The sequence below is a fragment of the Aegilops tauschii genome, chromosome 6 (genome assembly GCF_002575655.3).
Source record: "Aegilops tauschii subsp. strangulata cultivar AL8/78 chromosome 6, Aet v6.0, whole genome shotgun sequence".
Taxonomy (NCBI): Eukaryota; Viridiplantae; Streptophyta; class Magnoliopsida; order Poales; family Poaceae; genus Aegilops; species Aegilops tauschii.
The window spans coordinates 493467861-493612039 of record NC_053040.3 but is presented as its reverse complement, the minus strand read 5'-3'; the positions used below and the strand labels follow the sequence as shown (position 1 = coordinate 493612039).

The 144179-nt window shown below is 46.0% G+C and overlaps 3 protein-coding genes and 1 pseudogene across 4 annotated transcripts; 3 read left to right on the top strand and 1 right to left on the bottom strand.

The window, feature by feature from the left end:
• Positions 1-23853: 23853 nt before the first annotated feature.
• LOC109775070 (disease resistance RPP13-like protein 4) lies at positions 23854-25635 on the bottom strand. The gene has a single exon (XM_020333823.1). The coding sequence runs from the start codon at positions 25633-25635 to the stop codon at positions 23854-23856; it is 1782 nt and encodes a 593-aa protein (XP_020189412.1).
• A 13778-nt stretch (positions 25636-39413) lies between these two features.
• Positions 39414-45884, top strand: LOC109775071 (disease resistance protein RGA5-like). 2 transcript variants are annotated; one of them, XM_020333824.3, is made up of 7 exons: positions 39414-39594; positions 39731-39912; positions 40063-40166; positions 40434-40502; positions 40600-41522; positions 42780-44398; positions 45283-45884. In XM_020333824.3, the coding sequence occupies exons 5-7, from the start codon at positions 40687-40689 to the stop codon at positions 45333-45335; spliced, it is 2508 nt and encodes an 835-aa protein (XP_020189413.2). In that variant the 5' UTR covers positions 39414-39594; positions 39731-39912; positions 40063-40166; positions 40434-40502; positions 40600-40686; the 3' UTR covers positions 45336-45884. The 2 variants fall into 2 exon arrangements, with proteins under 2 accessions (XP_020189413.2, XP_040249141.1); XM_040393207.2 differs by lacking the exon at positions 45283-45884 and having other exon boundaries at positions 42780-45000.
• A 2564-nt stretch (positions 45885-48448) lies between these two features.
• Positions 48449-53882, top strand: LOC141026261 (uncharacterized). Its single transcript, XM_073502273.1, has 3 exons — positions 48449-49856; positions 51137-53007; positions 53826-53882. The coding sequence occupies exons 1-3, from the start codon at positions 48449-48451 to the stop codon at positions 53880-53882; spliced, it is 3336 nt and encodes a 1111-aa protein (XP_073358374.1).
• A 17044-nt stretch (positions 53883-70926) lies between these two features.
• Positions 70927-140922, top strand: LOC109775073 (disease resistance protein RGA5-like; annotated as a pseudogene).
• The last annotated feature ends 3257 nt before the right edge of the window (positions 140923-144179 follow it).

The following is a 144179-nucleotide window of genomic DNA, read 5'->3' as shown; positions in this document are numbered from 1 at the left end:
CTTTGGTACCGGCTGCTAACACTTAGCGCATAGGAAACATCTGGTCTTGTACATAGCATGGCATACATAATAGAACCAACTGCCGAGGCATATGGAACATCATTCATTTGTACTCGCTCATCCAGAGTCCGAGGACTCTGATTTTTGCAAAGCACTGTGCCAGGTGACATGGGGAGTAGGCCTTTCTTGGAGTTCTCCATGTTGAACCTTTTCAACACCTTGTCAATGTACGTGCTTTGGCTAAGCGCTATCAGGCGTTTTGATCTATCTCTATAGATTCTGATGCCCAATACATATGCCGCTTCGCCTAAGTCTTTCATTGAAAAACTTTTCTTCAAGGAGTCTTTTATTTCGCTAAGAAAATTCACGTCATTTCCAATCAATAATATGTCATCCACATACAAGATTAGAAATGCTTTTGCGCTCCCACTAAATTTCTTGTAAACACAAGATTCTTCGTCATTCCTGATGAAGCCAAATTCTTTGACCACTTCATCAAAACGAATGTTCCAGCTCCTTGACGCTTGCTTCAGACCATAAATGGCTTTCTGAAGTTTGCATACCTTTCTAGCATCCTTATGAACGACAAAACCTTCTGGCTGTATCATGTATACATCCTCTTTGAGGTTTCCATTTAGGAAAGCCGTTTTGACATCCATCTGCCATATTTCATAATCGAAATAAGCAGCAATTGCTAGTAATATCCGAACAGACCTAAGCATAGCTACCGGCGAGAAAGTCTCGTCGTAGTCCACTCCTGGAACTTGTGTGAACCCTTTCGCGACAAGTCTAGCTTTGTGGATAGTAATGTTACCATCCGCGTCTGTCTTCCTTTTGAAAATCCATTTACAACCAATCGGCTTTACGCCTTCAGGAAGTTCTTCCAAGTTCCAAACTTGGTTTTCGTACATGGATTCCATTTCGGATTTCATGGCCTTGTGCCATTCCTTTGAGCTGGGCCCCGCCATCGCTTCCTTGTAGTGCGCAGGTTCATCGTCTTCAAGAATGAAGATTTCATTATGAAACCATTCAGGTGGCTGGATAGCCCTACCTGATCTGCGCGGTTCAGTTACAACATTGTCTAAAGTCTCCGCATCATATGCGACAACTTCCGGCTCAGTTGCAGGGATAATGAGCGGAATTTCTTCCGGTTCCTTAGCCATATCAACAGTTACCGAAGATTCACTAATCTCATCAAGTTGTACTGTCCTCCCACTTAATTCTTTGGCGAGAAATTCTTTCTCAAGAAAGACTCCGCTTTTAGCTACAAACACTTTGTGCTCAGAGGGTAGGTAGAAGGAATACCCAATTGTTTCTTTTGGATAACCTACAAAGTTACACTTGTCTGATCTGGGATCGAGTTTGGAAGGTTGTAAACGTTTTACATGTACCTCACATCCCCAAATTTTAAGATGCGACAAACTGGGTTTCTTCCCATTCCACATCTGATGTGGTGTCGTCTTAACAGACTTAGACGGTGCTCTGTTTAGTGTGTGAGCGGCAGTTTCTAGTGCATGACCCCAAAAAGATATCGGCAGATCTGTAAGAGACATCATCGACCTTACCATGTCCAACAGGGTTCGGTTACGTCTTTCCGATACTCCGTTTCTCTGTGGAGTTCCGGGAGGCGTAAGCTGTGAAACGATTCCACGGTCACTCAGATGTTGGCCAAACTCATGACTAAGATATTCGCCTCCGCGATCAGACCGCAGAAACTTAATCTTTTTGTTACGATGATTTTCTACCTCATTCTGAAATTCTTTGAACTTTTCAAAGGTTTCCGACTTATGCTTCATTAAGTAGATATAGCCATACCGACTTAAATCATCAGTAAAAGTCACGAAGTAGAAATACCCACCCCGTGCGGCTGTGCTCATTGGACCACATACATCACTATGTATTATTTCCAATAATTCACCCGCCCGTTCAGGATGACCCGTGAACGGCGTCTTGGTCATTTTCCCCATCAGACAAGCTTCGCATGTGTCAAATGATTCAAAATCAAAGGACGGTAAAACTCCATCTCTCTGGAGTCTTTGCATACGTTTCTTTCCGATGTGGCCAAGCCGACAGTGCCACAAGTAAGTGGTGGTGGTATCAGCCTTCTTAAGGCGTTTGGCATTCACGTTAAAGACATCATTTTCACATTCAAGATTTAGTATGAAAAGGCCCCCAACAATGGGTGCAAATCCATAAAACATATCCTTACAATAAAGTGAACAACCATTGTTCTCAGACTTGTACGAATACCCATCGTGTACTAAACATGATCCGGAGATAATGTTTCTACACAACAGTGGAACAAAATAACAGTTACTTAGTTCTAAGATAAATCCTGAAGGGAGACGTAGAGGCATAATGCCGACGGCTTGAGCGGCGATCCCAGTGCCATTCCCGACGCGCATTACGACTTCATTCTTTGCCAGCTTGCGCACCTTCTGAAGCCCCTGTATCGAGTTGCAAATGTGAGCAACCGATCCGGTATCAAATACCCAAGACTTAGAATTTTCGCTAGCAAGCAAAACGTCAATGACATTAACCTGTATAACAATTATACCTTTTCCGGTTTTCCCGGTCTTCTTATCTTCCAGATACTTCTTGCAGTTTCTCTTCCAGTGTCCTGTGCCCTTGCAGTAGAAGCACTCAGTTTCATTCTTGGCTCCGCCCTTAGAGTTGCTTTGGGAGCCGGTCTTACCGGCGCCCTTGCCCTTCTTTGGCTTGCCTTTCTTCTTTTTGAAACTGGCGGTTTTATTCACAAGCAACACTTGCTTGCGATTTTTCCGCAGTCCTCCTTCTGTAGTTTTCAGCATGGCGAGCACCTCTTCCGGTGTCTTCTCCATCCCTGTCATGTTGTAGTTCATGACAAAACCGTCGTAAGACGGGGGGAGTGAAGAAAGCAACATGTCCATCATATGGCCAGGTGGAAGTGGAAATTCTAGGGCTTTAAGCCTTTCAGAATAGCCAATCATTTTGACCACGTGTTCACCAACTGAACTACCCTCAGCCATCTTGCAATCCATCAAAGCATTCATGATATCATATCGCTCAGACTTTGCGGTTTCCTTGTACAGAGCATCCAATTCCCGGATCATATCACGGGCTTTATGGAATTCAAAACGTTTTTGAAGCCCTGGAGTCATGCAAGCTAGCATGAGGCACTGCACTAAGTTGTGATCATCATCCTTAGTGGCCCAGACATTTTGTTCATCTACCGGTGCATCTGCCGCCGGTTTAGCTGGAAGAGCAGTTTCAAGCACGTACAATTTCTTAGCGCTCCTGAGGACAATCCTCAGGTTACGGACCCAGTCCGCATAGTTGTTTCCAGTCGTAGCTAACTTCTCTTTCTCTAACATCGGGCCTAAGTTGAACGCGGTGTTGCGAGCCATTTGATCTACAACGGAAAACACAAGTTTCACTTAGACTTTTGTTTATAATGAAATTTGCACTAGTGAATAAACATTTTTATTCTAAAGTGTGCTCTCACTCAAATCAATATCTCTCAAAATTGATTTTGAGTGATTCAAGATCCAAATATCAATTCAACGTCATAGAATCATCATCTCATGACGAGGATTTCAATTGGTAGGCCAACTTGCCGATCACATCTCTATGTGACTCTTGTTCATCTTTCGATGCGTGTTTTCCGAGCTCAGGACGATCCTGCCATGAACGTCAAGACAACCAAGTGATCTTGCTGCGAGGTCTGACCTCACCCGCCTTACATTTCTCCAATCGTTCGTACCCATGCATCCATGGCGCACCCCGAAAGGATAGATGTTGTGACGGTGCTGCACTTGGGAGAACACTAACTACTTGATATTTGAAGTGAGAGATCACCCTAATAAAAGCGACTACCGCGCAATCAAGAAGGGTGCATCAAGAGGGATAAACATCTCAGGCAATTCATAATAGCATGATATGGTATAGCCTCTTTCTGACGGAGAAGTCTTTCAATTCTTCGTCTTCGGCATTTGCGTCGGTGTTCACCTTCGCGAAGATTGCCACCACCTTGTCGATGCACCAGATAATATTGCTATCTCTATAGCTAATAAAATAAGTGCATTACTTAAGGTTGACACGCAGGTCATTAAAGTGCAATCATATGGCTCCAGCCATCATGCAGAATCATGACACGCAGGTCATGTTAGTTACATCATATAGTCATCTCATACATAATCAAATAGAATATGAGCATTGCTATACCACATCACATGCACATCCTGCAAAACCAAGTTAGACGCCTCTAATCGGTTTATGCAAAATTTTATTTTACGTGGCTTCTAAGGTTTTGACTTAAACCGCAGCTACCAACGTTTTATCATCAAGTATGATTATTCAAGTTGCTAGATTAACATCTCGGGGTGTATGAAACACGAGATAATTAAATCTCGAGCCCCATACTAAACTTCGTCATACGCATGACCCCCGTGCAGATCATATCTGCAATGCCCTTTCATCTGCGAATTTCATCTTTCTTTTGACTATGGCAGAACCCAAAGAACTGATAGCACTTCCATGATCAATCAGGATCACGGATTGCCAGAACTTTGTCAAATTCCACCATGCTGTCTCGAGATTGAGCAAACGCAAATTCTAGGGAAGCAGCAAGAACGTCGGGTAACAGATTTCATCTGTCACCCGCATAAATAATTTTCAGCAATAGATCTCATCTACCCCAAAATTATATTATGCAATACCCATACATCTCCATGTATTCTAGATCATAACCTGCATCTACGCATAGCACGGCTCTTGATGCCACTGTAGGGGAACGCGACAGAAAACGAAAATTTTCGGTATAGCGAGCACGCCCAGGACCACTATGGAGACTGCATACAAGGTTTGATCTGATCCGTACCGACTCGAAGCGCAGCGGAAGAAGAGTCGGTGTAGATCGTCGGTGCAGATCCCCGCAGCTAGGATTTACAACCTCCCAACCGCGAGGATGTACTCCCTCTCCTGACAGCCCTTCGGGAGGCGGTCGGACAGTCCCCCGGACAATGTCGCGGACAGCCCTTCGGGAGGACCCTCGAAACTCGGACGGAGACTCGGACAGCCCTTCGGGAGGACACTCGAACAGCCCCTCGGGCAAAAGATCGAAACTACAATCTCTCTACGGGGTTGCACACATACGGTGTCAGCTATCCGGGAGGGCTTCGCCGTCCAGAACTAGTTCCTGCCGGAACCCAGACAGCCTTACGGCTCTACGAAACTCTTTTCGTGGGAGGGAGAGAAGAAGCCAGATAATGCATGGCATGTGTATGAGAGCAAGGGATGAGTGTGGAGGGCTGCCCCTCCACCTCTATTTATAGGAAATCCCAAGGGGTAGGGTAGTTTCACACAAAAACCCAAAATGCACATGAATGAAGTCCTTCCACAAGGACCTAGAAGTGAAACCAATGAACAAAAGGGTCCCCAAGGGGGGATACCCCATGTGGCCGGCCACACCCCCATGAGGGGCCCAAAAAGTGGGTCCTATCCATCCATGTCATCCCCAAGATCTTTTGGAGCAAAGCCCCAAAAGGTGGCTTTCCATAAAGTAACCATAAAGCTGATTTTCACTATTCACGACGACATTTTTCAGCGTCTGATCGAACTGAAAATATTTATGTGGGCTAAGAACATTTCCAGTACCCACTAAAATGATTTTCAACGCGTTCCGAAACAATTCCGGTTTTAGTGATTTTCATCTGCGAAACGCATCTGAAGTGGCTCCGGCAGCTCCGGAACATTTCCGGTTTTTATCTCAGAAAATTCCAAAAAGCTTCCGGAATGATTCTGGCATCCTCCAAGAATTATCAGGCAAGTGCCGAAACCAATTTGACTTAATGGTGTATCCCGAAACAACTTTTCGGTATCATCGAAACTTATCCGATGACCTCTCTTTGCGGTACGATTCCGCTGTCCGAAACTTTTCGGTGTCCGAAACTTTTTCGGTGATTTTCTCTCAGACTCCCTGTCTAGTATTCAGCAGATAGATGACCCTTAAGCATGTGACCCTATAGGTTCGGTGAAGTATAGACATGACCTGGAACCCCTTCCGATCAATGATCAACATCGAAGCCGTGGACACCCATATTGACCCCTATACCCACACGAATGAATATTCGAGTGAACCTCCAGTTGCAGTGAGCTATTCCTGTTGCTTCGCGATATGTCACAAACACCCGAGGTGAGATTTATTGCATGCCCATGGACGAACAATTTGTCCACCATGCAAGTTACCTCGTTACCGGTTTTGTTCTCTTTTCTCGTTTCCGTGTTCCGGCATCCCAGTGATCAAATCACAATGTGTCTGGCCAGACGATGATGGATACCGTTACACCGAGAGGGCCCGAGTATATCTCTCCATCGTCGGAGGAGCAAATCCCAATCTTGAGCTATCTTGTTACTTCCTATACTTTTTCGTGAACCCGAAAGCTGCCGTAATAGCCACCCAGTTACGGATGACGTTTAACAAACCCCAAAGTTCACGAAGCAAGCACGAAGGAACTTGATACTCTCATGGTCTAAGGAATTATGCAAACATTAACTATCTCAATGATATTAACCATAAACTTGTGACGAAGGTATCTCATAGCTTAACATCAATTTGGGTCGATTCAACACAAGTGTTCTACCAACATCGCGCCCTCAGAATTGCCAGCATAGACATGCCCATGATCAGGAAAACAGGATCATCATGCAATACATGAGCCAGTCTTAGAGGCAAGACTAGGAATACATTTTACCGTTTAGTATACCACACGTGCACATGAGTTTCCCTCCGAGCCTCGTGGATATTGCAGACTCGGGAATCATTGCAGTTATGGCATGGAAGCTAAACATTCATTACAAACCTTGGAGATACAAAATAACTGTTATTACTGCCTCTAGGGCATATCTCCTACACAGATGGGGGTGATCCCATGGATATGGCCCGCAGCCATAGCCTTGTCCAGGATGGCGGCCAACGCATCCACCACCATATTGAACAAGAATGGGGAGAAGAGATCGCCTTGTCTAACCCCACAAAGGGTGGGGAAGTAAGGGCCTATCTTCCCATTGATGTTCACGGCAGTGCGACCACAGGAGACCATCTGCATCACTCTGGTGATCCATCGTTCGTCGAAGCCTTTCCGGAGCAAAACTTCTCGAAGGAAGGGCCAGCTAACGGTGTCGTAGGCCTTATGGAAGTCGATCTTCAGGAAGACCGCTCTGAGGTGTCTAGACCGGACCTCATGCAGGACTTCGTGAAGGACTAGCACCCCATCCAGGATATACCGACCTTGAATGAAGGCGGATTGGTTGGGGTGGGTAATGTGGTTGGCAAGAAGGGTCACCCTATTGGCGTACCCTTTTGCCAGAATCCGGAAGATCACATTTATCACCGTGACTGGACGGAACTGAGGGATGTCGGACGCCCCAGGCACCTTGGGAATGAGTGAAATGATCCCATAATTGAGGCGCCCGACGTCGATGGACCCAACGTAGAACTCGTCAAAGATGGCCATGATCTCAGGCTTGATCACATTCCAGAAGGTCTGAAAGAATTTGACCGGGAGGCCGTCCGGACCCGGGGCCGAGGTAGGATTCATGCCTCTAATGGCAGCCCAGACCTCGCCTTCGGAGAAGGGAGCCGTAAGGGCCGCGTTCTCCACAACTGAGACAAGCTGGCGGCCAGACCAGCAGTCATGGGCCAGAGATAAGCCACTCCGAGGAGCGGATGAGAACAGGGACCTATAGAAACCGTTGACATGAGCCCTAATGTCGCGGGGGGACTGCAGGAGGGTCGGTCCATCCCACAGGAGGGGAATGGTGTTGTGTCTGCGGCGACCATTCGCTATAGCTTGGAAGTATGCCGTGTTCGCATCGCCCTTCAGCACCCATTTCTGGGCACCGCGCAAGCGCCAATAGGCCTCCTCGTCGGTATAGATGACAGAGAGCTGGTCTTCCAAGTCGTATCGGGAGAGCCACTCCTCAGGGGAGAGGCCAGCTGCGTCGGCGCGCAGGTCCAGGGCCTGGATGGCGGTCAACAGGGCCTTCTTGCGCTCGCGAAGGTCACGCCCCAACCCTTCATGAACTGTCGGCCTCGCTTGGCACAGAATTGCCAAGAGTCAATGGTAGAGGGGGGACGAGGCTGAGGATGGGAGTGTGCCTCCACCCAGCGGGCGCCAACCGCCTCCATGAAACCAGTTTGGGACAGCCAGAATGTCTCAAACCGCAACCGGGGGGGGGGGGTAAATCGGGGGCGCTCATCGGCGGAGGAGAGGAGGAGGGGGACGTGATCGAAGCCAATCCAGGTAATGGCCCAGAGGTAGGCGAGGGAGCAACGGAGGTCCCATTCCGGGGAGACTAGGACCCGGTCCAGGACAGACTGGGTCGGGGGCGCCTGACGGTTGGTCCAGGTAAACCTGGCACCCACCCTATCGATTTCGCGGAGACCAAGGTCAGCGATGCAGTCATTAAACATTTGCATGCGAGCAAAGTTGACATGCGAATTGCTCTTGTCCTCCGCGAATCGAAGGAGGTTAAAATCGCCCCCAACCACCACCAGAAACGTAGCAGCCGAAACCTTCCGATGGAGCTTCTCGAGGAAGGAGGCCGATCTACTATGATCCGCAGGGCCGTAGACAATAATAACCTCCCACTTGAAGTTTAGGGCCCATTCGAAAAGTTCCATGCTAACAAAGAACTGGCCTCGGTCCATACTACCCACCTCGAAGGTGGCATCCTTTACACCTAACAGGATGCCACCGGAATGGCCAGTGCTCCCACTAGAAGGGAGCCAATGTCAAGCAAAGAGGTGGGGGCTAAGCCGATCGAGCTCGGGGAGAGAGAATTCCGTGCGCATGGTTTCTTGTATGGCGACAATGTCAATGTGTTCCTCGCGCATGTACTCAATGAGTTGGCGGCGGCGGCCATCATGGCCGAAACTGCGGATGTTCCAAAAGAGGGCGCGCATTAGGAAACCATTGGGGGGCTGCTTGACCCCAGGACACGGGATGCGCTTTGGGCGCGGAGAGCAGCGGTCCGAGACCGAGTGCGGCCGCGGAGGTCGGCTGCAGCCAACGAAAGGAGGCCCCCGGTCCTCCGAGGAGGGGCCGGGGCGGCAGTCTCCGCCGCAGGCGCAAGAACAGGGGGCGCGAGCAGAGTCGCACGGTCTTCCGCAAGTCTACCGTCGAGGATCTCGCGGGCCCTGATGGCCTCGATCTGCACTAAGGGGGGAGCTACCTCCCCCTGAAGATGATCACGGAGTCTGTCGCGACCTTCACTAGATGATCAAGCTGAATCGACTCGAGAGCAGAGAACGAGCAAGTAGATGCAGAGGGGGGAACAACAGGTGTACCTGGCTCCAGGTTCCGGGCCACAGCCCGGAGCTCCGCCCGCTCGTGGATGGGCAGAGACGGGCTACTGTCGGGACGCGCAGCGTCGAGCCGAGCGCTCCCGCGGGATTGTAGTGTTGTGGGTGGAGATGCACAAATTTTATCTTGTTCTTCCTTGTTACCGAATTTAGATTGTAGTGTTGTGGGTGGAGATGCACATGCACTAGTAGGAAAATGGGCTTTTACCCCGGTTTGTAAGGGCCTTTTGTCCCGGTTTTCGAACCGGGACTAAAGGGTCGTTACTAAAGCCCTAACCCTTTAGTCCCGGTTCTTACACGAACCGGGACAGAAGGTCCTCCACATGGCCGCTGCTGCCAGCCCAGGCAGGGGGGCCTTTGGTCCCGGTTGGTGCCACCAACCGGGACCAATAGGCAGGGCCTTTTGTCCCAGTTGGTGTCACCAACCGGGACCAATAGGCATCCACGCGTCAGCATTTCAGGGGCTGGGGTTTTTTTTTGAAGGGGGGGGGGTTAATTTAGGTGTTTCATATATTGTGTTAGCTAGCTAATTAATAGAGAGAAGTGTCCTCTCTTATCTCCGTGCTTGGTCGACGCTACGTACTATATACGTATGGAGAGGACTAGACACGCTAGCTAGTAAGCAAATGAAGGAAACAAAAGATCGTCATGAACATATGCATACAGAGAGAAGTGATATCGACCACCTTTCCTTCTCCGAGAGATTGGTCGAACAACAAGTTCTCGTATATCTATCTGACACTACCGGCTACATATATACAATAATTATCTCTTACAATAAAATCTCCTAATTAAATTATAAGAACACAGGGTCCACATAGTATTCTCTGTTTTCAGCGATCACGTGGTCAAGGAAGAATGCCGCCAATTCCTCTTGAATTGCTCGCATACGATCTTCTGCTAGGAGTTCATCCCGCATCCGGAACATCTAATTTGAAGAAGGGGGTCAATACATATATATATGAATAAATGAAACTCGACACAAATGATGGTAATAAAATAAAATTGTGAATACGCAGTTCATATTGTTCGTCAGAGTAGCCCCGCTCACAGGTCGTGTGGCGGATAGACTCGCAAACGTAGTATCCACAGAAATCATTCCCTTGTTCCTGCCACAACCACTTTACAAGAAATAGAGGTCAATCTAACTGATAAGCAAGCATGCTAAATGGTATTGATGAAACTAGCACTTGAATCACTAGGAGATGTGCAGAACATGCTACTATAGTACTTACTTTGGGGTGTCTAAATTGCAGCTTCTTCGGCAGTCCCGGAGCTTTTGTGGTGAATTTTCTCCAAACCCTGCCAGACAAAGAAAACAATTACTTGATATCAGGAAATGAACAAAGTTGCTGATATGGTGGATAATGATCGATTTAACTTACTTCTCGAGCATTTGAGTCATGTTCGCATAGTCCTGGGGATCTTTTCGTCTCGAGTCTAAGACGGTTACTACTCCCTGCTCAAGCTTAATCTCTAGGAGAATATAGTGGAAGCTGCGCATGCATGCATAAGTCATCAATTACATTACCATAACCTGGACTAATAAGGGAAACCGAATATGCACAAGACAGTAACACTCACTTGAAGTTGTAAGGAAAGAGTATTATATCTTTGTTTTGATTTAATACCAACGATCGTAGCAAGTTGGCCTCGGCTTCTTTGGCATGTCTTTCAACCGTATATGCATCTATGAGATTTGTGTTAATGAACCCAATATCACCGATTTGTCTTTTCTTCAATTCGGCGATCTTCAATCTGCATAATATAGTGAGGATAATTATAAATACATGCAATGAAAGAGCTGACCTATATAGAGAGACTTAATGACAAAAGTAGTACTACTTACAGACAGTAGCAAGTGATCGTTGTTTTATCGAGGGCCTTTTGATTGAAAACTGGAAGAACTCCTCAAATGGAACATTCAGCAGTTCAATTCCAACGAGGTCATGCTCCGGTTTAACTCTCAGCGTCAAAGTATTCATTCCATCAGACTCTCTGCAGGTTTTCATGTACCAATCATGTAATCTTCGCATCATCGTTGTTAGAGATCTTTCATCTTTGACGAGAGGCTTCCCGTAATGGTATTTGTGTTCGTCCATCTCCATGATTTCATAATGTACATCGTCGGGCAGGTAATCTCCAAGATTGCTATAACCGGCCACCATCCTCGGATCATTAGCGACGATGTCTTTAGACACCTTGAGCGGGGGGCACGATTGGTTCGCTTGTTCGCCGAGCTGGGCAATTTTTTTCCCAGCTCATCGTTCTTTTAACCTTTGATCACTGACAGTACTTCCCGACCGCTCCGCTTCGACAAATGTCTTTGCAACAATGCGCTCATAGTTGCCTTTCGGCGGAGACTTTGGTGGTTTTGTCAGGGCATCCAGAGTGCGCTTCGCTTTCACCGGATCTACCTTCTCCTCTGGAGGTGGATGTTTCTTTGCTTTCACCCCTTCAAAGAAGTTCTTCACTTCGGCTCGCACGATCTTCGCGTTCCCCTCCTCGGTCCTCTCGTATGGTAACTTCTCTGGAGTCTTCAGAGAAGGACCGAATCTGTATTGCCTCCCGCCTCTGGCAGCTGTACTGCTAGACGCCGGCAGAGCAGACGGAGCGGCTGCGGCTGTCTTCTTTCCTTGCTTACGAGGCGGAGGAGAAGGACTACGACGCGCCGGAGCAGCCGGAGCGGCGGCGGGTCTCTTCCGCCCTTGCTGACGAGGCGGAGAAGGAGGAGGCTGGCTGCTCTGGCACGCCTGCGCGGGCGGAGAAGGAGGCGGAGTGCCGCCACGCGCCAGAGAAGGAGGCAGATGAGTGCCCTGATCACTCGCTGGAGGAGGAGGCGGAGTGCCGCCACGCGCCGGAGAAGGAGGCTGAGTGCCCTGATCACTCGCCGGAGGAGGAGGCGGCGGCGGAGTGCCCTTACTCGCCGGAGGCGTCCAGTTCGGAAGGTTAATGAGCTCCTTCCGCCATAGGCACGGAATCTTCAGAGCTAAACCCAGCCGAGTCTCCCCTTCACCGGTAAGGTGGTCAAGCTGGAGGTCCTCAAATCCCTCCGTTATTTCATCCACCATCACCCTAGCATATCCTTCTGGAATCGGCCGGCAGTGGTAGGTTGCGCCGGGTTCAAGAGGTAAAACATAGCCAACAGCCGCCTTGACTTTGAAGTTCTGCCATTGCGCCATAAGGTGGCAATGTTGAGACTCCGTCATAGCATCCACGGGGTAGCTAGCAGGAGCCGTCAAGACATGCTCCGGCTGAAGCAGCTCGGTGGAAGCCACGCTGCTTCTCCGCTGAGATGGCGGGGTAGCTTCGGGGGTAGTTTCGGCATGTCGATTGCCGTCTCGTTCCTCTAGCGCTTGAACCCTTTCGTGCAGCTTCTGAATTTGGGTCTCCTCCATTTTTTTCCTCCTCTCCTGGCTTTTGTAACCGCCTGCGTCCGGAAAACCAGCCTTCCACGGAACGGAGCCTGGCGTGCCTCGTGTCCGTCCAGGGTGCTCAGGATTCCCTAGGGCCATTGTGAGCTCGTCGTTCTCTCTGTCTGGAACGAACGTCCCTTCCTGCGCTGCATCGATATATTGCTGAATCTTTTTTGACTGGTATTCTCAAAAGCTCATTCGTCCAAACGCACCTCCCTGATACAGGGTCCAAGGTTCCGCCAGCCCCGAAGAACCAAGTCCGGCAATGGTCTGTCCAGTTCATTGTCTGTGGTTCGATCCCTTTTCAAGCAGATCATTCTCAGCCTTGGCCCACTTAGGCCAGGCTTTGAGGTAGCCACCTGACCCCGTGCGATGGTGAAGCTTCTTCTTCGCAGCATTCTTCTTGTTTGTCGCTGACATCTTCTTACTCTTTTCCGATGTCTTGTGGGCTACAAATGCGGGCCAGTGATCTCTGATCTTCTCATACCGGCCGATGAATTCTGGTTTCTCTTCTTTGTCGACAAACGTTTTCAGCTCATTCTTCCACCTCCTGAATAGGTCTGCCATCTTCTTAAGAGCATGAGACTTGATTAATTGCTCTTTAACTGGCTTCTCCGGATCCTCCTCTGGCGGTAGGGTGAAATTTGCCTTCAGCTCAGTCCAAAGATCATCTTTCTGCATATCATTGACATAAGACACCTCAGGGTCTTCCTTCTTAGGCTTATACCATTGCTGGATGCTGATCGGGATCTTGTCCCTAACTAGAACCCCGCACTGAGCAGCAAATGCATCCTTTGTCCGGATGGGTTCAATCGGTTGGCCGTCGCGCGCGATTGCTGTGATCTCAAACCTTTCATCCGAGCACAACTTTCTCTTCGGGCCTCGTCTCTTTACCGAAGTTGTGCTCGATCCGGAGGGCTAGAAAAAAGAAGAAAGACGAGTGTTAATTAATATGTGTACATACCAAAACAATGAATGCATCAATTAGCTAGTCAGCACAGGCTTAACTAATATATTTACCTGGCCGGACTCTGTTCGGTCACCGGAGCCGTCACCACGAGCTCCTTCTTGCACCAGCATTGGGTCACCGGAGCCATCATAATCATGTCTTTCCTCCTCCACTCTTCGATCACCGTAGCCTGCTTCTTCACCCTGTTCTTCCAGACCATCATTGTCGTTAAGATACGACAAGATATCACCTCGGGCTAAGATTATGTCCCCCAACACCTCTTCTGCTTGCTCGTCTCGTCCGTGCTCCATTGTTTCTGCAAATATTACAACATGGCAATTATTACACAAACATGACAGCAGGTGGATATATTAGTGCAAACGTAGACCTAGCTTATTCCGGGTTTGGGGTGGCCTCGGCAACGCTTCAAGGGTAGGGGCACGTCGGGAGGGGGTAGGAGACCGACATCGTTTTTTTCTAGGGTTTGGGTGTCCTCGAGAGTTTTGGTCGAGCGAGAGGGCCGGGGGGTGCTCCCGTGGTATAAGTTATCACGGTCGAGAGGGGGTATAAATATCGACCGTCCATCATGTCGAAGTTATCTGGGAGGGAGTTATATATATCGACAACGACGACATACATACATGGGAAAATAATGTTATCGGGGAGGGGGTATATCGACCCCCCCACGTGTTGAAGTTATCGGGAGGGGGTTATATCGACAACGACGACATACGTACATGGGAAAATAATATTATCGGGGAGGGGGTATATTGACCCCCCTCATGTTGAAGTTATCGGGAGAGGGGTATATCCCATGAGTTCTGCTACTGTCGATGTGGAGGTAGCTTAGTAAGCTTTAGTTTCCAGTGGTGGATCCCGTAACTTGTCTCTGAAGGTGGAGGTGTGGTTATAGTCCCTGAATTTCTTCATGTTTGTTTACGTTTTGTCCCATGATGTTGTTCATTCTGGTGGTTAATGAACTTCCCTGCAACTTGTTAGACCAAGGTTTTGTGTACCCTCTTGAATTTCATGCGTGTAAGACCAAGGTCTTGCAGAGATATGTGCATGAGTTCTGCTGTTCAATTTTTAACTCTGTTAATTGTGCTATATGTTCACTGCAACTTGTAATGTAGAGCTTCACTGCTATCTTATGCGCCCTATGCAGCTGTGCTGTAGTTATATTTGTACCCCCTGTTTTTGCCCTATTTCCCATTTTGTATCTTGCAGTAAAGTACTGTGAAACTTGCCCCCCTAATTTTCGGTGTGGCTAACTTGTTCTTTAGTTACGCATGTTTTCCCTTAATTTTGTCACTTTCTATCCTTTTGGTCACATTCCCATCCTTTTTCCTGAAGGTGCCAAGGTGTTTTGTTCATCTTATCTCCTGTGTATATTGTCATGTATTTTTTACATTGTAATCCCGTTTATATTTACATTGTATTTTGTCATGTAATTTTCTCTTAATTACATTGTAATCCCATGTATGCATGTTGGAGTGTAATTTTCTCTTAATTACAGTTTATTTTCCTGTGTAGTTTGTCTTGATTTTTCACTGTAATCCGATGCGTATTTAGTTACTGCATAGATTCTCCCTGTTTTATAGTGTAGTCTGATGCGTTATCACAGTGTAACTTTACCGGTAACTACCGCATAGGTAGTAACCCGATGATTTTTTTACAGCGTTATTTTACCCATAATTACTGTTTAGTTTGTACCGTAGTTTCACTGCAATTTGGAATGTCCATTTTCTGGTGTAATTTGTATGCATAATTAGTGTGTAGGTTGTACAGTTTTTACACTGCAATCCTATGCCCTTTTACAGTGTAATTGTACCCATAATTAATCCGATGGCGTTTTACACTGTAACCCATTGCCCTTTTACAGCGTAATTTTACCCGTAATTACTTTGTACTTTATATTTTTATAGTTACAGTGTAATTTATGTACCCATAATTACAGTGTAATTATGGGTAATTGTACAGTGTAATTACTTTGTACTTTGTATTTTTATAGTTACAGTGTAATTATGGGTAATTGTACAGTGTAATTACAGTGTAAAAAGGGCAACCTGATGCTCTTTTTACAGTGTAATTGTACCCATAATTTATGTACTTTACATTGTAATCCGATGGCGTTCTACACTGCAACCCGTTGCCTTTTTACAGTGTAATTTTATTCATAATTACTGTGTAGTTTGTTCTCTTACAGTGTAAATTTCTCTTAGATTATTGCTGTAAATTTACACAGTTTTGCACTTGGAGTCTCTCTATAACCGAGTCTCATTTTCTCTCTTGTTTTTCAGCTAGTATCTCAATGGGCAGACTACGGAAAGTCTCAGCCAAGGATGTTCCGCAAGTTTCTTCAGTTGAGAGTCCTGATTCTTCAAAAGATCCTTTCGTGCCTAATGATTTCGCTGATGAGAATGTTATGTCTTTGGTAGTTATCTTTGTCTTCTTTTCATTTTCATTGTGTTTTTTTTTTGCTTTTCATTTTCTTAAGTATTGTGCTTATTGTCTGAATTTTTCCTTTTTCAGGATTTCTCCGCTGATGATGAAGAGTTTGATAAAGCACTTTACAATTTCTATGTGAATAATATAAGTATTTTTCTGATCTAATTTTATTTTTTCATGGCGATTTCAAGATCTTCCACCGCACGAGCTTGATTTCTCTTCCCTTTCTCCTCGCTCCCCGGTGTCGCGGTTGGTTGTTCCTCTCTCTCTCTCTCTCTCTCTCTCTCTCTCTCTCGTGCACGCGCGTGTGCTATTCTGCTTGTGTTTGTTCCTGATCTAGGTCAGTTCATGTCGCCCTCTCGCCATCTGGTGCAGCCGCTGGTAGGTGTGATTGCTAGGTCTTCAGGTTGTTGTGGTCGTCCCCCACGCGCTCCTGTTGTAGTTTGTAGATGTAGCGGTTGTTTTCCCTTTGTCTCTGTAGATGTAGCATGGCGGATTTCTGTAGATGTACCTGTATGTGCTAGATTCTGTAGATGTAGCGTGCGGGATTTCTATAGATGTTCTGCTCATGGTCCTGTAGGTGAGGTTCATGTAGATGCCTAGCTCTTTCCTGCTCATGTCCCTGATGCTACCTGATGCTCATGCGTGTTTTCCTGCTCATGTCAAGCTTTTTGTAGTCCATGAATTCGTCTCCTGATTTGTTGTTGCGAGCTATAGGTGTTTACTTCCCCTTCTACCATGTTTGTTTACTTCTATCAGGCATGAATTTTGAGTTTAATTTCAGTGTAATCATGTCTCAGCCTTTTCAGTGTTGTCAAGTGTTGTCAGTTGTTTTGATTGGATTCACAGTGTTTTATTTACACTGTAATTTATGTTAGTCTTATAGTGTAATTTGTCCCAACTTACAGTGTAATATCAGTATTGTAGTGTAAATTGTCCTAGTCTTACAGTGTAATTTCTCTCAGTTTTACAGTGTAATTAACCTGAGTTTTAAAGAGTTTTTTTATTGTAATTTCAGTGTGGTTTATCCCAGCATTACATACTTTTAAGTGTAATTTACCCGGACTTACAGTGTAATTTTATCTTAGTATTGCAGTGTAATTTGTACCAGATTTACAGTGTAATTAACCTTTTCCAGTGTGATTTGAGTGGATTTTACATTGTTATTTGATTGTAATTACAGTGTAGTTCATCCCAGCATTACAGACTTTTAAGTGTAATTTACGCATTAATTCCAGTGTATTTTATCTCAGTATTTCAGTGTAATTTGCCCCAGTCTTACAGTATAATTTGTCCCAGATTTACAGTGTAATTTACCTTTTTTCCAGTGTGATTTTCAGTGGATTTTACAGTGCTATTTTGATTGTAATTACAGTGTAGTTCATCCCAGCATTACAGACTTTTAAGTGTAATTTACCCATCAATTCCAATGTATTTTAGTGGTTTTATAGTGTAATTTGAATGTACTTACAGTGTAATTCATCCCAATATTACAGTGTAGCATACCCAATAATTCCGGTGTGGTTTGTTATAGGATTTTGAATGGTTTTGTCAGTGTATTTTTAGCCCCTTTTTGCACCCAGTTTGCACAGTAATTTTGCCTATTTTCAGTATAATTGGTCCAGTTTTGTCAGTGTAATTTTGTCTATTTTCAGTGTAATTTTGTCTATTTTCAGTGTAATTATGGTACTGAAGACGTTTGCACCCACTTTGTTGGCACGTGCTATGTGGTCCCTGATCAGGAGGGGGGTTTGTTGTCCAGGAAGAACCGGACCAGATGTTTATCTGATCCGTTTAGGCGTTCTTTTTGCTCTTTGGTGATTTTCTTGCTCATGCAGGTGTAACGTGTTGATTGGTGGGGGAAATTTGACTGTTTTCGAATTAAAAAACAGTCAAATGTCAAATAGACAGTCCCCCTTCCAATTTGTGCGGTAGTTGTTTGTGACAAACTCTTGACCTGGCAGTCCTTTCACCATTTTTCCGGCTCTTGAAACATGAAAATCTTGGCCAGCTCATGTTTGGATGAACTTAGATACTTTGATGCGCATAGCTCCTGTCGTTCCCGCCGGCTTATACTCCCACTTGTTATTTTGTAGCTCCTTTGCCTTTTATGCGAGCTAATACTATGGCTCCCAAGAACAAAGGGAAAATGGCAACTAAGCCGGCACTAGAGCCGTCCAAAGCAAGTAAAACCGCAAACTGGGGAAACTCTACAATGACCGAGCTCCAAATCGAAGAGCTGGTAAGCATCGGCTCGCTGCCTCCCAAGGATGAGATAGAATGGCGTGCTCTAGAAGAGGAAACTCTGCCTCAGCCGGGTCAAGGCGAAATTATATTTATTGCTGACCATTTGGATAGAGGGTTCAGGTCGCATGGCTCGAGATTTTTTGTAACATCCTTCAGTATTATGCTGTGAGACTCCAAGATCTTGCTCCCAATTCTATCCTCAACTTGAGCAACTTTCAAGTTTTTTGTGAGGTTTAGCTTCGGATGGAGCCGACTGTCAGCCTCTTCCAGGAGTTTTTCTACCTCAATAAGCAAACCAGGTGTAGTGGAGGACCGACTTCGGAATGTGGAGCAATAAGAATCGAGAGGCGCAGGGATTGCATCTTTCCTAGCACGAAACTGGCGAGTCATCCGAAAGGATGGCAAAAAACTTTCTTCTACTGCAAAGACACCTCCCTAGTGCACTAGATTCACCTGTCGGTCTATCGTTTTAGCCGGCTTGAATATTCAAATCTGCTACCTCCTATGCGCCCACGACAGAGAGACAGAAACTAGCGCCCATTTATCAAACGATCAATGCCTTAATTGCTCATAGGCTCACAACAATAGACCCGACCCGGTGTTGGGTCAGTTGTCGCATTCAACCCCTCAGCTTCAGGACCCGGCTATTGCACAAATATACTGGTGAACCAGGGGACAATATGCGTTTCAGCCACAGAGTGCTGCTCCTTTTCTTGGTAATGCACATTCGGCCAAAATAAGCAGAAAGAGAAGTATGAAGATGGCATGCTTATAGCCTTATACCGAACCCTGAAACGGAGGTGATCAGGCGTGCCTTCTGATTTAGTTCTCGAGTTTTGGCTGTGAGTTTTTTTTTCTATTTCTTGATTCTATATGTCAGGTTTCATTTGTTCCCAACCAATTCTTGCGCTATCCTCCAAATGTTTGTTGGCTTTCACTATTTAGTTATCATGAATTAGTTTGTGCCACTTTCCCTGAAGTTGGTGATTGGTTAGATTATTTGAGTACCTGAAGTTGCCATGGCGGCAACCGCATCATCTTGGAGCGGTACGTGATGGCCGCGGCCCAAGGCCAGCCCGCGTGCGGAGATGCTCCTCACAACCGGCACCTGGATCGTCTCCATTCAGTTGTACTCAACCTTCTCGGACGTTACTCACTCGCGACGGAGGCGGCGCCCTTGGTGTTACCAAGAGACGGGTGGCGACCACCCATGTCCGACGCGCAGGCGGATATGCTATTTAAAATGTTTTTTCGCGGGATGTTATTTAAAAGGGTCTATTTTTCTACAGAAAAAGATTTTATTTTATTCTTTCGACACAAGATTTTGCACCTTCATAGAGTTTATGTATCGTTTTAATTTATTTATTTTGAATTGTTTGGATTGCTTATCACTTATGTCACGTGGTATGTATCGTTTTAATTAGTCGTGAGTGGTATTGCTTTTCTTTCAACTCAGGGTGCGTTTGGTTTATTAGGAAAATCGGCTATAGCCTTGCTAGGCCAGGTCATGCGTTTGGTAGCGTTAAAATAAACTCGTTGTAAGGCCTGGACGGGCAAGAGAAACCTCGCTTGGCAGGAAGAGCTGATTCGGTCGATCTCAACGGCAAAAACGGATCGTGAGAAAAAATGACGCAACCGCACTAAACCAAACGTGCACCCATGACGGATCTTGCAATGCCAACCTGAGCTAGATGGGCTAGCTTAGCTATGGCCCAGCTAAGTGGTGGAACCAAATGCTCCCTTATTGATTGCCATCAAAGAAAGGACGTCATAGCTCTCTTGCAGTATTCTAATTGTGTTTCAACTAATTCTGCTTTTTCTAAGGAAGGCCATCATGTCTCTCTTGCATTATTTGCGAGATTACATTGACGAAAGGAGTTCATGGACCCAATACGACGGTTCTTATAATTAAAATAAAATACAGCTAACTCTTGCATATGATTTGCTTCTCTTTGGAAGTGCTTTAGTTTGGACTTTCCATTTGATCGTCAAAACTTAAGCATGCTAAGAGCATCTCCAACAGCTGTGCTATATAAGCGTTGCGCCGGAAAATTTTTGTTTTTAGCGCGCGCGTAACCGCTCAGCGAGCTCCAGGGGAGGCGCAATAACCGCGCGTGCGGCATAAAGAGTTCAGTGTGCGGTCCGAAACGCCACGCGCGCCGTTTATTTGATGCACCCGCTTCCGCGCGCCGCACACTCGAGCGCTCACACTGCACTCTCTCCGTCGCGCCAGTTTCGCCCCTCCGGCACCGCCGCCGGCGAATTGGCCCGATGGACGGACGCGCCGGCACCCCCCTCACCCCTTCCTACACCCGCAACCCCTCCCTCCCCCTCCCCCCCCCCCCCCCCCCCCGCCGCCGCGGCCGCCGCAAACCCTAGCACGGGGAGCTTTGGCTTTACCTCCGTCGTTGCTCCTCCAAGCACCGGCATCGCGCGCGGCCTTTTCATGCCGTCACGGACAACCTCGGCAGCGGGTGGCGTCGCGCTGGCGCCCGCCGTGAAGCCACGTGCCCCCCTATCGAAGCTCACAAATGCGGCGCGGGCGAAGAAGGGCGAGGTATCCGCGCAGAAGAACAAGGCGGCGGACGGCTCCTCTAGGCCGTCGAGGAAGAAGCTTGTAGGGTGTGCGGCAGATGCGGCGGCGACCGAAGCGCCGGCGAGCTTACTTGTTGAGCCGGCGGCCGATGCGCACAAGGTGTTCGATGAAATGCCCACAAGGTAAAATTTCGCCAACTTTTTGTTGTTGTTGTTGTTGTTTTTTTGAATGCATACGTATGGATAGCTTATTTGCTTCGTTGTATATACTTTGTAGTTTCAATGATATGATGCATATATGTCAACTATGGGTGTTGGCTCCAACAATTCTCATTGGTCTCAAACCAATGAGATGCATTTCGATGATCATGAGTTTGAGGTGGACGAGGATGGTAAGGGCATCGTCGATGCACCAAAAGGAAGAGGGGGCAACTACACCATGGATGAAGACATCTTGTTATGCAATACTTGGTTGCAAGTGTCGAGGGATCCCTCTGTTGGAGGGGATCAAAGTAGAGATGCATATTGGCTCCGGATGAAGGAATACTTTGATGCACACAACAAAAGTGGAATTGACCGCTCCGGAAGATCTCTTCGCTCCCGGTGGTCGACAATCAACCGAGATTGTCAAAGGTGGGCGGCCGCACTCAAGGCGGTTGACAAGTTGAACCCAAGTGGCACTAATGATATAGATAGGGTAAGTGCCATTTCATTCCTGATTCTTCCAAGTTCTTCATGCTTCTTATTGGTGTTTCTAGTGCTAGCTTGTTTTTTTGTTTGTAGCTCAATATTGCACAAAACATGTTCCAAGGAGAGGAGAAGAAGACCAAGAAAGGGAAGATCAAGAAAGGGAGACCATTTACCTTGCCTCATTGCTATGAAGAATTGAAGGATGATGAGAAATGGAAGCCACGTGATGCTATCGATGATGATGATGAGAGCAACAAACGCAAGCGAACTATTGACTTGGATAATGATGAGGAGGAGGCATCAAGTGATGACGGCAAGAGAAGCCCTACACCAAACTCGGTTTCGTACTCCAAGCCAAAAAGACCGTATGGATGCAAGAAAGACGCAAAATAAAAGAAGAAGAGGAAAGGAGATGACGAGCTAAAAAATGCTATGGAAACTATTGTGAAGGCAAGAAAGGAAGCGAACGAGGTGAGGAAGATGGCAAGGAACCAAGATGCCGCGGCCGAGGAGAGGAGGTTGGCGACCGAGGAGAGGAGGGTGGCGGCCGAGGAGAGGAAGGTGGCATTGGAGGAGAGGACTATGGCCATGGAGGAGCGAACTAGGTTGTTGGAATGAGAGAAGTACTTGTTCTTCATAGACACATCTACCCTCGATGAGAAGCAAAAGGAGTATGTCAAACTTGCCCGTGAAGAAGTCTTGGTCCAAAAAAGAGCCATGGTTGGCGGTGGCATGGGCGGCATGGGAGGCGGTGGCATGGGCGTCATGGGTGGCGGCGGCATGGGCGGCATGGGAGGCGGTGGCATTGGCGGCATGGGTGGCGGAGGCATCGGTGGCTTCGGAGCTACCATGGGCGACATGGGTGGCATGGGTGGCTTCGGAGCTACCATCGGGGCCATGGGAGGCATGGGTTGTTTCGGAGCTACCATGGGAGGCATGAGTTTTGTGTGTCTCATGCGAGACATGGGAGCACCTCCGGCCGGCATAAGCGGAATGTCTTCCGATGTGCCTCATCACACATCTTCCGTTGAAGATCTTGCCAACACATTCCCAGCTCCACATGATGATGTGGCGTGCGACAATGAAGAGGAGGAGGAAGAATAGTCTTAGGATGAGGATGATGAATCGGAGGAAGAGGAGCATGAAGACGAGGACGAGGCATGATTGTTGGATGGGCCATTCGTTTGTGTGAAATTTTATGTCATGAACTCGGTTGAACTTGGGGTGGTTTTTGAACTCTGTTGGATGATGTTGTGGGCATGAATTTTAACTTTTATGTTATGAACTTGTTTGGGTGATTTTAAACTATGCCATGTCTTTGTTTTGATGTTTGAAATATGATCATCGTCTCCAAAATGCAACATATGGCAAGCACCGGTTGCTCGCGCGCGCTACAGTTTAGCGCGTCTGTTAGAGCGGCTCGGGCACGCTATAATTTGTAGCGGCCGCTGGAGCAAGCGCTCCTCGCCGCGCAAAAACTCACGATCAGCGCGCTGCAAACGCTTTATTAGCGCGCCACGCATTGCGCGGCTGTTGGAGATGCTCTAAGGAATCATACTGGGATGGGTTTTTTTATGTTGGGCCCGCATGTTGGAGGTAACATGGTAGATAGTCCCGACGACCACATTTTCCCCCCACATATGGTCTGGATTTGGGGGGAGTCCGGACTGTTCATACGGTTGAATTTTGAGGAGCTCGCCACAACCCAAACATACGAGGAAGAAATGAGCTTAGACGTTGGAAACAACCTTAATTATTTGTTTGATTTATTTATATTTATATATCCGTAGCAATGCATGGGCGTTCTACTAGTATTATTCTACTTCTTCCGTTCCTAAATATAAGTGTTTTTAGACATTCCAATACAAACTGCATACGTATGTATATAGACACATTTTAGAGCGTAGATTCACTTATTTTACTCCATATATAGTCCATAGTGGGATCTCTTAAAAGACTTATATTTAGAAACGGAGAGAGTATATGCTAGGAGCAACCATAGTAGTCTACACAAAAACCCTTCGGTTTTAATCATAAAAGAAAGATCTTGTGATAGCCGGTCACATCATGTGTTTACGGTTAAACCAGTAAACTTCATAAAAAATAATGATGTCATGGAAAACAAAACGTTCCTATTTCTCTTATACCAAACTGAAACATGTAAGTAACATAAGTAAATAAGTAAAACTAAAAAAAAAACAGAGTAATGTCTTATTGACTCGTTGTCAAGTCCTGAAATTGGGGCACTCGTGAATTAGTAGGAAATAAGAAGTGAGTTTCCTGAATGAACGTCCAAGCCTGTCAAGATCGTAGTGAAGATCCTTGAGGAATCGAAGATGCAGCACTTCTACCTCCCAGTCCTCGTCGTCTCCGAGTGTGCTCAGCTTCCCTCCCCTAATATATAGCTTCTTCACATGCTTGGGTCTCACCCACCGCTCAAAATTTGGCTGCGGAAAACCACGAAGGTCTAGCTTCTCAAGACCAGGAGGAAGGGCAAACTCCATTTTGGCAATAGTGAAAGGGCTCGGCGATTCTTGGCCAACTGCCGATGATTGTACGCCCCATACTATCGCCAACGATTTGAGGGCCTTCAACTCGCCAAGTTTCTTGAACTCGTCCGCCGCCGGCGCTGCCATTTTGCTAATGGTGATGCTGAGCTTTTTAAGTCTGCTTAATTTTGTGAGCTCATCCAGACGACAGGGGTCCTTGCAGTTGAAGTTAGCAATCACAAACCCCTTGAGGACCTCAAGCCGCGTGAGGCGCCCTATTCCTTTGGGCATTCCTATTAGCAGGTGGCATTCTGATAGGTCCAGGTATTCAAGCCGATCCAGCTTAGTGATCCCCTGTCTAAGTTTCTCCAAGTCATGGCATGCACGGAGATGGAGCACGACGAGCTCACGCAGCTTGCGTATCGAACGGGGGAGAGTCTCGATCCTCGAGATTCCACGGAAGCTGACATACCTGAGCTTGCAGCACTTGTCCAGCTCTTCAAATCGCTCCGTGCCGCTGACCTCGACGTGGCTCTGGTTAGGGTCGGCGATTTGGTCGCTGGGCGTAGACTCTCGCCACTGCCCAAGCTGAAGCGTGCGCAGCTCCTTTCCGGCGAACCAACCCTCCCCAAGCTGGACGTATTTCTGGCTAATGTTGAAGATTGTTCTCACCTTCGGACTGAATTTGATAGGCGACATGGTCTTCCGGCTGCTCAGAAACGCGCGGCGTGACATGTTTAAGTCCACATCAAGGAAGAAGTTGGACTTGGCTATGTCCCGAAGCAAATCACGCAGCCACGGCAGCAGCTTACACCGATGAATCTCGTGGCAGTGAACCTTGGGGAGTGGAGTGATGAAACCCTTGTCGACGAGCTCCTTGAATCGGATGTTTCCTTCTTCGGGGGATTCAACAAACCCCTCGCCGATCCACCAGTGGACGAGGGTGCGCTTCTTGATACCGGTGGCGCCCTCCCCGGGGAAGGCAACGAGGCAGAGGAGACAGCCCCGCAGCCGCTCCTCAAGCCAGCCGACAACGAGCCTGATGTGCCGCATCTGCGGGCTTTTCCAGATCTTGGTTCCCTCGACTGTCAGCGAGGACGCCGACGCCTGAGGCGAGGGGGCTCTTCCGTCCTCCCTCTCTTGCTGGCAATCGCTTGCGATGTTGTAAGCTTCGTGCATCTTGACCCGGATGGCCTTCATCTCCGCCTCGACCGCGCGGAGCTTTGGGTGGATCCAATTGACTTCGGCCACATCTCGGAGCGCGTCGTTTATGTGGCGTTCAACGGGGTCGAAGCTGTACCTGATTTCTTTCTCGGTGTCATCGATCCGGCCGACGATGCTCTTCAGTTGAGCCATCTCTTGCTGGATCTTCTCCAGCAGGGCTCTGGACTCAGAGTTGCTTGTGCCGCCGGCGGAGGCGAGGATGTTCTTGAGGGTGGTGAGGCGGGCGAGCAGCGGGACGAGCACCTCGTCGTCCAGGCCTTGGGAGGCCGACTTCCCACGAGCGCCGGTGGACATGGTGACCAACGCCGTGAATAGGTGGAGCAGAGAAGGAGAAGAGGGGATATGGTAGAGGTAAAAAATGAAGTGGAGATAGACGACAGGTGCGCTTTAGCAACGGGATTTATGACAACCATAAGAATCGTAGTGGAGGTATTCCGCGCCTTCGCTAAGCCCCAGCACGCTCGCAGGCTGCACCCCGGTAACGTGCTCGGCTCGCGCAAGCTCACAGCCTGGCTCGCGTGTTCTTTTTTACTACTCTCTGCTTCTGCTGCTTTGCTGTAAAAAAAAAGGCTACCTTTTGAATTTCAAAAAAAATAGTCAAACAAAAAATGTAAATAGATTTTAAAAGTTTATGAATTTACAGAACTTCATCTATCTTAACTTTTTTTTAAATCAGGAAATTAAAAAATGATCACGGGTTTTCAAAAATTCATGAATTTGAAAGAAAAAAATCATGAATTTGAAAACAAATGCTAACGGATATAAACATGTTGACAGAATTTTAAAAATTGCTCATTCATTTAAAACATTTTCAAACGTTCATATATTATAAAAAAATAATGAATTTGAAAAAAACGAATACGCATTTAAAGAAGTTCATCAATTTTAAAAAAAATCATTACTTCACTTTGCATCTTTTGGCATCAATATTATGAATATATGTATCACCACGATCGAGATTCAACAGAAATAGACCATTATTCGAGGGTGCATGACCATAAAAGATATTATTCATATAAATAGAACAACTATTATTCTCAGACTTAAATGAATAACCGCCTCGCATCAAACAAGATCCAGATATAATGTTCATGCTCAACACTGGCATCAAATAACAATTATTTAGATCTAAAACTAATCTCGAAGGTAGATGTAGAGGTAGCGTTCCGACGGCGATCACATCGACCTTTGAACCATTTCCGACGCGCATCGTCACTTCGTCCTTAGCGAATCTTCGTTTAATCCATAGCTCCTGTTTCGAGTTACAAATATGAGCAACCGAACCAGTATCAAATACCCAGGTGTTACTACGAGTATTAGCAAGGTACACATCAATAACATGTATATCAAATATATCTTTGTTCACTTTGCCATCCTTCTTATCCGCCAAATACTTGGGGCAGTTCCGCTTCCAGTATCCAGTCCCTTTGTAGTAGAAGCACTCAGTTTCAAGCTTTGGTCCAGACTTGGGCTTCTTTTCGGAGCAGCAACTTGTTTGCTATTCTTCTTGAAGTTTCCCTTCTTTTTCTTGCCCTTTTTCTTAAAACTAGTGGTCTTGTTAACCATCAACACTTGATGCTCCGTCTTGACTTCTACCTCCGCAGCTTTGAGCATTGCGAAAAGCTCGGAAATAGTCTTTTCTATCCCTTGCATATTATAAGAGTCGGGGCTAGTCTTTGAGGAATAGTCTTTTCCTCCGTTCACATCAATGTGCTTGTGCAAGGGCTAGTGGATCGTCTCACCAAAATTCAGTGAAAGAGAATGGTTGTGACTCTCCCTGTGCTCTGCAATGTACCACCCATTGTCCTCTGCCCGTAGCAATCTTATAAGAGCCAGGCATTCGCAACGACAAGACCTCGTGTTCTCAACACCAGCTTTATCCTACATATGTATTTTATTTTATCAGAGCAATAACAATCATGAATCAATTAAAAATCAACCCCAATTAAATGAACGCCAAATAAGTAACCATAGTGCTCCACATGTCATACGTACCGAGCATCCGCATATTATTTCCTGCATGCATTTCGTTCTCTAGACATTCAACCTGCTCTTTCCATGTCAAATCCAAAAACCCCTTTCCCAAGAATACAAGTTCTATAAATTGTACGCCTCGCCAAGTGAGTGGATACTTGTCCCAAGCGCTGGAGTGATAACATTATTGCTCGGGTTCTCTGCCAACATCCTAACTGCCTTCTTGAAAGCGCTCACGCGATATGGGCAAGGTGCCATGCTGGGGGCAGCAGCACCAATCCGCAACCTGACTACTTGCCTCCATTAACTCGAACCAGTAAACAACATGCTGCACTCCGAATAAATAAATTACTAGACCATCGAAAACTGTTATTTCCAGTAAACAACATCCATCATGGACCATCCAGGCAGGACTCTTTCAGTTGCCTCAATCAACTGAATTAACTGAATCCAGTAAACAACATGCTGCGCTCTCAACTAATGAATTAATATACAGTGCAAAATTCTTATTCCAGTAAACAACACCCATCAGTCTAACTGGACCATTCACTCAGGATTTCAAAAGCAACTTACAGTAGTCTGGATTCTAAATGGGCAAAATTAACTCTAAGCAGCTAAAGAAAAAATGAAACGTATTTTCCTCACCTCTAATTCCAGATAGAAGCATGTGGATTCATCTTTCCAGTTCAGAGCTTCGAGGCCTGACACGAGCTGTCCCTCATTCACCACCGCTGCTATGTCCATCGCGCAGATCCGTGCTTCCGCGCTCACTGCCGTAGGCCAGTGTATTGTCTGTCCATACGTATGGGAAAGTGCATAGTTGTGCCCATCTCTATGCTCTGCTATGTACCATTCATTGTGCTTTGTCCGCAGTAGTCTGATGAGGGCTGGGCATTCACACCGGCAGGAACGAGTATTTTCAACGATTGGCTTCCCCTTATGGAACAAACAAAAGGTCAGATTCAGTCACAGGCATTTTCAAATCTGTTCTCTATGAAAAACTAGTAATCAATTTTTGCTGTAACATTAGCCGTACCGTGCATTCACAGACTATCTCTTGCATACACTTAGTCCTACTAACATTTAGCCTGCTCTTTTCATATCGTATTCCAAATCGTTTCTCCAAGGAGTACAAATTGTAAAAGTCATAAGCTTGTCCGAGCGTGTCAAAACTTGTTCCAATCTTTGGCACCATAACTATGTCACCTGGATGCTCGGCAAATTCCCTGACAGTCTTCTCCAGCGCCGTGACCCTGTCCGGGCAAGGAGGCCTTCCTAGAGCAGCAGCACCTACACGCACTCTGCCCAGTCACAGCAGAGAAACAATCAGGTGGTGTTTTCAGCTACAGCCATTTGTTATTCCAGTCCACAAAATTCTGAGCTACACTAACATCTTACAAAATTGCAGTTCATGCTATATTATCCTAAACAAGTTTATAAAACCTTCCCACACACGTATATATACTGGTGGTGTTCATGCTATTTAATCACGGTTATGTATACTGTTCCACCCTCATTTCATCAGTTACTGCTTGCATATCTGACAGGACACACACATTTGCAGTGCCAAATTTTGATGCAATTCAGATGGTAAGTTGTAGTACCTTTGCGTCCACCCTGGTGTTTTTGGGTCAATTCAGATGGTAAGTTGTAGTACCTTTGGATCTGCTGGTAGAAGCGCAGCGGCTCCCGGGCCCCCTCCTCATGGCCCTGCCTCGGAGATCGTCCCCTTAAATGAGGCAGGCTCATGAAGGCGATCCTGCCAGGCAGGTCCATCGTCCTGAGCCACCTGTTCGTGGGGATGAAATCCTCGACGCCCTCAGCTCCGGCCACCACCTGAGCTTCTCCACCCGCCACATCCCAGTCAGTCTTCAATACCTTATCAGGTAAGATGACAAGTATTAGTGCACAAACTATTTGCAAAATGGCACTGATCAGAGACATTTGCCCAAGAGCAAATGTCACTGATCAGTGCACAAACTCTTTGAGCAAATGCCACTGATCAATGGAACTTGCTGTAGGGCAAATAGCACTAATCAGTGGCACTGATCAGTGGCACTTGCTATTGGGCAAGTCCACTGATCAGTGCCATCTGCTTTTCTGCAACCACCACCCATCAGTGCACTATCCTAAGCATGGAAACATCTAAAAATAGCAACAACAAGTGCCAATAGCACCATGTGCACCCATGCACATTTGGCAGCATCCTAAAACGGTCCTACTACATGCACGTATAACAATCAACACAAACCCTAGCTTGAACATGTATGTACCAACATGAACAAACATGAACATGATCCATGCATGTATGTAGCAACATGATCCTTGCATGAACACACATCCTAGCAAGACCCTACCATGAACACAGATCCTAGCAAAGCACACTACCATTGGGGATTCTAGCATAAACACAGCTACTAGCATGAACACTAGCAGTAGCAGAAGAAAATTATCCTAGGACACACACTGTACGAAACAAGAACAGATCAGTCCGATTGGATTCGATTGGGATCGCATCCAATCGGATCTACTCGAATCCGATCAAATCCTATCTAATCCTATCGAATTCACTAACTACTAGCACATGCCTAAGAAATAAAGCCCTAATCTACATCTACGAGCAAGAATTGACGGGGGCTTGACTCACCGGAGCACGCGCAGTCGCAGCGAACCGAGGCCGGGGTGAAAACCCTGGCGGGAAGGAGAGAGGTGGCGGAGCAGAGGAGGAGTTGGCCCTGGCGACGGCCTGCGGCATCGGCCCCGTGCTCATCGCCACGTCGGAGGGCGAGGAGGACGGCCCGCCGACAGGAGAAAACCCTTGGACGGGGGTCAAGAAAACCCCCTTGCCCAATGGGGTCCCAACTAGCGGCGGCTCCCTCGACGGCGCCGGCGCCGAGCCCAGGACCACGAGGTCCGGAATCGGCGATGGAGCAGGAACGGCCACCACCGCATTGCCTGGCGCTTGTGGTGGCTGGCAGCAGATGGGGGACGGCGCTCGCAGCGTCGACGCCAGGTCCCGGCCCGAGTTCTGCAGCCCGGCGAGCCAACGCTCCTGGATGCTGGCGATGCGCTGGTCGACGAGGGTCAGAGGGCGGCGCGGCGGTGGGCAAGGCGGAGCCATCGGAGGAGAGGAGAGGGAGGGGCGGTGAGGGAGAGAGGGAGCGGTGGGAACAGTGCGACTGGGCGGTGACAGGAGAGTGAGTGGTGAGTTATGAGACGTCGCCTCCGTCTCCCGCGTTGCCCGAGGCGTGCAACTACCTCGCACGTGTGGCCGTGCCCGGTCAGGCTCGCGAGAAACTGCCGATTCCGTCGGGCCAGGCTGCGGGCTGCTTTAAGTTCCGTGCGGGCCACAAACCGCATGCAGCCCAGCCAACTAAACAGGCCGCGCACATCCCGCGTGGGCCTGGTTGGGCTGCATGCGGGAACCAAACACGCCCTTAATTGACGTCTCCGACGCAAACACAAAAGGTAGTAGTACGTATGCTTGGCTGCTGAACAATAAAAACAGCCCTGCACCCGTGAGGTACATGGAAAACGGAAGGGAGGAGGGGGTCGGATATCCGAGGTTGGATATGAGCTGACAACGAGGTTTCGTTCATCTTCCTGCTATCCGCCGCGGCCCAGTACGTACTCCGTCATCTCGGGCTAGTCCCACCTCCCACTTGGTCACGTGACTTGTCGCACCATAGCCATGTAGCCGTTCCGGACAGGTTGCACGTGCGCCAGCTGCTCTAGCTAGGCCGCCGCATGCACGTATCGACCGTGCTGGCGCTTTGGCTTCGTAAACCACCTGTAGGAGATATGCCCTAGAGGCAATAATAAATGATATTATTTATCTCCGAGTTCATAATTATGTTTATGTTCCATGCTATAACTGCAATGATTCTCGAGTCTGCAATATCCACGAGGCTCGGAGGAAGACTCATATGCACGTGTGGAATAATAAACGGTAAGAAGTATTCCTAGTCTGGCCTCTAAGACTAGCTCAAGTGTTGCATGATGATTCTGTTTTCCTGGTCATGGGCATGTCTATGCCAGCAACTTTGAGGGCACAATGTTAAGAGAACATTTGTGTTGAATCGACCCGGATTGATGTTATGCTATGAGATTCATTCGTCACAAGTTTATTGGTACATAACACAGAGATGGTTAACGTTTGCATGATTCCTTAGACCATGAGAGTATCGAGTTTCTTCATGCTTGCTTCATGAACTTTGGGGTTTGTTAAACGTCATCCGTAAATGGGTGGCTATTACGGCGTCTTACGGGTTCATGGAAAAGTGTGTCAAGTAACTTGATAGCTCAAGATTGGGATTTGCTCCTCCGACGATGGAGAGATATCTCTGGGCCCTCTCGGTGTTACGGTATCCATCATCGTCTGGCCAGACACTTTGTGATTTGATCACGGGGATGCCGGAACACGATAACGAGAAAATAGAACAATACCGGTAATGAGGTAACTAGCATAGTGGACAAGTTGTTGATCCACGGGAATGCCAACATGTCTCACCTCGGGTATTTGTAACATATCGCGAAGCAACAGGAATAGCACAAGGCAACTGGAGGTTCACTCGAATATTTATTCGTGTGGGTATAGGGGTCAATATGGGTGTCCACGGCTCCGATGTTGATCATTGATCGGAAGGGGTTCCGGGTCATGTCTATACTTCACCGAACCTATAGGGTCACACGCTTAAGGGTCATCTATCTGCTGAATACTAGACAGGGAGTCTGAGAGAAAATCACCGAAAAAGTTTCGGACACCGAAAAGTTTCGGACAGCGGAATCGTACCGCAGAGAGAGGTCATCGGATAAGTTTCGATGATACCGAAAAGTTGTTTCGGGATACACCATTAAGTCAAATTGGTTTCGGCACATGCCTGATAATTCTTGGAGGATGCCAGAATCATTCTGGAAGCTTTTTGGAATTTTCTGAGATAAAAACCGGAAATGTTCCGGAGCTGCCGGAGCCACTTCAGATGCGTTTCGCAGATGAAAATCACTAAAACCGGAATTGTTTCGGAACGCGTTGAAAATCATTTTAGTGGGTACTGGAAATGTTCTTAGCCCACATAAATATTTTCAGTTTGATCAGACGCTGAAAAATGTCGTCGTGAATAGTGAAAATTAGCTTTATGGTTACTTTATGGAAAGCCACCTTTTGGGGGTTTGCTCCAAAAGATCTTGGGGATGACATGGATGGATAGGAGCCATTTTTTGGGCCCCTCATGGGGGTGTGGCTGGCCACATGGGGTATCCCCCCTTGGGGACCCTCTTGTTCCTTGGTTTTACTCCTAGGTCCTTGTGGAAGGACTTCATTCATGTGCATTTTGGGTTTTTTGTGAAACTACCCTACCCCCTTGGGATTTCCTATAAATAGAGGTGGAGGGGCAGCCCTCCACACTCATCCCTTGCTCTCATACACATGCCATGCATTATCTGGCTTCTTCTCTCCCTCCCACGAAAAGAGTTTCGTAGAGCCGTAAGGCTGTCTGGGTTCCGGCAGGAACTAGTTCTGGACGGCGAAGCCCTGCCGGATAGATGACACCGTATGTGTGCAACTCTGTAGAGAGATCGTAGTTTCGGTCTTAGTTCGTGAGTGCCTCCCGAAGGGCTGTCCGTGTGACCATCCGAGTTTCGAAGGTCCTCCCGAAGGGCTGTCCGAGTGACCGTTCGAGTTTCGAAGGTCCTCCCGAAGGGCTGTCCGCGACACCGTCCGGGGGGCTGTTCGACCGCCTCCCGGAGGGCTGTCTGAGGAGCAGATGAGGGTATACATCCTCGCGGTTGGGGGGTTGTAAATCCTAGCTGCGGGGATCTGCACCGCCGATCGTCATCGACTCTACTTCCCGCTGCGCTACGAGTCGGTAACGAAAAAGATCAAACCATGTATGCAGTCTCCATAGTGGTCCTGAGCTGGTGCGTAGGTCGGAAAATTTTTGTTTTCTGCTGCGTTCCCCTACACCACCATGCTGGTTCGCCCCACTGCTGCTTTTGGCCTCGCAGCCTAATGCTTCCGCCCACTACGTTGTCGTCTACCGCTGGTCTATTGATAAGCGTCGCCTGCTGGCCTCTGCCGCGAGCTTCGCGCCTACACGCAGGAGTCGCTGCATCGCTCCTGGGCATGGCAACCATGTGCTCGAGCAGCCCACGCTGCTTGGCCCTGCTAGTTACGAGCATCGCGTATTAGCTAGCCACCACTGCATCACGCGCGCTGGCCACACATGCTTCGGCCGCGCCGGATACACAAGCTCTTCCCAGGCCATCGCCGCTCCGGGAACTCTCGTGCAGGCGGCCGCCTCTTCGCTTGGGTGCTCCTCAATGACTCGGCCATAAACGACCGGCCGTCCTAAACGCTGGCGTCTCTGATCTGTCACAGCGATCCCCTTTCGATCTCCCAGGCGCGAAATCGCTCCCGATTCAATGAACCCTAGCAAAATCCCGGTGCGCTTTTTTATTGAAAGAGGTGAGGTAGGAACCGGAGGTGTGTCCGACTTTTATTTTATGATGAAGGGGAAGGCGCAAGAGGTTGTTTCCGAATTTGTTTTCCAAACCCACGTGCCACGGGAATCGATCGGTGAAACTTGCACAAATCATTTGTTAGCTGAGTTGGTTTCTGCGGGAGTTTGCTTTCCTTGCCACCCTGGTTTGAGTCCTGTCCACAGTAGTTTTTTATATATTTTTGACGCGTACAACGACGTACGAAAAACAAAGATTGACCTACTTTTTTTGTCAAGCTGGCACGAGCAGGCCCATTAGAGGAAGGATGCGGCCCGAAGGACGTACGAAACTTCAGGTCGAGGCCCAGCCAGTTGAGCATGTTCGTGACAAAAAAACCTCGGATATAGAAAATAATATGGACGGACGAAAAACGGACGAAATTACGGTGTTAAGAAGCAAATAGCCCCTTTATTACTAAAAAAATAAAAATAGGTATAGAGTATAGATATAGATATAGATTGTTTTAATCTTCCTTTCTTATTTCCTCTATATTATTTTCTTTTTTCTTTTTTAACATTTAATAAAAATGTTCTTGGTTCTTAAAAATTGTCCATGTTTTCACAAAAGCAAAAAATTTCTAAAATTATTTATTTTCTAAGAAACCATATTTTTTGTAAAAAAGAATGTCACAATTTTTTAAATAAATTAATACTTAAAAAAGGAAATTTTAAATTTCAAATAAGTTCACATTTTAAAGTTTGGTTTCTTAAACTCACTAATTTTTCCTTTTTTTAGAAAATCAAATGGAAAAATTGACTGATAACCAGTAGAAAAAACTACTAGTAAACCGGGAAGAAAAGTTCTCCATTCGCTTTGTTCTAGTCGGTATATTCCCGGTTGCCAAATGAGTTGGCCAAGTCGCGAATTGATACAGTAAGCGTCAAATAGTGTGAGAGCTACACTCGAACGGTGCATTAAGAGTCCAATGCACATTAATCATACAATAAATTCTCTAAGAATTAGTTAATTAAGACAAGAACTTAAAATCTGAAAATCTATCCCACATACTCTTATTAGTAAATACAAAGATATATTTTTGGATAATATTTCAAAAGATATCACATATGTTACTGATAGAAACCATGCATGGGCATCCAGTTTGTGTATAGAAACATGTACTCCCTCCGTAAACAAATATAAGAGCGTTTAGATCACTAATCGCTAGTTGGTGAAATTGAAATGCTGCTCATATACCACTTTTGCATGGATGGTGTACATAAGTCAAAACTAATCCACGAAGGGTATACTGAACGACTTTCCATATTATAAGATAAAATTGTACCATGCTTTCGATGCAAAAAAGAGACATGTATGCTAAATATGTATAAAATCTATAGGAAGCTAGATGATTCCCTTACCGCAAAAAAAAGAAGAAGCTAGATGATTCCCAGCGTGTTGTTGTGGAAACACTGAGAGACATGTAGCTATGAATTATTATTACTACATACTAGTAACCTTTATTTATTTTATGTTTCGAACTTAATGGTTCATGGTCTTTTTGAAATAAGGTATATTAAAAACATCTCAAGTCAGATTGTCAGATTAATATTTAGCTATCCTTTTTTTCCCATGTCCATAAATATATCCCTCCAAAAAATATAGCATCGTAGAGTTTCTCAATAAAAATGCTTTAGTATTTATGAATAGACGGCACCAGCCAATACTTGCATTCATGTATTGCCTTCTTCAATTCATATTTTCACTCTTTAATCCATCATGACGATCAATGTCAACTGGCAGTTCCAGTCATTCTTTATACCACATGAATAAGATGGCATGCTAATAACATGAGTTTGTCTAATATGCATAACGTGGATAATTATGTGACTAATTATGATGTGGCACGCATGCACCGGTGGAGCTACGGCAAGGCCAGATGGGTCGTGCCTGCCCAGAACTAAAGAAAAGAAAATCGTTTTATAGGAAGCCCAGCCCACAACAATGCACTGATTTTCGGTTTGATAGGAAAGTTTGCACTCTCTGGCCCGCCCAACCTTTCTATGTATGGTAGCTCCGCCACTGCAGGCATGCATGACTTGGTGAGGTGGGAGAGTGCACGTAGTTATAATTAAAAATAGTGTATGTGGTGTATGGCTGAAATAATAGTACTAGTGAACACTAACATGGCACACCTAGTGAGGTGAAAGGCTGCATGTTGAAAGAATTACATATAGTCGGGGTGAATTTTTTAAAGAATCACTAAAACCCATATGGAATAATCTTATAGCTCGAGTGAAACTCGAACCGCTACGAAATCCATTGGAACACACGTTGGAAAACGACATGAATACACGGAACCACAACTAAAGCCAGGAAGCCACATGCAGGGCCGAGGGAGGCTCCTATTTCGCACACAGCGCGCAACTGCTGCTCCCCAGCGTGCGCTTCTAGGCCGGCTTATGTGCTTTGCGAGGCGCAACCGTTTTTATCATTCATTTTTTTGGTAATATCACCGGGAGTCATATAACTTGCGCTCGATATTCAGTTTAGTGCTAAACTTTGAAAATACGGAATTGTAGTCACTCAACTTGACTCAAGCGTGCAGATACGGTCACAAACACGTATACAGGTGTATCCATGTGTATGACCCCACGTATACATGCTTAGTGTGACATATTTTTGCATGAAACACCCTTATATTTTTTATATTTGCGGAAAAGACCGACAACAGTGACATACTTTTGCGCAAAAAGCCCTCATAATGTTTTAATTGCGGAAAAAACGGACCGCAATACTGCTTGTAGATGCTAAAATTAACAATGAAAAAAGGGAAGTGCCAGCCTGCCTGTTCTCGAACCTGCGACCCATGCTGACGACGCATGCAGGTTCCACTACAACATCGGCGTTCAATTGCACAATAGGGATAAAAAATTACTTATTGAAAGAAGATGTCATTTATTTTTCTCGCATCATGAGCAGTAGATTCCACCTCTCATTGCAGAGAGAAAATTTACACGAAAAATATGACCCCCATAGATCTCAAGCTCGCGAACTAAGACTACCACAAATGCCGCACTAGCCACTACAACCACGAGCTGAATGCGTCTACACATTTTTTAAGAAAATTATAGATAGTATGTAAATTATAATTATTGTAATAAATATAACATTAAAATATTTGTGTGTCATAAATATTGTACATACAAACAAAATAACCTACTTTTAGATTTGTTCATGTATTATTTTAAAAATAGTCATATGTCAAATAATATTTACGAATTGTAAAAAAGTTTGCAACATTTAAATAATACAAATATTAAAAAATTCAAAAATATTTTAATTACACAATCATTTCAATAATTATTCACACAATTATGCAGTTCAATGTTTGTAAAATTAAAAATATTCATAATTTTAATTTAAACTATTGACTATTCCTAAATATTTAGTAAATGTTTGTATTCATCATTTTGTAAAATTTAAATAGATGGCCGAATGTATATTTTTCTGGATGCATTAAACATTTTTAGTGTTGGTATTAACTAAATATTTTTTATATAATACTCGGATTTATATTATTTTTTACTAATGATGGTTTTTATCTATAAAACTTTTAGAACATAACTTTATTAATTACATTTTAAAAATATCTTGATAAAAATAGCACATGCAAAATGGGCAGCAGTATGTCCATATAAATTTTACAAACATTGAACTGCATATTTAGGAACAGTCAAAAGTTTAAATTTAGTAAATGTTTGTATTCATCATTTTGTAAATTTTGAGCTCCGCGTGCGTCCGCGTACGTACATATAAATTTGTTATACTCCTACATACTTAACCAGCGAATTTGTTCGTTGGATTGGCAATAGTGGCCTGTGTTGTTTCCATGGGTCACAGGTTAGACCCCTAGCGCGTGCTCCTTTTAATCTTTTATTATATAATTTCGCATCTACTATCAGTGTAGTGGTTAGGTTTTTCCGTAATGCGAGGGCGTTTTATGCAAAAATGCGTCGCATTGAGCCCAGCACTCACTGACAGGTAAGCCATACACATGGATATGTTCGTATACGTATTTGTGACCGGATTTGCACGCTCGAGACAAGTTAAGTGACTGCAATTTCGTATTTTTGAAGTTTTAGCACCAAACTGAACATCGAGCACAAGTTCTATGACTCCCGGTGATATTACCTCTTTTTTTTTGCTTTACGCATTTTGTTTTTTCTTTTCAGTTTTTATTCCTCAAAACAATTCAGGATTTCAAAAAAATTCCAATTTTAAAAACAAGTTATGTATTTTGAAAAAAAATGTTCATGTATTCAAATAATGTTTGCGAACTTGAAAAAATGTTCACCAATTCTAAAAATGCTCCTCTTTTTTGAAGAACTGCTCAGAAAATCATAACATGTCGGCTGATTCAAAATATGTTTGGAGCTCCAAAAAATTCTCATGGAAGAAATGTTGATGTATTCACAAATTGTTCATGAATTCAGAAAATTTTGACAATTTAAAAAAAATGAATTTAAAAAAATCTTCATCAGTTTAAAGAATGTTCACGACTTTCAAAACAATGCTCGCAAATTTGCAAAAAAAGTTCACGTATTTCAAAAATTGTTCTCGGTTCGGAAAAAATGTTCACGAATTCAAAAAACATTCATGGATTTTTAAAAATGTGCACAAATTCAGAAGTTGTTTGCGAATTCCAATGATTGTCCGCGTTCAAAAATATTTCACAAACTTGGATTTTTTTTGTGAATTCAAAAATGGATCATGAATTGCAAAAATGGTTTGCAGGTTTTAAAAAGGTTCACAAATTTTTAAAAATGTGCATGAAACTAAAACGAAAAAAGAAAAAGAAAGAAGGAAAATAAATGAAGGAAAAGAAAAGAAGATAATTTTAAAATATGAAAAAGAGAAAAATCGTGCAAACAAGTAAAATATAAAGAAAAAACAGGTTTAGACAAGGTTCTAGAACCCTTTCGCAGAACCGTGGGGGGAAAAGCCAGTATGGGCCCGCAGAAAATTAGGATGTGGCGCATGGGGAGGGTATTAGGTTGCTATCCAGCGACCCACGCGCCAAATAGGAATCGCCGGGGCGGAGCTAGGGTGGCATGGCCCTAGTAGATTTAGGGCTAATTAAGACCCTCCACTTAAGGCTTGAAGTCCAGGAACTTTGCATGTTAACCCATACTATGGGAAACAATCAAACAAACTACCGGTTAGTTTATCTAGTAAAAACCGAGCAGAGGCCACAAGGGCATCCTCTATTGATTGTTTCAACGCTGACGCAACACGCACATTAGCTTCGCATAGCCGCAAGTTCGATAAGGGTACCCACACAACCGATCAGCGTCGTCGGCGACGGCAGAAGCGGTGAGTAACCATTGTTCAATTATACTGTGCAACAATACTGATGAACTGATCCGCATTTCGCTTCATAAAACTAGAAACTTGTTGCTTCAGCTGAAGTTAATTAGAGGTAGCAATTTCTTGTTTTCTTCTCAATAGTTGGTACTCTAATTAGATGAAAAATGATGGTGCCCTGTTAGGCCACGTGGTTTTGGGCCCACGGAACAGAGAGAGAGATGGCCAGACGACTTGGCGACGACCCTTCATTCCTGGTCGGTCATTGTTTACGCGTTGCCAGATCCATCCCCTTCTCCTCTCCTCTCACTCTCACTTCCTGCTGCCACTCTCCCTCCTGCGCCTCGCCCTCGTGTCGCCGTGCACGCGTCGCCGGCGTCGTCCGAGCTTCTCCTCGCCGGGCAAGCCTCCGGGGTTACCCCAGGGTCGCCGTCGTCCGCCACTCCGCGGAAGATCCATCCTGCTAGTGCTAGATAGGTACGAGTACGACTCCCCTTGCCGTGCTTCCATCTCCTTGTATGACGCCGCCGGCACCGGCGCGCATTGGCCCCCGTCCGTATCTCGTCCGGTGCAGCGATTTTTGCGCTTACCTCGGTAATCTATTCTCTTTCAGCTCCAAATCGACCATGCCGAGGAAATAATCAATATACTCTTCACCTGGCACGCCGACCGTCTCGCGGCGCACGCGTCGCCGGCGCCAGAGCTCTCACCCCCCTTCTCTTCGCCTGGAGGCGCCGGGGTTACTTCGCGAGCGCCACAGCCCAGTTTGCTCCGCGGCCGGATCCATCCCGCGAGGTACGGCCTAGTCCCCTCGTTCCCTGCTTCGATCTCCTCCGATGCCGCCGTCGGCGCCGCGCATTGGACTGCGCCGGCACTGGGCAAGCTCTGTAGCTCGTTTGGTGCAGAAATGGTTGGGCTCACCTCCGTGAATCCATTCCCTTTCAGGTCCAGATCCACGACGCGGAGAAGAGGAAATATTCCACTGTTCACCGTCAGTGCGCTTGGCCAACACTGCGAGCTGCCTCTATCTGAGTTGCACGCCAGATCAGGTATGAACCCATCAACCCATCTCTCCGGCACGACTAAAACTTCAAGTTCCATGGGAGCGAAGTTTGCAGAAAACCACCTTTTCAGATTCAGGGTCAGGATGTTCAGTCTAGTAACCCATCCTCTTTTTCATCTTGTCGATTTGTAGCTAGGTGTTTACTGTCACTGTCAGTGCATTCAGCAACCTGACTGACCTCCACGCACATTTTTGACTGGCCATAGAGATGCTCTGTAGCTCGTCTCACTTCTGCGAATCCATTCTCTTTCAGGGTTCAGATCCACGACGCAGAGAATAAATCAAATCCACTGTTCTGACTTCTGAGTTGCACGGCAATCAGGTACTGTGAACCCATCTATGAGTTCACTTGGTTCCACGGGAGCGATTTGTAGCCAGCTGTTCAGTGTAATAAACTAATACATCCTTTTTTTTTTCAGGTTGTTGATTGGTAGCACCTGTTAACTGTCAGTGCATTCAGCAACCTGTCCTCCACGAACAGCTGACTGGCCGAGCTCTGAGATAGCATGGCCATGGAGGCGGCACTCGTCAGTGTGGCAACGGGGGTCCTCAAACCTGTCATAGGGAAGCTGACCGTTCTGCTCGGCAATGAGTACAAGCGTTTCAAGACAGTTCGCAAGGAGATCAAGTCCCTCACTAATGAGCTTGCCGCCATGGAGGCTTTTCTCCTGAAGATGTCAGAGGACGAGGATCCTGATGTGCAGGATAAAGTTTGGATGAATGAGGTGCGGGAACTGTCCTATGACATGGAGGACACCATCGACGACTTCATGCAGAGCATCGGTGACAAAGACGAAAAGCCAGATGGCTTCATTGAGAAGATCAAGAGCTCACTAGGCAAGTTGGGGAAGATGAAGGCTCGCCGTCGGATTGGTAGGGAGATCCAAGATCTGAAGAAACAAATCAAAGAGGTCGGCGACAGGAATACAAGGTACAAGGGTCGGCAGACCTTCACTAGCACAAAAAATGAAACAGTTGACCCTAGAGCTCTTGCTATCTTTGAGCATGCCTCAAATCTCGTTGGGATTGATGGACCCAAGGCTGAGATAATCAAGCTATTGGCACAAGAGGATGGCCGTGCGTCAACGCAACAACAACTGAAGATAGTCTCCATTGTTGGATCTGGAGGTATGGGCAAAACAACTCTTGCAAACCAAGTGTATCAAGAGCTCAAAGAGCAGTTCGAGTGCTGGGCCTTCATATCCGTGTCGCGAAGCCCAAACATGATGAATATTCTGAGGACTATTCTTAGTGAAGTTAGCGGTCAAGATTATTCTATGACGGAAGCAGGGAGTGTACAAATACTCATTAGCAAGATCAATGACTTCCTATTAGATAAAAGGTACATGCTATCTTTATCTTTTCTTTCCATTTCTACTTACTTGCCGTTCTTTGGATGTATAGAAAAGTTACTTAGATATGTCATTAGGAAGATTATACTGGTTGAACTTGTTAAAAGTCCCATATTATTCTATCTTCGCAATTTCTCCATATGTTGTTAGAAAAAGTAATGGTCAAATGTTTGTACTAATAAATACTGTGTTGATGTTCATGATTTATGTCCTTTTGTTTTGATATTCGATGATCTTCAAGACATAGGCACATAACTATTCCCTTTATTGAGTAATAATTGACATAAGTTTGTGTCAAGAGTAGAGCCCCAAACACTCCATTTTCTCACAGTACTAACACTTTTCTTTCTAATTCTCCTCGAGCTCCCTTAACATGATGAACTATAATTTTTTTGTGCACTTTACCTCATGACCGGTTTTGGCTAGTAATTTTGATGATATAGATGCTGGTTTTGCAAGTGTGCCATCCACGCTACCCTGGTTTTCACATGAAAGCTACCACACACATGACCTTTTTCCACCTCCACCTCTCCCTTCTCTGGGTCTCTTTTCTCTTGAGACCAGATGCACCATGCCTTTATCCACTCTTCATCCTATTATTTCTCGTCCTGCCAACCGAACGCCGCACTGCTCTATTGAGACCAGCTCCATTGAGATTCGCCAGGCCTCATCCACTATTGTTGCCCTACACGGCCATCCATCATCGACAATTTAGTCGTCCAAAATAAAAATATGTTATATTTTACTAGGTTAAGTGAGCCTAATTGTTATAATCTCTCTGTTATAATGGGAAAACATGCCCAAATAAGTAGTCCAGGAGGGAAGACGTACATTTTTTTGAGATATTATGTATGTAGTTTACTGGTTTTGAATTTAGATCATTTGATCTTTGGGTCCGCACCCAGGTTCTTGCTTTGTTACTCATGACCACGCGTACATACGATTATTCATCTTTTGATTCATCTCTTGTGTTTCAACATTTTGTTCTAGTCTTGATCTTTTTTGTGGTCATGCCTCTTGTTTAAAGAATTGCTTATCCCCCTTACTCTCTGTAATGCGCGAAACTAACATGGACGTGCAAAACGAATTAAGTATGTATATGCCCTTTCAGACTTGTGTGTTTATCCTTTTCATTTTGTCAATGTTAACATGTTCCATTTATTCTTTGTCTATCTACGCAACACTTTTTTTCAGGAACACAACACTTTATTTTACAGCCATGCTAATATTTATTTGTCCATGTACAGGTACTTTGTCGTTGTTGACGATATATGGGACGTGGATACCTGGGATATTATTAAGTGTGCATTCCCTGCTACAAGTTCTACCAGTAGAATAATCACGACTACCCGTATAAACAATGTCGCTCATTCATGTTGTTCATCATTCAATGGCCGTATTTACAATATAAGGGCTCTTGATATGGTGCACTCAAGACAGTTATTTCACACAAGATTATTCAAGTCTGATGAAGATTGCCCTTCATACCTTCAAGAAATTTCTGAGCAGATATTGAAAAAATGCGATGGGTTACCTTTGGCGATCATTGCTATATCTGGTTTGTTGGCTAACACAGAAAGAACAGAAAATATGTGGAATCAAGTAAAAGATTCAATTGGTCGTGCACTTGAAAGGAATACCAGCGTCGAAGGAATGATGAAGATTTTGTCACTTAGTTACTTTGATCTTCCTGCTTATCTAAAAACTTGCCTCTTATATTTGAGCATATATCAAGAAGATTCTACTATTGAGAAGGAGGACCTGATAAGAAGATGGATTGCTGAAGGATTCATTCATAGAGAAGGCAGATACACGGCATATGAGTTAGGAGAAAGGTGTTTTAACGAACTACTCAATAGGGGTTTGATCCAACCTGAGGAGACAAATGAATATGGCATAGTGAAGAGTTGTCGAGTTCATGACACAATTCTTGATTTCATCATATCCAAGTCTACAGAAGAGAACTTTGTTACTTTACTTGGTGTTCCCATTCTGACAATTGGGAACCAAAGCAACGTGGTTCGTCGACTCTGTCTCCAAGGTGTCGAGGAAGGAAATTCAACAATATTGGCAGCAGGTCTCGTGTTGTCACATGTCCGATCATTTACTATGGTTAGAGGTCTTTTGGAAATCCCTTCTTTGGAAGAGTTCAGGCATCTGCGTGTTCTCAACTTGAAGGAATGCTCCGAATTGAAAGATCATCATCTTGAAAATATAGTGAGGTTGTTCCAGCTGAGGTACCTGAATCTCGAAGGTACATATATAAGCAAGCTCCCCGAACAAATCGGGCGTTTAGGATGCTTAGAGGTGCTGGACCTAAGAATGACTTCTGTACTGGAATTACCTGCATCTATTGTGAATCTCAGAAAATTGATGCATCTACTTGTTAATAATGATGTTAAATTTCCTGATGGGATTGCAAAGATGCAAGCACTGGAGACGTTGGAAGGTGTCCGTGCCTACATTCAGCCATTTGACTTCCTGTGTGGCCTTGGCCAATTAAAGAATTTGAGGAATTTGGTTGATTTGGAATTTTATTGTCACACCGAGGAGCACAACAAAGCTATTGTCTCCTCCCTGTGTAAGCTAGGCACCCATAACCTCCGCTCCCTGACTATTGAGGTTGGGCGCAGCCTCTTACATCAGGATTCTTTGTGCCTGACTACCCTGGAGGATCTTTCTATCCGTTTTCTGGCCTTTCCACAGGTTCCGACATGGGTGGGCTCCCTCAGAAACCTCCAACGGCTACGCCTTATTGTGGAGGGGCTCAAGCAGGACGACCTCTGCACCCTTGGGGCTTTACCCAGTCTGCTTGTTCTGTATCTGGATGGAACACCAGAGTCAAATGGAAAGCTCAGAATCAATGGTGAAGTTGGGTTCCGATTCTTGAATATTTTTATTTATGATGCATGTTTAACACCAGTAGATCTGATGTTTGGGACAGGGTCCATGCCAAAGCTAGAAAAAATAGAGCTTAATTATATTCACGTAATTGAAGCTAACTCTTTGGGCTTTGGAATTGAGAACCTCCCTTGCCTCACTAGTGTCAAATGTATTGGTGTTGATGGTGATGATGGCATTGTTGAAGCCGTGAAGACTGCCATGGAGAGAGGAGCCAGCACACATCCCAACCACCCTAGTCTACTCTTTGGGAGTTTTTAACAAAGAAGCCAACAACCACCCTAGACATCCCTGGCGCTTTTAACAAAGAAGCCAACAACAGGGAGTTGTTTCTGCTCATCTTCCGAACGGCTGATTCTGGAGTTTAATACTCATGTCTAGCTCGATTCATCTCTATTTTATGATACACTATTCTCTCCGTCGGATAATAATGTATTATGGATAATGATACAAAAGTGTAGAATTGGTTAAGACTGCTACTGTACTGCATTTTCTGTAATAATCAGTCATCCATACGTGTTGATGGTTTATTAATATTGGGCGACCATTCGTAGTCGTCATTCTCTAGTTGCCATGCTCTTTGGCAAGTCGACGTTCTGTAGCTGTACTGTCAATACATTTCTCCTTTGCTCTTTTATCCACCTGTGTGTAGTCGTCATGCTCTTTTATGAAGCAAGGTTTTGTGCCCCTGTTACGCTCTGCTTCTTCTCAATAGTTCTCTCAACAACTTGGATGCTGTTATATATGTTTGCTTACGGTTGTTTACAACTTAATATAAGCCTGTCAACTCGTATGTATTACTGTCAATTAAATCCTTATTTTACAGTTCATCTGTTAACACTTTTGCAGTGGTAACCAGATCAGTACTGGCTGATTATTGGGCACTTGAGTGTTGTGGCTGATCGATGTTGTTGGAAACCACCTAGAGGCCAGATTGATTCCTGCTGTCAACAATGCCAGTTCAGAGTTGTCACAGAAAACGTGTGCTCTTTCTGAATGTGTTCAGTCTATCCCTCGAGTTGAACCGGGCATTTGTACAGCAGTTTCACCGCCAGATTCAGTTTCAATGTACTGGTGTAGGAGACATCTCTTGAGCTCTGTACAGCATCCTGGTTGTCATTCGTTCATAAGAAAACGTGTATATTGATCCCGGCGTCCCCAAGTAGCCGTTGCACGCTTGATCCTCCAGTTCAGTACTACGTTTTGCAGATGGTTGAGGAGCAGATTGGTTACTTGGGCGTTGAGTAGCAGATTGATTTTTCAGAGTTTCAGTTGACATGTCCTTTCTGCTTGTTTCCACGCATATGCTTATTCAGTTCTACTCTTTTTAAATTATATTGTTGGTGAGACTGAGATGCAAGCACTGCTGCTGTTTTGAAATCGGCTACTGGCCTAGTGCAGTTGTTCTCTCTGTGTACTCATTAATTTGTAGTATGTCATTCGGATTGTAATTTTGCTTGGGCTTTTTCGAGTGATACATCTTGGTGATGTTGGAAATGGAGACGCATGCACTCTGTTCCCTGGACCAGCGCGTACACAACACAATTGGTTGGCATGCCATCTTAATTTCTCGTCTTACCATAGGGACAAGGCCCGTAGATCAAAGAACCAATGCCAATACTCTGAACAACTAGCTCACGCTGTAGCAGCAGCTGTATCAGCATCAGTAAACAAGTCAAATTATACGGCCTGTCAGCTGCCAGATCGAAGTTTTGCTCCCAAGCTGAAAAGACACACAGACAGTTAGCCTGACCATACAGAAATTGTGAAAGAGTGATTACTACTACTGCTACAGTAAAATGAATTAGTAAGCTATAAATCTTGGGAAGAAGTAACGTACTATGTGGTCTTAGTTCATGGAGGACCCTGAGTGAAATGATTGAAGAATAGAGTAACGCGGTTGGGATGTGTGCTGACTGCTCTCTCCACGGAAGCCTTTACTGCGTCAACAGTGGAGCCTCTCAAGGGACTATGTAACTCAATATGGAATGTTAAGAGGCTGCAAAGGTTTTCGATCACAAAATCAAAAGCACCACGACTGCTAAGAGACTCAAGTTGAGCACTGAAATCTAAACTCATATTAATCTCCAGTTTTTCTAGCTTGGGCATGCATCTTGCTTCAAACATGAGATACATCCCATGACCCCGTGCGTCATAATGGAACATCCTCAGGCATCGGAACCCAGCTTTACTAGGGACTGTCAGCATTCTATCTTTACAAGAATACGGACCTTCCAATCCTCTAAGAAACAGAGTGAGCAGAGCAGGTAATGATCCAAGGATGCAGAGATCTTCATGCCTGATTCTCATCACTTCCAAGCGTAAGATCTGCAGGTTGACAAGCAATCCTACCCAATCTGGAACCTTTGGGAGGGCTGAGTTGAAGGTAACAAGTTTCTGGAGGTTAAGCGGGGGAGCCATGCACCATGTATTCAGTAAGATGATGTCAAAATCATTCCGCATGGTTAGAGAACTAAGGTTCAGAAAACACAGTTTACGGAGAGAAGCAATAACCTCCTTGTGCTCTACGTCGTGTATATTACAAAGGTGCAGCTTCCTCAGATTCTTTAGCTCTCCAAGCTCTTGCAGAAAATTGTATGACTGTATGGAGGCGTGCACCAATTTCAAAGTCTCCAATGCTTGCATCTTCGCAATTCCATCAGGAAACCTAACACATTGGTCAGCACGAAAATGTGCCAATCTTCGGAGATTGACAAAACTTTCTGGTAAATCGGACACCTGTGTGCCCGTTATGTCCAACATCTCTAAGCACTGTAGGTGTCCAATTTGTTCTGGCAGCTCGCTTACCTTCGTCGTGCTAATGTTCAGGAGAGCTGGTGGCGGTTTGGATGCCCAGATCCATCAGCGTCAACTTGGGTGTTTCATCTTGTTAATACAACTTGAATAGGATGGCACTATTATTATTTCATTTGATCTCTGCAGCTATGTTCTCTTGGCTATTCCATTCAAATGTTCCTTTGCGAGCTAGAGTAGCCATGCATCGACCATGGATGGTGTTATGTATGCTTACAGATGAATATCTTGCTTTTAAATTCTGTTTTTACCGAGAGGTGATTTGCGCTGCAACTCGATCTCTGGATGCCAGAGAACTGATGGTTATCACCTTGTCCTGGCTTAAGGTAGCCATTAACGATAAATGTGGTCGGGTTAGGAGACACCTCATGTGTTGAATATCTATTGAGCAGAAAAATGCATGCTATTTCTCAATGGGTATGTAGTTATTCAAATCTATCGTTGTGTTTGGCTGTTTCTCCGGGCGTCCCTAGATAGCTGCTGGATGCTTCAGCCTTCAGCTAGAGATTAGTTAGTACAAATATGTGAGGTGCAGGCAGTTATGATCTTGCATAAGCAGATTTTACAATTTTCAGTTATGATTAGATGCGTGATTTTACATATGCGCTCTTCTCATCCTTTTCAGAGATTTGGTTGTTGTTATGCACATATATACAGTCTGACCACTGTCAAATTTTGTTATGTGACCGACCATTGCAGTGCTACTCTCCGGATGATTATTTTGGTGGCCTGTCTAATGTTGGAAAGGAGACTCTGTTGCGTGAATGTGTTGCATGTGTTAGACTGTATATACGTAGCCTCTGTAATATATTGTAACATTGTATTGTACCCCTTGGGGTACCCTCTATATAATGAGATAGCCACACCCCGGTTTAGGGTGTCGAGCAGTTCCCAACATATTACGTTTTACATGGTATCAGTTTAGGTTAAGATGGCTTCCGCTGCCTCTACCGCCGCCGCCGCCGTCGTTGCGCCGACCTCTGTCGCCGCCCCCGCCGTCGCTGCGCCGGCCCTTGGGTCGCCGTTTCTGGCCTCGCGCCCCCTTGCGATGGCCCATGGCGCTCCTCCATCGCCTGGTCCCCAGATCGGATCAGGCCTCCCTGGCGATCATGTCGCCCCGCCCAACGTCGCGGCGGGCGATCTGTACTCATGCGGTGCTCCTGCAACGGCTCATGGTGGGCCGCCGCCGCCGCCGTCCTAGATGGCGCCGCCGTCCGGTGCGCCTCCTGTTCCGCACCACTACGGCCTCCAGTCGTCCCATCCCTACGGCGCGCCGCCACACCAACCCTACCCGGCGCCACACCAACCCTACCCGGTGCCGTCGCCGTCGTCTCCTGGGGCTGCCGCTGCTATGCAGCCCTACTCGGTGCCCCCGACGCATCTCTACCCTGCGCCGCCTCAAGCCTACCCGGCTCCGCCGCCGCCGCCCCATGTGGCTGCGGCTGCCTTGCAGTATGGGGCGCCAGCTGCGGCGTCCTACGGCGCCCCGACGGCTGCTTCTGTCGGGCCCTATCCGTCCTACTCGGGACCGGCTGCACATTCGTCGATGGGCTTCTACGCACCGCCGCATGCTCACGGTGATCAGGCCGCAGTGCCGTCGCCGTTTTACTTCTCACACCTGCTACCAGTGAAACTCACGCCAGACAACTACTTGTCCTGGCGTGCCCAGGTGTTGCCTCTTCTGCGGAGTCGCTACCTGGAGGGCTACGTCGACGGGTCCATCCCGTGTCCGCCCCCTCAGCACCCGGCGTATCATGCATGGGTGGCCCAGGATCAAGCCATCCTCTCCGCCATCCAGTCCTCGCTCGCTCCGAGCGTCTCGTCGCTGGTCATCTTCGCCGCTACATCACGAGAGGCGTGGGCGGCTCTTCACACCAGCTTCGCCTCTCAGTCTCAGGCGCGTGCCCACTCTATCCGCACCGAGCTAGGTGAGACCAAGCTTGGTGACCTCAGCATTACGGGCTACTTCAACAAGATGAGGGGCCTCGCCGACACACTGGCTTCGATTAGCCAGTCTCTGCAGGACGAGGAGTTCACCACCTTCGTGCTTAACGGGCTTGATGATGATTATGACAATCCCGTTGAGAACGTTCATGGCCGTGATGATCCACTTCCACCTCGCGAGCTTTACGCCCGACTCCTTGGCCGCGAACAACGCATCAAGGCGCGTCGTGTCTCACTAGGTTTTGCCTCCGCCAATGCCGCGACTCGCGGCAAACCTCCGCGGTCATCATCCTCCGGTGGCAAGCCGGCCCCGCGTGGCAATGCGCCATCCATCATGGGGGGCAGCCGGCCGGTTGCTTGCTGCTCCTCCTGCGGTGCCCCGCAGGCCTGCCAGCTGTGTGGCCTTGAGCGCCACATCGCCTCTCGCTGCCATCGTCGCTACAAGCAAGATTTCCTGGGCCTCGGCAACAATGGTAAAGGGAACGACAAGCAGGCCGCCGCCGCCGTGACGAGTCATGATCATGGTCGCACTCCGTCCTACTCCATTGATCCGACATGGTATATGGACACTGGAGCTACTAACCACCTCACCGGCGAGATGGGCAAGCTCTCTACTCAGGAGCCATATCGTGGTCATGATCAGGTGCACACCGCCAGTGGAGCAGGTACGCGCATCTCTCATGTTGGTCAGGCTTCTCTCCTTGCACACAATTTTCGCAAACTACATCTTTCCAATGTCCTTCCGGTTCCCTCTGCTACGCGTAGTTTGTTGTCTATTCCTCAACTTACACGTGATAATAATGTCCTTGCTGAGTTTCACCCTTTTCGTTTCTTTATCAAGGATCGGGACACGAGGGCCGTTCTGCTTAGCGGTCGTCTTCGCCATGGCTTGTACGCACTTGATGCGTCACGCACACCCTCCATGCAGTCTTCTCCTCGGGCGTTCAGTGGTGTCCGTGTGTCGCCCACTCACTGGCATGCGCGCCTTGGTCATCCTGCAGCTCCCATAGTTCGTCATGTGTTGCATCGTTATGAGCTACTGGTTGTGTCCAATAAAACTGCTGAAACTGTCTGTGATGCCTGTCAGCAGGGCAAGAGTCACCAACTTCCGTTTTCAGAGTCTAGTCGTGTTGTGAAACATCCTCTTGAGCTTGTGTTTTCTGATGTCTGGGGTCATGCCCAGACATCCGTTAGTGGTCACAATTATTATGTCAGTTTTATTGATGCTTATAGTCGGTTTACCTGGTTATATCTTATTAAGCGCAAGTCTGATGTGTTCGATGTTTTTATTCAGTTTCAAGCACACGTTGAGCGTCTCCTTAAACAGAAAATCATCCATGTCCAATCCGACTGGGGTGGTGAATACCACAACCTCAACTCGTTTTTTAACAAACTTGGGATTTTGCATCGCTGTCATGTCCTCATACACATCAGCAGAATGGAACTGCCGAACGTAAGCATCGTCACCTTGTTGAAACTGGCCTAACCTTACTAGCTCATGCATCCGTTCCATTTTGGTTCTGGAGTGATGCTTTCTCCACAGCCTGTTTTCTTATTAATAGGCTTCCCTCACGACTTCTGAAAATGCAAACCCCGCTTGAACTCTTACTCAATGAAATCCCAGACTACACGTTCTTCAAAGTGTTTGGGTGTGCATGTTGGCCTCACCTTCGTCCATATAACAAGCGTAAGCTAGAGTTTCGGTCTAAGAAGTGTGTTTTTCTCGGGTATAGTTCCCTCCACAAAGGGTACAAGTGCCTACATGTTCCAACAAACCGCGTCTACATTTCTCGTGACGTTGTGTTTGATGAAAATGTGTTCCCCTTTCGTGCACTTCCGACTCACTCTACCACTCCTATGTCATCAGTGCCTGTGTCTATACCTTTGCCTGATCAATTTGTGGATGTTGCATATGCCCCTGCGTTGCTTCCTAATCATGCTGCAGGTATTGGACGCGGCGCCCGTCTCGAGCTTCTTGATGAACATGTCGTGGATGTGACTCGCGCTCCGGACGTGCATGCACCATGCATGACGGGTGGCGCCTGTCAACCCGCTACCGCCTCACCTGTGGAGGCTGCCTCGCGGGTGCCCGGCTCGCCCGACACACGTGCGCACGTGCCTGGCTCGCAGGTCACCGTCTCGACTGGGCCGGCGCTGGCCTCGCCCGACGCACGTGCACCCACCTCGCCTGGCTCGTCTGGGCCGGCTTTGGCCTCGCCCGGCTCGCGGGTCTCTGTCTCGCCTGGGTCGGTGCTGGGCTCGCCGGCCGCCGCCTCACCTGGACTGGTGATGGGCTCGCCGGCCGCCGGCTCGACTGGCCCGACAGTGCTGTCACCTGCCCCGACCAGACCTGCTTCGGTCTCCAGTTCGCCGACAGGCTCTGTCTCGGCCTCCTCCGAGTCGGACTCGCCTGGTCCCACGCCGGCCTCGTCGCCGCAGCCTGCGGTTGCTCTTCGTCCTCGAACACGGAGCCAGCATGGCATTTTTCGTCCGAAGGAGCGCACAGATGGTACGGTTGCATGGCTTGCTGCGTGCATGGCCCATACTACTGCCGATCCCACCGCAGGGCCTCGTCACTTTCAGGCTGCACTGAGCATCCCTCACTGGCGTGCCGCCATGGAACAGGAAGTTCAGGCTCTTCACAAGAATGACACCTGGCGTCTTGTTCCTCCAGTACCTGGTGTCAACGTCATTGATTCTAAGTGGGTATTTAAAGTCAAGAGACATGCTAATGGTTCCATCGAACGATACAAGGCACGACTAGTCGCCAAGGGTTTCAAACAGAGGTATGGTCTTGATTATGAAGACACGTTCAGTCCAGTCATCAAGCCTACTACCATTCGATTATTGCTGTCTCTTGCTGTTACTCGTGGGTGGTTCCTTCGTCAGCTTGATGTGCAGAACGCTTTTCTCCATGGCATTCTAGAGGAGGAGGTTTATATGCGTCAGCCGCCTGGTTTCGTTGATCCGGCACGTCCTCACCATCTTTGTCGACTGGTTAAGGCGCTATATGGACTCAAGCAGGCCCCTCGAGCATGGCATGCTCGCCTTGGATCTGTTCTTCGGGCCCTTGGGTTTACTCCCTCCACTACTGATACGTCATTGTTTCTCCTACAGCGTCCCGAGGTTATGATGTATCTCCTGGTTTATGTTGATGACATCATTCTCATCAGTTCCTCTGACGCTGCTGCTGATCGCCTTGTGACTGCTCTCAGTGATAACTTTGCTGTCAAGGATTTAGGTGCACTGCATTTCTTCCTTGGTCTGGAGGTTTCCCGCTCTTCTGCTGGGCTGACTCTTACTCAGAAAAAGTACTCCCTGGACTTGTTGCGGCGTGCTGGAATGCTTCAGTGCAAACATGCTGTCACTCCGATGTCTGCCACTGATCGGTTGTCTGCCCTTTATGGAGACTCTCTCTCGTATGATGATGCTACCGAGTATCGCAGTCTTGTTGGTGGTCTGCAATACCTTACTATTACCAGGCCTGATATCTCTTATGCAGTCAACCGTGTATGTCAATTTCTGCATGCCCCCGGGACATCTCATTGGTCAGCTGTGAAGCGTATTTTGCGCTATGTCTGTCTTACTGCCTCCTATGGTTTGCTTCTTCAGCCTGCACCGTCGTGTGAGCTCTCAGCTTTCTCTGATGCAGACTGGGCTGGTAGTCCTGATGACAGGCGATCCACAGGGGGATATGCGGTATTCCTTGGTTCCAACTTGATCGCCTGGAATGCTCGTAAGCAGGCCACAGTCTCTCGCAGTAGTACTGAAGCTGAGTACAAAGCTGTTGCTGATGCAACTGCTGAGATCATATGGGTACAATCTCTATTGAGAGAGTTGCGTGTCTCTCCGGCTCAGCCTCCAGTTTTGTGGTGTGACAACATCGGTGCTACATATCTCTCTTCTAACCCGGTGTTTCATGCTCGGACAAAACACATTGAGGTTGACTATCATTTTGTTCGGGAACGTGTTGCACAGAAACTACTCTGTATCAAGTTTATCTCATCCAAGGATCAACTTGCTGACATCTTCACGAAGCCTCTTCCACAACCACAGTTTGTAGGCTGTAGACGCAATCTTAACTTGCTTTGTACTTCAGGCCATAGTTAAGATTGAGGGAGGGTGTTAGACTGTATATACGTAGCCTCTGTAATATACTGTAACATTGTATTGTACCCCTTGGGGTACCCTCTATATAATGAGATAGCCACACCCCGGTTTAGGGTGTCGAGCAGTTCCCAACATATTACGTTTTACAGCATGAAGATGATGGCGCTGGGCCTCGAAATCACCATAAGCTGTTGTTGAAGGTCGCCAAGGATCATACTGAACTCGGCGACAAGTAAATAATGCATGAGGGCGCCAGACCTCTGCTTTCAATTTCTGACAGATGTTACTCCTTCAAAATTAGTTCCTTGTCCCGTCGAATTTATGTAGTTGAATGTTGTGAATTTGTAGCTCTAGATCATCCAGGTTGTCGTTAAAAAATGTATGTCGTCTCTCTAAGTAGCCACAAACATTTTGCAGTTCAGGCTTTTTAGAATTTCAGTTCCCTTTCAGATATGTGAAACTGAAACTGCGCGACGCACTCTGCAGTTAGCTTGGGAACATCTGTCAAACATATGAACTTACAGGGAAGACAAGCCTTCAAGAAACCTCCTAGTGATAATGATTCAAAGGAGGTCAGATGACCAATCAACATGGACGCAGAACTCCTACACCCATACCCTTTTTTTTGAGAATACCTGCACCCATACATGGAAAGCTTTATCAGGCATGGCAAGTCACCACTCTATGCCTGCACCCATACCTGCGGACGAGACTTGCTTGTTCCCTCCCCATGCTCCCATCCGTGCTCCCGCGTACGTGGCTTGATTTGATTGGAACAAAATAAGGCCCGGACCCACCCCCTTAAAATCAGGGTTGGAGATGATTAGATTAGAAAAAAAAAGAAAAAAAGACAGTCGTAGGATGAAGTGGGAGCACAGATGGGAGCATGGGGAGGGAGCAGGCAAGCCGGATCCCATACCTGCACCCATGTCGTAGCTTGCTTAAATTACAGAATTTGTCAGGAAGGCTCTGAAATTTATGGTTTAACTGAACTGATTTTAGGTGATAAACAGCACACAATGATCCAGATAATTCGGCAATAGATGTTTTGACGAGGTTCAAATACTGAATGTAAAGGTCAAGTGAAACGAGTGTGCAACCGGTTTTATTTCTTCAGGAAGGTTCCCGGCTGGTTTTGGGACCTCTTACAAGGTTCCTGGTCATTTATTTATTTCCTGGATATCCGTTTTATTTACTAATTTTCCTGTTCTTTTATTGCCTTTTGTTTCTTTTCCTTTTTTTCTTTTTTAGTTCATGAAATACAAATTTGGTCAAATTTAAAAAAAATATTTGTAAAAAAATGTTGAGATTTTCGAAACTTGTTCACTTTTTTACAAAAACTATGTTCAAATTTTCAAAAAAGTTCACATTTTCAGACTATGGTTCAGAATTTCTAAACAAATTACAAGTTTAAATTTCTTTTCACATTTTCAAAAAAATGTTCGCAATATTCAAATATCACAAATAAAAAAAATTGGACATTTCAAAAAATCATTAAATGAATAAAAAATAGAATGGTTGATTATTGTAAAAAATATGTTGAACGATTAAAAAAATATACGTGACCTTTGAAAGAAAAATTCTGGCAATTCAAAAAATATATAAAACAAATGTACCCGCAGGTTAAGAAAATGTTTATTTCCCTTAAAAAATCTATGTGATATGTTAAAGAACACATTCAGGTGTTACCTAAACAAATTTCAAAGATGATTTTTTGGTTTTTTGGCTTTTTGGTGTTCGCCCGGTTTTCCTAGGTTTCGAAGTAAAAAATTGTTTTTTTTGTGTGTGTGGAAAAAATGTTTTTTTTTGCTTCCATTGGGAAGCAAGGAGGCACAAATTTGTTTTCTGCATGCCTCTTGGGAAATGAAAAGAAACGTTTTTTCCTTCATGAGAAGTACAAATTTGCTTCTCATGGAGGCACGGATTTACTTTGGCGAGAGGCAGAACTATGTCTCTCGAAAAAAACTAGTTTTTTTCTTTCATGAGTAGTACTAATTTGCTTCTTGTGGAGCCACAAATTTGTTTCTGCGAGATACGCAGTTTTTCCCCTCGAAAAGGCAAAATATGTTTTTTTTTCTTTTACAAGAAGCACATATTTTCTTCTCTTGAAGGCATAAATTTTCTTCCAGGAGCGGCACATTTGTGCCTCTTGAAAGGAAAAAAATGTGAAAAGAAAAATGTGCTTCCGGCTCCTGGTTTTTTTGGAAGATTTTGAATATTTATGCAATTTGTGATTTTCTGTAAAAAAGAAACTGAAACAGAAAAACCGATAAATGGAAAGGAAAAGAAAAACTGGCGGAAAAAACGTCGGCTGCTTACCTGTGCCTCAGCCACCTTTCGAAAAAAAACTTGTGCCTCAACCCACGTCGAACCTAACGTGGGTGACCTCTATTGTATCACCTGCTGTGAGCGATAAATAGCATTTGGCATTTGCGATATATATCACCCCCCATGAGCATCTTCAGACCTGAGCGCGTACTGACCGGGTTGGCTTCATTACGTGGCGCAGTTACGCACAGTTTCTTAGGCGACACGGGCGCAATTCGATCTCATTCTCTATTTGATGATCTTTGTGGCACATTGTTTATTTTCCTATTTTATTTTATTTGTAATTATTTTAGAAAAATCCAAAAGTTGTTCGGAATTTCAAGAAAAAAAAATCTTGTTTTACAAGGAAAATATTGTGTGTTTCAATAAACATTCAGGATTTTCAAAACATCGCGTTTTCAAAGAATGTTCAAGGTTTCAAAAACATTTCCCGGGTTTTCACGTTTTATTCGCAGATTCAAAAAATGTTTGGGAATTTCAAAGAATGTTCTGGTTTCAAAAAGTGTTCCTATTTTTCGAAAATTTGTTCACACTATTCAAAATATGTCAAGAATTTCAAAGAGCGTAAATTTTTTATTCGCTACAGTACCATGCACCGGTGCGCTATGGTATCGCGTTCGGTTTTGCTACAGTTGCTTGGTTTGGTTCGCTACAACACTCGGTCCGGTTTCCTACAGTACAATTCTCTTGCTCGCTTCGCTGCGCCATTAGGGACAACCCATTATTTTGGTGGGCGCGTGTGCATTCGACCGCCAATCTGCCGCAAAGTGTGGGAGATGCGTAGACCACATACACAGACAATTTAAGCCAGTCACATAGGGCACCTCAGACAAGGGCAGAAAGCACGCATGAAGCCAAAGTTGACTCACCTAATCTATTGTCGCAGACGGCATCTTCGGCCATGTCAACGACACCAAACGTCTGCACTGAGTGGGAGACTTCTAATCACAAGAGCGCGCCACCAGGAATACGGAGGCTACAACCCGCCTACCTTTTTCCTTGTAGAGATGTCCTGGGGTGGCTGCCCTAGTCTCCAACCTCCGCTGACGTGCACGCCGTCCGAAGCCTCCTCGAGAACTCCTATAGCGCAAGGAGATGAGCCTGCAACCGCCGTCTGCTAGGCAGGCTTGCCACCTACTTCCTCCGGCGGGGGTGGGTGGGGAGGGGAGGAGAGGATGCGGCGGCTAGGATTTCGCCCGAACGCCCCCTTGATAGCAAGTAGGGCGTTTCTCTAGCAGCTCGGGCACTTGCATATATATGTAGATCATAGATAAGAAATTAGTCCCGGCTGAAACATTTCATTCAACAAAGGGAATCCCATCAACTAAAATATAAATCCTACTTGAAGATTAAAGTTGGAGATCTATGTACAAAATTCTGATCTCGTTGTGAGCTTTGTCTTATTAACTCAACCGGCCAAGTCTAGAGTCTAGTCAGTTGGTCGCGATGCACATGGTTCACGAAACTTGCGCCTGCTTGCCTAGAAAAACAAGAGGAAAATTTCAACATAGCTGATGTTGATGCAGCATCCGAAGACATCATTTTATTCTTTGGCATGCAGAAATATACTCTACATTACTGTATATTATAGCAAAGGGTTCTGATCTGATCTGAAAGTATCTATAGTTGATGACAGCGCACACAGGTTGGGTTAGTTAAGTATTACAAAGGACACGACAGCGTTCAAGTGGGAACAAGTGTGTGAACCAGGAAAATCTCGACCTAATGTGACCAATAGTTGCAACTGCCTTTGAATTTTTTATCCAGCAGCAGCTAACTGGCTAATCTCTCCCTAACCAAAATGAAAATTGGGAAAGGAAAACTAGCACTGCAGCGTACACGGATGTTGAGGAGGAACGTGGAACCAACTAACCACGGATAATTAACAAATAAATGATCATGCCTTTGTTTCCTTCCTGGTTAGCATCTGAGGTTAATTAACAATCTTAGGTTAGTTAGAAAGCAAGTACTAACATGGAGTACCAGTTTACCGATACTACTTGTGATAGAAGCAATTGTCCAGGGAGCGTCCGTCGCACTTAGACCTCTAGTACTAGAGCAACCACTGGTAGAAAAAAGCCCTTTAGTCCCGGTTCGCAACAGCCTTTAGTCCCGGCTGTGCAACCGGGACTAAATAAGCGCGACTAAAGACCCCCCTTAGTCGCGCCTCTTACGAACCGCGACTAAAGGCTTTAGTCCCGGTTCTCGTGGCTGACCGGGACTAAAGGCCCGTCCACGTGGCCGCCAGGGGTCCGTCGGGGCGGAGGACCTTTAGTCCCGGTTCTCGTGGCTAACCGGGACTAAAGCTCTCATCCACAGGTTTAGGGTTTTAGCCCCCCTAAACCTGATTTCTTTTTAATTTGTAGTGTTTTATTTCTTTTATATTTTATTTTGTGTTTTATTTTAATTTTGATGAAGTTTCAGTACACATATTCTACGCTACTATATACATGCATATGAAATTTCAAACAAGAAGAATTCAAGAGGAATATATAATATATATTCAATTTCGGGTGACCATATACAACTTCGAACAAGTTTCCATACACAATTAGGATGGATGACCATATACAACTTCGAACAAGTTTCAATCTCGGGTATGGATATAAATTTCTTCGTCCTCGGTATAGTGTTCTCCTTTAGGATTGATGACTTCCCTCATGAAAAATCCTGCTAATTCTTCTTGAATTGGTCAGAAGCGAGCTTCTGGACTAAGCCTCCTCCGGAAGTTATCCGTCGCGTTCCGCACGCTATCCGATGCCTTCCGCTCAGAGGTGTGTCTCCGGATGTTCTCACAAACATAGTATCCACATAGATTGGTCCCCGGTGGCTGCTTATCCACATTAACTAACCTTCTGAAATGTAGCTCATGTTTGAATTCATCGACAATTTCTTCTGAGAACCGTCTCCAAACCCTACAGGGCAAAGAAAATTAAATGAACAAGGGAGTTATTAGTTACTTGATATTAGGAAATGAACGAAAGAGGCCGATCGATATAGAGCTCAAATGATTGAAAATAATTACTTTTGCAGCATTTTTCTCATGTCGGCCCAACGCTTTGGATCCGAATCCATAGAGTCCATGATTAGAACTCTGGAGGTGTGAAGTTCAATATTTAGCAGAATCCAGTGGAACCTGCGGACACGTTACATGCACAGTCATGCATAACTCATCGATTAGACATACCATGCATGGAGTAAACAAAAGAGAATGGGCACAAGAGAGAAACACTCACCCAAAATGGTAAGGAAATAGAATATGACTTTTGAGTTGATGCTTTCTAAGAAACTTGTACAAGTCTTTCTCCACGTCTTCGAGGTGATTTTGTAAGACATGTCCATTAACGATGTGTGGGTCAATGAACCCAACATCATGGATGTTTCTTATTTTGCATTCCCAAATCTTCAATCTGCATAATAGTATACACAACAATATAGTTAGGACAATATATATATATATAGTGCAGGCAATGAAGAACGAGATGAGGTAGAAATAAATCATTTACAGAACGTAGCAACTCAGCATAGATTTGTCGAGGTCACGCAGATTGAACAGCTGGAACAATTCACTCATATGAACTTGTACAGAGTACCGTTTGGTGTGATGCTCATCTGTAACATCCGCATAAACATATTCTTTGTCGGCCCATGTTATGAATTGCTTGTACCAACGTAGCAGATTTCGCATTTGTGGTGGTAGACTCTTTTCCCGCGCAGGCTCGACGAGAGGCCCATTCCGCACATATTGTAATGCTATCTCACATACTGGCGCATCCTCAAGGCCTAAGAAGGCACGAAGAGTCAAACCCATCTCGGACGCTTGTTTCATGGCACTCGCTACAGTCAATCCAAGTGCTGCCGCAGCTGCTATGATCTCGGGGTCCTCTTCCGGACCGGCTTTCACTATGAGCGGGGGGATCGATTGTTTCTTCTGCATCCCGAGCTGGTCAACTTGTTTCCCGCTTTTTTTACTTTCTTCTTTCTCCTCCTTCAATATTTTTGCTTGCCTACGAAGTTCATGTCCATAGTCGTCAGGCATATTCAGCTCGGCTTGGGACGGTGTCGTCAAAAAATCCTTAGCCCACTTCTTTTGCTTCTCAGTGAATACTTGCTTGGGCTCAGGCTCTTTTATCGCCTTCATATCCGCCTTCCATTTCTCATAATCAGCAGACGCGGCCAATTTGGTTTCAGCTTCACTAAGTTCCCAAGGCCTTGGGAGGAGAGGCTTCAGTGATGGCTCCGGTACCCTTGTGGTCTTAGGTACATAAGGGTCCGGGTTAATAGTCCAGGAGCGGGTTTCCTTGCTGTCCGCCTGCTTCTGCTTCTTCGCCGGAGGTGGATTGGGGGGCGTCGTACCCGCCGGAGGAGGATTGGGGGGCGTCGTACCCACCGGAGGTTGTGGATCGGGGGACGGCGTCGTGGCGTGAAGGAGGTGTAGGTGAACCACCACGACCACCACCACCGCCACCACCGCCACCACCACCACCACCACCACCATCGGAGGGGGGTGGACTTGCTAGCCTTGGCGCCTCGCCTGGAAACACTATGTACTTCTTTTTCCATAGAATGATCTGGCGCTTGACATCTCCAAGTCTTCTCTCCCCTTCGGGTGTAGGTTTGTCAATCTCCAGGTCCTCAAACCCTTGGACTATGTCTTCCACCGTGACACGAGCATAGCCATATGCAATGGGGTTGTTGTGGTGGAGTGCTCCAGGTGTACAGGGTAAAGCACTGCCGCTAGCTACCTTCGTGGAAACGTTCCCCACGGGATAATGCAGATCACATTCTTTCATCTCCTTTACATCATCCACGGGGTAGTGAGGCTCCGGTGCACGAATCTCGATCATCGGTGCACTAGCACCAGGCGGGGCATCCGTGGAAGCCACGCTGCTTCTCCGCTGCTGGCTTCCGCGATCCGCTTCATGATCTTCATGCGGCCCTGCAGACGATTTTTCTTTTACTAGTTCATGCACGGTCTGCTTCAACTCATGGAGTTCCGATGCAAACTTCGTCATAAGATCTGCATCCCGGTCCGTCTTTCTCTTACGGCTTCTGTAACAGTACGGGTCATTGTCCTGGGAAAACCCTACTTTCCACGGAACTTTGCCTTCGCCTCGCACACGTCCTCCGTGTTCATCATTCCCGAGGGCTGTTGTCAGTGCGTCTTTCTCTCTGTTGAACTTGATCAAGCCCTCTTGAGCTTGGGTCATTGCGTCAATAAGGGCTTGGGTGGGAGCAAACTTTTTCTGCCGGTGAACACACACCCCTGTCTCCGGGTCTAGCGATCCCCCATGCCCGTACCACCAGCTTTTGGCCCTTGGGTCCCATCCCTCTGTACCTAGAGGGATTCCTCGCACCCTCAGGTCCTCCTCCATCTTCTGCCACCTAGGCTCCGAAAGGCGGTATCCTCCTGGCCCCATAATATGATGGAACTTTTTCTTACTCGCATTATCCTTATTTTTTTCGATATTTCCTTGAAATGCTCCGATTGCTTTTGCCTCACAAATTCTGGCCAATCATCTTTCAGTTTCTCATGTTGTCCATTGAAATCCGGAGTCTTGCCCTTGTTGACATAGTCACGGGTTAAATTTTTCTTGAAGTTCCGGAATGCTTCGCCCATCTTCTGAAGAGCGAACTCTTTAACTAGCCTCCTCCTCTCACGTCCACCCGGAACCTCATTACCGAATTCATCGACTTTGTTGTATTCCGGAGGTAGAATGAAATGTTCCATAAGCTTTCTCCAGCAATCCTTTTTCGTTCTCTTGTCGACAAAACTGAAACCAAGACGTGCCTTCTTTGGCTCCTTCCATTCCTGGACGGTGATCGGGACGTTGTCTCTAACAACGACTCCGCATTGGTTGATAAACTTTGAGGTGTGCTGTAGGGGCTTGCCGGTTTCACTGACAAACTCAATGGCATATGTTTCTCCTGTTTTCATCGCCTTGGATTTGCCACGCTTTGTCGTACTCGATCCGGCCGAGGGCTGAAAAAAGAAAGAGAGTCGCGCGCGTTAATACATATGTATTCACATTTCAGTAAGTTTGTATCACGAGAGGCTCAATGTATATATATACCTCGCCGGAGGTGGTTGCTACTTGCAATTCGAGATCGTCGTTTGTTGACGGTTGACCTCCGTCGATAATGTCCGTTCCTTCACCTTCTTGATCATCGACAATCTCTGTTCCACCGTCAAGGTTTAGAAAAGAAGAGACTACATCCTCTTCTTGCTCATATTCTGAGCCCGGCACATAAGGAATCTCGTTGTTGATGATGCCCATTAAATAACGTTCAGCCTCCGGATCCCTAAGCGGCTCGGCTCTATCGTCCGCCATATGTCACTCCTGCATGTAGTAAAAATTCTTTAAGTATAAAGGAACTAAAAAATAAGATTAAGGGGACATAGAGGAGGAGGAATTAAAAAATAAGATTATTGAGCACTGCCAAGTATTTTGTTTTTCCTTTTCTTCTTCCTTTTCTTCTTCCTTTTCTTCTTCCTTTTCTTTTTCCTTTTCTTTTTGGTTTTCATTTGGTTTCTTTTGTTTTGTTTTCTTTTTTTTTCTTCTTCCTTTTTTCTTCTTTTTTTCTTTCTTCTTTCTTTTGGTTTTCATTTGGTTTTCATTTTTTTCTTCTTCCTTTTTCTTTCTTCTTTTTTTCTTCTCCCTTTTTCTTTCTTCTTTCTTTCTTCTTTCTTTTTTTCTTCTTCCTTTTTTTCTTCTTCCTTTTTTCTTCTTCCTTTTTTTTCTTCTTCCTTTTTTCTTCTTTCTTTTGGTTTTCATTTGGTTTTCTTTCTTCTTTCTTTTTGGTTTTCATTTGGTTTCTTTTGTTTTGTTTTCTTTTTTTTTCTTCTTCCTTTTTCTTTCTTCTTCCTTTTTTCTTCTTTTTTTCTTTCTTCTTTCTTTTGGTTTTCATTTGGTTTTCATTTTTTTCTTCTTCCTTTTTCTTTCTTATTTTTTTCTTCATCCTTTTTCTTTCTTCTTTCTTTCTTCTTGCTTTTCTTCTTTTTTCATTTGGCGGCGGGCGGCGGGCAGGGGCAGGGCCAGGGCCAGGGGCGGCGGGCAGCGGGCAGGGGCAGGGGCAGCGGGCGGCGGGCGGCGGGCAGGGGCAGGGCCAGGGGCGGCGGGCAAGGGCAGGGCAGGGCAGGGGCAGCGGCGGCGGGGCGCTAGGGCAGGGCACGGGCGGCGGCGACGCTGACTGGGGGCGGCGGCGGCGGCGCGGAGGGCAGGCGAAGTGGGGGCCGGCGGAGCTCACTGGGGGCAGGGCGTCGGCGTGGGCGTCGATCGGCGTCGGGGTAGGGCTTCGGCGTCGATCGGCGTCGGGGCAGGGCTTCGGCGTCGATCGGCGTCGGGGCAGGGCTTCGGCGTCGAGACACCAACCGCGACTAAAGGGTACCTTTAGTCGCGGTCCGCCTCCCCAACCGGGACTAAAGGGTTTTGGCGCCGCTTTCGTTCCCGCGCAGAAAGAGCCTTTAGTCGCGGTTGGGGACACCAACCGCGACTAAAGGGTACCTTTAGTCGCGGTCCGCCTCCCCAACCGCGACTAAAGGTCCTTTTTCATATAAAATAAAACTAATTCATTTTAAAATCTTAAAAATACAATTATATATAAAAAAATCAGAAAAATAAAACTAATTCATTTTAAAATCTTGAAAATACAAATAATATATCAAAAAAATCAGAAAAATAAAACTAATTCATTTTAAAATCTTAAAAATACAATTATATATCAAAAAAATCAGAAACATAAAACTAATTCATTTTAAAATCTTAAAAATACAAATAATATATCAAAAAAATCAGAAAAATAAAACTAATTCATTTTAAAATCTTGAAAATACAAATAATATATCAAAAAATCAGAAAATAAAACTAATTCATTTTAAAATCTTACAAATACAATTATATATCAAAAAAATCATAAAAATAAAACTAATTCATTTTAAAATCTTAAAAATACAAATAATATATCAAAAAAATTAGAAAAATAAAACTAATTCATTTTAAAATCTTTCAAATACAATTATATATCAAAAAAATCAGAAAAATAAAACTAATTCATTTTAAAATCTTAAAAATACAAATAATATATCAAAAAAATTAGATAAATAAAACTAATTCATTTTGAAATCTTGAAAATACAAATAATATATCAAAAAAACAGAAAAATAAAACTAATTCATTTTAAAATCTTAAAAATACAATTATATATCAAAAAAACAGAAAAATAAAACTAATTCATTTTAAAATCTTAAAAATACAAATAATATATCAAAAAAATCAGAAAAATAAAACTAATTCATTTTAAAATCTTAAAAATACAATTATATATCAAAAAAATCAGAAAAATAAAACTAATTCATTTTAAAATCTTAAAAATACAAATAATATATCAAAAAAATCAGAAAAATAAAACTAATTCATTTTAAAATCTTAAAAATACAATTACATATCAAAAAATTTAGAAAAATAAAACTAATTCATTTTAAAATCTTAAAAATACGAATAATATATCAAAAAATCAAAAAAATAAAACTAATTTATTTTAAAATCTTAAAAATACAAATAATATATCAAAAAATTCAGTTCATCGATCCCTTGAAGGTTTGACAAAAGGTTTGATACATCATTCAGTTCGTCGACCAAATACAAATCATCCGGATCCCTAAGCGGCTCGGCTCTATCATCCGCCATATGTCACTCCTGCATGTAGTAAAAATTCTTTAAGTATAAACGAATTAAAAAATAAAATTAAGGAGACATAGAGGAGGAGCAATTAAAAAATAAGATTATTGAGCACTACCAAGTATTTTGTTTTTCCTTTTCTTTTTCCTTTTCTTTTTCTTTTTCCTTTTCTTCTTCCTTTTCTTTTTCCTTTTCTTCTTCCTTTTCTTCTTCCTTTTCTTTTTGGTTTTCATTTGGTTTCTTTTGTTTTGTTTTCTTTTTTTCTTCTTCTTCCTTTTTTTCTTCTTTTTTTCTTTCTTCTTTCTTTTGGTTTTCATTTTTTTCTTCTTCCTTTTTCTTTCTTCTTTTTTTCTTCTTCCTTTTTCTTTCTTCTTTCTTTCTTCTTTCTTTTTTTCTTCTTCCTTTTTTTCTTCTTCCTTTTTTCTTCTTCCTTTTTTTTCTTCTTTCTTTTGGTTTTCATTTGGTTTTCTTTCTTCTTTCTTTTTGGTGTTCATTTGGTTTCTTTTGTTTTGTTTTCTTTTTTTTCTTCTTCCTTTTTCTTTCTTCTTCCTTTTTTCTACTTTTTTTCTTTCTTCTTTCTTTTGGTTTTCATTTTTTTCTTCTTCCTTTTTCTTTCTTCTTTCTTTTTTTCTTCTTCCTTTTTTTCTTCTTCCTTTTTTTCTTCTTCCTTTTTTTTTCTTCTTCCTTTTTTTTCTTCTTTCTTTTGGTTTTCATTTGGTTTTCATTTGGTTTTCTTTCTTCTTTCTTTTTGGTTTTCATTTGGTTTCTTTTGTTTTGTTTTCTTTTTTTTCTTCTTCCTTTTTCTTTCTTCTTCCTTTTTTCTTCTTTTTTCTTTCTTCTTTCTTTTGTTTTCATTTGGTTTTCATTTTCTTCTTCTTCCTTTTCCTTTCTTCTTTTTTTCTTCTTCCTTTTTCTTTCTTCTTTCTTTCTTCTTTCTTTTCTTCTTTTTTCATTTGGCGGCGGGCAGGGGCAGGGCCAGGGCCAGGGGCGGCGGGCAGGGGCAGGGCCAGGGGCGGCGGGCGACGGGCAGGTGCAGGGCCAGGGGCAGGGGCGGCGGGCAGGGGCAGGGCCAGGGGAGGCGAGCGGCGGGCGGCGGGCATGGGCAGGGTAGGGCAGGGGCGGCGGCGGCGGCGCGCTAGGGCAGGGCACGGGCGGCGGCGGCGCTGACTGGGAGGCGGGGGCGGTGGCGCGCAGGGCAGGCGAAGTGGGGGCCGGCGGAGCTCACTGGGGGCAGGGCGTCGGCGTCGATCGGCGTCGGGGCAGGGCTTCGGCGTCGATCGGCGTCGGGGCAGGGCTTCGGCGTCGATCGGCGTCGGGGCAGGGCTTCGGCGTCGAGAGGAGAATGGGAAGTGGCGGAAACTGCTAAGTGCTGTATATATCGACAGACCTTTAGTCCCGGTTGGGGAGGCGGACCGCGACTAAAGGTACCCTTTAGTCGCGGTCCGCCTCCCCAACCGCGACTAAAGGTCCTTTTTCATATAAAATAAAACTAATTCATTTTAAAATCTTAAAAATACAATTATATATCAAAAAAATCAGAAAAATAAAACTAATTCATTTTAAAATCTTGAAAATACAAATAATATATCAAAAAAATCAAAAAAATAAAACTAATTCATTTTAAAATCTTAAAAATACAATTATATATCAAAAAAATCAGAAAAATAAAACTAATTCATTTTAAAATCTTAAAAATACAAATAATATATCAAAAAAATCAAAAAAATAAAACTAATTCATTTTAAAATCTTGAAAATACAAATAATATATCATAAAAATCAGAAAAATAAAACTAATTCATTTTAAAATCTTAAAAATAAAATTATATATCAAAAAAATCAGAAAAATAAAAATAATTCATTTTAAAATCTTAAAAATACAAATAATATATCAAAAAAATCAGAAAAATAAAACTAATTCATTTTAAAATCTTAAAAATACAATTATATATCAGAAAAATCAGAAAAATAAAACTAATTCATTTTAAAATCTTAAAAATACAAATAATATATCAAAAAATCAGAAAAATAAAACTAATTCATTTTAAAATCTTGAAAATACAAATAATATATCAAAAAAATCAGAAAAATAAAACTAATTTATTTTAAAATCTTTAAAATACAATTATATATCAAAAAATCAGAAAAATAAAACTAATTCATTTTAAAATCTTAAAAATACAAATAATATATCAAAAAAATCAGAAAAATAAAACTAATTCATTTTAAAATCTTAAAAATACAATTATATATCAAAAAAATCAGAAAAATAAAACTAATTCATTTTAAAATCTTAAAAATACAAATAATCTATCAAAATAATCAGAAAAATAAAACTAATTCATTTTAAAATTTTAAAAATACAAATAATATATCAAAAAATTCAGTTCATCGATCCCTTGAAGGTTTGACAAAAGGTTTGATACATCATTCAGTTCATCGACCAAATACAAATCATCCGGATTCGCCATCGTACGTTTTAATTCACATGATCCATTCAACAAAGTTTGGTACAATAAATTATTACACATCAATTCTTCCCTTGTGTCCCTGCTTGCTTACGATTGTGCCGTATCCATGGAGCATCCTCATCATTTAACTTAATGCTTGGGTCAGTGTTCAATTTGAAGGGCGGAATTTCACCAAACATATTATAATCTTCTGACATGTCTGTCTTGTCCTCCACTCCCATGATGTTTCTTTTCCCTGAAAGAACAATGTGGCACTTTGGATCGTCACATGATGTACTGATCATTTTCTTATCTTTCCGTTTCCTCGGTTTGCTACTCATGTCCTTCAAATAAAAAACCTGAGCGACATCTTTGGCAAGGACGAATGGTTCGTCAAGGTAACCAAGATTGTTGAAATCCACCATTGTCATTCCGTATTGCTCGTCCACCTTTACCCCACCTCCTGTTAGCTTGAACCATTTGCACCAGGACAAAGGGACCTTAAAGGTGGGTCCATAGTCAAGTTCCCATATCTCCTCTATGTAACCATAATATGTGACCTTTCGCCCATTCTCGGTTGCTGCATCAAAGCGGACACCACTGTTTTGGTTGGTGCTCTTTTTATCTTGGGCGATGGTGTAAAATGTATTCCCATTTATCTCGTACCCTTGGAAAATCGTTATAGTCGAAGATGGTTTCTTGGCCAACATGTACAGCTGATCTCCAACATCATCATTGTCATTCATTAAATGTTTTCGCAACCAACTGCCGAAAGTCTCCATGTGGGCCTTTCTAATCCAGGATTCAGGCTTCCCCGGGTTGTCCGAGCGTAAAATATTCTTGTGTTGCTCGAAGTACGGAGCCACCAAGCTGGAATTTTGCAGAACTGTGTGGTGTGCTTCAGTCATAGAATGACCGTCCATACATATCGTGGATTTCCTTCCGATCTTGCCTTTTCCACTTAGTCTCCCCTCGTGCCGCGATTGAGGAATACCAATCGGCTTAAGGTCAGGAACATAGTCAATACAGAACTCAATTACCTCCTCATTTCCATAGCCCTTGACGATGCTTCCTTCTGGCCTAGCACGATTACGAACATACTTCTTTAATACTCCCATGAACCTCTCAAAGGGGAACATATTGTGTAGAAATACAGGACCGAGAATGGAAATCTCTTCGACTAGGTGCAGCAGGAGGTGCGTCATAATATCGAAGAAGGATGGTGGGAACACCAACTCGAAACTGACAAGGCATTGGACCACATCGTTCTGTAACCGTGGTAGATCTTCTAGATTGATTACCTTCTGAGAGATTGCATTGAGGAATGCACATAGCTTCACAATGGCTACTCGAACATTTTCCGGTAGGAGCAACCTCAAAGCAATCGGAAGCAATTGCGTCATAATCACGTGGCAGTCGTGAGACTTCAGGTTTTGGAACTTTTTCTCCGCCATGTTTATTATTCCCTTTATATTCGACGAGAAGCCAGACGGGACCTTCATACTGCTCAGGCATTCAAAAAAAAATGACCTTCTCTTCTTTGGTAAGACCGTAGCTGGCACGACCTTGAAACCATTCCGGATGCCGGTCATATGGGTCTTTCAAAAGTTGCTGGTCCTGCCATGCTTCCTTTGTATCATTTGTCTTCCCATACACGCCCAAGAAGCTTAGCAGGTTCACGCAAATATTCTTCGTAACATGCATCACGTCGATTGCAGAGCGGACATCTAGGACTTTCCAATATTCTAGCTCCCAAAATATAGATTTCTTCTTCCACATGGGTGCGTGCCCGTCAACTCCCCGCGGAACTGATTGTCCGCCAGGACCCTTTCCAAAGATGACTTTCAAATCCTTGACCATATCAAATATCTCAGCACCAGTACGTTCCGCAGGCTTCGGCCGGTGATCTGCCTTGCCGTTGAAATGCTTGCCTTTCTTTCTTACGTTATGATTTCGGGGAAGAAATCGACGATGACCCAGGTACACGTTCTTCTTACAATTAACCAAACGTACACTTTCAGTCTCATGTAAGCAGTGCGTGCATGCATTGTATCCCTTATTTGTCTGTCCCGAAAGGTTACTGAGAGCAGGCCAATCGTTGATGGTTACAAAAAGCAACGCTCGTAGGTCAAATTCCTCTCCTTTGTGCTCATCCCAGACACGTACACCAGGTCTGGCCCACAACTGTAAAAGTTCATCAACTAATGGCCTTAGGTACACATCGATGTCGTTCCCGGGTTGCTTTGGACCTTGGATGAGCACTGGCATCATAATGAACTTCCGCTTCATGCACAACCAAGGAGGAAGGTTGTAGATGCATAGAGTCACGGGCCAGGTGCTATGGCTGGAGCTCTGCTCGCCAAAAGGATTCATGCCATCAGTACTTAGACCAAATCTTATGTTCCTTGCGTCAGCTGCAAAATCTTTGAACACTCTGTCGATCTTTCTCCATTGCGTTCCATCAGCGGTGTGTCTCAACTCCCCGTCGGACTTACGGTCCTCTTTGTGCCATCGCAACGACTTGGCATGCTTTTTGTTCATGAACAGACGTTTCCATCGTGGTATTATAGGAGCATACCACATCACCTTGGCGGGAACCCTCTTCCTGGGTTTCTCGCCCTCAACATCGTCACCAGGGTCATCGCCTCTGATCTTATAACGCAATGCAGTGCATACAGGGCATTCATTCAAATTCTCGTATTCACCGCGGTAGAGGATGCAGGCGTTAATGCATGCATGTATCTTCAGAACCTCTAAACCTAGAGGGCAGACAACCTTCTTTGCTTCGTACGTACTGACGGGCAACTCGTTATTCTTCGGAAACATATTCTTCAACATTTTCAGCAAATTTTCAAATGATGAGTCACCTACACCTTCCTGTGCCTTCCATTTTAGCAATTCCAGTGTGCAGCCCAGCTTTTTCAGACTATTATCGCATCCTGGATACAACGACTTTTTGTGATGCTCTAACATGCGATCCAAATTCTCCCTATCCTTGTCAGTTTCGCAGCGTCTCCGTGCATCAGCAATGGTCCGACCAAGATCATCAGCGGGCTCATCATGTGCCTCTTCTTCACCTTCACCTAACCCTTCCCCACCTTCAGCATCGTCCTCCATGAAAGTATCACCGAAATGATCATGATAGTTGTCATCGATATCATCCCCTTCTTCATCTTCTTCCATTCTAACCCCTCTTTCTCCATGCTTGGTCCAACAATTATAGCTTCGCATGAAACCGTGCCAAAGCAGGTGCATGTGAACGTCTCTTGAGGAGGAGTAACCCTTCTGATTCTTACAGACAACACATGGACAGATAATAAAACCTTGCTGCTTGTTCGCATTTGCCACCACGAGGAAATCTTTCAAACCCGTAGTGAACTCGCCTGAGAGTCGGGGACCGTACATCCATTGCCGATTCATCTGCATTATTATTATATAAAGTATATAATTAACCATCATGCATTTGTTAAACTAACTAGCTAGAAATAATACAAATTAAACAATGAACTACACACATGCATATTTTATCAATGACACATGAAAGGTTCAAGTTGCTAACCGCGATCGCGAAGGAAAAATAAATGAGAAAGCTCAAGTGTGGCTCGGACACTTCATATCATGTTTATTTCAGGCTCTCGGGCATTTCATCGAACACCTTGTGTGCATAGGAGGAACCAAAAGCAAACCCACCACCCCCTTCTGAAAATTGTGAAGTGAGCTGAGTGAAGTGAAGTGAGCTGAGTCCTATATATAGGGATGGGCCTTTAGTCCCGGTTGGCCTGGCCAACCGCGACTAAAGGCCTTCGGGGACCTTTAGTCCCGGTTGGCCAGGCCAACCGCGACTAAAGCCCCTCCCGTCCGCCAGCTAGATGGGCCTTTAGTCCCGGTTGGCCTGGCCAACCGCGACTAAAGGCCTTCGGGGACCTTTAGTCCCGGTTGGCCAGGCCAACCGCGACTAAATCCCCTCCCGTTCGCCAGCTGTCGACCGAGTGCGCTGGGCCCAGATAGTTGGTCGCGGGTCTCCTCCCGAACCGCGACTAAAGACCCCTTTTGTCGCGGTTTGATTATTTTGGGGACTAATGGGGGCGTATGGAAGCCTCTTTTTCTACTAGTGAACTCATCCACACAAACATACCTTAGCGACCTCGGAGCTAGCTTTCCCCACCCTATGAAACCATGGAGGCGGCTCTCGTGAGTGCCACGACGGGGGCCCTGAAACCCGTCATCAGGAAGCTGGCCACCCTGTTGGGTGACGAGTACAAGCGTGTCAAGGGGGTGCGCAAGGAGATCAAGTCCCTGACTCATGAACTCTCCGCCATGGATGCTTTTCTCATGAAGATGTCAGCGGAGGAGGATCCGGATATGCAAGATAAAGTTTGGATGAATGAGGTACGGGAGCTGTCCTATGACATAGATGATTTCATAGACGAATTTCTGAAATATGTCAATGATGAAGACACTAAGCCGGATAACTTCATGGAGAAGATCAAGTTCTTCCTGGGAAAGATGAAGACCCGGCGCCAAATTGGCAAAGAAATTGAAGATTTGAAGAAACAAATTATTGAGGTCGGCGAGAGGAATGCAAGGTACAAGACTCATGATACCTTCTCCAAGACCCTCAGTACATCTGTTGACCCTAGAGCTCTTGTTATCTTTGAGAATGCATCAAAACTAGTTGGAATGGATGCACCAAAAAATGAGATAATCAAACTGTTGAAAGAAGAAGATGGACATGTGCCAACAAAATCACTATTAAAGATAGTCTCCATCGTTGGATCTGGAGGAATGGGCAAGACAACTCTTGCAAACCAAGTGCTAAAAGAAAAATTCGACTGTCGAGCTTTCATATCAGTGTCACGAAATCCAGACATGATGAATACCCTAAGAACTATTCTTAGTAAAGTTAGGGATCAACGTTATGCTGAAACGGAAGAAGGAAGCGTGCAGCAGCTAATTATCAACATCAAAGAGTACCTACTAGATAAAAGGTATATATTATCCATATATTTTCCTTCCGCATTTATTGAATGTATAAACATTTATACTGATACATATGTCATAGGAACATTACTAATATAATTACTGTACGGGCCCCTATTGTTGTTTTTCTTTATAAATAGAAGATTACTAGTATGATTTATTTAGCAAGGAATTCCATAAATTTACATCCAATTTTTCCTCATGTGTTTTTAGGAAATGTAATGTCAAATGCTTGTAGTAATGTCCTTGTAGGTTCCCCGAACAAGAAGTGAATACATAATGTACAGAGTACAAATAAGAATAGGTGTGGATGCACTAGTAGAAAAAGGGGCTTTCGTTTGGGCCTGGCCAGCCCATTAGTCCCGGTTCTGCCACGAACCGGGACGAATGGAGGCATTTGTCCCGGTTCGTGAGCCCAGGGGGCCAGCCGGGGCCTCCACTAGTAGGAAAAGGGGCTTTTACCCCGGTTCATAAGGGCCTTTAGTCCCGGTTCTGGAACCGGGACTAAAGGGTCGTTACTAATGCCCTAGCCCTTTAGTCCCGGTTCTTACACGAACCGGGACTAAAGGCCGTCCATGTGGCCGGTGCGGGGAGCCCAGGCAGGAGGGCCTTTGGTCCCGGTTGGTGCCACCAACCGGGACCAATAGGCAGGGCCTTTTGTCCCGGTTGGTGTCACCAACCGGGACCAATAGGCATCCACGCGTCAGCAGCTGGCAGGAGCTGAGGTTTTTGTTTTTTTTGAAAGGGGGTGGTTTAGGGGTTTTGGGGGGTTAATTTAGGTGTTTCATATATTGTGTTAGCTAGCTAATTAATAGAGAGAAGTGTCCTCTCTTATCTCCGTGCTTGGTCGACGCTACGTGCTATATACGTTTGGAGAGGAGTAGACACGCTAGCTAGTAATCAAATGAAGGAAACAGAAGATCGTCATGAACATATGCATACAGAGAGAAGTGATATCGACCACCTCTCCTTCTCCGAGATATTGGTCGAACAACAAGTTCTCGTATATCTATCCGACACTACCGGCTACATATATACAATAATTATCTCTTACAATACAATCTCCTAATTAAATTGTAGGAACACAGGGTCCACATAGTATTCTCCGTTTTCAGCGATCACGTGGTCAAGGAAGAATGCCGCCAATTCCTCTTGAATTCCTCGCATACGATCTTCTGCTAGGAGTTCATCCCGCTTCCGAAACATCTAATTTGAAGAAGGGGGTCAATACATATATATATGAATAAATGAAACTCAACACAAATGATGGTAATAAAATAAAATTGTGAATATTATTGCTTACGCACTTCATATTGTTCTTCAGTGTAGCCCCGCTCACAGGTCGTGTAGCGGATGGACTCGCAAACGTAGTATCCACAGTAATTATTTCCGGGTTCCTGCCACAACCACTTTACAAGAAATAGAGGTCAATCAAACTGATAAGCAAGCATGCTAAATGGTATTGATGAAACTAGCGCTTGAATCACTAGGAGATGCGCGGAACATGCTACTATAGTACTTACTTTCGGGTGATTAAATTGCAGCTTCTTCGGCAGTCCCGGAGCTTTTGAGGTGAATTTTCTCCAAACTCTGCCAGACAAAGAAAACAATTACTTGATATCAGGAAATGAACAAAGTTGCTGATATGGTGGATAATGATCGATTTAAATTACTTCTCGAGCATTTGAGTCATGTTCGCATAGTCCTGGGGATCTTTTCGTCTTGAGTCTAAGACGGTTACTACTCCCTGCTCAAGCTTAATCTCTAGGAGAATATAGTGGAAGCTGCGCATGCATGCATAAGTCATCAATTACATTACCATAACCTGGACTAATAAGGGAAACCGAATATGCACAAGACAGTAACACTCACTTGAAGTTGTAAGGAAAGAGTATTATATCTTTGTTTTGATTTAATACCAACGATTGTAGCAAGTTGGCCTCGGCTTCTTTGGGATGTTTTTCAACCGTATATGCATCTATGAGATTTGTGTTAATGAACCCAATATCACCGATTTGTCTTTTGTTCAATTCGGCGATCTTCAATCTGCATAATATAGTGAGGATAAGTATAAATACATGCAATGAAAGAGCTGACCTATATAGAGAGACTTAATGACAGAAGTAGTACTACTTACAGACAGTAGCAAGTGATCGTTGTTTTATCGAGGGCCTTTTGATTGTAAAACTGGAAGAAATCCTCAAATGGAACACTCAGCAGATCAATTCCAACGAGGTCATGCTCCGGTTTAACTCTCAGCGTCAAAGTATCCATCCCATCAGACTCTCTGCAGGTTTTCATGTACCAATCATGTAGTCTTCGCATCATCGTGCTTAGAGATCTTTCATCTTTGACGAGAGGCTTCCCGTAATGGTATTTGTGTTCGTCCACCTCCATGATTTCATAATGTACATCGTCGGGTAGGTAATCTCCAAGATTGCTATAACCGGGCACCATACTCGGATCATTAGCGACGATGTCTTTTGACACCTTGAGCGGGGGGCACGATTGGTTCGCTTGTTCGCCGAGCTGGCAATTTTTTTCCCAGCTCGTCGTTCTTTCATCCTTTTATCACTGACAGTACTTCCCGACCACTCCGCTTCGGCATATGTCTTTGCAAGAACGCGCTCATAGTTGCCTCTCGGCGGAGACTTTGGTGGTTTTGTCAGGGCAGCCAGAGTGCGCTTTGCTTTCACCGGATCTACCTTCTCCTCCGGAGGTGGATGTTTCTTTGCTTTCACCCCTTCAAAGAAGTTCTTCACTTCGGCTCGCACGATCTTCGCGTTCTCCTCCTCGGTCCTCTCGTATGGTAACTTCTCTGGAGTCTTCAGAGAAGGAGCGAATCTGTATTGCCTCCCGCCTCTGGCAGCTGTACTGCTAGATGCCGGCAGAGCAGACGGAGCGGCTGCGGCTGTCTTCTTTCCTTGCTTACGAGGCGGAGGAGAAGGACTACGACGCGCCGGAGCAGCCACAGCGGCGGCGGGTCTCTTCCGCCCTTGCTTACGAGGCGGAGAAGGAGGAGGCTGGCTGCTCTGGCGCGCCGGCGCTGGCGGAGAAGGAGGCGGAGTGCCGCCACGCGCCGGAGAAGGAGGCTGAGTGCCCTGATCACTTGCCGGAGGAGGAGGCGGAGTGCCCTTACTCGCCGGAGCCGTCCAGTTCGGAAGCTTGGTGAGCTCCTTCCGCCATAGGCATGGAGTCTTCAGAGCAGAACCCAGCCGAGTCTCCCCTTCACCGGTAGGGTGGTCAAGCTGGAGCTCCTCAAATCCCTCCGTTATTTCATCCACCATCACCCTAGCATATCCTTCTGGAATCGGCCGGCAGTGGTAGGTTGCGCCGGGTTCAGTAGGTAAAACAGAGCCAACAGCCGCCTTGACTATGAAGTTCTGCCATTCCGCCATAAGGTGGCAATGTTGAGACTCCGTGATAGCATCCACGGGGTAGCTAGCAGGAGCCGCATGCTCCAGCTGAAGCAACTCGGTGGAAGCCACGCTGCTTCTCCGCTGAGATGGCGGTGTAGCTTCGGGGGCAGTTTCGGCATCTCGATTGCCGTCTCGTTCCTCTAGCGCTTGAACCCTTTCGTGCAGCTTCTGAATTTGGATCTGCTCCACTTTTTTCCTCCTCTCCTGGGTTTTGTAACCGCCCGCGTCCGGAAAACCAGCCTTCCACGGAACGGAGGCGTGCCTCGTGTCCGTCCAGGGTGCTCAGGATCCCCGAGGGCCATTGTGAGCTCGTCGTTCTCTCTGTCTGGAACGAACGTCCCTTGCTGCGCTGCATCGATATATTGCTGAATCTTCTTGACTGGTATTCTCAAAAGCTCGTTCGTCCAAACGTACCTCCCTGTTACAGGGTCCAAGGTTCCGCCAGCCCCGAAGAACCAAGTCCGGCAACGGTCTGTCCAGTTCATTGTCTGTGGTTTGATCCCCTTTTCAAGCAGATCATTCTCAGCCTTGGCCCACTTAGGTCGGGCTTTGAGGTAGCCACCTGACCCCGTGCGATGGTGAAGCTTCTTCTTCGCAGCATTCTTCTTGTTTGTTGCTGACATCTTCTTACTCTTTTCCGATGTCTTGTGGGCCACAAATGCGGGCCTGTGATCTCTTATCTTCTCATACCGGCCGATGAATTCTGGTGTCTCTTCTTTGTCGACAAACGTTTTCAGCTCATTCTTCCACCTCCTGAATAGGTCTGCCATCTTCTTAAGAGCATGAGACTTGATTAATTGCTCTATAACTGGCTTCTCCGGATCCTCCTCTGGTGGTAGGGTGAAATTTGCCTTCAGCTCAGTCCAAAGATCATCATTCTGCATATCATTGACATAAGACACCTCAGGGTCTTCCTTCTTAGGCTTATACCATTGGTGGATGCTGATCGTGATCTTGTCACTAACTAGAACCCCGCACTGAGCAGCAAAAGCATCCTTTTGTCCGGAGGGGTTCAATCGGTTGGCCGTCGCGCGCGATTGCTGTGATCTCAAACCTTTCATCCGAGCGCAACTTTCTCTTCGGGCCTCGTCTCTTTACCGAAGTTGTGCTCGATCCGGAGGGCTAGAAAAAAGAAGAAAGACGAGTGTTAATTAATATGTGTACATACCAAAACAATGAATGCATCAATTAGCTAGTCAGCATAGGCTTAACTAATATATTTACCTGGCCGGACTCTGTTCGGTCACCGGAGCCGTCACCACGGGCTCCTTCTTGCACCAGCATTGGGTCACCGGAGCCATCATAATCATGTCTTTCCTCCTCCACTCTTCGATCACCGTAGCCTGCTTCTTCACCCTGTTCTTCCAAACCATCGTTGTCGTTAAGATACGACAAGATATCACCTCCGGCTAAGATTATTTCCCCCAACACCTCTTCTGCTTGCTCATCTCGTCCGTGCTCCATTGTTTCTGCAAATATTACAACATGGCAATTATTACACAAACATGACAGCAGGTGGATATATTAGTGCAAACGTAGACCTAGCTTATTCCGGGTTTGGGGTGGCCTAGGCAATGCTTCAAGGGTAGGGGCGCGGCGGGAGGGGGTAGGAGACTGACATCGTTTTTTTCTAGGGTTTGGGTGTCCTCGAGAGTTTTGGTCGAGCGAGAGGGCCGGGGGTGCTCCCGTGGTATAAGTTTATCACGGTCGAGAGGGCGTATACATATCGACCGTCCATCATGTCGAAGTTATCTGGGAGGGAGTTATATATATCGACAACGACGACATACACACACGGGAAAATAATGTTATCGGGGAGGGGGTATATCGACCGCCCACGTGTTGAAGTTATCGGGAGGGGGTTATATCGACAACGACGACATACATACACGGGAAAATAATGTTATCGAGGAGGGGGTATATCGACCCCCCCTCGTGTTGAAGTTATCCCCCCTCGTGTTGAAGTTATCGGGAGGGGGTAATATCGACAACGACGACATACATACACGGGAAAATAATGTTATCGGGGGGGGGGGGGTATATCGACCCCCCACGTGTTGAAGTTATCAGGAGGGGGTTATATCGACAACGACGACATATATACACGGGAAAATAATGTTATCGGGGAGGGGGTATATCGACCCCCCTCGTGTTGAAGTTATCCCCCCTCGTGTTGAAGTTATCGGGAGGGGTATATATCGACGACGACAGACCCGATAAAACATAAGAAAACGAAGAAGAAATAAAAAGAGGAGAAGAAGAAAGGAATAGAGGAGAAGAAGAAAAAATAGAATATTTTCTATTTCTTCTTCTCCTCCTCTATTCCTTTCTTCTTCTCCTCTTCTTTTTCTTCCTTTTTCCTCTTCTTATTTATTTCTCCTCTTCTTCCTCTCTTCTTCTTCTTTCTTTCCTCTTCTTACTTTCTTCTTTCCTATCCTTCTTTTTCTTCTTCTTCCCTTCCTAGCTAGATATATAAAACTTTTCTAAAATTGTAACTTTTGCATATATATAAAACTTTTCCATGGATCATCATTTCTCATATATATCGAATATATATCCATTGTCATACATAAAAACTTTCTATGAACAAAAAAACATTTTTGACATATATATTCATACATTTTGAACATCTACATACATACAAATTTTTTTTGTTCACATATACATTATAGCCACATACACATATACATCACATATGAACAAAAAAAATTAAACTAATAAAAAAAAACATATAGCCACATATGAACAAAAACATATAGCCACATACATACACATATACATTATATATATATGATCAAAAAACAATTAAGTTAATAAAAAACAGAGCCGGGGCGGCTAGGACGATGGCGACGGCGGGGGCGGCGAGGGCGCCGGCGCGCGGGGGCGGGACGGGGCGGGGGCGGCGAGGCGCCGGCGAGCACGCGCGGGCCGGGCAGGGGGCTCGGGGCGCCGAGGCGGCGCGCCCGAGCAGGGGAGCACGAGGCGGGGCGGCACGTGGGGGCAGGGCGACGGCGACGAGCACCGGGCGGCGAACCGTCGAGGCAAGGGCGCGGGGCGACGGCGACGAGGAGCGGGCGGCGACGGCGAGCACGGGCAGCCTGGCGGCGTCAGGGGCAACTAGCGAGGGATCTGAAAATTTCCCAAGTGTTGGCTTATATAGGCACACCTTTGGTCCCGGTTGGTGGCACCAACCGGGACTATGGTCTCGGTTGGTGCCACCAACCGGGACCAAAGGTCCCTTTTCAGCAGCGCAAAGGGCGGGAAGCGGCGGCCTTTGGTCCCGGTTGGTGGCACCAACCGGGACTAAAGGGGGGGCATTGGTCCCGGTTGGTGCCACCAACCGGGACCAAAGGCCTTGCGCTGCCCGCGGCCAAAAGTTTAGTCCCACCTCACTAGTTGAGAGGGGCTCGGAGTGGTTTATAAGCCACACTGCGGCTGCCCTCTCGAGCTCCTCTCAAATGCAGGCTTACGGGCCTAATGTCACACTGTGCTGTCTGTGGGCCTATTGGGCCTTCTGCGGGCCTGAATCCTGGCCCAGGTTGCGTTTCTAGTCGTATTCAGGCCGTGGTGACCCAATACGTGGCAGTTTTAAAAAAAATCCTGTTTTTTGGTTCTGTTTTTTGCATTATTTATTTTCTTTTGTTTTTTGCTTTATTTTTTAATTCTTTTTGCTTTTAGGTCAGCAAAATTATAAACTGTCTGTTAGTGCCATTAGTTTTAGAAAAAATATAAACTTTCTATTAGTGCCATTAGTTCTTTATGAAAATTCTTTTTGCTGTATTTAGTTTTTTTGTTTTCTTTTTTGCTATATTTATTTTGTTTTGTTTCTACTTACAACAAAAAACTTATTTATTTTATTTTATTTTGTTTCTAATTACTTATTTATTTTACTTTATGATAATTCTTTTTGCTATTAAAGTTTCTATCAAAAAAAGTTCTTTATGAAAATTCTTTTTGCTTTTAATGATTAAAAATAAAAAAGAGGCGCAATGCTCGTTGATTTGCTTCAAGCCTTTCGGAATAGTGTAGACTGCACTGCACATAGCTCGATGCAGTCTACCTTATTCCTCAAGGCTTGAAGCTAAGCAACGTGAGCATTGCGCCTCTTCTTCATCGTCTCTGCACTCAGGGTTTATAAACCGCTCCTAGTGCCTCTCAGCTAGCGAGGTGGGACTAAAAAACTGCTTAGTAAGAAACTCTAGTAACGGTTCGTGCCACGAACAGGTACTAAAGGTGCTCGTGGGGCCACAGCCTCACTAGTACCGGTTCGTGGCACCAACAGGGACCAAAGGGTGGAATTGGTCCCGGTTCGTGCCACCAACCGGGACCAATGGCCTTGCACAGCGGCGTGGTGGTGAGTTTAGTCCCACCTCGCTAGCTAAGAGAGAGCCGCACCTGTTTATAAGGTGCGGTGCGCCTGAGCTGTCGAGCTCCTCTCTAAAGCAGGTTTACGGGCCTAACCTCTCTGTACATGCCTGTGGGCCTACTGGGCCTTCTGCGGGCCTGAATCCTGGCCCATGGATGGGTTTCTAATCGTATTCAGGCCATGGTGGCCCAGTAGGTGGCATAATTTTAAATTTTTGGCCTGTTATTTTTCATGCATTTACTAATTATTTTGAGCTATAAGTGTCGGGACCCCGATTCTAAGTCACACCGATCTAGCATGTAACACCTCATATCACTTTGCAGCCTCACGCACGGTATTCCCACGGGTGTCGCCTTACCATGGCCCGGGAACGTTTGCGCCTTTTGGCTCACGTATATGACAATGTCGCTAGCATCCATATGACAGAGAACCCGGGCCGACATGGCTAGTCGTGAACCCAAAGCGGCACTAACGTATGGGGACAGGCATACATGGATCAACATCGAGCGTGTCGGTCAGCAACGTGTGAATCCGGGCTGTAGCGCTGGGCTAACAGGACTCCGGGAACCCGGGCTGTAGCAGGCTAGGCAGGACTCCGGATGTCACCGCGTGACATTTCCCCGAAGGGACAGACACAGGAACGAAATGAAACACATGCCGGCCAATCAAGTGTCCAGAGCAGTAGTGCTGGGCTAGCAGGACTCCGGTGAACCGGGCTGTAGCGGACTACTATGGCTCAAGGAGGCACTAGACTACATTTCCCCATAAGAGAGGCTGCCAAGGATAAACAACTAGATTGTCGGATCCCACACATAGCAATACACGTTACACGTACGCATAACATGCAAGTATGTGTTGTACAACATGGCATCACAACATAACGCGAACTCATATAGATAAAAGGCCCACAAGAGCCACATAGCATTAAGTACAAACAGGGGTCACATGACCCATCATTCAGAGCATACAAGCAACGGAAGCATTACATGTCTGAGTACAGACAACTATAAAAGAAAAAGGCTGAGAAGCCTGACTATCTACAAGACCCTCCCAAGGGTACAAGATCGTAGCTGAGGTACAAGCTACTCGTCGAAGTCCAAGCGGAGCTACTAGTAAGACTGAAGTCTCCGCTGCAAAAACATAAATAAAGCAACATGAGTACGAAGGTACTCAGCAAGACTTACATCAGATCCTATCTTACATGCATTTGTATCAAGAAGGTAGTGTGGGGTTTAGTTGCAGCAAGCCATCTTTGACTTAGTGGCTATCCTGTTCTACGACTACGAGAAACTTCTTTGAGGTAAGAAGGCGCACACGAGTCCACTAATCACCACCTCAATACACCACTATGGATTCAGTCCCGTCTCACCACGAGAAGCCTTCCATAGCACTCACACTTATCTTGAGCATTGTAGAGTATCCACTTCAAGTTGTCTATGTACCACGTAAGCATCCAAGAAGTCCATAACCGAGGACACGGCTATTCGAATAGATCTTGATAACCCTGCAGGGGTGTACTGTGTCACACACGCTCTCGCCACTTACCGCCATGTACACGTCATGTACCTCGGCAACCTTCAAGCGGAAGCCTGGCGAGGGTGTCGGCCACGACCTGACTAACCACACAAGACTCTAGTCCAGGTTTATCGCCTATTCGGGTTCCATCCGCAAGGAGATCCGGCCGGGGTGTCGCTCACGGCCCCAAACGATGTGTGCAGGGTTCCCGAGCCCACCATCCGGGTGCCACTCGGTACACCGGGCCACGTGTGCCTAGTCTGTCCCAAGCCCACCCTGCCGGGTGCCACTAGGTAGAAAGATAACACTACCTACAAACACCAGAAACTAGTTGCAACTCCTGGACAGAGACCAAGTTGGTTAATAAGTCGAGAGGGGTCGAGTTACCGGAACCCAATGTGTGGTAGTAGCTAGTCATTGGACAACATACACAGAACTCAGTGCTTAAGGACGGTTCCAATGAGACAACCCACCATGTACTCCTACATGGCCTCTCACCGCTACCTTTACCAAGTCGTGTTCACACGCTTAACTCTCGGCACCAGAACATATTGTAACACTCCAATTCATTCCCAATGAACCAGACCTGACACAACTCTAAGCAATAGCAGGCAAGGCATGGTAGGGACACAACATGGCTCAATCAACTCCTACACATGCTAGTGGGTTTCAACTATTTATTGTGGCAATGACAGGTCATGCAGAGGAATGGGTTCAACTACCGCAGCATAAAGTAGCAGTTGAATCGTTGTTGTCCTAATGCAGTAAAAGAGAGCAGGAGCGAGAGAGTAGGTTTGTATCGGAATGAACAAAGGGGGTTTGCTTGCCTGGTAGATCAACAGGGTGGCACTGCTCGTCAGATAGGTACTCTGGAACACTCTCCGGAGCAGGACCTATCGAGAAGGAACGGTGTCGACAATCAAAACACAATCATACGCAGCAATATGATGCATGAATATGGCATGAATATGTGATGTATTTTGAGCCAATGCATTTAGCATTCAACTTGGAAGAGATCCATTTGAACCAAAGGTTCAAATGCAACTCTAATTTAAGTCCTTATATATGCCATTTATATGTTTTCACTTATACAGTAGGTATAAGTTGGTTTGTCATGCATGAAACTAGTACAGATGGATAGATTGCATTTTTATGATAATTTTTCATATATAAATTATTTAAATCTGAGCTACGGTTGAATTTCTATGAATTTTAGAAGCTTTACTAATTTTCTGGAATTTCCTGATTTATGTTAAATCCAGAAAAAGGGTTTATTGCGTCAGCACTGCGTCATCATGACGTCAGCGGGTCAACGGTGCTGACCTGGTCAACCTGACGTGTGGGGGCCACACGTTAGTGTCACACGTTTTAAACAGAGGGTTTAATTTATTCTAATTATAGGATTAGGCGCAGGGGCCCACTGTCAGTGTGAGGGGGTTAGGTTAAATGGTGATTAGCTGGCAGGTCAGGCCCGCACGTCAGGCCGGCGAGGTCATCGCCGGCGACCTCTAGACGCGGCGGTGTCCACGATTTAGGCCACGGGGGCGGCGGCTAAGGGCACCGGGGCGTAGCCCGGGCTCTCGCGCATCCAGGGGAGGTGACGGAAGGATGCGGGGTGGCCGGGGCTCGCCGGAGCGGAGCTCGGGCGGCGGCCGGAGCACGGCTACGGGCGGGAGCTGGCTGCGGGGCACGGGGAGGCCACCCGAGGGGCTCTGCGGCACCCTCGTGGCACCAGGAGCACGGTGAGATGCTCGGGGCGAGCTGCGGTGGCTCTGGCCACGACGGTGACATGGTCGGCGGCGAGGCGCTCGCGGGCACGTCGGCTAGCACGGCTACGGCGCGAATTCGAGCGCGGGGACGGAGGTGAAACGGAGGGGAGCTCACGGAGGTTCGGCAGGCGTGCTCAGCGGCTCGGGGGAGGCTCTGGAGTCGACGGAGCGGCGACGGCGGTCTCCGGTGCTGGAGGTTGAAGACGACGGCGATTGCGGCGATGCGACGCATCCCTGGTCGCGTGGGTCGTCGGAGCGGTCGGAGACGAGCAAGCGGAGCGTCTGGGCACGAAGCGAGGGCGAGGCCGTGGCGGTGGGTGCGACACGGCGAGCGGTGGCGAAGGCAGCGCTCGGGCGCGGTGACAGAGAGCGAGGGAGAAAGTGAGGGAAAAAATGAGCAGGTCGACCGGATCGGGACGGCACCCGCGACGTCGCCCAGCGCGTCGCGCTAGCAGGGGAGAGGGCAGGCAGGCTGGTGGCGTGGCGGCACGGCGGTGCGCGCGTGTCGGCCACACGCCTGTCCGACTGGCGCGAGGACAACGACGACTGGCACTGGGCCAGTGGGCCGGCTGGGCTACTGGGCCAGGCCAGGCCTCGGGTGAGCACAGGTAAGCTTTTCCCTTTTTGTTTTGTTTTCTATTTTTCTGACATTTGTTCTGATTTAGTAGAATACTAAATCATTTTATTTTCTTATGCTAATTTTTGTAGGAGCTAGTGGTATTATTCCAGAGCTCCTCATCAACTAGCATAATTTTTGGACAATATTCTATATATATAACAATATATATCCAAAGCAAATAATTACTGCATTAATTCCAAAAGCCCAAAATAAATATTTATGGGCTCCTGAAAATATTGGTTTGATTTTTATCTCTGTCCAATATTTTCAGAGAGCAACATGAACATTTTCTTGGACCCTTTTGGAGCAATTTTTATCTGGGTCATTTCCAGAAATGATTCTGAGGTTTCACAGATCCCCATTTCAAATTTAAATGAGATTTAAACATGATGCACACATGACTAGCTAGTCTAGGTCATACCAGAACTAGGGATGTGACAACTCGCCCCCACTTGAAAGAATCTCGTCCCGAGATTCAGGGGTCGATGGAAAGAAGGTGGGGTACTCCAGTCGAAGACGATCTTCTCGCTCCCAAGTAGCTTCTCTCTCGGAATGATGAGACCACTGAACCTTGAGAAACTTGATGTTCTGACGTCGGGTGACATGCTCTGCTTGATCAAGAATGCAAATAGGGTACTCTCGATATGTGAGGTTATCTTGGAGATCAAGCGTTTCATGGTCCACTCCGTGGATGGGATCCGAGAAGCAACGCCTGAGTTGGGAGACATGGAAGACATCATGGACTCGAGAAAGATGTGGGGGTAGTTCCAACTGGTAGGCAACCTCTCCTCGTTTAGCGAGAATGCGAAAAGGACCAATGTAACACGGAGCCAACTTGCCCTTGATACCGAAATGATGGGTACCCTTTAGAGGAGTAACCCGAAGGTAAGCCTTGTCGCCAACTTCATAAGCCACTTCCTTATGACGATGGTCATACTGGCTCTTTTGACGAGACTGGGCTGTTTTCAAATTCTCATGAATGATGCAAACTTGCTCTTCTGCTTCCTGGATCATGTCCGGTCCAAAGAATTGTCTTTCACCGGTTTCTGACCAGTTCAAAGGTGTTCGACATCTTCGTCCATACAGAATCTCGAAAGGAGCTTTCTTAAGACTGGATTGATAGCTATTGTTATAAGCAAACTCGGTGAAAGGTAGGCATTTCTCCCAATCCATGCCGAATGAGATAACGCAAGCTCTAAGCATGTCTTCAAGAATTTGGTTGACCCTTTCCACCTGACCACTTGATTGAGGGTGGAAAGCGGTACTGAAGGAAAGATGGGTGCCCATGGCAGTTTGGAAACTCTCCCAGAAATGAGAAGTGAAGAGACTACCACGGTCTGAATTGATCTCTAGTGGAACACCATGAAGTGACACTATTCGAGAAATATATAAGTCAGCGAGCTGACTAGCAGTGATACTCTCTCGAACAGGTAGGAAGTGAGCCACTTTGGAAAGACGATCAATGACTACGAAGATAGCGTTATTCCCTTTCTTGGTCCTGGGAAAGCCGGTGATGAAGTCCATACCAACTTTATCCCATTTCCACTCAGGAATGGCTAAAGGTTGAAGGGTGCCAGCAGGCCTTTGATGCTCTGCCTTAACGCGACGACAAACGTCACAGTTAGCTATGAACTCAGCAATTTCTCTCTTCATCCTAGTCCACCTGAACCTCTGGCGTAGGTCCTGATACATCTTAGTACTACCGGGATGAATCGTGAGAGGAGATTCATGAGCCTCCTTAAGGATCAGTTGCCGAAGATGTTGCTTCTTGGGAACTACTAGACGGTTCTCGAAGAGAACAACACCTCGATCATCTATAGAGAAACTACCAGCAATACCCTTGGCAATGTTTCTCTTGATCCGGGTAATCCCCGTATCATGCTTCTGGGCTTCTATGATATGATCCACAAGAGTAGGCTTCGCCACCAAGGTAGAAAGGAATCCTTGAGGAGCAATGTGAAGGTTAAGCTTACAGAATTCCTCATGGAGAAGTGGTTGGCCCTGCTGCAACATAAGATTGTTGCAATAGGACATACGACTTAGCGCATCAGCCATGACATTGCCCTTGCCTGGGGTGTAGGTAATCCCTAAGTCGTAATCTGAGATCAACTCCAACCAACGTCTTTGCCTAAGGTTCAAATCTGGTTGGGTGAAAATATACTTGAGACTCTGGTGATCGGTGTAAATCTCGCAACGTTTACCGAGAAGGTAATGTCGCCATGTCTTGAGTGCATAGACTACGGCTGCAAGCTCTAGATCATGTGTAGGATAATTCTCCTCATGTGGATGCAACTGTCGAGATGCATAGGCAATCACATGACGATCCTGCATAAGAATGCAACCTAGTCCCTGTCGTGAGGCGTCGCAGTAGATAACAAAGTCTTTAGTGAAATCCGGTGGCACCAGTATGGGAGCAGAAGTCAGGCGTCTTTTCAGTTCCTGAAAACTGTATTCACACTGTGGGGACCACTCAAACTTTTTATCCTTCTTGAGAAGTTCCGTGAGGGGTTTGGCTACCTTGGAGAAGTTTTCAACGAAGCGGCGACAATTACTGGCTAGACCAAGGAAACTCCTAACTTGTTTAACTGTTTCAGGTGGAGTCCAATCAAGAACGGCCTGAACTCTCTCAGGATTGACAGCGATGCCCTTACCAGAGATCACATGGCCTAGGTAGGTCACTTCTGGCAACCAAAATTCGCACTTGGAGAACTTGGCATAAAGGCGGTGCTCTCTGAGTTTTTCTAACACAAGTCTAAGATGTTCGGCATGCTCTTCCTCGTTCTTCGAGTAGATAAGGATATCATCGAGGTAAACCACGACGAACTTGTCTAAGTACTCCATGAAGATCGAGTTCATCAAGCGGGAGAAGGTAGCTGGAGCATTGGTTAGACCAAAGGACATGACGGTGTACTCGTACTGGCCATAACGAGTGACAAAAGCCGTCTTAGGAATGTCCCCTTTTCTAATCTTGATTTGATGGTAGCCTAACCTCAAATCCATCTTGGAAAAGACTGAAGATCTAGCGAGCTGATCATACAGGTCGTTGATCCTGGGGAGCGGATACTTGTTCTTTATCGTGACCAAATTAACGGGACGATAATCTACAACCATCCGGTCCGTACCATCCTTCTTCTTGACGAAGAGGACGGGGCAAGCCCAAGGAGAAGAACTAGGACGGATGAAACCCTTTTGCAAGGACTCATCAAGTTGTTTCTTAAGCTCAGCTAGTTCTAAAGGTGCCATCTTGTAAGGTCTCCTAGAGATTGGGGCGGTTCCTGGGATAAGATCTATGACAAACTCTACATCCCTGTCAGGTGGAATACCTGGCAGTTCCTCTGGAAAAACATCCGGAAAGTCACGGACTACCGGGATATCTTCAAGGTCTGGAAGAGGACTGGCATTAAGAGAATAGAGTTGACGCGTTGCAACTCTGGTGGAGACAGTGACTAACTTGCCAGATGGGTGTGTGAGCTGAACAGACCTGGTGTAACAATCAATCTTGGCATGATGAGCTGTCATCCAGTCCATACCCAAGATGATGTTAATATCTGTAGACTTGAGGGCTATAAGTGAGGCAAGAAATACCAGTCTGTCAACAAGGATTTCATTACCATGGCTTATTCTGGTAGTTTGCCATCTAGACCCTGGAGTTTGGATTTCAAGTGGAGTTGGCATATCACAAAATGACATGTCGTGCAAACGGGCATAACCTTCAGAGATGAAGGAGTGAGATGCTCCAGTATCGAATAGAACCGAAGCTGGATGGCAATTGACAAGGAGTGTACCAAGAACGACATCCGGATCATCATGAGCGTCTTTAGCTGAGACGTGATGCACACGTCCACGCTCAGTGGGAGCTGACTTGTCACTGATCATCTTGCGTGATGGCTTACCACTGCCAACAGACTTCTCAGGCAGGGGTGGGGCATAGTTTGAGAGCAGTCACGTGCATAGTGTCCTGGCTTCCCACATGTGAAGCAAGTCCCTGAAGTTGGATGTGGACCCGCATTGACAAGCGGTCTACCAATAGGCCTGGGTGGAGCATACTGCTGAACTGAGTGAGGCGGCACATAAGATGGTCTCGGGGTATAACCGGGTGGAAGAGCAGAGTTCGGAACCCAAATCCGGCGCTTCTGAGAAGTAGAACCAGAGGAAGGAACCAAATCACGGGTGTGCTTGCGAGACTCCTCGTAGGTGAGCTGAGCTGTCTCTGCATTAATGGCCTTGTTCACAAGAGCCTGGAATGTGTTGCAATGGTGCAGGTGGAGATCACGACGCAACTTGGGGTTGAGACCCTTCCGGTACCTAGCCTGCTTCTTAGCGTCCGTGGACACTTCTTCTGTAGCATAGCGGGCGAGGTTCTCAAACTCTCTACTGTAAGCATCAACAGCCATCTTACCTGGGTGAAACTACAGAACTCTTCTCTCTTGCGGTTAATGAGAGCCTGAGGAATGTGATGCTCGCGAAAAGCCTCAGTGAAATCTCTCCAGGTCGGTATCTGGCCAGCTGGAAGCATAGCCTCATAGTTCTGCCACCAAAGACTAGCAGGACCTTCCAGGTGATATGCAGCATAAGTGACCTTGTCACCTTCAGCTACGTTCGCAGAACGCAGCTTGTGTGTGATACAACGGAGCCAGTCATCTGCATCGAGTGGCTCAATGGAATGATGGAAGGTAGGTGGTTTCAGACCAATGAAATCATAGATGGTCGCTGACTCTTTGCACTGGGGTGCGGTGTTCTCCTCGATACGTGCTAACAAGCGGTTACACTCATGCTTGTTCCTCTCCATCTCTAACATAACCTCTGCCAGCGAAGGCTGGTCGGGAGGATCCTCCTCATCCCTACCACCTCCGTGGTTCAGGCAACGAGCAACAGAACTTCGGTTAACTGACGACATCCTGAGAAGCGGAACCAAGGACGAGGTCAACAACAACTATAGGATGCAAACATGTAGCATAAGGAAATTTAGTATCTCTCAAACTCCTAGGACAAATCTGGCAGCATAACGATAGTAAAATGCTCAAAATGAGACATTCTGCAAAGGACGGGGTAGCACCAAACTCAACATCATCACTCAAGGTTCTGAGATATTACTAAACAGGCTACACTGGGGGTACTCAAACTGGGATATGACTCTGATCAACCAATCCTAAAAGACTATGGAGTAGTAACACGTGATCCTGATAGACAGAAGAGAAAGCCTAGTTCCTTAACCCCGTAGGAAAGATAGGATGACTCAGATCAGAAGGCATGAGGTAAGGGAGTAAAAAGAGCCTTACGTTCCCTTCCACAATCAATTCCCTTACATAACTAAAGAATTTCTAGACTCAACTTCGACCAGGTTGGCTTGGAAATCCTACAGGCAGTCAGGCTCTGATACCAAAGCTGTCGGGACCCCGATTCTAAGTCACACCGATCTAGCATGTAACACCTCATATCACTTTGCAGCCTCACGCACGGTATTCCCACGAGTGTCGCCTTACCATGGCCCGGGACCGTTTGCGCCTTTTGGCTCACGTATATGACAATGTCGCTAGCATCCATATGACAGAGAACCCGGGCCGACATGGCTAGTCGTGAACCCAAAGCCGCACTAACGTATGGGGACAGGCATACATGAATCAACATCGAGCGTGTCGGTCAGCAGCGTGTGAATCCGGGCTGTAGCGCTGGGCTAACAGGACTCCGGGAACCCGGGCTGTAGCAGGCTAGGCAGGACTCCGGATGTCACCGCGTGACATTTCCCCGAAGGAACAGACACAGGAACGAAATGAAACACATGCCGGCCAATCAAGTGTCCAGAGCAGTAGTGCTGGGCTAGCAGGACTCCGGTGAACCGGGCTGTAGCGGACTACTATGGCTCAAGGAGGCACTAGACTACATTTCCCCATAAGAGAGGCTGCCAAGGATAAACAACTAGATTGTCGGATCCCACACATAGCAATACACGTTACACGTACGCATAACATGCAAGTATGTGCTGTACAACATGGCATCACAACATAACGCGAACTCATATAGATAAAAGGCCCAGAAGAGCCACATAGCATTAAGTACAAACAGGGGTCACATGACCCATCATTCAGAGCATACAAGCAACGGAAGCATTACATGTCCGAGTACAGACAACTACAAAAGAAAAAGGCTGAGAAGCCTGACTATCTACAAGACCCTCCCAAGGGTACAAGATCGTAGCTGAGGTACAAGCTACTCGTCGAAGTCCAAGCGGAGCTACTAGTAAGACTGAAGTCTCCGCTGCAAAAACATAAATAAAGCAACATGAGTACGAAGGTACTCAGCAAGACTTACAGCAGATCCTATCTTACATGCATTTGTATCAAGAAGGTAGTGTGGGGTTTAGTTGCAGCAAGCCAGCTTTGACTTAGTGGCTATCCTGTTCTACAACTACGAGAAACTTCTTTGAGGTAAGAAGGCGCACACGAGTCCACTAATCACCACCTCAATACACCACTATGGATTCAGTCCCGTCTCACCACGAGAAGCCTTCCATAGCACTCACACTTATCTTGAGCATTTTACAGTATCCACTTCAAGTTGTCTATGTACCACGTAAGCATCCAAGAAGTCCATAACCGAGGACACGGCTATTCGAATAGATCATGATAACCCTGCAGGGGTGTACTGCGTCACACACGCTCTCGCCACTTACCGCCATGTACACGTCATGTACCTCGGCAACCTTCAAGCGGAAGCCTGGCCAGGGTGTCGGCCATGACCTGACTAACCACACAAGACTCTAGTCCAGGTTTATCGCCTATTCGGGTTCCATCCGCAAGGAGATCCGGCCGGGGTGTCGCTCGCGGCCCCAAACGATGTGTGCAGGGTTCCCGAGCCCACCATCCGGGTACCACTCGGTGCACCGGGCCACGTGTGCCTAGTCTGTCCCAAGCCCACCCTGCCGGGTGCCACTCGGTAGAAAAATAGCACTACCTACAAACACCAGAAACTAGTTGCAACTCCTGGACAGAGACCAAGTTGGTTAATAAGTCGAGAGGGGTCGAGTTACCGGAACCCAATGTGTGGTAGTAGCTAGTCATTGGACAACATACACAGAACTCAGTGCTTAAGGATGGTTCCAATGAGACAACCCACCATGTACTCCTACATGGCCTCTCACCGCTACCTTTACCAAGTCGTGTTCACACGCTTAACTCTCGGCACCAGAACATATTGTAACACTCCAATTCATTCCCAATGAACCAGACCTGACACAACTCTAAGCAATAGCAGGCAAGGCATGGTAGGCACACAACATGGCTCAATCAACTCCTACACATGCTAGTGGGTTTCAACTATTTACTGTGGCAATGACAGGTCATGCAGAGGAATGGGTTCAACTACCGCAGCATAAAGTAGCAGTTGAATCGTTGTTGTCCTAATGCAGTAAAAGAGAGCAGGAGCGAGAGAGTAGGTTTGTATCGGAATGAACAAAGGGGGTTTGCTTGCCTGGTAGATCAACAGGGTGGCACTGCTCCTCAGACAGGTACTCTAGAACACTCTCCGGAGCAGGACCTATTGAGAAGGAACGGTGTCGACAATCAAAACACAATCATATGCAGCAATATGATGCATGAATATGGCATGAATATGTGATGTATTTTGAGCCAATGCATTTAGCATTCAACTTGGAAGAGATCCATTTGAACCAAAGGTTCATATGCAACTCTAATTTAAGTCCTTATATATGCCATTTATATGTTTTCACTTATAAAGTAGGTATAAGTTGGTTTGTCATGCATGAAACTAGTACAGATGGATAGATTGCATTTTTATGATAATTTTTCATATATAAATTATTTAAATCTGAGCTACGGTTGAATTTCTATGAATTTTAGAAGCTTTACTGATTTTCTGGAATTTCCTGATTTATCTTAAATCCAGAAAAAGGGTTTATTGCGTCAGCACTGCGTCATCATGACGTCAGCGGGTCAACGGTGCTGACCTGGTCAACCTGACGTGTGGGGGCAACACGTCAGTGTCACACGTTTTAAACAGAGGGTTTAATTTATTCTAATTATAGGATTAGGCGCAGGGGCCCACTGTCAGTGTGAGGGGGTTAGCTTAAATGGTGATTAGCTGGCAGGTCGGGCCCACACGTCAGGCCGGCGAGGTCATCGCCGGCGACCTCTGGACGCGGCGGTGTCCACGATTTAGGCCACGGGGGCGGCGGCTAAGGGCACCGGGGCATAGCCCGGGCTCTCACGCATCCAGGGGAGGTGACGGAAGGATGCGGGATGGCCGGGGCTCGCCGGAGCGGAGCTCGGGCGGCGGCCGGAGCACGGCTACAGGCGGGAGCGGGCTGCGGGGCACGGGGAGGCCACCCGAGGGGCTCTGCGGCACCTTCGTGGCACCAGGAGCACGGTGAGATGCTCGGGGCGAGCTGCGGTGGCTCTGGCCACGACGGTGACATGGTCGGCGGCGAGGCGCTCGCGGGCACGTCGGCTAGCACGGCTACAGCACGAATTCGAGCGCGGGGACGGAGGGGAAACGGAGGGGAGCTCACGGAGGTTCGGCAGGCGTGCTCAGCGGCTCTGGGGAGGCTCTGGAGTCGACGGAGCGGCGACAGCGGTCTCCGGTGCTGGAGGTTGAAGACGACGGCGATTGCGGCGATGCGACGCGTCCCTGGTCGCGTGGGTCGTCGGAGCGGTCGGAGACGAGCAAGCGGAGCGTCTGGGCACGAAGCGAGGGCGAGGCCGTGGCGGTGGGTGCGACACGGCGAGCGGTGGCGAGGGCAGCGCTCGGACGCGGTGACAGAGAGCGAGGGAGAAAGCGAGGGGAAAAATGAGGAGGTCGACCGGATCGGGACGGCACCCGCGACGTCGCCCAGCGCGTCGTGCTGGCAGGGGAGAGGGCAGGCAGGCTGGTGGCGTGGCGGCACGGCGGTGCGCGCGCGTCGGCCACACGCCTGTCCGACTGGCGCACGGACAACGACGACTGGCACTGGGCCAGTGGGCCGGCTGGGCTACTGGGCCAGGCCAGGCCTCGGGTGAGCACAGGTAAGCTTTTCCCTTTTTGTTTTCTTTTCTATTTTTCTGACATTTGTTCTGATTTAGTAGAATACTAAATCATTTTATTTTCTTATGCCAATTTTTGTAGGAGCTAGTGGTATTATTCCAGAGCTCCTCATCAACTAGCATAATTTTTGGACAATATTCTATATATATAACAATATATATCCAAAGCAAATAATTGCTGCACTAATTCCAAAAGCCCAAAATAAATATTTATGGGATCCTAAAAATATTGGTTTGATTTTTATCTTTGTCCAATATTTTCAGAGAGCAACATGAACATTTTCTTGGACCCTTTTGGAGCAATTTTTATCTGGGTCATTTCCAGAAATGATTCTGAGGGTTTCACAGATCCCCATTTCAAATTTAAATGAGATTTAAACATGATGCACACATTACTAGCTAGTCTAGGTCATACCAGAACTAGGGATGTGACAATAAGACCCTAAAATTGAAAAGCATTTCAAATGAACTCTGAAAAGGTTGAAAGTTGGCATGGTATCATCATTTCATCCACATAGCACGTGCAAGAAAGTTGAGAGGGTTACGACAAAAACTAGATGCACTTCTTGTACAAAACGGACAATGGTATCATACTCGTCTATTACAAAGTTGGCATGGTATCATCATAATAGTTGTGGGAGAAAGTCTTCACTTTTTCTTCGCTTGTGTCATTTGCTTATTGCGCCGTAACCATGGATAATCTTCATCGTTTATCAGGATGCTTGGGTCAGCCTTGACTTTGAAGGGAGGAATTTCATGAAACTTTTCATAATCTTCAGACATGTCTCTCTTGCCCTCCACTCCCACAATGTCCCTTTTTCCTGAAAGAACTATGTGGCGCTTTGGCTCATCGTAGGATGTATTCGCTTCCTTATCTTTTCTTTTCCTCGGTCTGGTAGACATGTCCTTCACATAGATAACCTGTGCCACATCATTGGCTAGGACGAACGGTTCGTCAGTGTACCTAAGATTGTTCAGATCCACTGTTGTCATTCCGTACTGTGGGTCTACCTGTACCCCGCCTCCTGACAGATTGACCCATTTGCACTTAAACAAAGGGACCTTAAAATCATGTCCGTAGTCAAGTTCCCATATGTCCATTATGTAACCATAATATGTGTCCTTTCCCCTCTCGGTTGCTGCATCAAAGCGGACACTGCTGTTTTGGTTGGTGCTCTTTTGATCTTGGGCGATCGTGTAAAATGTATTCCCATTTATCTCGTATCCTTTGTAAGTCAATATAGTCGAAGATGGTCCCCTGGACAACGAGTACAACTCATCAAAAACAGTGGTTTCACCTCTGAGACGTGTTTCCAACCAACTGCTGAAAGTCCTGATGTGTTCACATGTAGTCCAGTCATCACACTGCTCCGGGTGTTTGGAGCGCAGACTGTTCTTGTGTTCATCGACATACGGGGTCACCAATGTAGAGTTCTTTAGAACTGTGTAGTGTGCTTGAGACCAAGAATATCCATCCCTGCATATTATTGTTGGGGATCGTAGCAGAAATTCAAAATTTTCTACGCATCACCAAGATCCATCTATGGAGTATACTAGCAACGAGGGGAAAGGAGTGCATCTACATACCCTTGTAGATCGCGAGCGGAAGCGTTCCAATGAACGGGGTTGATGGAGTCGTACTCGCCGTGATCCAAATCACCTATGACCGAGTGCCGAACGGACGGCACCTCCGTGTTCAACACACGTACGGAGCAGCAACGTATCCTCCTTCTTGATCCAGCAAGGGGGAAGGAGAGGTTGATGGAGATCCAGCAGCACGACGGCGTGGTGGTGGAATTAGCGGGGTCTCGGCAGGGCTTCGCCAACCTTCTGCGAGAGGGAGATGTGTTGCAGGGGGAGAGGGAGGCGCCAGGGGCTGTCATGCTGCTGCCCTCCCTCCCCCCACTATATATAGGCCCCCTGGGAGGGGGGGGGGCGCCGGCCTGGATCCCATCTGCAAGGGGGGCCGGCGGCCAGGGGGAAACTTACCCCCAAGGCAAGTGGGGCGCCCCCCACCCTTGGGTTTCCAACCGTAGGCGCAGGGGGGAGGCCCATGGGGGGCGCCCCAGCCCACTAGGGGCTGGTTCCCTTCCCACTTCATCCCATGGGGCCCTCCGGGATAGGTGGCCCCACCCGGTGGACCCCCGGGACCCTTCCGGTGGTCCCGGTACACTACCGGTGACCCCCGAAACTTTCCCGGTGGCCGAAACTTGATTTCCTATATATAATTCTTCACCTCCGGACCATTCCGGAACTCCTCGTGACGTCCGGGATCTCATCCGGGACTCCGAACAACTTTCGGGTTTCCGCATACTAATATCTCTACAACCCTAGCGTCACCGAACCTTAAGTGTGTAGACCCTACGGGTTCGGGAGACATGCAGACATGACCGAGACGCCTCTCCGGTCAATAACCAACAGCGGGATCTGGATACCCATGTTGGCTCCCACATGTTCCACGATGATCTCATCGGATGAACCACGATGTCGAGGATTCAATCAATCCCGTATACAATTCCCTTTGTCAATCGGTACGTTACTTGCCCGAGATTCGATCGTCGGTATCCCAATACCTTGTTCAATCTCGTTACCGGTAAGTCACTTTACTCGTACCGTAATGCATGATCCCGTGGCTAACTCCTTAGTCACATTGAGCTCATTATGATGATGCATTACCGAGTGGGCCCAGAGATACCTCTCTGTCATACGGAGTGACAAATCCAGTCTCGATCCGTGCCAACCCAACAGACACTTTCGGAGATACTCGTAATGCACCTTTATAGTCACCCAGTTACGTTGTGACATTTGGTACACCCAAAGCACTCCTACGGTATCCGGGAGTTGCACGATCTCATGGTCTAAGGAAATGATACTTGACATTGGAAAAGCTCTAGCAAACGAACTACACGATCTTTTATGCTATGCTTAGGATTGGGTCTTGTCCATCACATCATTCTCCTAATGATGTGATCCCGTTATCAATGACATCCAATGTCCATGGTCAGGAAACCGTAACCATCTATTGATCAACGAGCTAGTCAACTAGAGGCTTACTAGGGACATGGTGTTGTCTATGTATCCACACATGTATCTGAGTTTCCTATCAATACAATTCTAGCATGGATAATAAACGATTATCATGAACAAGGAAATATAATAATAACCAATTTATTATTGCCTCTAGGGCATATTTCCAACAGTCTCCCACTTGCACTAGAGTCAATAATCTAGTTCACATCACCATGTGATTAACACTCACAGGTCACATCACCATGTGACCAACATCTAAAGAGTTTACTAGAGTCAACAATCTAGTTCACATCACTATGTGATTAACACTCAATGAGTTCTGGTTTGATCATGTTATGCTTGTGAGAGAGGTTATTAGTCAACGGGTCTGAACCTTTCAGATCCGTGTGTGCTTTACGAATATCTATGTCATCTTGTGGATGCTACCACGCGCTACTTGGAGCCATTTCAAATAACTGCTCTACTATACGAATCCGGTTTACTACTCAGAGTCATCCGGATTAGTGTCAAAGTTCGCATCGACGTAACCGTTTACGACGAACTCCTTTTCACCTCCATAATCGAGAAAATTCCTTAGTCCACTAGATACTAAGGACAAGTTCGACCGCTGTCATGTGATCCTTTCCCGGATCACTATTGTACCCCTTGACCAACTCATGGCAAGGCACACTTAATGTGCGGTACACAGCATAGCATACTGTAGAGCCAACGTCTAAAGCATAGGGGACGACCTTCGTCCTTTCTCTCTCTTCTGCTGTGGTCAGGTCTTGAGTCTTACTCAATACTCACACCTTGTAACACAGCCAAGAACTCCTTCTTTGCTGATCTATTTTGAACTCTTTCAAAATAATGTCAAGGTGTGCGTTCTTTGAAAGTATCATCAGACGTCTTGATCTATCTCCATAGATCTTGATGCCCAATATGTAAGCAGCTTTATCCAGGTCGTCCTTTGAAAAACTCTTTTCAAACAACCCTTTATGCTTTCCAGAAATTTTACATCATTTCGGATCAACAATATGTCATTCACATATACTTATCAAAAATGTTGTAGTGCTCCCACTCACTTTATTGTAAATACAAATTTCTAACAAACTTTGTATAAACCCAAAAACTTTGATCACTCCATCAAAGCGTATATTCTGACTCCGAGATGCTTGCTCTAGTCCATGGAAGGATCGCTGGAGCTAGCATACCTTTTAGCATCCTTAGGATCGACAAAACCTTTCTGATTGTATCACATACAACCTTTCCTTACGAAAACTGGTAAGGAAACTTGTTTTGACATCCATCTACCAGATTTCATAAATGCAGCTAATGAAGGAAATATGCCCTAGAGGCAATAATAAAGTTATTATTTATTTCCTTATATCATGATAAATGTTTATTATTCATGCTAGAATTGTATTAACCGGAAACATAATACATGTGTGAATACATAGACGAACAGAGTGTCACTAGTATGCCTCTACTTGACTAGCTCGTTAATCAAAGATGGTTATGTTTCCTAGCCATAGACATGAGTTGTCATTTGATTAACGAGATCACCTCATTAGGAGAATGACGTGATTGACTTGACCCATTCCGTTAGCTTAGCACTCGATCGTTTAGTATGTTGCTATTGCTTTCTTCATGACTTATACATGTTCCTATGACTATGAGATTATGCAACTCCCGTTTACCGAAGGAACACTTTGTGTGCTACCAAACGTCACAACGTAAATGGGTGATTATAAAGGTGCTCTACAGGTGTCTCCAAAGGTACTTGTTGGGTTGGCGTATTTCGAGATTAGGATTTGTCACTCCAATTGTCGGAGAGGTATCTTTGGGCCCACTCGGTAATGCACATCACTATAAGCCTTGCAAGCATTGTGACTAATGAGTTAGTTGCGAGATGATGTGTTACGGAACGAGTAAAGAGACTTGCCGGTAACGAGATTGAACTAGGTATCGAGATACCGACGATCAAATCTCGGGCAAGTAACATACCGGTGACAAAGGGAACAACGTATGTTGTTATGCGGTCTGACCGATAAAGATCTTCGTAGAATACGTGGAAGCCAATATGGGCATCCAGGTCCCGCTATTGGTTATTGACCGGAGACGTGTCTCGGTCATGTCTACATAGTTCTCGAACCCGTAGGGTCCGCACGCTTAACGTTACGATGACAATTTTATTGAGTTTTGATGAACCGAAGGAGTTCGGAGTCCCGGATGAGATTGGGGATATGACGAGGAGTCTCGAAATGGTCGAGACGTAAAAATTGATATATTGGACGACTATATTCGGACTTCGGAAAGGTTCCGAGTGATTCGGGTATTTTTCGGAGTACCGGAGAGTTACGGGAATTCGTATTGGGCCTTAATGGGCCATACGGGAAAGGAGAGAAAGGCCTCAAAAGGTGGCCGCACCCCTCCCCATGGTCTGGTCCGAATTGGACTAGGGAAGGGGGGCGCACCCTTCCTTCTTTCTCCTTCCCCCTTCCCTTCTCCTACTCCCACAAGGAAAGGAGGAGTCCTACTCCCGGTGGGAGTAGGACTCCCCCCTATGGCGCGCCTCTCCCCTTGGCCGGCTGCCTCCCCCTTGATCCTTTATATACGGGGGCAGGGGGGCACCCCAGAGACACAACAATTGATCCTTGAGATCTCTTAGCCGTGTGCGGTGCCCTCCTCCACCATATTACACCTCGATAATACCGTTGCGGAGCTTAGGCGAAGCCCTGCGTCGGTAGAACATCATCATCGCCACCACGCCGTCGTGCGGACGAAACTCTCCCTCAACACTCGGCTGGATCGGAGTTCGAGGGACGTCATCGAGCTGAACGTGTGTAGAACTCGGAGGTGCCGTACGTTCGGTACTTGATCGGTCGGATCGTGAAGACGTACGACTACATCAACCGCGTTGTGATAACGCTTCCGCTGTCGGTCTACGAGGGTACGTGGACAACACTCTCCCCTCTCGTTGCTATGCATCACCATGATCTTGAGTGTGCGTAGGAATTTTTTTGAAATTACTACGTTCCCCAACAGCGGCATCCGAGCCTGGTTTTATGCGTTGATGCTATGCACGAGTAGAACACAAGTGAGTTGTGGGCGATATAAGTCATACTGCTTACCAGCATGTCATACTTTGGTTCAGCGGTATTGTGAGATGAAGCGGCCCGGACCGACATTACGAGTACGCTTACGCGAGACTGGTTTCACCGTTGCGAGCACTCGTTGCTTAAAGGTGACCGGCGGGTGTCTGTCTCTCTCACTTTAGTTGAACCGAGTGTGGCTACGTCCGGTCCTTGCGAAGGTTAAAACAGCACCAACTTGACAAACTATCGTTGTGGTTTTGATGCGTAGGTAAGAACGGTTCTTGCTAAGCCCGTAGCAGCCACGTAAAATATGCAACAACAAAGTAGAGGACGTCTAACTTGTTTTTGCAGGGCATGTTGTGATGTGATATGGTCAAGACATGATGTGATATAGTGTGTTGTATGAGATGATCATGTTTTGTAACCGAGTTATCGGCAACTGGCAGGAGCCATATGGTTGTCGCTTTATTGTATGAGATGCAATCGCCATGTAATAGTTTTACTTTATCACTAAGCGGTAGCGATAGTCGTAAAAGCAATAAGTTGGTGAGACGACAACGATGCTACGATGGAGATCAAGGTGTCGCGCCGGTGACGATGGTGATCATGACGGTGCTTCGGAGATGGAGATCACAAGCACGGTGCTTCGGAGATGGAGATCACAAGCACAAGATGATGATGGCCATATCATATCACTTATGTTGATTGCATGTGATGTTAATCCTTTATGCATCTTATCTTGCTTTGTTTGACAGTAGCATTATAAGATGATCCTTCACTAAATTATCAAAGTATAAGTGTTCTCCCTGAGTATGCACCGTTGCGAAAGTTCTTCGTGCTGAGACACCACGTGATGATCGGGTGTGATGGGCTCTACGTTCAAATACAATGGGTGCAAAACAGTTGCACACGCGGAATACTCAGGTTAAACTTGACGAGCCTAGCATATAACAGATATGGCCTCGGAACACGGAGACCGAAAGGTCGAGCGTGAATCATATAGTAGATATGATCAACATAGTGATGTTCACCGTTGAAACTACTCCATCTCACGTGATGATCGGACATGGTTTAGTTGATATGGATCACGTGATAACTTAGAGGATTAGAGGGATGTCTATCTAAGTGGGAGTTCTTAAGTAATATGATTAATTGAACTTAAATTTATCATGAACTTAGTCCTGATAGTATTTTGCAAATTATGTTGTAGATCAATAGCTCGCGTTGTTGCTTCCCTGTGTTTATTTTTGATATATTCCTAGAGAAAAATTATGTTGAAAGATGTTAGTAGCAAAGATGCGGATTGGATCCGTGATCTGAGGATTATCCTCATTGCTGCACAGAAAAATTATGTCCTTGATGCACCGCTAGGTAACAGACCTATTGCAGGAGCAGATGCAGACGTTATGAACGTTTGGCTAGCTCAATATGATGACTACTTGATATTTTAGTGCACCATGCTTAACGGCTTAGAATCGGGACTTCAAAGACGTTTTGAACGTCATGGACCATATGAGATGTTCCAGGAGTTGAAGTTAATATTTCAAGCAAATACCCAAGTTGAGAGATATGAAGTCTCCAACAAGTTCTATAGCTAAAAGATGGAGGAGAATCGCTCAACTAGTGAGCATGTGCTCAGATTGTCTGGGTACTACAATCGCTTGAATCAAGTGAGAGTTAATCTTCCAGATAAAATAGTGATTGACAGAATTCTCTAGTCACCATCACCAAGTTAGTAGAACGTCATGATGAACTATAGTATGCAAGGGATGACGAAAGTAATTCCCGAGCTCTTCGTGATGCTGAAATTGACGAAGGTAGAAATCAAGAAAAACATCAAGTGTTGATGGTTGACGAGACCACTAGTTTCAAGAAAAGGGCAAAGGGAAGAAGGGGAACTTCAAGAAGAACGGCAAGCAAGTTGCTGCTCAAGTGAAGAAGCCTAAATCTGGTTCTAAGCCTGAGACTAAGTGCTTCTACTGTAAAGGGACTGGTCACTAGAAGCGGAACTACCCCAACTATTTGGTGGATAAGAAGGATGGCAAAGTGAACAAAGGTATATTTGATATACAGATTATTGATGTGTACTTTACTAGTGTTTATAGCAACCCCTCGGTAATTGATACTGGTTCAGTTGCTAAAGACTAGTAACTCGAAAACGGGAGTTGCAGAATAAACAGAGACTAGTGAAAGGCGAGGTGACGATGTGTGTTGGAAGTAGTTCCAAGATTGATATGATCATGATCGCACACTTCCTGTACTTTCGGGATTAGTGTTGAAACTAAATAAGTGTTTTTTGGTGTTTGCGTTGAGCATGAATATGATTTGATCATGTTTATTGCAATACGGTTATTCATTTAAATTAGAGAACAATTGTTGTTCTGTTTACATGAATAAAACCTTCTATGGTCATACACACCAACGAAAATGGTTTGTTGGATCTCGATCGTAGTGATACACATATTCATAATATTGAAGCCAAAAGATGCAAAGTTAATAATGATAGTGCAACTTATTTGTGGCACTGTCGTTTAGGTCATATTGGTGTAAAGCGCATGAAGAAACTCCATACTCATGGGATTTTGGAATCACTTGATTATGAATCACTTTATGCTTACGAACCGTGCGTCATGGGCAAGACGACTAAAACGCCGTTCTCCGGAACTATGGAGAGAGCAACAGATTTGTTGGAAATCATACATACAGATGTATGTGGTCCGATGAATATTGAGGCTCGTAGCAGGTATCATTATTTTCTGACCTTCACAGATGATTTGAGCAGATATGGGTATATCTACTTAATGAAACAAGAGTTTGAAACATTTGAAAAGTTCATATAATTTCAGAGTGAAGCAGAAAATCATCGTATCAATAAAATAAAGTTTCTACGATCTGATCGTGGAGAAGAGTATTTAAGTTACGAGTTTGGCCTTCAGTTAAAACAATGTGGAATAGTTTCACAAATTCATGCCACCTGGAACACTACAGCATAATGGTGTGTCCGAACATCATAACCGTACTTTATTGGATATAGTGCAATCTATGATGTCTCTTACCAATTTACCACTAATCGTTTTGGGGGTTATGCATTAGAGGCAGCTGCATTCACGTTAAATAGGGCACCATCAAAATCCGTTGAGACGATGCCTTATGAACTGTGGTTTGGCAAGAAACCAAAGTTGTCATTTCTTAAAATTTTGGGGTTGTGATGCTTATGTGAAAAAGTTTCATCCTGATAAGCTCAAACCTAAATCGGAGAAATGTTTCTTCATAGGATACCCAAAGGAGACAGTTGGGTACACCTTCTATCACAGATCCGAAGGCAAGACATTCGTTGCTAAGTATGTATCCTTTCTAGAGAAGGAGTTTCTCTCGAAAGATGTGAGTGGGAGGAAAGTAGAACTTGATGAGGTAACTGTACCTGCTCCCTTATTGGATCACAGAAATCTGTGACTTCTACACCAATTATTGAGGAAGTTAATGATGATGATCATATAACTTCAGATCAAGTTACTACCAAACCTCGTAGGTAAACCAGAGTAAGATTGGCACCAGAGTGGTACAGTAATCCTGTTCTGGAGGTTATGTTACTAGACCATGACGAACCTACGAACTATGAAGAAGCGATGGTGAGCCCAGATTCCGCAAAATGGCTTGAGGCCATGAAATCTGAGATGAGATCCATGTATGAAGAACAAACTATGGACTTTGATTGACTTGCCCAATGATCGGCGAGCCATTGAGATTAAATGGATCTTCAAGAGGAAGACGGACGCTGATAGTAGTGTCACTATCTACAAAGCTAGAATTGTCACAAAAAGGTTTTCAACAAGTTCAAGATGTTGACTACGATGAGAGTTTCTCACACGTATCTATGCTTAAGTTTGTCCGAATCATGTTAGCAATTGTTGCATTTTATGAAATCTGGCAAAGGGATAAACAAAACTGCATTCCTTGATGGATTTATTAAAGAAGAGTTGTATATGATACAACCAGAAGGTTTTGTCAATCCTAAAGGTGCTAACAAAATATGCAAGCTCCAGCGATCCATCAATGGACTGGTGCAAGCATCTCGGAGTTGGAATATACGCTTTGATAAGTTGATCAAAGCATATAGTTGTATACAGACTTGCGGTGAAGCCTGTATTTACAAGAAAGTGAGTGGGAGCACAACAGCATTTCTGATAAGTATATGTGAATGACATATTGTTGATCGGAAATAATGTAGAATTATTCTGCAAAGCATAAAGGAGTGTTTGAAAGGAGTTTTTCAAACAAAGACCTCGGTGAAGCTGCTTACATATTGAGCATCAAGATCTATAGAGATAGATCAAGACGCTTGATAAGTTTTTTCAATGAGTACATACCTTAACAAGATTTTGAAGTAGTTCAAAATACAACAGTCAAAGAAAGAGTTCTTGCCTGTGTTATAAGGTATGAAATTGAGTAAGACTCAAAGCCCGACGACAGCAGAATAGAACGAGAATGAAAGTCATTCCCTATGCCTTGGCCATAGGTTCTATAAAGTATGCCATGCTGTGTACCAAATCTATTGTATACCCTACACTGATTTTGGCAAGGGAGTACAATAGTGATCTAGGAGTAGATCACTGGACAGCGGTCAAAATTATCCTTAGTGGAATAAGGAAATGTTTCTTGATTATGGAAGTGACAAAAGGTTCGTCGTAAAGGGTTACGTTGATCCAAGTTTTGACACTAAATCTAGATGACTCTAAGTCTCGGTCTAGATACATATTGAAAGTGGGAGCAATTAGCTAGAGTAGCTCCATGCAGAGCATTGTAGGCACAGAAATTTGCAAAATACTTCCGGATCTGAATATGACAGACCCGTTGACTAAAATTATCTCACAAGCAAAACATGATCACACCTTAGTACTCTTTGGGTGTTAATCACATAGCGATGTGAACTAGATTACTGACTCTAGTAAACCCTTTGGGTGATGGTCACATGACGATGTGAACTATGGGTGTTAATCACATGGTGATGTGAACTATTCATGTTAAATCACATGGCGATGTGAACTAGATTATTGACTCTAGTGCAAGTGGGAGACTGAAGGAAATATGCCCTAGAGGCAATAATAAAGTTATTATTTATTTCCTTATATCATGATAAATGTTTATTATTCATGCTAGAATTGTATTAACCGGAAACATAATACATGTGTGAATACATAGACAAACAGAGTGTCACTAGTATGCCTCTACTTGACTAGCTCGTTAATCAAAGATGGTTATGTTTCCTAGCCATAGACATGAGTTGTCATTTGATTAACGAGATCACCTCATTAGGAGAATGACGTGATTGACTTGACCCATTCCGTTAGCTTAGCACTCGATCGTTTAGTATGTTGCTATTGCTTTCTTCATGACTTATACATGTTCCTATGACTATGAGATTATGCAACTCCCGTTTATCGGAGGAACACTTTGTGTGCTACCAAACGTCACAACGTAAATGGGTGATTATAAAGGTGCTCTACAGGTGTCTCCAAAGGTAATTGTTGGGTTGGCGTATTTCGAGATTAGGATTTGTCACTCCAATTGTCGGAGAGGTATCTCTGGGCCCACTCGGTAATGCACATCACTAGAAGCCTTGCAAGCATTGTGACTAATGAGTTAGTTGCGAGATGATGTGTTACGGAACGAGTAAAGAGACTTGCCGGTAACGAGATTGAACTAGGTATCGAGATACCGACGATCAAATCTCGGGCAAGTAACATACCGGTGACAAAGGGAACAACGTATGTTGTTATGCGGTCTGACCGATAAAGATCTTCGTAGAATATGTGGGAGCCAATATGGGCATCCAGGTCCCGCTATTGGTTATTGACCGGAGACGTGTCTCGGTCATGTCTACATAGTTCTCGAACCCGTAGGGTCCGCACGCATAACGTTACGATGACAGTTTTATTGAGTTTTGATGAACCGAAGGAGTTCAGAGTCCCGGATGAGATCGGGGATATGACGAGGAGTCTCAAAATGGTCGAGACGTAAAAATCGATATATTGGACGACTATATTCGGACTTCGGAAAGGTTCCGAGTGATTCGGGTATTTTTCGGAGTACCGGAGAGTTACGGGAATTCGTATTGGGCCTTAATGGGCCATACGGGAAAGGAGAGAAAGGCCTCAAAAGGTGGCCGCACCCCTCCCCATGGTCTGGTCCGAATTGGACTAGGGAAGGGGGGCGCACCCTTCCTTCTTTCTCCTTCCCCCTTCCCTTCTCCTACTCCCACAAGGAAAGGAGGAGTCCTACTCCCGGTGGGAGTAGGACTCCCCCCTATGGCGCGCCTCTCCCCTTGGCCGGCTGCCTCCCCCTTGATCCTTTATATACGGGGGCAGGGGGCACCCCAGAGACACAAAAATTGATCCTTGAGATCTCTTAGCCGTGTGCGGTGCCCCCTCCACCATATTACACCTCGATAATACCGTTGCGGAGCTTAGGCGAAGCCCTGCGTCGGTAGAACATCATCATCGTCACCACGCCGTCGTGCTGACGAAACTCTCCCTCAACACTCGGCTGGATCGGAGTTCGAGGGACGTCATCGAGCTGAACGTGTGTAGAACTCGGAGGTGCCGTACGTTCGGTACTTGATCGGTCGGATCGTGAAGACGTACGACTACATCAACCGCGTTGTGATAACGTTTCCGCTGTCGGTCTACGAGGGTACGTGGACAACACTCTTCCCTCTCGTTGCTATGCATCACCATGATCTTGCGTGTGCGTAGGAAATTTTTTGAAATTACTACGTTCCCCAACAGCTAATGATAACATGATTCCGACGGACTTAAGCATCGCTACGGATGAGAAAATCTCATCGTAGTCAACTCCTTGAACTTGTGAAAATACTCTTTGCCACAAGTCGAGCTTCATAGACGGTAACATTACCATCTACGTCCGTCTTCTTCTTAAAGATCCATTTATCTCAATGGCTTGCCGATCATCGGGCAAGTTCACCAAAGTCCATGCTTTGTTCTGATACATGGATTCTATCTCGGATTTCATGGTTTTTAACCATTTGTCGGAATATGGGCCCACCATCGCTTCTCCATAGCTTGTAGGTTCATTGTTGTCTAACAACATGATATCTAAGACAGGATTACCGTACCACTCTGAAGTAGTACGCATCCTCGTCGTCCTACGAGGTTTGGTAGTGACTTGATCCGAAGTTTCATGATCACTATCATAAGCTTCCACTTCAATTGGTGTAGGTGCCACAGGAACAACTTCCTGTGCCCTGCTACACACCAGTTGAAGTGACGGTTCAATAACCTTATCAAGTCTCCACCATCCTCCCACTCAATTCTTTCGAGAGAAACTTTTCCTCGAGAAAGGACTCGTTTCTAGAAGTAATTACTTTTGCTTCCAGATCCGAAATAGGAGGTATACCCAACTGTTTTGGGTATTCTATGAAGATGCATTTATCCGCTTTGGGTTCGAGCTTATTAGCCTGAAACTTTTTCACATAAGCACCGCAGCCCCAAACTTTTAAGAAACGACAACTTAGGTTTCTCTAAACGGTGTCGTCTCAACGGAATTGCGTGGTGCCCCTTCTAAAGTGAATGCAGTTATCTCTAATGCCTAACCCATAAACGATAGTGGTAATTCGATAAGAGATATCATGGTATGCACCATATCCAATAGGGTGCAGTTATGATGTTCGGACACACACTACTGGAATCAGCTAATTTGCCATCTGCCAGCTCTTTGCCGTCTGCTAGCTGACGGCAAAGAAGCTCTTTGCCATCAGCTACCCAAAAGCAGACGGCAAAGAAAGGGCAGACGGCAAAGAAGCTCTTTGCCATCTGCCAGCTCTTTGCCGTCTGCTGGCGGACGGCAAAGAGTGAGGTGGCCCCCACCCCCCGCCCTTTGGGAAAAACTTAACGGGCCACCTCTTTGCCGTCCGCTAGCAGACGGCAAAGAGGCAAAAAAGCGGACAGCAAAGAGGGGTGGACGGCAAAGAGCTCACTACCTAACGGCCCGTACCCCCCGCCCGTTACTCACTTCGTCTCTCCCTCGCCGTTTCTCTCCTCCCACCCCGCCGCCGCCGCCGCCGCCCGTCGCCCCCGCCCACCGCGCGCCGCCGCCGCCCCGTCGCCCCCGCCGCCCCGGCTCGCCGCCGCCCCGGGTCCCCGTCGCCCCCACCGCCCCGTCGCCCCCCCGCCCCGGCCCCCCACCGCCCGGGCCCGGCCCCCCGCCGCCCCGTCGCCCCGGCTCGCCGCCACCCCGGGGCCCCGTCGCCCCCACCGTCCCGTCGCCCCCCCCCCGCCCCGGCCCCCCGCCGCCCGCGCCCCACCGCCAGGGCCCGGCCCCCCGCCGCCCCAGGCCGCCTCCTCCACCGCCCCGCCCCCCTCCTTCACCGGCCTCCTCCACCCCCCAGGTGAGCCCCCCTTTTTTTTTCTGTTTTTTCTGTTTTTTTCTGTTCTTTTCCTTTTTAGTTTTAGTTTTAGTTTAGATTTAGTTTTAGTTGTAGTTTTAGGTTTAGTTTTAGTTTTAGGTTTAGTTTTAGGTTTAGTTTAGTTTGAGGAAAGAAGAAGAAGAAGAAAAAGAGGAGAGGAGGAGAAGAAGAAGAGGAAAAAGGAAAGGAAGAAGAAGAAGAGGAGGAGGAGAAGAAAAAAGAAGAAGAGGAAGAAGAAGAAGAAGAAAAAAGAGGAGAGGAGGAGAAGAAGAAGAGGAAAACGGAAAGAAAGAAGAAGAAGAGGAGGAGGAGAAGAAAAAAGAAGAAGAGGAAGAAGAAGAAGAAAAAAGAGGAGAGGAGGAGAAGAAGAAGAGGAAAAAGGAAAGGAAGAAGAAGAAGAGGAGGAGGAGAAGAAAAAAGAAGAAGAGGAAGAAAAGGAAGAATAGGAAGAAGAAGAAAAAGAAAAAAGAGGAAAAAACCCCGACCCGACACGGCACCCCGACCCCGACCCGGCACCCCGACACGACACCCCGACCCCTAGACCCCGACCCCGACACCCCGACCCCAACCCCGACCCCAACCCCGACCCCGACACCCCGACCCCGACCCGGCACCCCGACCCGACACCCCGACCCCGAGACGGCACCCCGACCCGACACCCCGACCTGGCACCCCGACCTGAGACCCCGACACCGAGACCCCGACCCCGAGCCTGACCCGACACCCCGATCCCGACACCGACACGGCACCCCGACCCCGACCCGGCACCCCGACCCGACAACCCGACCCCGAGACGGCACCCCGACCCGACACCCCGACCCCGAGACCCCGACCCCGAGCCTGACCCGACACCCCGACCCCGACACCGACACGGCACCCCGACCCCGACCCGGCACCCCGACCCGACACTCCGACCCCGAGACGGCACCCCGACCCGAAACCCCGACCCGGCACCCCGACCCGACACCCCGACCCCGAGACCCCGACCCCGAGCTTGACCCGACACCCCGACCCCGACACCGACACGGCACCCCGACCCCGACCCGGCACCCCGACCCGACACCCCGACCCCGACACCGACACGGCACCCCGACCCCGACCCGACACCCCGACCCCGAGACCCCGACCCCGACCCCGACACGGCACCCCGAGACCGACACGACACCCCGACCCCCGACACCTCCCGAAAAGGTGTTCTTTGGCCTTCCAGAAGCCGACGGGGTCATATATTTGTGAATTATTAGTTAGGTCATATATCTTCCGATTTTGTTATGAAAAACATCATATATAATTGTGTTGATCGGGTAGTTTTAAATGTGCAATTGTTTCATCGCTGCGAGGTTTGGTGTTCGACGACCTCGCCGTGCGTTTGACGAGCTCTGCCCCTTCGTTCGTGGGTGAGCACAAATGACATGTCCTCCTCCCCCATTAATTATTTGATCTATTTCGATGAAACTTGATAGCTAGCTACATATGTGTCTTGAATCATCAGTATGCATAACCAATATGTGTCTCCCGTTCGAAAGCATCATAGTTATAAATATGCATGCATTTGCATATTTATAACCTTGATTATTTCGAATTGTCCAATGCTATCCATGGACAGCCCGAGTATGTTTAGATTGGGTTCGTTTTCACATATGCTTTGCTCCGGATCCGACGCATAAATTTCGTCAGTGCCTCCCCTGTTGTTCTCCGGGTACACATCCTCTCTGTTTATTGCAGAGACGTGTATCAGGAGAACAGCGGGGAGGTGCTGCCGAAATTTTGCGTAGGTTCCGGAGCATAGCATGGGAAAATGAACCCAATCTAAACATACTCGGGTGGGATTAGGACCTATCATTACCTATTAGAGTGTAGGTTGCATGGACGTAATAAAATTGACAAAGTAGATCAACTGATGAATATATACATGGTGGATTATATATATATATATATTTGTTGTGTGTCTAGTAGCTCTGAAAGTCAAGATGAGTGATCGTGCGTGGATGTGCACCGGTCACACTGGTCAGAACAAATGGAGCACTGAATGGTTCACAAAAACCAAGGGGTTTGTGCGAGCCGCATTTGCAAATGGCCAAAGGAAAACCTGGTGCCCCTGTTTACGGTGCGGCAATTGGGAAAAGAGGACAGAGGCTGAAATGGGCAAACACCTGCAGAAGAGTGGTTTTACGCCCGATTATACGGTGTGGACATTTCATGGTGAGTCTGCCCAACGTGACCGAGCTGAGGTGGATCGTCGTCGCACCGACGAGCATGGTACCGGGATGGAAAACATGGTGCAAGACTTTGATGATGCTCGGGATTCGGATGAGGAGATGGAGGAATCTGCAAAGGCCTTCAATGAAATGTTGGAGTCTTCAAAACGTCCGCTCCATGAGCACACTGAGCTTTGTCAGTTGGATGCCATCTCACAAGTAATGGCTCTGAAGGCTCAGTTCAACTTGGGCAGAGAATGCTACGATGCAATGATGACAGTATTTGGACGCTTTCTACCCAAAGGCCATGTAATGCCTGCAAACCTGTACCAGTCGGACAAAATCCTCCGTGCACTGAAGATGCCCTATGATAAGATACATGCCTGTGAGAAAGGATGTGTCTTGTTTAGGCTTGACTATGCGGACTTGAACTATTGTCCCATTTGCAAGTCTTCCAGGTATGTTGTGGTAGACAACGGTATGGGTGAGAAGACACAGACCAAAATCCCCGTTAGTGTTCTTCGGTATATGCCAATCGTACCAAGACTTCAACGTCTTTTCATGGTCGAAGAGACGGCCAGACAGATAACATGGCACAAAACGGGCAAAAGAACCAAACTAGATGCAGATGGGAATCTGATGATTGTACACACATCGGATGGTGTTGCGTGCAAAAAGTTTGATGAATTACATGGTGACAAAGCGGCAGATCCGAGGCATCCTCGAGTCGGCATCAGCACGGATGGGTTCAGTGTGTTTGGTATGACGGCAGCCCAATACAGTTGTTGGCCCGTATTTGTCTTTCCACTCAATCTCCCCCCCGGACAGATTATGCAAAGAAAGAACATTTTCCTAACGTTGATAATTCCAGGGCCCAACTATCCGGGAAAAAATATGAATGTGTACATGCAACCGCTTAAGGACGAATTGCAAGAAGCCTGGGATAATGGGTTCAAGACATACGATGCCTATAGCAAACGGAACTTCATAATGCGTGTTTGGTACATGTACTCGATGCATGACTTGCCGGCGTATGCGCTATTCGTTGGCTGGTGTGTGCATGGAAGGTTCCCGTGCCCCACATGCAAGGGAGCTCTTGAGTTTCGTTGGCTTCAGGCCGGTCGCAAGTTTTCTTGCTTCGACATGCATAGACAGTTCCTGAATCCTCGCCATAAGTTCAGGAAAGACAAGAAGAACTTCATCAGAGGTAGAGTTGTCAAAAACTCTGCACCACCTGCATTGACAGGCCAACAGACCCTGGATCAGTTAAACGCTCTCGAGCCAGATCCAGAGCGTCCAGGGTACTTCAAGGGGTATAATTGTAAGCACGCCTGGACTCACAAAACATGCTTATGGGATCTGCCTTACTTCAAAGACCTCCTTTGCCCACACAACATCGACGTGATGCACACTGAGAAGAATATCGCCGAGGCACTTTTTGGTACATTGTTCGGCATAGATGGGAAGTCAAAGGATAATACTAAGGCTAGAGTCGATCTGGAGGCGCTATGTGATAGGCCGTTACAAAACATGAAAGAACCGAAAGGAAAGCAGAACTGGACGAAGCGAAAGGCATGGTTCAATCTTGGAAGGCCAGCTATGTGGGAAATTATCTTGTGGGTGAAAATGCAGTTGATGTTCCCCGATGGGTATGCAGCGAATCTACAGAGGGGAGCCAGTCTTGATAAATTGAAGATATTTGGTCTCAAGAGTCATGATTGGCACATATGGATTGAGCGGGTAATGCCGGTGATGTTGCGTGGCTTCATCCCTGAGGATGAATGGCTAGTACTGGCAGAACTCAGCTATTTCTTCCGTGTTCTTTGTGCGAAAGAACTATCGCCTGGCGTGCTAGAAGAAATGGAAGAGTTGGCGCCGGAGTTGATCTGCAAGTTAGAGAAGATCTTTCCACCGGGCTTCTTTAATCCAATGCAACATTTGATTTTGCATCTCCCGACCGAGGCAAGATTGGGGGGGCCCGTGCAAAATCGTTGGTGCTACCCAACTGAGAGGATGCAGAAGACGCTTCGACAAAAATGTAAAAATAAACGTAGAATTGAAGCATCGATGGCTGAGGCATTCATCACTGAGGAGGCGGCAAACTTCGTGACAGCACACTACGAAGCCAAAAATCGTCATTTGCATAATCCGAAGCCTCGGTACAATGCTGACGACCCTAAAAAGGGTGGATCCAACCTCAGCCTATTCAAAGGGAATCTCGCACCAGCCAGTGTTTCAAATCCAGTATCTTTGGATAACGAACAATGGCGGACCATTTCGTTGTATATCTTCAACAACCTGATAGAAGTGCGGCCGTACATCGAGTAAGTTCTCGGTACATAGTTTCGCAACTTCTATTTCCTTTGAACTGATCTTATTCCTAGATATTTCATACAGTCGATACGTCGCCTTATTCTCGTATGGAGCGGTGATCCAAAAGGATTCTGTCGAAGAGTATGAGCTTCTCGCAAAGCAAGGAGGCGGCTATCCCGGTTTCATCCCTTGGTTCAAACAAACGGTAATTTCTATTAGACTTGTAGGCTAATTTGTAGGCGGCTATCCCGGTTTCATTCGCTAATTTGTGCGTAATGCAACAATCCTTTCATATTAAACTTGTAGGCTAATTCAGAGTCTATGGACGCCGAATTGAGACAAGTCGCTAATGGTTTTGACTATAAGGTTCGTTCATTTGACAAATACGACATCAACGGGTATCGCTTTCGTACCTATGGCAAAGAGCTATCTATGGCCGACCGAAAGTCTACAAATTGTTGTGTATCTGCTATCGGCGAAGGAGGTACCGAGTATTATGGGAGAGTTGAAGCAATTTATGAACTTCTATTCTATGGTGAAAACCCACCGAATGTCGTAGTCTTCAAATGTTATTGGTTTCAGCCGAAGGAGACTAGAAGGACTCATGAACATATAGGGCTAGTTGAAATCAACCAAAGCACCCATTTAGATGTTCCTGATGTCTATATTACGGCTCAACAGGCGACCCAAGTATTCTATCTACCGTGGGCCTGCCAAACTAATCCAAATCTAAAAGGTTGGGATGTCATTTATGAAGTGCCGCCACGTGCTAGACTATCTCCCCCAAAGGAAGAGGATTATGAACCTCACATTAACCCAGACACATATGAAGGAGAATTCTTCCAAGAGACACGTCTTTCCAAAAAGCGTTTCAAGAACCGCTATACTTCACCCCAAAACATTGAAGTAGACAGCGACAGTGAATCCGACATCACACCAGAGGAGGAACAAGAAGAGCCGGAACAAGAAGAGGTTACTGTTGCGGATGACCTGTCATTGCTTGACCGATTACGTCAAGGTGGCCTTGCACATGTTGATGCCACTGAACCCTATGAGCCCGTCATTGATTATAGTGATGATGATGATTATGCATTTATTGATGATACTGATCGAGATTATTAGTAGTGTCAGGTATTAAATTTTGTAATGTTGTACTTGATGATGATACACTTAAGTGATACACATATTATTATTCATGTCGGTCTTTTTTTTATGTTGTACTAATTTCGTTTACTGTTTGTCATGGCAGGTGTTGAAAGATGGTGGGCGCTGGTCGGGAGCGCGCCAAGGCCTCTTCTTCGTCGGCGCGTGGTCTGAGGTCTTCGATTCCAGACGCACCTCTCCGCCGAGCGTTGCTGGACAGTATGTCCACACCGCCGGGCCTTTCTTCGTCGACCGCGGTGCCCAGCAGGGGACGAGGTAGGAAGAGAGGAGGTGGGGCATGTGGTCGCGGGAGAGGAGGTAGGGTGACTGCTACGGCGCCTTCCTCGCCGCCACCCCCAACTGTTAAACCCGAGCACGTGACTGCTAGGGTGGACTCGTTCGAGGAGGAGGCTACACGGACTCCGGTCCACGAGCCTCCGGTCCACGGGTCTTGGGCCCACGAGCCTCGGGTCGACTGGCCTTCGGCCCACGAGAGTTCGGCCCACGAGACCCCGGAGGAGCACACGTCCGGATGGGGTACCTGGCCGGATCAGCCCGAGGAGCCGAGTGGCCATGCTGATGATGGCGGGGAGCGGACTGATCTTGAGGAGGAGGGTGGCACCATCTACCAGCGTGGTGCTACACGGCTCCCGTCCGTGCCGGCGACCCGCGAGCAGAGGTGGTTGATCTTCCCTGATGGGGAGAGGTACGTAAGTGCATTTAATATTTTTGTACCTTCTGCATTCACGTTTCTTCAAATAACTAATGCGTTGGCCTTGTCATGCTGCAGGGGTTGGGACCACCATCATAGTGTCCGCCGGCCCAACTCCGTCCTTGGAGTTCTTTGCCGGCAAAACTTCCCGGGGTTTGTCACGTTGCCTGGTGAGGGTCGGCTTCCAGAGCTTGGGTTGAGCTGGGAGCACTACGTGGCTGCCCCGGCCCCGCCGGATGTCATTATCGACGGTGTCGTGTGCGACACGAGGGCAGACATGGTGATCAGGACGTTCTGGGTAACTTCTCCTTTACACATTTCAAAATCTTCAACTAGCTAGTTATTAATTGTACAAATCAATATTGTCTCATTTGATTGCAGACATTCTACAGGTGTGAGGAGGGATACGAGGAGGACGCGGCAAATGTTATCCAGAACGTCTGCAAGCGCCTACTCCAGAACTTACGGCACGAGGCTCGGGTGCAGGCTGTTCGAGACTACTACCCCTTGCGTGGTATCAAGAAGACCAAGCCGGCGTGCCGCGATAAGTTCCTGAGTAAGGAGCAGTACATGAAGGTAATTCTTAAGGCCTTCTAATTAAGTTCCTTCATTTAGTAATTCTTAGCCGTAGCGCTCAAGTTTCTATTTGCTAACTTAGGCGCCTCCGAGATGGTGTGCGGATCGGATGGATTGTTGGGAGGTGTTGGTCGATGAGTGGTGCTCAAAAGAATGGCTAGCCCTCCACAACGGGGCCAAGGACAAACGTGCCCAAATGGAAGGTGTGCCACACCATCAAGGCCGCTCCAACTTATATCAGTTCGGGCGCAACTGGGTATGTGGTTTGCTTCATGATTCATGCAATTCATTCATCATGCTAGCTTGAGCCCTTTAATTACTAATTTTCATTGTTTCTCTCTTTCAGGCACGCTACAATAAGGTGGATAAGGTGCCAGAGGTGTACGACCTGTATGCCATGGCCCACACTGGCTCTTTCAAGAAAGTCAAGGCTTTCTCTCAGTCTGACCTCGATGATGCAAACAACTTCACCAACATCTCCTCCCACAACAAGCTCGTGAGATATAGAGATGAGGGGAAGGCGAGGAAAGGGGAGGACTTTAACCCGAGCCAGGGTCCCATTGATCCAGAGCTGGTGATGATATCTGGTGGCGGGAGGTCCCATGGCTCCATAGCCATTGGAGATGGACTTATCCGTTGTCCTAGCACTCTCCCGGAGATCAAGGCGCGCCAGTCGAGCTCCGCTCCTGAGATAAGGCCTCGTGAACGGCCAGTGCAACTCGCCATCAAGGTTAGTGATACGTACTCAGTTATCTTTCTCCATTACATTGTGTGCGCTTCCATCAATGATTACAAATGGTCATGTGAGTGGTGTTGCAGGCTGCTATACAGACTGAGAGAGATAGAACGGAGAAACTTCTGGCGGAGGCGGCGGAGAGGCAGCGGGAGATGGAGGAAAGGACGAGAAAGATGATGGAGGAGGAGAGGGCACGGAATGACATGCAGGCAAGGGCCATGTACGAGCTCCTTGTGGTAAGTTTCTTCTGCAGATTACTTGCTAGTCTTAACATTTGAGTCTCATAACTAACTAGTATGACTCTGTTCTGAAAACCAAATGTGCAGTCTGTGTGCGAGAAGTCCGATCAGCCCGCTCCGCCGATGCCAGTGATTGCTCCTGGGAGCACGGTGAGTTTAATTTGAATGGACATTACTTGCTAGTCTTAACATTTGAGTGTCGTAATGCTAACGAGACATTGGAAATGATCTTTGGTGCAGCTTAACTCCAGAAACGCATCGCACGATCCTTCTCCAGGTAGCGGCACTAGCCACCCCGCTCCTACACCTCCCTGATCACGGTAAGTTTCTCTAGTGTTTTGCTTAACAAATACATAAAGACCTAGACTTAGCTTTATTTCCTCCAATATGCTTACCATAATGACCTAGAGTTAGCTTCTTTTCCTCCAAAATGACTTAATAAGCTTACTGACCTCATAAACCATCCATTTTACCTAAGTTAGCTCTAAAACGATATGTACTTAGCTAACTTATGTCAAAAATTGCATAATTAGCTCATAAACGACCCATTTCACCTAGGTTAACTCATAAACGACCCATTTCACCTAGGTTAGCTCATAAACAACCCATTTCACCTAGGTTAGCTCATAAACGATCCATTTCACCTAGGTTAGCTCATAAACGATCCATTTCACCTAACTTAGCTCATAAACGACCCATTTCACCTAGGTTAACTCATAAACGACCCATTTCACCTAGGTTAGCTCATAAACGACCCATTTCACCTAGGTTAGCTCATAAACGATCCATTTCACCTAGGTTAGCTCATAAACGATCCATTTCACCTAACTTAGCTCATAAACGATCCATTTCACCTAAGATAGCTCATAAACGATCCATTTCACCTAGGTTAGCTAATAAACGATCCATTTCACCTAAGTTAGCTCATAAACGATCCATTTCAACTAATTTAGCTCATAAATGATCCAGTTCACCTAAGTTAGCTAATAAATGGCATATACTTCTTCTTCTAGTCTTCTTCTTCTTCTTCTACTCTTTTTCTTCTAGTCTAATTCTTCTTCTAGTCTTCTTTTTCTAACTTTCTTATTTGTCATTTTGCAGGTTTCGTTCACTTGACGGAAGCCAGCTTTCTATAATGGATTGCTTGTTTTTTCCTTTGATGCACTTCTTGTATTCTGCTCGCTTGCTATGATGAAACTAGATTGCTATGATGAAACTTTGCATATTGTAATATGTATGGATCGATGGAACTATGTGCAACCTACTATGTATGTATGGATATATATGTGCTGGATATTTATTATGTTGGATATATATGTGCTGGCTCCTGTGATATATTTGCTGTGATATATTTCCTGTGATAATTGTTGGATATAAGAAAAACAGAATAAAAAGAGGCAGTGCAGGCTCTTTGCCGTCCGCCGCGGACGGCAAAGACACCTTTGCCATAGGTGGCAGACGGCAAAGGGGGCACGTGGCGCCACCTGTGCTTCCTGAGAGATGGACCATTTGGCAAATCTGCCTACCATGGCGGACGACAAAGCTAAGCTGACGGCAAAGACTTTGCCTTTGCCGTCCGCTGTGGCAGACGGCAAAAAACAGCGGGCGCTGACGCATTGCTGACGTCAACTGGCAGACGGCAAAGAGGCGCTCAAATTTGCCGTCTGCTGGCGGACGGCAAAGGCCGCCGTTAGCCGCCTAACGAACTAACGCTGGCGGACGTCCAGTATTTTTGCCGTCCTTCCTCTTTGCCGTCCGCCGCTGTAGGCAAAGGACTCTTTGCTGTCCGCCATAAAAAGCAGACGGCAAAGGACCTGTTTACCGTAGCCTACTTTGCCGGAGCCTTTTGCCGTCCGCGGCTGACGGCAAAGGCCTTTGCCGTCCGCCGCTCGAGCCTTTGCCGTCCGCCGTGGCAGACGGCAAAATAGCTGTTTCCTGTAGTGACCCCATCACACTGTGGTGTTCCAGGCGGTATTAATTGTGAAACACTTTCCACAATGTCTTAATTGTGTGCCAAACTCGTAACTCAGATACTCATCTCTATGATCATATCACATACATTTTATCCTCTTGTCACGACGATCTTCAACTTCACTCTGAAATTACTTGAACCTTTCAATAATTCAGACTTGTGTTTCATCAAGTAAATACATTCAGCATCTACTCAAATCATAACGATATCCACTGCATGCCTCAGCACTCATTGGACTGCATACATCAAAATGTATTACTTCCAATAAGTTGCTCTCTTGTTCCATCTTACTGAAAACGAGGCCTTTCAGTCATCTTGCCCATGTGGTATGATTTGCATGTCTCAAGTGATTCAAAATCAAGTGAGTACAAACGATCCATTTGCATGGAGTTTCTTCATGCATATATACCAATAGACATGGTTCGCATGTCTCAATCTTTTCAAAAATGACTGAGTCCAAAGATCCATCTACATGGAGCTTCTTCATGCGTTCTATACCAATATGATTCAAATGGCAGTGCCACAAGTATGTGGTACTATCATTACTATTTTATATCTTTTGGCACGAACATGTGTATCACTGCGATCGAGATTCATTTTAGGTGCAAGACCATTGAAGGTATTATTCAAATAAACAGAGTAACCATTATTCTTCTTAAATGAATAACCGTATTGCGATAAACATAATCCAATCATGTTTATGCTCAATGCAAACACTAAATAACAATTATTTCGGTTTAACACCAATCTCGATGGTAGACGGAGCATGCGATGCTTGATCACATCAACCTTGGAAACACTTCCAACACACATCGTCATCTCACCTTTAGCTAGTCTCCATCTATTCCGCAGCTTTTATTTCGTGTTACTAACACTTAGCAACCGAACCGGTATCTAATACCCTGGTGCTGCTAGGAGTACTAGTAAAGTACACATTCATATAATGTATATCCAATATACTTCTGTCGACCTTGCCTGCCTTCTCATCTACCAAGTATCTAGGGTAGTACTGCTTCAGTGACCGTTCCCCTCATTACAGAAGCACTCAGTCTCGCGTTTGGGTTCAAACTTTGGGATTCTTTACTAGAGCAGCAAATGATTTGCCATTTCATGAAGTATCCCTTTTTGCCCTTGCCCTTCTAGAAACTAGTGGTTTTACTAACCATCAACAATTGATGCTCCTTATTGATTTCTACCTTCGCGGTGTCAAACATCGCGAGTTGCTCAAGGATCATCATGTCCATCCTTGATATGTTATAGTTCATCACGAAGCTCTAATAGCTTGGTGGCAGTGACTATGGAGAACCATCACTATCTCATCTGGAAGATTAACACCCACTCAATTCAAGTGATCGTAGTACTCAGACAATCTGAGCACATGCTCAACGATTGAGATTTTCTCCCTAAGTTTGCAGGCTTAAGAAACTTGTCAGAGGTCTCATACCTCTTGACGTGGGCACTAATCTGAAATCCCAATTTAAGTCTTCGGAACATCTCATATGTTCTGCGACGTTTCAAAATGCCTTTGGTGCCACAATTCTAAACCGTTAGCATTACGCACTGAACTATCATGTAGTCATCAAAACGTGTATGTCAGATGTATCGTAACATCTACAGACGACGCTGAGGTTCAGCACACCGAGCGGTGCATTAAGGACATAAGCCTTCTGTGCAGCAAAGAGGACAATCCTCAGTTTACGGACCCAGTCCGCATAATTGCTACTACCAACTTTCAACTAAATTTTCTCTAGGAACATATCTTAACTAGTAGAACTAAAGCGTAAGCTATGACATAATTTGCAAAGACCTTTTGACTATGTTCATGATAATGAAGTTCATCTGATTATGAACTCCCACTCAGATAGACATCCCTCTAGTCATCTAAGTGATACATGATCCGAGTCAAACTAGGCCGTGTCCGATCATCACGTGAGACGGACTAGTCATCATCGGTGAACATCTCCATGTTGATCGTATCTACTATACGACTCATGTTTGACCTTTCGATCTCTTGTGTTCCGAGGCCATGTCTGTACATGCTAGGCTCGTCAAGTCAACCTAAGTGTTTCGCATGTGTTCCGAGGCCATGTCTATACATGCTAGGCTCGTCAACACCCGTTGTATTCGAACGTTAGAATCTATCACACCCGATCATCACGTGGTGCTTCGAAACAACGAACCTTTGCAACGGTGCACAGTTAGGGGGAACACGTCTCTTGAAATTTTAGTGAGGGATCATCTTATTTATGCTACCGTCGTTCTAAGCAAATAAGATGTAAACATGATAAACATCACATGCAAATCATAAAGTGACGTGATATGGCCAATATCATCTTGCGCCTTTGATCTCCATCTTTGAGGCGCGGCATGATCACCTTCGTCACCGGCATGACACCATGATCTCCATCATCATGATCTCCATCATTGTGTCTTGATGACGTTGTCTCGCCAACTATTACTTCTACTACTATGGCTAACGGTTAGCAATAAAGTAAAGTAATTACATGGCATTTTCATTGACACGCAGGTCATACAATAAATTAAGAGAACTCCTATGGCTCCTGCCGGTTGTCATACTCATCGACATGCAAGTCGTGATTCCTATTACAAGAACATGATCAATCTCATACATCACATATATCATTCATCACATCCTTTTGGCCATATCACATCACATAGTATACCCTGCAAAAACAAGTTAGACGTCCTCTAATTGTTGTTGCATGTTTTACGTGGCTGCTATGGGATTCTAGCAAGAACGTTTCTTACCTACGCAAAAGCCACAACGTGATATGCCAATTTCTATTTACCCTTCATAAGGACCCTTTTCATTGAATCCGATCCGACTAAAGTGGGAGAGACAGACACCCGCTAGCCACCTTATGCAACTAGTGCATGTCAGTCGGTGGAACCTGTCTCACGTAAGGGTACGTGTAAGGTCGATCCGGGCCGCTTTATCCCACGATGCCGCCGAATCAAGATAAGACTAGTAACGGCAAGAAGAATTGGCAACATCAACGCCCACAACTGCTTTGTGTTCTACTCGTGCATAGTAACTACGCATAGGCCTGGCTCATGATGCCACTGTTGGGGATCGTAGCAGAAATTCAAAATTTTCTACGCATCACCAAGATCCATCTATGGAGTATACTAGCAACGAGGGGAAAGGAGTGCATCTACATACCCTTGTAGACCACGAGCGAAAGCCTTCCAATGAACGGGGTTGATGGAGTCGTACTCGCCGTGATCCAAATCACCTATGACCGAGTGCTGAACGGACGGCACCTCCGTGTTCAACACACGTACGGAGCAGCGACGTATCCTCCTTCTTGATCCAGCAAGGGGGAAGGAGAGGTTGATGGAGATCCAGCAGCACGACGGCGTGGTGGTGGAAGTAGCGGGGTCTCGGCAGGGCTTCGCCAAGCTTCTGCGAGAGGGAGAGGTGTTGTAGGGGGAGAGGGAGGCGCCAGGGGCTGTCATGCTGCTGCCCTCCCTCCCCCCACTATATATAGGCCCCCTGGGAGGGGGGGGGCGCCGGCCTGGATCCCATCTGCAAGGGGGGCCGGTGGCCAGGGGGAAACTTATCCCCCAAGGCAAGTGGGGCGCCCCCCACCCTAGGGTTTCCAACCGTAGGCGCAGGGGGGAGGCCCATGGGGGGCGCCCCAGCCCACTAGGGGCTGGTTCCCTTCCCACATCAGCCCATGGGGCCCTCCGGGATAGGTGGCCCCACCCGGTGGACCCCCGGGACCCTTCCGGTGGTCCCGGTACACTATCGGTAACCCCCGAAACTTTCCCGGTGGCCGAAACTTGACTTCCTATATATAATTCATCACCTCTGGACCATTCCGGAACTCCTCATGACGTTTGGGATCTCATCCGACTCCGAACAACTTTCGGGTTTCCGCATACTAATATCTCTACAACCCTAGCGTCACCGAACCTTAAGTGTGTAGACCCTACGGGTTCGGGAGACATGCAGACATGACCGAGACGCCTCTCCGGTCAATAACCAACAGCGGGATCTGGATACCCATGTTGGCTCCCACATGTTCCACGATGATCTCATCGGATGAACCACGATGTCGAGGATTCAATCAATCCCGTATACAATTCCCTTTGTCAATCGGTACGTTACTTGCCCGAGATTCGATCGTCGGTATCCCAATACCTTGTTCAATCTCGTTACCGGTAAGTCACTTTACTCGTACCGTAATGCATGATCCCGTGGCTAACTCCTTAGTCACATTGAGCTCATTATGATGATCCATTACCGAGTGGGCCCAGAGATACCTCTCCGTCATACGGAGTGACAAATCCCAGTCTCGATCCGTGCCAACCCAACAGACACTTTCGGAGATACTCGTAATGGACGTTTATAGTCACCCAGTTACGTTGTGACGTTTGGTACACCCAAAGCACTCCTACGGTATCCGGGATTTGCATGATCTCATGGTCTAAGGAAATGATACTTGACATTGGAAAAGCTCTAGCAAACGAACTACACGATCTTTTATGCTATGCTTAGGATTGGGTCTTGTCCATCACATCATTCTCCTAATGATGTGATCCCGTTATCAACGACATCCAATGTCCATGGTCAGGAAACCGTAACCGTCTATTGATCAACGAGCTAGTCAACTAGAGGCTTACTAGGGACATGGTGTTGTCTATGTATCCACACATGTATCTGAGTTTCCTATCAATACAATTCTAGCATGGATAATAAACGATTATCATGAACAAGGAAATATAATAATAACCAATTTATTATTGCCTCTAGGGCATATTTCCAACAGTCTCCCACTTGCACTAGAGTCAATAATCTAGTTCACATCACCATGTGATTAACACTCACAGGTCACATCACCATGTGACCAACATCTAAAGAGTTTACTAGAGTCATAGGGGCTCCGGCGATCAACGCCGGCGAACGGCGGCTCCTCGCGGGGTCCTGAGGGCGGGGATGGATCCGCCAGGCCGGGGCAGTCCTCCCGGTGGTCGAGGAGGTGGCGGGGATGGAGGGAGTCGCCGGCGGCGAGCTCCGCGGCGGACGGCAGCTTCGGGAGGTTTGGGGCTTTGGCCTACGGTGGTTCCCCGACGCAGCTGAGGGTTTGGGCGGCTCCGCACGGTCGAGGGGAGGAGCATGGTGGTGCTATACGGACGGGGGGGGGGGGGGGGGCTCTGGTTGCGACTGAATGGACCGGAGGGCGGCGGCGGCTGTACTGGCCGGAGATGGGGAAGAAGACCCTCCCTGGTCGATTGCCTGCTATGGGGGTGCTAGGTGGGGTGGCTTGAGGTCGCCTGAGGGACTGGACGGACTCGGGAGCTCATTATATAGGCGGCCGGAGTCGGTTCCAATGGCGGCCGTGGATAAGAACGACGAACCGCCGTTCTCTAGCCTGCAGGACGTCGTGGCGGCGACGGGCACTAGTGGACGAGCTCGCGGATAAGCTTGGACTGCTCCAGAGGCAAGCTGGCGAGCGGCTGTGGCTCGGGCAGCGCTGTCCATGGCAGGGGCCTGCTGTGGCCGGCCGTCGTGCCCCTGAAGACCTATTCATCTTGCCTGAAGGTGATCCTGTGTCAGATCCTGCATGATACCTCATCACTACAACACATCGGCGGCGGTGTATGAGGCGTCCATGGCCCTGGTGGCGCCTTCAAGGGAGGACGCATGATCTTCAAAGGAGGACAGGCCATCAGATTCATCCACTTGGTAGCGTCTTTGTTCATCCAGGTTTGACGATTCATCTTTTCATTATCTAGTCTCTCAGGGATGTCAAACGTACCCTCAACAACTGACGTCAGCATTTATTTTGTTCTATAGTGAACCCCCTCGATGAATGCATGTCTGTTGCCGTGGCTAGAGAAAATTCTACATATCCACATCCTGATAATCAACAAGATAAGTAGCAGCTTTGATATGGAGGTATTTTCCTTCACTGCGTGCTTTTTCTTTGTGCCCTTTAATGTACTGTAGTAGCATTTGCTAAATTGCATTGAGAGAATAGGACGGCACAACAAGCTAGGGCTTCAAGAAAACCAACCAAATTCCTTTTTTTTGGGATCAACCAACCAAATTGCTGTAATAGCACGATCCGCAAGACCTAGAAGGGATCTACACATGACATCGGTGGCTTCTCCTCCGCCTGCTATTTGCCGCTTTTACACTGTTGACAGATCCGAGTTCCACCTGCTAGGCTCGAATGGTAGATGTTATGGGCAACTGTATGTGAATCCCACTCCAATGGATCGCCCTTCTCTATCCCAGATATGGCGGTTCTGGAGTTGATGGCTCGTGTTTTTTTTCTCTTTTGCTTTATTTTTTTTGTTTTGTTTCTACTTAAAACAAAAAACTTATTTATTTTATTTCTAATTACTTATGTATTTTACTTTAATTATTTTATTTTTATTTATTTTACTGCTGCTATTTTTATTTATTTTACTGCTGCTATTTTATTTTATTTTATTAAGGTTTATTTAGTTTTATTTATTTTATGAAGGTTTATTTATTTTATAAATATAAAAAATGAACATAGATGCGCTTATAGAGAAAATTAAACCTAAAATCACAGTAAATTTCAATTTACTGTGAATTTAGGTGAAATTCCCTGTATAAGGGCATCTATTTTCACTTTAAGCGAAGCTCAACAAGGCATAGAGGGACGGGCTTATAAACTGGTGTGAGCACCCTTCGGTTGGCGAGGTGGGACTAAACACTAGCCGCAACTAGGACCAGCCCTTTAGTCCCGGTTTGTGGTATGAACCGGGACTAAAGGGTGGTGGGCCAGGAGCGTGGCCCATTGGTCCCGGTTTGTCCCACCAACCGGGACCAAAGGGTCCGGACGAACCGGGACCAATGCCCCCACGAGGCCCGGCAGGCCCCTGGCCGCACGAACCGGGACCAATGCTCACATTAGTCCCGGTTCGTGACTGAACCGGGGCTAATGTGAAATCTGCCCTGTGACCTAAGCCCTGTTTTCTACTAGTGCTCGTGCGCATTGGTCCCGGTTCGTCTGGGCCCATTTGTCCCGGTTCTTGGCACGAACCGCGACCAATGGGCCTCGCTCCTGGCCCACAACCATTGGTCCCGGTTCGTGGCAGGAACCGGGACAGAAGGATGGCCTTTAGTCCCGGTTCCAGCCACGAACCGGGACCAATGAGTTGCCTATATATACCCCATCGCCGGCGAGCAGAGCACTCCACAGTGCTCTGTTTTTTGCTGGGCGGCAAGTGAGAGGGCATTGGGTGCTCTAGCTCACCTCCTATGCACATGGGTGTTCGATGAAATGCCCGAGCCACATTAGTTAAGCTTTCTCCTCTCGAAGCTCGACCTCCTAGCTCCATTTTTTCCGAGATTTGTCTAGATTTAGCGGTCCATCACGCCCCGTCCTTGTCTTCACCGCCGTCGATCGCCCGCGCCGATCTCGTCGCCGGCACCACCATGGTGAGCCTCTTGTTCTTATCTTCTTTCTGAAAGAAAAAAAATCTTACTTGAGATAGATACTTGTCTAATTTTCTTACTTTTGACACACATAATTATATATAATGCTCGCAGATGAACGGGCAATGGATGTACGGTGACAGACACACCTCTGAGTACATTAAGGGCGTGCATAATTTTCTCGAAGTGGCTGAGGCAAACAAGCAGAATGGTTTTATGTGTTGTCCATGCCCTAATTGTGGGAATACGAGGTCTTACTCTGAGAAGAAAATCCTTCACACCCACCTGCTTTATAAGGGTTTCATGCCACACTATAATGTTTGGATGAAGCACGGAGAAATAGGGGTTATGATGGAAGACAACGAAGAAGAGGAGGACGATGACAACTATGTGCCCCCTGAATACGGTGATGCTGCAACAGAGGAAGCTGAAGATCAAGAGGAAGCTGAAGATCCAGAGGAACCAGACGATGTGCCCGATGACGATCTCTGCCGGGTCATTGTTGATGCAAGGGAAAAGTGCGAAAGTGAAAAGGAGAAGCTGAAGTTCGATCGCATGTTAGAGGATCACAAAAAAGGGTTGTACCCCAATTGCGAAGATGGCAACACAAAGCTCGGTACCGTACTGGAATTGCTGCAGTGGAAGGCAGAGAATGATGTGCCTGACAAAGGATTTGAGAAGCTATTGAAAATATTGAAGAAGAAGCTTCCAAAGGATAACGAATTGCCCGACAGTACATACACAGCAAAGAAGGTCGTATGCACTCTAGGATTGGAGGTGGAGAAGATACATGCATGCCCTAATGACTGCATCCTCTACCGCGGTGCGTACAAGGATTTGAACGCATGCCCGGTATGCGGTGCATTGCGGTATAAGATCAGACGATGACCCTGGTGACGTTGAGGGCGAGCCCCGCAGGAAGAGGGTTCCTGCGAAGGTGATGTTGTATGCTCCTATAATACCACGGTTGAAACGACTGTTCAGAAACAAAGAGCATGCCAAGTTGATGCGATGGCACAGTGAGGACCGTAAGAAAGACGGGAAGTTGAGAGCACCCGCTGACGGGTCGCAGTGGAGAAAAATCGAGAGAATGTTCTGGGCTGAGTTTGCAAGTGACCCAAGGAACGTATGGTTTGCTTTAAGCGCAGATGGCATTAATCCTTTCGGGGAGCAGAGCAGCAATCACAGCACCTGGCCCATGACTCTATGTATGTATAACCTTCCTCCTTGGATGTGCATGAAGTGGAAGTTCATTATGATGCAATTCTCATCCAAGGCCCTAAGCAACCCGGCAACGAAATTGATGTGTACCTAAGGCCATCAGTTGAAGAACTTTTACAACTGTGGAATGGAACAGGTGTACGTGCGTGGGATGAGCACATGGGGGAAGAATTTGACCTAAAGGCATCGCTGTTCGTGACCATCAATGATTGGCCCGCTCTCAGTAACCTTTCAGGACAGACAAACAAGGGATACCACGCATGCACGCACTGTTTAGCTGACACCGAAAGTATATACCTGGACAGATGCAAGAAGAATGTGTACCCGGGCCATCATCGATTTCTCCCGACCAACCATCAATGTCGAAAGAAAGGCAAGCATTTCAAAGGCGAGGCAGATCACCGGAAGAAGCCCGCCATGCGTACCGGTGATCACGTACTTGCTATGGTCTCTCATTTACACGTAATATTTGGAAAGGGTCCCGGCGGACTAGCTGTTCCGAATGACGCTGAGGGACGCGCACCCATGTGGAAGAAGAAATCTATATTTTGGGACCTACCCTACTAGAAAGAGCTAGAGGTACGCTCTTCAATCAACGTGATGCACGTGACAAAGAACCTTTGCGTGAACCTGTTAGGCTTCTTGGGCGTGTATGGGAAGACAAAAGATACACCTGAGGCACAGGAGGACCTGCAACGTTTGCACGAAAAAGACGGCATGCCTCCAAAGCAGTATGAAGGTCCTGCCAGCTACGCTCTTACCAAAGAAGATAAGGAAATCTTTTTTGAATGCCTGCTCAGTATGAAGGTCCCGACTGGCTTCTCGTCGAATATAAAGGGAATAATAATATTCCAGAGAAAAAGTCTCATGACTGCCACGTGATTATGACGCAACTGCTTCCGGTTGCATTGAGGGGGCTTCTACCAGAAAACGTCCGATTAGCCATTGTGAAGCTATGTGCATTCCTCAATGCAATCTCTCAGAAGGTGATCGATCCAGAAATCATACCAAGGCTAAGGAGTGATGTGGCGCAATGTCTTTTCAGTTTCGAGCTGGTGTTCCCACCATCCTTCTTCAATATCATGACGCACGTCCTAGTTCATCTAGTCGACGAGATTGTCATTCTGGGCCCTGTATTTCTACACAATATGTTCCCCTTTGAGAGGTTCATGGGAGTCCTAAAGAAATATGTCCGTAACCGTGCTAGGCCAGAAGGAAGCATCTCCATGGGCCATCAAACAGAGGATGTCATTGGGTTTTGTGTTGACTTCATTCCTGGCCTTAAGAAGACAGGTCTCCCTAAATCATGGTATGATGGGAGACTGACTGGAAAAGACACGCTTGGAGCGGACCCAATAATATGCAGGGACGGGCATTCTTGGTCTCAAGCACACTACACAGTTCTACAGAACTCTACCATGGTGACCCCGTATGTCGATGAACACAAGAACAGTCTGCGCTCCAAACACCCGGAGCAGTGTGATGACTGGATTACATGCGAACACATCAGGACTTTCAGCAGTTGGTTGGAAACACGTCTCAGAGGTGACACCACTATTTGTGATGAGTTGTACTCGTTGTCCAAGGGACCATCTTCAACTGTATTGACTTACAAAGGATACGAGATAAATGAGAATACATTTTACACGATCGCCCAAGATCAAAAGAGCACCAACCAAAACAGCGGTGTCCGCTTTGATGCAACAACCGAGAGGGGAAAGGACATATATTATGGTTACATAATGGACATATGGGAACTTGACTACGGACATGATTTTAAGGTCCCTTTGTTTAAGTGCAAATGGGTCAATCTGTCAGGAGGCGGGGTACAGGTAGACCCACAGTACGGAATGACAACAGTGGATCTGAACAATCTTGGGTACACTGACGAACCGTTCGTCCTAGCCAATGATGTGGCACAGGTTATCTATGTGAAGGACATGTCTACCAGACCGAGAAAAAGAAAAGATAAGGAAGCGAATACATCATACGATGAGCCAAAGCGCCACATAGTACTTTCAGGAAAAAGGGACATTGTCGGAGTGGAGGGCAAGACAGACATGTCTGAAGATTATGAAAAGTTTCATGAAATTGCTCCCTTCAAAGTCAAGGCTGACCAAAGCATCCTGATAAACGATGAAGATTATCCATGGTTACGGCGCAATAAGCAAAGCACACGAGCGAAAAAAAGTGAAGACTTTCTCTCCACAACTATTATGATGATACCATGCCAACTTTCAACCTTTTCGTAGTTCATTTGAAATGCCTGTTGTAACAGACGAGTTTCCGTATGAAATCCTGATACTTCGAAACAGATTATCCGTTTTGTACACGAAGTGCATCCAGTTTTTGCCGTAACCCTCTCTACTTTCTTGCACATGCTATGTGGGTGAAATGACGATACCATGCCAACTTTCAACCTTTTCACAGTTCATTTCTAGTGCTTTTCAATTTCAGGGTCTTATAGCTCAAAATAAACAGTAAATGCATGGAAAATAACAAATATCATAAAAAATAAATAAGTAATCAGAAACAGAATAAAATAAACTTTAATAAAATATATAAGTAGAAACAAAATAAAATAAACTTTAATAACATAAATAAAATTTATGAAACTAAAATTATCAACGTATTTTCTGTTCAAAACATTATAAGCAACCTCAAGTATTACTGAAACTAAAATTATATAAAATTGATGCAACTAAAATTATCAACGTTTTTTCTGTTCAAAATCATTAAAAGCAAAAAGAATTTTCATAAAGAACTTTTTTGTTAGAAACTTTAATAGCAAAAAGAATTATCATAAAATAAAATAAATAAGTAATTAGAAACAAAATAAAATAAAATAAATAAGTATTTTGTAGTAAGTAGAAAAAAAAATAAAGCAAAAAAGAAAAGAAATAAACTGGGAAAAAAATAAAAAACGCCACCTACTAGGCCACCATGGCGTGAATACGACTAGAAACCCACCCATGGGCCAGGATTCAGGCCCAATAGGCCCACATGCAGATACAGTGTGTTTAGGCCCGAAAGCCTGCATTTGAGAGGTGCTCGAGAGGGCAGCGGGAGTGGGGCTTATAAAGCACTCTCGAGCTCCCTCAGCTAGCGAGGTGGGACTAAACTTTTGTGCCGCGATGCGAGCAGCACAAGGCCTTTAGTCCCGGTTGGTGCCACCAACCGGTACTAAAGGCATACATTGGTACCGGTTCGTGACACCAACCGGTACCAATGCCCCCCCCTTTACTCCCGGTTTGTGCCACCAACCAGGACCAAAGGCCTCTACTTCCCGCCCTTTGGGCTGCTGAAAAGAGGCCTTTGGTCCCGGTTGGTGGCACCAACGGGGAATGAAGGTGGGCTTTGGTACCGGTTCGTGCCACGAACCGGGACTAAAGCTTTTCCTATATAAGCCAGCACTTAGCATTTTTTTCAGATTTCATCGCCAGTTGCCGCCCCACGACGCCGACCTCCTCGACGCCGCCAGGCTGCCCCGCCGCCGTCGCCGTCGCCCGTGCCCCCGAGCCCACGCCGACGCCGTCCGCCGCCCTTGAGCCCACGCCGTCGCCGGCCGCGCCCCTGCACCACGCCCCGACGCCATCGTGCCCCGCCCCGACGCCGTCGCCGCCCCGCGCCGCCCCTGCCCGACGCTGCCTCCTCGTCGCCGTCGCCATGCACCCTGTGAGCGCCGCCCCGATCCCCTCCTCCTCCTCACCGTAATGGCCGCCGCCGCTGCCGCCGCTCCCCTAGCTATTATATATGTGTAGTTTAGATTTGTAATTTAGTTGTATTAATTTGGATGTGTAGTTAGATGTGTAGTTAATTTAGTTGTTGTAATTTAGATGTGTAGTTTAGATTTTTTTGGTGATATTATTATTGAATATGCAAATGTTTGTATGTTCATATATATGCAAAGAATATATCAATTTTTTCATAGAATTTTTATGATTTTTTTCTGTTGTAATTTTGTTCATAGAATTTTTATGATTTTTTTGTTCATAGAATTTTCTTTGTCAATTTATGTATATGTTCATATTGTGTAGGAATCTCAAAATTGTGTATGATCAAAGTCATTTATGTATGTTCATATTTAGAAGAAAAAGAAGGAGAGAAAAAAGGAAAATAAGAAGAGGAAGAAGGAGGAGAAGAAGAAGAATAAGAAGAAGAGGAGAGGAAGAAGAGGAGAAATAAATAAGAAGATGAAAAAAAAGAGTAGAAGAAGAATAATATTATTCTATTTTTTCTTCTTCTCCTCTATTCTTTCTTCTTCTCCTCTTTTTTTCTTTTTTTTCTTCGATCTCCTCCCCTATTCCTTTCTTCTTCTCCTCTTTTTTTTCTTCTTCTTCCTCTTCTTATTTTTTTATCGGGTATGTCGTTGTCGATATACGTACCCCCCCTCCCCGATAACTTTTAGTAAGTACTACTTAGAAAGTGTTTAATAGAATTAGTTAGAAAAATAATAGAACTAGTTAAACTAGCTAGTTTATTTTTAGTAAGTACTAATTTATTCTATTTATAGTAAGGAAATTAATAGAACTAGTTTGTTTTTTTAGTTAAAGCAATTATTCCCGCATCGATGTCGACGATGCCTATCCCGCATCCTCGTCGTTGACTCGGCGGAGGAGGCCGGCTTGATCAGAGGGGCCATGTCCGGGACTGGGCTCCGCCGGGCTGGTTTTGGGAGGTGCTACCTTCCAGCGGGCGTAGGTTGGTGAGGATCCAGCCCGTCGTTGACCCGATCCTTGTTTGGTGACGGTCGCGTGGGCCAGTGACGGTGCCGATTCTTCCGGGCACCGCGGAGGTGGTACGTCACCGTGTCAGCGAGGAGGACCAGCACGTCCGTCGCTACATGGTTGCGTTGGAGGGCAGGTTCGACAATACTTGGCAGGTTCTTCAGGGATCTCACTGGAGCTATGATCCTGTGATGGTTCCTTCCCTTTGGGTGTCCACCGCCCGCGCCGATACCCGTCGGGCGCTACGGTTCTAGCTGTACCGGCGATATGTATGATAGTATTCGAGGTGTATTAGTGATAATATTCGACGATGTACGGACTCATGGAGATGATGTAGTTTTGCTTATAATTGAATGCATCCTAATTTGAATACTACTTTATTTTGCGATTTGATTTTGCGTATTGAATGCTCAAATTGGAAAACTACTCCTACTTTGAATGCTAAAATTGGAGAGCACTATGCAAGGCATATGCATATGATTAGTTGATAGCTTATAGGGTTTTTGTTTTCGCAGAAATCTAGGAGCCCCCGGCCCCTCCATCATCCCCGCCGTCGTCCCCGTCACCGACCCCCTCCGACATCGAGGTGAGACCAGCCAAATCCTCTTTTAGAAAGATAAATAAACGATATTTCAGGTTGACTTTAAGTCTGTCGAGTCTCCACCATATATGAGAGGACGAAGAATCCCGACTGTTGTCATGGGGGTAGCTTCTGCTTCGTTCCCGTGTGCTAGACAATTTGGTGTAATGCACTCGGGAACGAAAGGAGGAGCTACCATCACCGACGGTCGCAAATGTCAAAGAGGAATCAGTGAGGGAGAGTTCCACCATATATATATGAGAGGACGAAGAATCCCGACTGTTGTCGTGGGGGTCGCTTCTCCTTCGTTCCCGTGTGCTAGACATTTTGGTGTAATGCACTCAGGGACAAATGGAGGAGCGACCATCACCAACGGTCGAATGTATACACCACGTGAGCTGAGAGTTTTCAAGAAAAGACTCGACAAACCAATAGTCAACCCGTGATGAATAATAATGATCTAATTTAGTTTTTGTAGTACATATATTTAATTGTACAAGTTTAATCTTTGAATTATGAATGTAGGAAATGTCATCATCGGAAGACGAAAGTCTCCCGGGGGAGTGCGGGTGGTGCCACGACGATCGAGGTTTGTGCGACACGCCTCACCTGGACGATGATCGGCACTTCAGCATTAAGCTCGAGGAGACCTTCGATGTTGAAACGGTACGCAACGGCGACAAGTGTTTTTTTCGTAATTAAGCATGACTTCAACTATTTGAACGTGTAATTTTCATCTTTTACAATTCGAGTATAGCTTATCCCATGCCATCCAAGACGCTATGTCTTGGAGAGGATGGATTTTGAAGACCATGAAAATTTTGAAACGAAGAAAATTCACCTAAGGACCCATCATGATGTGGATTTTGAAGTAAGTCTGTATAATGCTGAGAGCGTAACCCATTTTGGTTGCAAAAATTGGGAAGCATTTTGCAAGATGTATGGTTTTGATGAGGGTATGCTTGTCACCATGGATCTTGGTGATCCTGAAATCGAGCAAGACAATATGGACATTTGGGTCCTTGTTGATACGCCTCCAGTTCTACCGCTATGTGAGTTTCTCAAACATAGTTATTAGCTAATTTATATTGTTTATTTCAAAATAGTTGACAGCTTATTTCCATTGACAGCTTATTTCCATTGACAACTTATTTTGATTGTTCAAACAATGTGCGGAACATGATAGACAAAACCCACTACACCGATGGCCCCGAAATAAATTATCAGGAGAAAAATCATCTGGTCGGATTTTGTACTGATATTGAGAATTACAATATCTACAATCAAACTCCTCAACATTATGGTCAATATGTGCCACTAGTGCACGTGTTGAACTACGGTAACTACCATGGAGATACCCTGGTAAGATATTTTACTATTACGACATCCGTGCATCTTTTGCATACATCTAAAAGTAGTACATCATTGCTAACTATGAAGTTATTACTATGTTTTTCAACAGAGTATCCCAGAGGATTGTGTGCCTCATTTGATGTATCAGAATGGCAGCCTTTGTGTTTTGAACATATATCCAGGTCATCCTACGAATCTCAACTGTCCATACCGGATTTCTCAAAGAAGTGGAGACATGCTAATCAATAAATGGAAAAAATGTATGGACAGTCGTAAGGAGGTCCTTGGAAGCAAAAGGAAGCGAAGCGCAAGAATTGGAGACAGGATGATCTCCATTCTCCATAATGGAGAGTCAGGGTCTATATTGTTTTATGCTATTTTACCTTAAAGAGGGTATTTAGGTCCTATCTAATACTGATGATCATGTGCTAAGAACAAAGTAGGGTTGGTTCGATGACTATCAGGATGATGATCGTATGACTTGTTATTAATAACGAGTAGAAGTTGTATGATGATGATTAGTAGGACTTGTTATTATGATGATGCATGATGCGAGCATGAAGAGTTATTATATATCTGTGGATGAAATGAACATGGATTGGATTGAAGTGAAGGCAACATGCATGTGGTGCATGTCGAAAGTAGTACAATCCAAACTTGATCAAGTTAGGATTAGTGTTACTTTCGACATGCACCACATGTTGCCTCACTTCAATCTAAGTCATGTTTAGGCATAGCAGTAGCAGTAGCACGGAGATAAGAGAGGACACATCTCTCTATTAGATACCTATACCAACCTAAATTAACCCCCAAAACCCCTAAACCACCTCCTTTAAAAAAAACAGCCGCTGAAATGCTGACGCGTGGAGCTTATTGGTCCCGGTTGGTGCTACCAACCGGGACCAAAGGCCCTCCTGCCTGGGCTCGCCGGAGCGGCCATGTGGAGGCTCATCTGTCCCGGTTTGTATAAAAACCGGGACTAAAGGCCTAGGGCATTAGTAACGACCCTTTAGTCCCGGTTCCCCAAACGGGACAGATGGGCCTTATGAACCGGGACAAATGGGGTTTTTTCTACTAGTGATGCCTAGCAGTGATCGTGTCCCCGATCATTTTCAGATTGTCTAGATTGTTGTACACTTGTACTGTTGAGATGCGATGCACCTTCCCGTTCTCTTTCCTCCATTTTGCATCCATACACTCTTCTGTATACCTCTCTTCCCATGATAATCTATCAAGAGCAACTTTGATGAAACTCCCGATGCGTTGACCACATTCATCGATCATGTGCGGCCTTACGTCACCACGATGTAGCTGTCCAAAACCGAAAAATTTATAACTGGAGGTTTAGGCTAGACTAAAACGGTTTAAGAGAAAAAAAATAAGCCATATCAGTAGCCTGGGAGGAAAAGATAACATTTTTTTATATTATGTCATTTACTTTGTTGCTCATGATCACCTAATCGAGATCCCTAGCTTCCAAAAAATTATGTATATGTATGATGAATTGATGATTCATAACCATGTTTCTCATCTCTTCCCTGGTGAAAGCTGAATAAAACTGTTGCTTATTGATGATTTGGTGCGGCATACAAGAGTATATAAGAGGGTACAAACCGACTTGGGGTAGGGGTACAAAACTGACTTGGACTAGAAGTCGTATACCATAATGACTATTCTAACATCCCCCCGCAGTATCAACGGCAGGCTCGACGACGTTGAGACTGAAATAGATATCTTGAAACGGCTTAGTAGGCAGTGCCTTCGTGAAAATGTCAGCAAACTGAGCCGTAGAGGGAACATGAAGCACCCGAACCTGACCAAGAGCAACCTTTTCACGTACAAAACGAATATCAATCTCAATATGCTTTGTGCGTCGGTGTTGAACTGGATTGCTGGTCATGTAGACTGCTGATATGTTGTCACAGTAGACAATAGTGGCCTGCTCAATAGGCCTGTGTAGCTCGGAGAGTAACTGCCGAATCCAGATTGTATCTGCAACGGCATGTGCCATAGCGCGATACTCAGCCTCGGCCGACGAACGTGAGACTGTAACCTGTCTTTTCGAAGACCAAGAAATCAAATTGTTACCAAGAAAAACACAAAAACCGGAAGTGGACCTTCGAGTGTCAGGACAACCAGCCTAGTCTGCATCAGAGTATGCGGTAAGCGAGTTTGGAGAAGAATTATTGAGGTGGAGACCATGATTGAGAGTTCCTTTTAAATACCGAAGAATGCGTTTAACATGATTATAGTGAGGAACCCGGGGATCATGCATATAGAGACATGCTTGTTGAACAGCAAAAGAGATTTCAGGACGAGTAATGGTGAGATATTGGAGAGCACCTGTTAGGCTATGATAGAGAGTAGGATCGGAAAAGGGTTCACCGGTAGCCGAAAGTTTAAAACTAGTATCGACAGGAGTGCGAGATGATTGACAGTCAAGCATACCAGCACGATTAAGAAGATCAAGAATATACTGGCGTTGGGAAAGAAAAAGGCTGGAGGAATCTCGAACAACAGCAATGCCTAAGAAATGATGAAGGAGTCCTAGTTCAGTCATAGAAAATTCAGATCTAAGAAGAGAGACAATATGATCTAAGAACTTTTGAGAGGAGGCAGTAAGAATGATATCGTCTACATAGAGAAGTAAATAGGCAGTGTCAGAAGTTTGATGATACACAAAAAGAGAGGTGTCGGAGAGAGATGGAGTGAAGCCTATTGTTTGAATGAAGGAGGAGAAGCGTTGAAACCAAGCTCGTGGGGCCTGTTTAAGACCGTAGAGAGATTTCTGAAGAAGACATACATGAGTTGGAAAGGATGGATTTTCAAAACCCAGAGGTTGCTGGCAGTAGATAGTTTCTTGAAGGGAACCATGGAGGAAAGCATTTTTAACATCAAGTTGGTGAATGGGCCATGAAGAGGAGACAGCAACACTAAGAACGGTGCGAATGGTGCTAGGTTTAACAACAGGAGAGAAGGTTTCTTCGTAATCAATTCCTTGTTGCTGAGAAAAGCCACGACAAACCCACCTGGCTTTATATCGTGAGAGGCTCCCATCGGAGTGGAACTTTTGGCGAAAAATCCATTTGCCAGAAACAATATTTGTATTGGGAGGACGAGGAACAAGTTGCCAGGTGTTGTTTTGAAGTAAAGCATTATATTCTCTTGCATGGCAGCGGCCCAATTGGGATCAAGTAGAGCAGTTTTGTAATTCTTTGGAAGAGAAGTGAGAGATACGGAGGTATGAAGGTTTAGGCGGTCTTGGGGTTGATGAAATCCTGATTTGGCCCTAGTACGCATGCGATGATCATTAATCGGGGCTGCTGTTTGAATAGCACGAGGGGGTAAGGTGGGTACTGGTGAGTCCGGCGCAGCGGAAGAGTCGGACGAAGGAGTAGGGCTGGGTAGTGGAGTGGGAGCAGGGCTGGGTGGTGGAGTGGGAGTAGGGGCCGGGGGTGTTGGGGAGGGAGCAGGGGTCGGGGGTGTTGGGGACGTCTCGGGTGGGGTGAGTGTATGGTTGGGATTGGCTATGGTGGGTGTTAATGGTGGTGGTGATAAGTTGTGTTCGGCAGGTAGGGGAGTATATAGTTGGAAAGGACGGGGAGAGGGGTGTTTGCGGAGCTAGGGGTGTTGGATGGTGTAGTAGTGCGTTGTGAGAAAGGAAAAATGTGCTCAGCAAACGTGACATGACAAGAGACATGAACGTGTCCGGTGTGAAGGTCGAGACAGCGATAGCCTTTGTGCTCGTCAGAGAAGCCGAGAAAAGCACATGGGATAGAGCGTGGTGACAATTTATTTGCAGAAGTGGCGTAGGCATTGGGAAAACAGAGACAGCCGAAAACACGAACCGCGGAGTAGTCGGGGTGGGAAAGAAAGAGGGAATAATAGGGAGTAGTGTTGGGTTTAGTTTTGGAAGGTCGAATATTTAGAAGGAAGGTGGCCATGTGTAGGGCTTCAGCCCAAAACTTGGGAGGCATTGATGATTGAATGAGGAGAGTGCGAACTATATCATTGAGGGTGCGAAGAGAGCGTTCTGCTTTACCATTTTGAGGGGAGGTGTAGGGACATGAGAACCTAAGCAAGATGCCATGTTGTAAGAAGAAAGTACGATTTTTAATGTTATCAAACTCGCGACCATTGTCACATTGGATAAAGCGAATTGGGAGGAAGAAGTGAACAGACACATAGCGTTGGAAATTAAGGAAAAGAGAATGGACCTCGGATTTGTTGCGTAGAGGAAAAGTCCAGACAAAGTGGGTGAAATCATCTAGGATAACAAGGTAGTATTTAAAACCCGAAACACTTGCAATGGGAGAGGTCCATAAATCACAATGTATTAATTCAAAGGGATAAGTGCTACAAGAACTAGAGGAACTAAAGGGAAGACACACATGTTTGCCTAATTGACAAGACTCGCAAAACACAGAATTATGAGAGTCCCTATTACATGGTATGGTAAATTCACTAAGCATAGAAGCTAAGACGGCGGGGTTGGGATGGCCCAAGTGACGATGCCAGAGATCGACGGAGGCCAGCATGGATGTTGGAGGGGTGGCGGCAGGAACTCCATTAAGAGAATAAAGATCACCGGAGCTATTGAAGCGAGCGATCTCGGCCTTGGTCAGGTAATCCTTCACAGATAAACCAAAAGGGTCAAATTCAGCTGAAACTAGATTGTCGCAAGTAAATTGGCGAACAGAGATCAGATTTTTAATGAGGGCGGGTGCAACGAGAACATCGCGAAGTAAAAGAGGTTTGGTGGAAGAGGGAAGTTGAGCCTGACCAACACAATATATAGGAATAGATGATCCATCTCCAAGGATAATGGAAGGGAAAGGAGATTTAGTGCAAGAAGATAACCAATTACTAGATGCAGACATATGACTAGAGGCCCCTGAATCAAAGATCCAATCCGTACTTGAGTTTCCTTGTGCAGCAAAGTTATTCATGGCCTGGAGAAAGGCAGCTTGATCCCAGCTCGGCGTCGCAGGTGAGGGTGGCGTCAGAAGTAGTGCCGGCGGATACGATGGTGAAGGCAGTAGGGCCGGCTGGGGAGTGTAGTAGGCATTGGCCGGCTGTGGTGGGGGTGGCGTCGGGAGCACGGCCGGCTGAGGTGTGTAGTAGGCGCCGCCGTCGGTGCTATAATGACCATAAGGAGCATACGTCGGGGCGTCGTGATAGGCATTGGCCGGCTGTCGGGGGTTGAGAAACCCGGGAGCACCAGTAGGTGGCCGAAGGCCGGGTTGCCAGGCACCTGAGTATGCTGGCGGAGCACCGAGGGTGGACGGAGCGGACCAGGGCATGGGCCATGCTTGAACAAGCCCCGTCCAAGGATCATGAGGAGGTCGCCATGCAACCGCAGATGGAGCACTGGTGGGTGGTGGAGGACTCGGTGCTAGTGATGTCGTAGGCGGAACCGAACGAGTCGACGGCGGCCTGTAGATAGGGTTTTTGCCGTGGTAGTTCGGACTAGGACGCCAGCCTGGGGGTGGTTGAACAGATGACGATGCGGACGGCCCGGCAGCAGGAGCTGGCCTGGAAGGCGGCGCTGGTGTAGACGGCAGAGGAGGATGAGCCGCAGCATGAAAGACCTTGGGGCGAGAGTCCTTGCGAGCTTGTGTTTCCGCCGCGAGTTGTAGCAAGGAACGAACTGCAGCGAAGGTAGGAGGGGGCCGTATCAACGGTATGAACGAGGCTTGCTTGTCAAAGTCTTCGCTGAGGCCGACGACGACGATATTGATTAGCTGTGAGTCGCTAACTGTATCGCCGAGTTCGCGGAGCTCATCACCAATGGTCTTAACGCGCTGGCAGAACAGGTTCACCGGGGCGTCTCCTTGCACCATATTGCGAAGCTCGGTGTGGAGAGCGTTTTTCCGAGCGTCGGTGTTGCTTTGGAAGAGCTGACGGAGGGAGTGCCAGATGTTGGCAGCGGTGGCGCCGTCGTGATCGAGCATGTTGAAGATTTCGGTGGTGATGCGGGTGTAGAACCACTGGACGATCGCGAGATCGTCTTTCAACCATTGCGGATCGTCGGGGCGGGGAAGACAGTTGGCGGCGACATGCGAGCGCAGGTTGCAGCGGCCGAGGTGGAGATCGAAGAGATGTCTCCAATGGTAGTAGTTGTGGGCGGCGAGATCAAGAACTATGGGGATGTAGGGGCTGACGTCGGAGATTGTGTCATCAAGAGATATTGGTGCGGCGAGGATTGGTGCAGGGTAGTTTTGTGGAGCTATGGTGAGGGCCGAGAGAGAAGCGGCCGCGGCGTTGGCAGCCTTGGCGATGAGTGCGGCCCGGCGCTCGAAGTAGCCGGGCGGCGGCGGCGGTGGCGTTGGCGGAGCCATACCCTAAACCCTGGGACCGGTATCTGATACCATGAAGGCTGAATAAAACTGTTGCTTATTGATGATTTGGTGCAGCATACAAGAGTATATAAGAGGGTACAAACCGACTTGGGGTAGGGGTACAAAACTGACTTGGACTAGAAGTCATATACCATAATGACTATTCTAACACCTGGCAACATAAATTGATCAATGCTGATCATTTACTTTGCGTGCGCATAGCTCATGTTGAAACTGTGTGTACCTCCTTGCTCTCTGTATTGTGCCAAACAAGCATGTGGATGTGTATAGACATAGTATGTCCATAACTTGCGACTTTCAAATCCATGTGTTAACAATGTGAGCGGGTCTCAATTATTTAGTTGCACTACACTCTCTATTTAAAACGCACCCTGATGTTTATTTGTCCATGTGAAGGTATTTTATTGTTGTTGATGATATATGGGACGTCAAAACATGGGATGTCATTAAGGCCACATTCCCCAATGGCACTTTTGGCAGTATAATAATCACCACTTCACCTATGAGAGATGTCGCTGATTCATGTTGTTCATCATTTAGTGGCCATATTTACAATATAAGGCCTCTTAATATGATGCACGCACAACAGTTATTTCACGGAAGGTTGTTCAACTCTAAAGAAGATTGCCCTTCCCACCTTAGAGTAGTTATGGATAAAATATTGAAAAAATGTGATGGTTTACCTTTGGCAATCATTGCAATAACTGGTCTATTATCTAACACGGAAACAACAGAGCTTCTCTGGAATCAAGTGGAAAATTCGATTGGCCGTGCACTTGAAAGGAATTCTAGTGTGGAAAGAATGATGAACATATTATCACTCAGCTATCTTGATCTCCCTACTCATATAAAAACTTGTCTTTTATATCTGAGTATATTTCCGGAGGATTCTATTATTGAGAAGAAAGTTGTCATAAGGAGATGGATTGCCGAAGGATTCATTCGTAAGTAAGGCAGGTACACGGTACATGAATTCGGAGAAAGATGTTTCAATGAGCTCGTCAATAGGAGTTTGATCCAACCCGTGGAGTCGGATAGATATGCTAGGACAATGAGATTTCGAGTTCACGACACAATTCTTGATTTCATCATATCCAAGTCCGTCGAAGAGAACTTTGTCACTTTTGTTGGTGTTCCTGGAATAACTGTTGGGACGCAAAGGAAAGTCCGTCGTCTGTCACTCCAAGTCGGCAATAAAAGAAAGTTGTTCCTACTGAGGGATCTAATATTGTCACATGTCCGATCTTTCAATACGTTTGGGGATTCCATGGAAATCCCTTCTCTAGATGAGTTCATGCATTTGCGTGTTCTAGACTTTGGTGGGTGTCGTCAATTGGAAAACCATCATCTAGTAAACATAGGAAGGTTGTTTCATTTGAAGTACTTGAACCTCAGACACCTTGGGGTAAGTGAGCTTCCAGAACAAATCAAGCATCTACAATGCCTTGAGACGTTGGACCTAAGAGACACCAATGTACGTGAGTTGCCGAGAGCAGTTGTTAATCTGATTAGCTTGGTGCATCTGCTTGTTGACAATGGCGTCACATTTCCTGATGGAGTTTTGAAAATGCAAGCATTGGAGATATTGAAACAGGTCAAAGCCCTCGGTCAGTCATTTAACTTTCTCCAAGAACTTGGGCAGCTGAAGAATCTGAGGAAGATATACCTTGATATGTTTGATGTTCCGGCAATTGGGGTTACCAAGGAGTGCAGCAAGAGTTTCATTGCCTACCACTCTCTCCGCAACCTCGGCACGCAGAACCTCCGTTCTGTAACTATCTGGAATGGCGGTGACTTCTTACTGGAACCATGGTACCCTGCTCCGCGTAGCCTCGATCGAGAAGCTAATTACCTGGCGTTGCACAGTTCCTCATGTTCCAGAGTGGGTGGGTTCCCTCGTCAACCCGCAGAAGTTACGCCTTGAAGTGGAGAGTCTTGGGCAAGAAGATCTGTGTATACTTGGAGCCTTACCTGCTCTTCTCACTCTGGACCTAGTAAAAACAACAAAATCATCAGAAGGCAAGCTCAATGTCAGTGGAGGAGATGGGTTCCGATTCCTGAGGAACTTGCGTTGTAATATGATGCTAAAGTTTTCACAAGGATCTTTGCCCAGGCTGGAAAGGATCAAGATTTTATCTAGCCAAAACAAAGTCTCTCATTACTGACACCTATGACTTCGGGTTGGAGAATCTCCCCTGCCTCATATATGTTGAATGCAGAGTGAGTGGCAACACAAGCGCTCAAGGTGATGTTGAGGCTGCAAAAGTTGCCATGGAGAGAGCAGCTATGGCAAATCCCAACCGTCCTAACCTACTCTTTGTGAATCGTTATCTACCAGCAAAGTCGCACATTATATGCTAACTACGTAATGGACATGATGCCACTTCAGGTAATACTAATTTCCAAGATTTCGTTGTTACATCGTAAAACCCTGCCTGTAGTTGTTTAAATAGGTTGTAGTGCTTTCCTTAAAAAGGAACAAGATTTTGGTGAATGTCGGTCCCTAATTAAGATGTTACCGATTTGTGTCCTCATGATCTTGTGTGGCAACTTGCCGGAGGTTAGAGAAATCATGGTCTGGAGGGGGATATAGGCCTCATAGAAGAACATTTGAAGCTTACTGATATTTGTAGTTCTGATGTGCCGAATTACCTTGGTGTGGCCTCTCTGCTTGAACCGGTTCGTCTCGGACATATTTTCATGTTGTAAACTCTATTAGTACAATGCTTCCTCAAATTAATGCTCAAGCATTATTTTTAATGCTCCTCCACATTAATCGAAAATGGCACAAGAAGCTCGACTGGATGATTAGAGTGATTTTCCTTCAAACAATAATTGTCAGAAACATGTATATTATGAAACACAAAGTTGGTATTGGTGCCGTCGGGTTTTTATTTGAAAGTGTTATTGTTGTATTGTTGTGGATATTTTTTTGCGAGGGTACTGTTGTGGATTTGTAACGGTGAACAAACTATTGTACAAGAAGATATAATGGTCGATGCATATGTAGATCGCAAAAAGAAAATAATAATAGTCTCAACTAACACATTTTATTGAATGGAAGAAATTCAGGTCAAAGAAAATATAGGGCCAACATGCAAATTAAGGTATGAACACTTATCTAGTATGAAATTGCCAATTGTTCCGCCTAACTCTAATCATGATAACATCTTAATTAGATGGTCTAAACTGATATTATTTTACATTGATGTATAACTGGTGAAGTACAAAGTTCTTATGGACTAAAAAATTACAACAAAATACTTACTGTTGCTATTTTATTTACTGTTGCTATTTTATTTATTTCAGGAAAATTCTTACTGTTGCTATTTTATTTACTGATACTATTTTACATTGATGTATAACAGGTGAAGTACAAAGTTCTTATGGACTAAAAAATTACAACAAAATACTTACTGTTGCTATTTTACTTACTGTTGCTATTTTATTTACTGTTTCTACTTACAACAAAATACTTACTGTTGCTATTTTATTTATTTCAGGAAAATTCTTTTTTCTTATAATGTTTTGAACAGAAAATACTTTGATAATTTTAGGTCCATAAATTTTATTTATGTTATTAAAGTTTATTTTATTTTATTTTATTTTGTTTCTACTTATATATTTTATTAAAATTTATTTTATTTTATTTGGTTTCTACTTACATCATCAATTTTCAACCCTTTCTGACTTCATTTGTTATTTTTCATGCATTTACTAATTATTTTGAGCTATAAGACCCTGAAATTGAAAAGCATTTCAAATGAACTCTGAAAAGGTTGAAAGTTGGCATGGTATCATCATTTCATTCACATAGCATGTGCGAGAAAGTTGACAGGGTTACGGCCAAAACTGGATGCACTTCGTGTACAAAACGGACAATCTCTTTCGAAGTATCAGGATTTCATACGGAAACTTGTCTGTTACAAAGGGATTTCATTTTTTTAAAACTTATCTGAACTCCTGACTTTTTGTGTGTTCAAAATGCATCATTCAAAGCACAATCATCAATTTTCAACCCTTTCTGACTTCATTTGTTATTTTTCATGCATTTACTGATTATTTTGAGCTATAGGACCCTGAAATTGAAAAGCATTTCAAATGAACTCTGAAAAGGTTGAAAGTTGGCATGGTATCATCATTTCACCCACATAGCATGTGTAAAAAAGTTGAGATGGTTACGGCAAAAACTGGATGCACTTCGTGTACAAAACGGACAATCTGTTTTGAGATATCAGGGTTTCATACGGAAACCCGTCTGTTACAACAGGCAATTCAAATGAACTACGAAAAGGTTGAAAGTTGGCATGGTATCATCATAATAGTTGTGGAGAGAAAGTCTTCACTTTTTATTCGGTTGTGTCCTTTGCTTATTGCGCCGTAACCATGGATAATCTTCATCGTTTATCAGGATGCTTGGGTCAGCCTTGACTTTGAAGGGAGGAATTTCATGAAACTTTTCATAATCTTCAGACATGTCTATCTTGCCCTCCACTCCCATGATGTCCCTTTTTCCTTAAAGAACTATGTGGCGCTTTGGCTCATCGTATGATGTATTCGCTTCCTTATCTTTTCTTTTTCTCGGTTTGGTAGACATGTCCTTCACATAGATAACCTGCGCCACATCCTGGGCTAGGACGAACGGTTCGTCAGTGTACCCAAGATTGTTCAGATCCACTGTTGTCATTCCGTACTGTGGGTCTACCTATACCCCCGCCTCCTGACAGATTGACCCATTTGCACTTAAACAAAGGGACCCTAAAATCATGTCCGTAGTCAAGTTCCCATATGTCCACCATGTAACCATAATATGTGTCCTTTCCCCTCTCGGTTGCTGCATCAAAGCAGACACCGTTGTTTTGGTTGGTGCTCTTTTGATCTTGGGCGGTCATGTAAAATGTATTCCCATTTATCTCGTATCCTTTGTAAGTCAATACAGTCGAAGATGGTCCCCTGGACAACGAGTACAGCTCATCACAAACAGTGTTGTCACCTCTGAGACGTGTTTCCAACCAACTGCTGAAAGTCCTGATGTGTTCACATGTAATCCAGTCGTCGCACTGCTCCGGGTGTTTGGAGCGTAGACTGTTCTTGTGTTCATCGACATACGGGGTCACCAAGGTAGAGTTTTGTAGAACTGTGTAGTGTGCTTGAGACCAAGAATATCCGTCCCTGCATATTATTGAGTCCCCTCCAAGCATGCCTTTTCCAGTTAGTCTCCCATCATACCGCGATTTAGGGAGACCTATCTTCTTAAGGCCAGGAATGAAGTCAACACAAAACCCAATGACATCCTCTGTTTGGTGGCCCATGGAGATGCTTCCTTCTGGCCTAGCGCTGTTACGGACATATTTCTTTAGGACTACCATGAACCTCTTAAAGGGGTACATATTGTGTAAAAATACGGGGCCCAGAATGACAATCTCGTCAACTAGATGAACTAGGACGTGCGTCATGATATTGAAGAAGGATGGTGGGAAAACTAGCTCGAAACTGACAAGACAATGCGCCACATCACTCCTTAGCCTTGGTATGATTTCTGGATCGATCACCTTCTGAGAGATTGCATTGAGGAATGCACATTGCTTCACAATGGCTAATCAGACATTTTCCGATAG

What these genes read in the sequence shown, in the direction of transcription:
- LOC109775070 (XM_020333823.1), bottom strand. Translation starts at nt 25,635, where the DNA reads ATGTCCACCGGCGCTCGTGGGAAGTCGGCCTCCCAAGGCCTGGACGAC.
- LOC109775071 (XM_040393207.2), top strand. Translation starts at nt 40,687, where the DNA reads ATGGCCATGGAGGCGGCACTCGTCAGTGTGGCAACGGGGGTCCTCAAA. An exon ending in GACTTCCTATTAGATAAAAG is followed by an intron (nt 41,523 to 42,779) that starts GTACATGCTATC and finishes GTCCATGTACAG; the next exon opens with GTACTTTGTCGTTGTTGACG.
- LOC141026261 (XM_073502273.1), top strand. Translation starts at nt 48,449, where the DNA reads ATGGCGCCGCCGTCCGGTGCGCCTCCTGTTCCGCACCACTACGGCCTC. An exon ending in GCACACCGCCAGTGGAGCAG is followed by an intron (nt 49,857 to 51,136) that starts GTACGCGCATCT and finishes ATCATGCTGCAG; the next exon opens with GTATTGGACGCGGCGCCCGT. An exon ending in CAACTGCTGAGATCATATGG is followed by an intron (nt 53,008 to 53,825) that starts GTACAATCTCTA and finishes ATGAACTTACAG; the next exon opens with GGAAGACAAGCCTTCAAGAA.